Source organism: Oncorhynchus clarkii, chromosome 7 (assembly GCF_045791955.1).
Source record: "Oncorhynchus clarkii lewisi isolate Uvic-CL-2024 chromosome 7, UVic_Ocla_1.0, whole genome shotgun sequence".
Lineage (NCBI taxonomy): Eukaryota > Metazoa > Chordata > Actinopteri > Salmoniformes > Salmonidae > Oncorhynchus > Oncorhynchus clarkii.
The window spans coordinates 44,003,139-44,147,317 of NC_092153.1; the positions used below are offsets into that span (position 1 = coordinate 44,003,139).

The following is a 144,179-nucleotide window of genomic DNA, read 5'->3' on the forward strand; positions in this document are numbered from 1 at the left end:
CCACACCCCAGCACACCTCCATGCCAAACCGCGATTCTCCAAAAGCTCAGTTCCCCGCCAAAGTGGACTAGACAGACCCTGGGATAAGTGTTCACACTGTGACAGATTGAGAGGTCCTCTGTCACATTGGTGGTTTGCTGCAATGGACCAATGGTGACTAATCCAAATTGACTGCTGTGTATCCGCTAGCGTTTTTTCCCATAATACCTCAGGGACTGTTTTGTCTATGAAATCCACACTCTGAGTATTCACGGTCTGAGGTTTTCATTCATTTTCATTGTCTGTATTCCCAATGCATGTTTTGCTTCCCTATGCATGTTTTGCTGCCCTGATAAAGCTGTGTAATTGATCTGATTAATTAGTTAGAGGATTGTTTGATAGTCTCATTACAATATCTAATAGTTATAGTAGTTATCACCTGGCAAACACTCTCTAATCGATGATATCTTTGTACACGGACAAGAAAGAGCAGTGTATCAAATAAGTCAGTAAGTGATATGATGGGGTTGAGTTTAACTGGAGAGATGTACGTACTACGTGTGATGGTTATTTAGCTCTTTGAAGCATTGATTTTTAGCATTGACAATACCATATTTCTACTGTGTGTATCTGCGTACTTGACAGTTGGTTTAGCATAGGGCTGTGACCGTATTACCGCCACACCGGTAGTCACTAGTCATGACCACAGTCAAATTCCATGTGACCGTTTAGTCACGGTAACTAGGCTTCTTCAAGCTCTGATGCTGCTGATGGTCATTAGTAGCCTACCAAACTTGCTAACTACCTGGTATTCAGCACTCTCTTGTCCCTCTAATCACTCTGACATCAATGCAAATGTAATTGAAAATCAAACATTTCATGAGTCCACAAGCTTATGTTGTGCAACATTTCTATAGGCTATGCAATTGCGTGAGAAAACAAAGTTTGATGGCCTCTTAAAAAGAGGAGTATCCCATCAGCTTTCTATAGGCTAGGCCTACTATATTTATTTCTCAACATTCCTAATGTTAAACGCATTGCTTCGCTTTACAACAGGAGTATAGTCTACCTGGCTGGCATGAAAATGAACCACGGGAAAAGCGTCCTCCATTCGCTATTTCAGTGCACGACATGTTCTGAGACACGTGCATGAAAATGGTCCATTCTAAATCAAAACAAATTTCACACACATATTATATGTAAAGACAAGATTAAACCAAGAATAGTCTGATGGGTGGCAATATTAGCCTGTCACTTGTGAATGATGCCCAGCTTTTATGCAGTAAGGCAAGAAACAGCGCATGCCTTTTTGCGACTTTTTCAGATCATAGTTCCTCAACTCATGTAGCCTAGCCCATAGGCCTATATGTTTTGATAAGGTTTTTATCACAACTAAAGTGGCCAAACAACTTCTTAAAATGAAGCATGTTAATCTGCTTTACAACCGTGTAGAGCCTAACTGGCATACATAATTGGCAAGTGAGTTTCAAGTTTGGGGAAGATAATTTTCACCATTAAAATGTACCTTTATAATAAAGCATTACATGCATAGTGGCATTTGTGGTCACTTTTGAGAATGGCGTTTTCCTGCTAATTAATTGCATTTTAGAACATTCGCATAGCCTACTACCGTGTGTGCATTGCTGCGCTCATAATGTGAAGAAATAGCCTAATAGATTATCAACATTTTTAAGATAAACGTTCTGATCTGTTGCATCAGCCTCATTGCTTTTAAAACGTTTTTGGATGTGAGTGGTTGCATTAATTTGGGATCTATCACATTCCACAACTGTCCCAGACCTATGTTTGGAATATTGATTTCTCGCAATAGAATAGGTTAACTTTTGTACTGTGGTGGATAGTAGATTGACGTAGGCTAGTGGTTTTGCTGTTCGTTAAGCCTACTCATCTTGTTGGCTGACGAAAAGTAAATATGGACCGTTCTAACATCTTAAATACGCGCCTTGGAATTCGATAAGAAGGATGCGCGCAGTTGCATCCTTGATGGGTCTGTCTTTTACTTCTAGCCTACTTCAAGAGCTGAGATAGATAGATGCCTGTGAGAAGAACCTGATCACGTGTCGGCATTGGCTAATAACAATTACGATATCTGAGAGAGCTATGTGAGTGATAGGTACTTCGGGAACATGCAGCTGGGAGAAGGGAATTATAATTATTATATCAACAACGGCCGCTGTCCGCAAAATGTATAGATTTTTTTATGGGACATTACGGCCACACTAGGGGGATGCCACCGGGAAATTCAAGGCATTATCAAGTGCTTGTCAAATTGTGAATGAGAGACTGAGGAAGTGTGTGCAGCCTGTGCAAGAAACAAAGCAGAGCTCATGGCTTTCAACTTTTTTTCAAATCATCATTAGAGTCCCATCATGCAACCTTAGATTGTATAAAACATCTAAACATATAGCCCAACATTTGTATCACAATTACATTTGCATAAATAACTAGAAATTGAGAATATGTTTCTTTGTTAACCGCTCAACACAGAATGTGCGCACTCCCTCAGAAATTGTTCGGAGAAAACATCCTATTTTATTCAGCTATGTTAAATTGTATTCTTCATACTATACAATCATGCCACAGACTTCTAAGCAAATCTTGTCTGCTAAATGAACTAGTGCAGCCCACAGCCATATGGCATAGCCAGATCGGGGCCTAACATAAGGACAAGAGCATGCTATTCTGTTCTTCTGAAATATACTACATTTTCTTCATATCATGTTTAAAATCAATTATGAATGTATTGTGTAGGCTATATTAAGTGGAACATCTACATGTTAACAAGTCTAATAAATCCAAAGGTCTGCATCAGTGGCTTGTAGGCTAGGCGTGGAAGCCAGGAGATGCTAAATGTGTTTATGTTAATTAATGGTCAATTACCGTGAGACAGGCAGTCATTTGCTTGACAATCACCGGCGGACAAAGCTTCATGACCGCCACAGCCCTAGTTTAGCATTCAGAATAACCTTTTCACTGAGTCCCTACAGACCTTCCTCTGGACACCATTCACATTACTGTGGAAATTGGATGCAGGATGGTGGTAATTCATCTATATTTACAGAACAAGGACGATGTCATTGCTGAACATGGCTATAAATAAAAACAGGCATTTTGCTATTGTGTTGAATAAAACGAGACAAGAAAAACGTATTTTACAACATGACTGAACAGGGATGTTTTGTTGACCAGAAATAGCATGACACTCATGTCATTTTATAGAATAAAGTCACTTCCTAAACAAATACAGTATGTCAGAGGAGTTAGACAATCAAGTATGAGATATCAGCATACATGTTATATGAACCATTATCTGTCTTTCTGTCTCTCTCTTTCTCTGTCTCCTCTCTCTCTCTCTCTCGCTTCTTTACTCTCTCCCTGTCTTTGTCTGTCTCTTAGGACCCCCACAGAGATCAGCCATTCATGACCTCCATCTCTTGCATATCATATTAAAACCCTGCAACTCCAGTTCATTTTTCCTCTCTCTAACAGCCTCTGCTTTTGAAAATCTCAGCAGCACCCACAATCCCTTGGGTCCGGGGGCTTATTTGATGAGGGCAGACAGTGTGCGGCTGACACCATGGCCTGCGTCCCACCCCCTCAGCCCCCTCAGCTCAGAGGCATCTGGGTTATGCACACAGGGTTTGTCACAGGCCTCCAGTAGGCCTCAGAACAGTGTCATGGAAAGCAGAGAACCAGGTCCCAAATCCCTGGTCATAACAGACATCTCAATGGGGCGGTGTTGGCAGTACTGACCCCCTGACCCCTCTCCCTTTCCTCCACCCCTTGCCAGGCTGCACAAAGCAGGGCTTGACTGTACCGCCCCACCACACACAAAAAGCTTTTCTCTCTCTCTCTCATTCACCAACTGGAGCTTAATCACATGACTTTAATGGGGTATTATTGAGTCTTGTGTGTGTATTAAACATATGCACAGAGAACTTTCCTTAAACACATAATGGGGACCTCTCAGTCACAGACATACTGGGAAAGAAAATACAAATCCTTCTCAGAATCTATAGTTTCATCCCTGGTTGATTGAATGCAGAATGTGTGCTTAATAGCAGCCATTCTGAATAGAGAGAGCTTATTGGAGCACAGGGGGAGAGTAAGTTATTAGACTTTATTTAATTTGGTAAACACTACAACGTACGAGACATGTAGCATAGTAATCAAGCGATCACTTATGCATAACTGCTAGACTTGATTATTTGAAGTGCTTTAATCCACTCATATTTGATTTATGACTACAAAATGTTCCCATCGGGATATCATGGTCTGGAACAGATTAGACACCTGCTCTGCTTCTGAACAGAGGCAGCAGTCAGGATACTTTCCATGTATAGCCATGGCACTGTCCCTGTCACTCTGAAGGCATGGCATGGGCGTCATCTCTGAGAGGAAAGGGAATGCCATCGCTGTCCACCATGCTGCCCTTGCCTCAACCGTACTGTACTGTACGTGTTCGTGTCCTAGCCTGCCTGCCTGTCAGCTGTAGCTCTGTATGTGGAATGGGGCTGTGGCCCGTCAGCTGTAGCTGTGTGTCAGCAGCTGTTGCCCTGTGCTGAAGTTGTATGTCTGCTGCTGTGGGAGGCCATCCTCTTTTAGACAATTAACGGAGCGCTTACAGTACGTGGTAATTGCCATCCTAATGAAATTAGCTAGGGGACACAGATGCTTGATGATCACGGCAGCAATGTCATGCCCTCATTGTGTTCCCTATAGACCCAAGCCTATTAATACTGATAAGTTATGGAATTGGACTGAGAGGTATCTAAATTGAAACAGACATCCGCTGCCGCAGTACCAGAGCCAGAGCACGCCTGAGGTGTGTAATCGTCTCCTCAAAGCACTCGCTAGTCAGATGAAAACGCTATGTGAATAATTGTCAGGTAACACTCAAGACTATTATGTACTCCTTAAAAGGGAAAAATCATCCAGTGATTTGGCCTCGTTTTTTTGGCTTGCTCCTCCTGAAATGCTGGCGGCCATGACAGAAGCCAAATGTGAGTTGGCTTGGGGGTGTGGTTTGATAAGGGGTGTCAGAACCTTGCCCGCAGCTGTTTCGCCACACTCAATTACAACAAACCAACCTCTTGCAGGCTGTGTTCAATAACTACAGGCAGATGCATGGTGAGATGCCAGAGGACGCTTTGAATAGGTTAGTAGCCTCCAGAGTAATATGAGAATGCAATTGCTGAGTTTATGTAGATATTTTAAACTGTGTTTTTGACAACTTTAAAATGTAGTACTTTTTTTTATTAACCTTTATTTAACTAGGCAAGTCAGTTACTGCGCCTATTGGCATTTTGTCTGGTGGTAATGGGGCTACCTTAGCAAACATGTCAGTGGTCATACCTTCCTTTGTGGTGTCCTGTATACAACAGGAGTTCTCTGATCCTAGTGCAGAATACACAGGGTTTCTCCCTCCACATATTGACTGATAGCATTCAATTCAATAATTTAAAAAAGACTCACATCTTGCAAGTCTCCAAGTGCTGGCTCCATAGATGCATTTGTGAACATCAATTACCAATGGCAGTTAGGATAGATGATATCTGACAAGGTCTTTGTGAGGTCTTTGCAAGAGCCCCATTGATGGTCATCGCAGTGTAGATCAGTGAAATAGAATGGTCAACACAGCGATCAGGCTGGTTCCACCAGGCTAGGTTATGAAGGTGAATTGGGAAAAAACTCTAAATGGTTTTGACCTTTGACCAGGTCAAATGTCACCAACCTGATTCAAGTGTCCTCCCTGTTCCTTTTATAGGAATCCTCACAGCTGGTCTTCTCTATGTTGCATGTTCAGCTGCAAACTGGACATCTCTCAAACAACTGCAGCAGGGAGACCTCATAAACAATATACTTCCTCAACTTATGAGGTGGTGTTCACTAGTAGGGCCTGTGACAGGGTGATACAATAGACAGCCAAGTGGTGAATTACATTTTGTTATCAAGAAAGAACAAAGCTTTTTGATAATGCACTTCACAACCAAAAGGACTCTACTACTTGTATCTGCTTGGCTGGTTAATTAATCTACTAGTTCATCAAACCGGGTAACTTTCAAACAACTTTTCACATAACACACCATTGTTAATGAAGCTGTCTGTCATCAGGGCAGTGACTCGGGTCACTGTCAGAGGCCTCATGATGGCGTGTCCTTTTCATAGGAGTCAAGGGAGACACTGGCAGCAACGGAGGTGGTGTCACAGGGGTATTTGTGTCGCATGATACTTATTCTGAGCTTGTCTGACAAGCTGTGAAAAGTGAATTAAATTATATTTGGAGGTCACTAAACCATTGCAATCACATTGCCTGACATGTTATGATACCCCTCTTTGCTCCTTCTTGTAGGTCCCAGCATCTGTTCATGACCAGGGATCCAACTGTGCACTTTGTCTTAAAGAAAAACAGGCTCAATGATTGTCATCATCCCTCAATTAAAAATAGATCTTGAGAAATAACCGTCTAGTTTGGAAGCTAATTCTGTGCTTTACAGATGTAGACTGACTGGCTCCAGATTGGATTAGATTCAGGCTGGTGACGACGACACACTATGCAGCCAACTGTGACATGTTTTGCTAATGCCATGGGTTGGTTTGGGTTTGTTGCTGCTACTTAGTACCATAGAGATCCTATTAAATTACTAGAGGGGCTGTGTCATCAACCCTCAAAGTTCCAGAATGGGGTGAAAATGGCAGCCATATTGGTCAGGGAGAAATCCAAACCAGTCTAATTGGAATTAAAGGCAGTAGAGCAATAATCCAGATTTTACTTATGCGGGAAAATAAAAGGGATGTGAATATCAGAAATTGTGGAAGAATTATTGTCAACCAAAAATGGTCATATAATTCTAAATACAATTGACAGGTTTTACATAATTTCTGTTTTTAAATTGCTTCTAAAATATACATACAGTGGGGAGAACAAGTATTTGATACACTGCCGATTTTTGCAGGTTTTCCTACATACAAAGCATGTGAGCACTCCAGGACCTTGAGATGCTTCTTACGGAGCCACTCCTTAGTTGCCCTGGCTGTGTGTTTCGGGTTGTTGTCATGCTGGAAGACCCAGCCACGACCCATCTCCAATGCTCTTACTGAGGGAAGGAGGTTGTTGGCCAAGATCTCGCGATACATGGTGTTCTTGGGGTTGTACTCATCATTCTACTTCCTCCAAACACGGCGAGTGGAGTTTAGACCAAAAAGCTCTATTTTTGTCTCATCAGACCACATGACCTTCTCCCATTCCTCCTCTGGATCATCCAGATGGTCATTGGCAAACTTCAGACAGGCCTGGACATGCGCTGGCTTGAGAAGGGGAACCTTGCGTGTGCTGCAGGATTTTAATCCATGACGGCGTAGTGTGTTACTAATGGTTTTCTTTGAGAATGTGGTCCCAGCTCTCTTCAGGGCATTGACCAGGTCCTGCCGTGTAGTTCTGGGCTGATCCCTCACCTTCCTCATGATCATTGATGCCCCACGAGGTGAGATCTTGCATGGAGCCCCAGACCGAGGGTGATTGACCGTCATCTTGAACTTCTTCCATTTTCTAATAATTGCGCCAACAGTTGTTGCCTTCTTACCAAGCTGCTTGCCTATTGTCCTGTAGCCCTTCCCATTCTTGTGCAGGTCTACAATTTTATCCCTGATGTCCTTACACAGCTCTCTAGTCTTGTCCATTGTGGAGAGGTCGGAGTCTGTTTGATTGTGTGTGTGGACAGGTGTCTTTTATACAGGTAACGAGCTCAAACAGGTGCAGTTAATACAGGTAATGAGTGGAGAACAGGAGGGCTTCTTAAAGAAAAACTAACAGGTCTGTGAGAGCAGGAATTCTTACTGGTTGGTAGGTGATCAAATACTTATGTCATGCAATAAAATCTAAATTAATTACATAAAAATCATACAATGTGATTTTCTGGATTTTTGTTTTAGATTCCGTCTCTCACAGTTGAAGTGTACCTATGATAAAAATGACAGACCTCTACATGCTTTGTAAGTGGGAAAATCTTTAAAATCGGCAGTGTATCAAATACTTGTTCTCCCCACTGTACATACACAGTGCCTTTGGAAAGTATCTCTGTACTTTGCTCCGTTTATCTTTGATTAGATTCTGACTCGTCTCCCAGTCCCTGCTGATGAAAAACATCCCCACAGCATGATGCTGCCACCACCATGCTTCACCGTAGGGATGGTGCCAGGTTTCCTCCCAATGTGACTCTTGGCATTCAGGCCAAAGAGTTCTATCTTGGTTTCATCAGATCAGAGAATCTTGTTTCTCATGGTCTGACAGTCTTTAGGTGCAATTTGGCAAACTCCAAGTGGCCTGTCATGTGCCTTTTTACTGAGAGTGGCTACCGTCTGGCAACTCTACCATAAAGGCCTGATTGGTGGAGTGCTGCAGGGATGGTTGTCCTTCTGGAAGCTTCTCCCATCTCCACCGAGGAACTCTAGGGCTCTGTCAGAGTGGCCATCGGGTTCTTGGTCACCTCCCTGACCAAGGCCCTTCTCTCCCGATTGCTCAGTTTGGCCGGGCAGACAGCTTAAGGAAGAGTCTTGGTGGTTCCAAACCTCTTCCATTTAAGAATGATGGAGGCCACTGTGTTCTTGGGGACCTTCAATGCTGCAGAAATGTTTTGGTACCCTTCCCCAGATCTGTGCCTCAACACAATCCTGTCTTGGAGCTCTACAGACAATTCCTTCGACCCCATGGCTTGGTTTTTGCCCTGACATGCACTGTTAACTGTGGGAACTTATATAGACAGGTGTGTGCCTCCACAAATCATGTCCAATCAACTGAATTTACAACCGGTGGACTCCAATCAAGTTGTAGAAACAGTTCAAGGATGATCAATGGAAACATGATGCATCTGAGCTCAATTTTGTGTCTCATAGCAAAGGGTCTAAATACTTACAGTACCAGTCCAACGTTTGTACACCTACTCATTCAAAAGTTTTTCTTTATTTTTCACTATTTTCTAAATTGTAGAATAATAGTGAAGACATTTAAACCATGAAATAACACATATGGAATCATGCAGTAACCAAGAAAGTGTTAAACAAATCATTTATATATTCATCATAGAGCTTGGTGGTTCTTGCGACTGCACTTGAAGACAATTTCAAAGTTCTTGAAATGTCCCGAGTTGACTGACCTTCGTGTCTTAAAGTAATGATGGCCTGTCATTTCACTTTGCTTATTTGAGCTGTTCTTGCCATAATATGGACTTGGTCTTTTACCAAATAGGGCCATCTTCTGTATACCACCCCTACCTTGTCACAACACAACTGATTGGCTCAAACTTATTAACAAGGAAAGAAAAGGAACTTTTAACAAGGCACACCTAATAATTGAAATGCATTCCAGGTAACTACCTCATGAAGCTGGTTGAGAGAATGCCAAGAGTGTGCTAAGCTATAATCAAGGCAAAGGGTGGCTACTTTGAAGAATCTAAAATGTAAAATATATTTTGATTGAACACTTTTTTTGGTTACTACATGATTCCATGTGTTTTTTTCATAGTGTTGATGTCTTCTCTGTTATTCTACAATGTATACATTAGTAAAAATGAAGAAAAACCCTTGAATGAGTAGGGGTGTCCAAACCTTTGTCTGGTACTGTATGTAAATAAGTTTTTTTTGTTTTTAATACATTTGCAAACATTTCTAAAATCCTGTTTTTGCTTTGTCATTATGGGGGGGGTATTGTGTGTAGATTGCTGATGAAATGGTTTTATTTAATCAATTTTATAACAATATGGAAAAAGTAAAGGGGTCTGAATACTTTCCGAAGGCTGTATGTGTGTGTATATATATTTGTTTTATTGGAAAGCTGTTTTCTTGTCTGCATTGTTTTAATGGAATATTGGCAGTGAATTTGAAAAATGTATAAAATCATTCCTCTAAAACTGTCTGGCTAGCTAGCTAACAAACATATGGTGCAGATAAATTGTTCAAATTAATTTTTTTACACTATCTTATCCAGTGGTGGTCGGTGCCGTTTAAGAAAAATAAATGTATGAGCCTTATTTCTATTACAGCATATCGGATGACTGTCATTCATATTCCATTCACCCAGCTCAATGTAACATCCATAGGTTTAGGCTGCTACATTATGCTCCAATTTTCACTGTACCCATCATGAGCTTGCTACAACCTAGCTTTTTAATTAAAGTTTACAATGTAGGTGCAAAGGTCGAGAGAAAAATTTGATTAATCAAGGTGACAGTGACACATTCAGTAACGCCTTGCACACTCTTGCCTGCATCTAGCTGACCTAGGGTGTAATCATTAGTCCAACCGTTGCAAACAAGAGTTTCTATTGGACAAATTCATGTATGTTTATTCCCGTTTCGTTCTGTTTGCTTCCGTTTTAAGAAACGTTGTTCAACACAATCGGCAGAATATATACGTCCCTGATCACACGCAAACACGATTCACTTTCATAGCAGCCACATACAAGCAGCATCATCCCTTTGCTCATTATATAATTCCTTCTCACATCTACATGCTCCCTTCCTCTAACCTTTTCCCTTCGCTTGTGCACTGCAGTGCACAACACATCAGCTGTCTGTGACCAGGCGAAAAAACCTTTCAGAGCCAAACATTCATATCACAACTGCTACACACAGCCTAAATCGTTGTTACCATATTAGCTAATGTCATAGTCAACATAGCTACTAGAACTAACACATTAGTTAACCCGCTACAATCATGCAGTACAGTTTAAAGTCAGAAAGCTGTTTAGCAGTTACACCGGCAGGCCCCGGTGGCAATAAATTAATAAAATCAAGAGCCTGAGGTCTGCCGTCATGTTAAGTATGTTACTGTATAGCTACTGTATTCCAATTTAGGCATTTATGAGTGCTATTTTCAACCCGTACACAGGTATGGGTGTAAAAGGCTACACTAGATCAGGGATCTCCAACGCCTGTTCTGGAGCGCAACAGGATGTGCAGGCTTTTGTTTCAGCCCAGCACTAACACTGTGGGCTAGAACAAAAGGACAAACGTAGACAACTGCCTTACACTTATTCAGTAGTGGAGTCTAGTCTAGTAGTGTGATATTACTCCGCCTACTGGTGATTTCTGGAAACTGCAGTATGTTCAACAAGGCAGCAGTTCCCTGATTCTCCACACAACAATAGATTGTATTCTGGTTGTTAGAAGAGAAAAAACACAATTGGTGGTAAAGCACACTCTTGAAGTCATGAGGACAATAATTAGCACTGAAATAAATGTATTCCTCTGTGGAGCATTTATGACTTGGAGGGGGCTTGTCAGTGATGTGTTTATGAGAGTGACCTCAGAGTGAAGAGCGGGCCAGAGTGTGAGGTCATGCTGCAGTCAGTGGTACCAGCCTCTCCAGTGGGTCTGTCATTATGGAGACATATGGGTGAATGAGCGTGAGAGGGACAGCTGGAGCTGTCCACTCACAGTGCGAGAGGAAAAGATAGATCCATACTTTCTTTCATCAGGGACTATAGGGAAATATGTAAGGTTTCCCAGATCAGTGTGGCAGATAACACGGCTCCTCTGCGTTGTATCACCACCACCATTCTTCAAAAGGCCCAGATGAACTAAAAATGTGGATTTTGTGTGGGGGGTAGTCTCATTCCCTTACAGTGCACTATAAGATTGGCAAAGCGAGTCTAGTGTGAGGGGGAAATGTCAAACTGGACTGAGGCATCCATTTATAGAGCTGAATAGAATCTCCTCTTAAGACATGGGCATGGATGATTTTAGGAATAGATAGAGAGTGGTTACTCCCAATGAGAGGTATACGGTTCTTACTTTCCTCTGAATTCACAGACAGTTTCTTGTTTTGGTCTCACCCCTACCTCTACCGCAAAGCTGCCGACTGGATAAAAATCACACATGGACATCAGCTGTGAATAGCAGGCACCTGCAGGCATTGTGCATGTGTGTGTTTCTGTGTGTGTGTGTGTGTGTGTGTGTGTGTGTGTGTGTGTGTGTGTGTTTTGGCCTCTGGCTTGGCTGTTATTTTGTCTCTCTATGGAAGACAGCCCCTGCACAGCCATATGTTTTCTAGGAGCAAACAGACCTTTCCCCTGTCACTGTGGATGGAAGCATCTGGATACTGCCTGGTTCAAGTCTCTGGATAGTATGGGATAGTAGATACAGTTAGACGGAATGACACTTTACTCTGTTTTAAAGTAGTATGTCATCTATAGGTCCTGCACTGGTTTTACATTGTATGTTCTTGCTTTATCTAGCGAACACAGGCCACTCTTTTTTATCAAACCCATGTTTTGAATATACAATTTGAAATATTAACCAGAAAGTTTTTTTGTTGTAATTTTGTCGTCGAGATGGAATAATTAAATTCCTCCTGAAGGTATTTTCATAATGGAGCTAGATGTTAAAGCTACACTGCAGTGCCATACACTGTGCTTTTTTATCTGTAGCAGATGCATTATTACAAAATGGTTAATGTTTTTGCGTATGTGATTGTTTAGTTCAATAAGTATTTGTCTTTACCGCACTAGAAAACTATACTATAACTATAAGAGTAGTCCAAAAGATTTAAAGAATCATCCATGTCCTTCCAGTCAACAATGGGCAGATGGCACAGATGATGAGAGAGAGATTTTCGATAGATGACCGTTTACACTTCTGAAACTGCGACGTCATCATGCTAGTCACAATCCTTCAGCTGCTAATGTTCTGTGGACAGTGCTGCTTGGGAACATTTGATTAGCCCATTTTTATGATGTAGCCAATGGTTTAGCATTGATTTTTTTACCCCAACAGTAATCAGGACTGTTATGAGTATTCACTCAACTTTGTTTCGGATGATCACTCGGATGTTGTTCAGAGGGCTTTTGCAACATGTTCTGTTGTACGTTTTGACTGCAGAATCGTTTGTGTTCTAGGAGACTCGGATCACTCAAATAAACAGCAGGATATTGTTTCCAGATGAGACACATCGTCCGACTGAACTATAGACTTATATAATTGGGACTCTATAGCCGAGAGCACATTTTTCTCTCTTTTCACTTGTGTTCTTCAGTTTCTGTCAGAATGGTATGTGGTTCTTTGGGAAAATATGAAGATCCTTCTTTGCTAAAAGGAATGTAAAAATGCTTATTCTAAATAAATAAAATAATTCATATTTTTTTTCCCCCACTGTATGTCAATTGTCAATGTTTGAAATGAAAAGCAAATCTATGGAAACCACTTTTCCTAAGCTATAGCCATTACATTCGGTTTATTGTCAAATTCCAACATTTGACATTTTCAAAAGGAAGACAGTTTTAGTAATAGTGTTTCTGCTGTACTGCCTCTGCTGGTCCAAATCACACAGGTTATTTTGAGTCTTCCTGTGGAATATGATGGGCGGAGACAGCTGCTCTCTTTAGGAAACTGCACCCGGAGTACTTTACAGAGAAAATGAACGACCTCCAGAAACCATCCTGAATCACTCAAATCTATAACAATATCTAATGTGATGTGCAAAATTAATTTAATGTCCCTGATAATAAGTGAACAATTACAGTACACTGTGTGCCTAAAGACTGGGCATCAGAGATTCCCAATCTAAGTTAACGACACAGTAGGAAACCTCAAGAAAAAAAAAACGATCCTGCTAGTCAAAGAAAATAGAATGTTTATGAGGCAGAGATGGAGGGATTGAGCTGTCCGTCAGTCTGTGTGTGTGTGTGTGCAGTATGTGTGTGTAAAGTGTGTTTATGTGGTAAGCAGACCAAGCTTCTTTAGGCTGGTTCTCTGTGGCTTTGTCCTGCCCTCCCTCTCCTCTTCGTCCTGTGAGTGTGAGGCTATGTCTTGGACCAGGACCCATAGCGGGAGGCTGGGACACTCCACTCCAGCTCTACAACTCCAGCCTCTCTAGCCCAGAGCTGTGACTCACACAGATTACATCAGCAGGGAGACATAGTAAAGCGTGTGTGTAATAGTAGACTACCACTGACGTTCCTCCAGGGTATTGACATTCACAACAGCATCCAGACACCGAGTGAAGTCGGTGTTCAACGCAGCAGCGTACATTCTCTTGGGCCAGGGATCTCTCAAGCATCACAGACGTTCTACGAACTAGGATCAGTAGAGAAAGGCTGTGCTGGGCACCGGGAACCTTGATCTCTAGGAGTGAGTGAGCGGTGACGGGGCAGCTATGGCTGTGAGCTTCATGTCTAGAGTGGAGGAGCTTCTGGCCTCAAGCAGCCAGGTTGTTTGGAACTTGGCGGAGCAGACCCTCAGAAGGTGGTCCTCTCAGGGGCTCATGCCAGCCCGCCGCTTCCTACAGACATGGTGGCAGCTCGGGGACTTCTATCAGGTCTGCTGAAACTGCATTACTAATCAATTCCTTTACTCCAGGGGAAAGGTTGTACTGTACATGCTGCTCAAATCAATGTGGCTTTTATTGACTGCTCTGTTGACAGTTACGGTGCCAGCTGCTAACTGGGAGGTACTGGTGCCTGGAGCGAGATCATGTCTGATCTATTCTAATTTGACTTGTCTTGTTGATATATTGCTTTCTGTAAATGGGCATATCTGTCAGGAGTTGTCTGGGGTCTATAGAATAACCATCACGTTGTGGCGATAACGGAGTATGTCCAAAGGGGAACTACATTTCAATTTCACTTTCAGAATGAAATAATGTTTTTGATAGATTGCCTTGGACTGGTTAGTGTCCAGTTCATGGTGTCTATTGGGTGAAAGTTTGCAGTTTGTACCTGTGAGGACTGAGTCCCAGAGACGGGTTTACAGGGGTCTCATGGCACATGTGGAAGTCATCAAGAAGCAGCATGGCCAGTCTTTTGATCTCCCAGATAGAAGCGAAGCACTTTGAAATGCTGTTTTTTTGCTGGAGCACCTGAATGGGATCTTGCGTGTGCACAAATTACACATCCTCAATAACTCTACGTACATGTCTGGCAAATCTTGAAAATGTTCAAAAATGTCAATAATTCAGATCTGTCAAATTAGGAAAGGTTGGCCTTCATGAAGTATTACTAAACCAAATGGCATGATTCATATTTGTAGATCATTATCAGTGAAGATGGATGGTGACAGGAGATGGTAATGAGTGAGAATATGTGGGGCTTAATGCAGTGAATTACAGGCGGGGGCTAACGCTGCAGGGCTGGAGCTAAGCCCATGTAGGTCAGTGTCTGGAGGTCGTGTGAAGAGGCCATGGCTGGAACGCCCCACCCCAATGACAGGCTGTCAAGGGGATGACCTCTGTGTCATGGCTATTACACATCACATGACCTTCCTTTAATCCTGCGGGTCAACCTCTCTAAAGCCATGGCCTCTAGCCTTCTGCAAGCGTGGGGAGGAGGGCGGGGCGGTCCATTAGTGATTCTTAATACTTAGTTACTTAAAGTAAAAAAATTGTTAGGATAGATAGTCACCAACAATTCTTATTTTACTGCCATGCTACTAGGAAAAAATAAATGAGTGAAAAAAACATTGTCGATCCACAGCACATTGTACATCTTTATGGTCTAAGGGTATTTTAGGCGTCTGTTTAAATGTTTTATGAGTCTCTCTGTCTTTCTGAAATTGGTTGTGCAGTGAGCTGTAGCGTAATTCTTTGGAGATAGGGTTCAGACTGAGCAGTAGCTCATTAGTTGCTAAGGCAAATATAAAATAGGTGGTGGTGTGAGGGTAGGTAGACGGGGCTTTAGGGGGCAAGAGAAGGGCACAAGCGAGGAGCAGAAAATCAGGGGGCGTAATTAAATAAGTACTACTGTTAATATACTTTATCCCGTTAAACAATGTTAGAAGACTAACACATTTTAGACCATGAAGATACTGGCCTCTTTGTTTTTATGTTTTGATGTCATTTGTCCGTAACAATGCAACATTGATAAATATAATGTGGTGTGGATCATGCACTGGACAACCACATAATCCCTTAAAGGGTTACTATAGTGACTAATCCCTGCACAGACAATGGAGCTTGTGTAATTAACAGCTACAATAATTCTCTATATTAAGATGGATTACACAGAAAGCACACAATGTTCTATGCAAACCGGCCCTATAGTTTCTTCTGTGTTACAAAAACTCTAAGAATTTGATCGTCATCCAGTAATCCATGATTGTGTTTTTGTTCTTTGCTGTATAGGTGGGCTATTGAACCAATCGGAAAGGGCTTGAATTCTCAAGGGATATAATGATTCAACTTTGTTTTTGAAATGCCTAAAAACTACACTTTGAGTTTAGAAAAAGGGGAGTTTAGATAATTTTGTGTTTGCGTGACAGTAATTAAAACGCTTGGTCCAGACATGTTCACAAGTGAGTACATTTCAATGAGGTTTTATGTATTCTAAAACAAAGTAAAAAAGTAGCCTGTATAACAGTTTAAAATCAGCTCTGTTGTGGTGAAGGGAACAATATGTTCTGGTAGACTGTAGTTAACATCAGCCCAGAACGTCTATTCCCACTCTGTGGTCACTGGTCCCTAACGTGACAGTCACTTTCCACCACAGAGGCCAGGCCAGCCAAGCCAGTTGGGAGCCACATGTTTTTCACTCCAACGGGTCACAGAAATAAATGTTGTCGTCTTTGCCACATTCCTGAGTGTCAGGCAGCCTTGAGAGTCAACATTGACACGAATCCTGTGCAGTATCTTTCCCTGGTTTCCCTGCAACTTTCGCAGACCTCTTACATGGTCATTCTTTGTTTGTCTCTCAGGTTTACCTGACCATTCAGTGTTTCTTGTTTCTTACAACTGTGCTGGAAACAAATGTCCTTAATCCTCTACACACTCTCAGAAATAACAGAATAAGGAAAGCACATTATGGGTCTTAAAATATCACCAACAATATCACCAACCGTAGTTTGACTGCCCACTACGTGCCGTTCACGCCAAACACCGCCACACACTCATCTCACCCAAGGACATGGAATAATATACGGCAAGCACACACACACACACACCTGTAAAATGTGCCGACAGCACCCGAACACTAACATCCATTTGGACAATGGAAAAGGAATCCATTCATCTATTCAACAGCTATACCGTAGATGATTCATTTTCTTGTCTTACATGGGAGGAAAGGCTTGGATCATTAGATTTGGTTCATGTTAATGAGAGTGGTGCAGAGGAAGGTCATGGATGTAGGGTGTACAGCTGCCGTGCCGCTGGTTGGGTCTCAGCAGTGCATGGAGACACCAGGAATTAGATGGTGCTAGAGTGAGGGTGTAGTAGCCGCTGTGCTGGGTGTCGTGAAAGTGTCGCCATGCTGTCTGGGGATCTCATCATGTCTGTTCCCTTCCCACAGATGACGGAGGGCCGGCTATGCCAGGTGCACCTCCTGGACGACAGGAAGCTGGAGCTGCTGGTCCAGGTAGGTACGCACCCTCTACACAAACTCAACCTCTGTGCTTTGAATTGTCGTTATTCTCTAGTGTGGAAACTTCATGCATTTGTGTTCATTTGTACTCTACCTGGTTTCATTTTCCTAGCCAAAGCTCTTGTCCCGGGATTTGTTAGATTTGGTGTCCTCACACTTTAACCTGAAGGAGAAGGAGTATTTTGGACTATTCTTCATCGATGACACGTATGTACAATTCCTAGCTACATTCTAGTTCACTGACATATGTCCAACATATGTCCAATATGTCAGATATAAAATACTGTACATGGGTGCAAACCAGTCTAGCTCTTTTTCCATGCTGCTGATTGCATCTCCATGACACAAGTTGAAATGATGCAACTTAAGAGAGAACTTTGTATTAGTCTAGCAGTTGACAGCACAGTTAAATAGATTGCATCTCTTGTAAGTAACATGAGTTCTAACAGAGTAGTCGTGTTGATGATCACGTATTCTGCCTATAACCCTATAAATCTGCTTGCATCCTTCCCAAGTGGTCAGAGTAACTGGCTCCAGCTGGATCGCAGGGTCCTGGATCATGACTTCACTAAAAAGACTGGTCCAATGGAGCTCAAATTCCTGGTCAGGTGAGGGATCTCTCTCTCTCGCTCGCTTTCTCTCTCAGCTGGTAGCCTACAGTATGGACCGCCGTACTGTACCAGCCAGCTACCCTATAGTGTACCACATCTATCATCAAGCTGAGGCTTTGACAGTGTGTCTTACATGCTCTTAAATCCATTAACTTACCCTTCCTCTTTGCAAATTAGGCTATATGTGGTTTATTTGAAAAATCCATTGAGGAAGAAAAAGTAGGTATCTATAAATGTTGCCCAGGCTCAAAGAGCTGGGCGTCATTGTTCATTCCCCCAGTGTTGATAGGAGGTACTTGTAACCCTGACCACATGTAGCTAGTCATGTCCAGTAGATGGTGCTAATGTAATATTCTGCAATATGAACGACTTCTGAAATTGGAGTAGGCAACCAGGAGCATTACCCTTACACCTAATTCAAGCACTTCATTTAATTACATCATGTCTATTTGTGTCTTGCAGGTTTTATATTGAGAAGATAACATTCTTGAAAGAGAATACAACAGTCGAGCTGTTTTTCCTAAATGCCAAATCGTCAGTCTTTAATGTAAGTGGATGTAGCTACTTTTCTTACATTTGTTACTCAATATGATTTTATTGAGCTTACCACGAGTCAGCCCTCCATAGCCTGTCCTTCAATTTCCATGCCAATGCATATATTGTGCTTACCCTGTTCCACTGCATGCTCAGACATAAACCAATTGGATGACCTGTGATCATTTGAGAAGTGAAAATATAATCCCACAAGCCAAAGGTTCCTGTTGTGGAATTCTAGTTGATAGGATGACTGGCTGCTGGAACTGAAAGTTGGCTCCAGACATCAATATCTTAAAACAACAAGCATGTGGGCCAGAAACACAGTAGGTGGCCAGAGAATTCTTATGTCTACACATTATTTTCAGAAGACAGTAAGGACTAGCTGTTTGACTGGACACTCTCCACTCTCATTACTATCAATTATTTTAAGCTCGTTCAAAAACAGTCTTTATAGCAGTTCTTCTACAGAGTTACTTGAGTTCTTCACTTGACTTGCTGACTTCACAGAGACTTCCCTGCTTTTGTTTTATGTAGGCTACTCTAATGCAACATTCTTCAACACAATGATGGCTTTCAGGCTTTCTCCAAGAGTACCAAATAGTTCCCTAATCCTTCAAAATATCATTTGACTTAGGGCTTTCTATTTGGAAACACTGCACTGTACAAACATGAAAAAGAACAATATCCTGATTCACTGCCTCTTCTCTCTGAGGCCTGTGCATATTTCCCATGCCACACACAGCTCAGACAGACTAGAAGAAATCAATTTCTGAGCTGTGTTGCTGTAAAACTATTAGATAACCAAGAGGAAGAAATCATTGGATAATGCAGCTGGAGGAACAGGTCTAAAATTTCATAATGTACACATACAGACACACATACATCACATGGTCACACACACACATGTGAGAATTGTAAAATAAAGTAGTGCTATCTACCAGTGATTGTAAAGGGTTGAGTGCTGCACCCACTGTTGACTTCCCTTATTAGTCTGACATTGGAAAGCTGACCTTTGACCATCAATAGCTTTTTTTTTTATTATTGCAATTTGATTTTGGCAGATGCATTGAAAAATGATCATCAATAGCACTCGTACTGCCTATTGCATTATCTCCTCCTCCTGTATTATACATATGCTAAAATGTATTAGTCAATTCTACTGCCATTTACTTTATGTTCATATTCGTATCTTTTGTTTTCTTATTGTTGTTGCATTGTCGAAGGTAAGCATTTCGTTGGACGATGTATACCCTGCGTATCCCGTACATACGACTAATAAAACTTGAACCTTAACAGAATTATACTGAATGAAAATATAAAAGCAACAATTTTACTGAGTTATATTTCATGTAAGGAAATCAGTAAATTGAAATAAATTCATTAAGCCCCAATCTATTGATTTCACATGACTGGGCAGGGGTGCAGCCTTGGGGTGGCCTGGGAAAGGCAAAGGCACACACACTCGGGAGCCAGGCCTACCCACTGGGGAGCCAGGCCCAGCCAATCAGAATTAGTTCTTCCCCACAAAAGGGCTTTATTAAAAATATGTTGGAGGTGGCTGATGGTAGAGAAATTAACATTCAATTATTTGTCAACAGCTAAACATTCCTGCAGTCAGCATGCCAAATGCACGCTCCCTCAACCTGAGACATGTGCAGCATCGTGCTGTGTGACAAAACTGCACATTTTAGAGTGGCCTTTTATTGTTCCCAGCACAAGGTGCACTTGAGTAATGATCCTGCTGTTTAATCAGCCAATTGATATGCCACACCTGTCAGGTGGATTATCTTGGCAAAGGAGAAATTATCATTAGCATGGATGTAAACAAATTTGTGCATTTGAGAGAAATGAGCTTTTTGTGCATATGGGTCATTGCTGGGATCTTTTATTTCAGCTCATGAAACATGGGACACTTTACATGTTGCATTTATATTTTTGTTCAGTGTGTGTGTGTGTGTATGTGTATATATATATGTATCAGTATGTCTGAGTAGCCAACAGCCATTTGCATTTGTTTATCACCTACAGTTGCTGAATTACTTAAGAGGAAACGATGGATCCCATTCCCAATAGTTCAGATGTGATAGGGGGTACATGTTTTGCTATCTGGGAGGCTACCCATGTATTTACGCGCCCTTGATCATCTTCACGCCACGGAGATAGTCTTACATCTTGAGCAGCCTGTCTGCCTTTCTACTTTAGAGGGTACTAGCAAGCTAACAACAGCCCCACCGTATCCTCCATTGAGTGACCTAAAAATTTCACGCACACTGCCAATTCATAACCCTGTATTGAACTTAACATAAATCCATTTGATATCATACACACTATAAATACGTTATGGGATACGTGCATTTTGTGGATAGTGATCCAACGTTGCCAGGAGTAACTTTTTCCCCCCTGGTCACTGGAGGAACGTGAACCTGCTCTCAGAATGTACCATTTTGATAAGGGGGTTGAAATGATAAAAAACTGCGATTATACTGGCTTTTTGTAACTATTGTATGCACGCACGTTCGTTCTATGTTATGATAAACGTAACAATAATTCGTTTCGAGCGTGGATGAAGAATATGAAAAACTCTTCTAATATTCCGACTCAACCTTAAACACGCGCACCCACTTTTCAGTGGAAATGGTTCAGTCGGTAACTGTGGAGCAGAGGTACGGCTGGTAATGAGATTTGCCTCAAGTCAAGTGCTACTGTTCGAATGTGGTACACTTGTTTTTCCACCCTATAATATTGCAATTTCCTTTCCCCCCCTCCCCCCCACGGCAGGAGATCATCGAAGTGGAGAGTGAAAACGTTTTCAAATTAGCTGCTTACGCCTTGCAGGTAAATGTATTTTTTGTAGTTTGTGGAGTTGTCATTCATCAGCGATTTGAATCTAAACTGAATCTACACTGCATGCATGCACGCTTGTTACAAAAAAGGTTAGGGTTTCGGAACTTTTATTTTGAGAGATGTGTAGTAGTTACGTTTTTACTTTAATATTGAAGTCGTTTACTATGATTTTAGTTCTTTAGCGTGCAATTATGTTTTGCTGTAATGCTATTCAACACGGAGTGAGATTAAAAAGTGTTCCCGTGGTCCCAAGGAACATTCAAGACTTGCTATGACATAGGCCTATTGATGTTGAAGTCCTCCAGGCTACTTGTTGTATCATCATTCCCACTAATAAGGGTGCTATTTTTTTCCCAGGAGGCCAAAGGAGACTACACAAAGTAAGGATTCACTCATGTCAACTCAAATCGATAAATAAATAATATTATTAGAATACAGTCAATTGTGTGTGAAATTATGATCTGCATGCGTCTTTTGTTAAAGACAATTGTAATAAAATTGCTTAAACTTGCACAGGCTATTCACTCAGTCGCATTTCCAACACGTTTTTGTGTAAGCTTCAAGTTTCTTAATTAATTAAGCAGTCTATAGTCGTATTACAGTAAGCAATCTACGCATTTGTTATTTACCCCATAATCGATGCTTCTATGTAGTTTGACCCACATGTTTGAGACCTGTGGTGTTGGGTCGAAGCTCAGTGGACAACCCAGGCTGGGAGGGTCGCAGTGGTCATTTAATGGTTAATTACGTTGGTTCAGATTTGGGGTTTTATCTTGGTGTTCCCTTAGTAGTTGATGATTTCCTTGGTGTTGTTCTTTTGGTGTTGAGCTGGAATTTGCTTTACCTGCAACTCTGTTTTATATGGTCCCTGTTTTATGTATTCCCTGTTGATGAAAGCATCTGTAGAACATACAGTGATGCTTCTAGATGCAGTTTTCCTGCTCAGTTCTGATTGCATGTTAAATGGGACGTGTTTTATTGTTTTCAATCTCCATTGCTCAGTAGCCAAATGCTATAGGCTCTACTCTGGAAAACCTGACCTCAATTGCTTTCTGTTGAGTTTGTGTCCTGGCTATTGCATTTCCTTTCCCCGCATCTAGTTCAGTACACTGAACTATGTCTTGGGTTAGATTGTTGTTGGCTGCACAAGATGGCAATCATTCATCTTCTCCCTCAATGTTATATAGAACTAGGACTAATATGTTTTTGTGGCAGTATTAAGCACTTTAAGGCTTGGCCAAGTGATAAGGTTTGTTATTTTAGTTGTCAGTTGGAGAGGTCTGAGGTAGTCAGTAAATATTGTCCTGTCTGTCAGAGTGGACGAGCTGGTTATATTGCTGAACCTGTGGGGCGTTTTCCCCAGCTTGGGTCCCCTAGAGGCCCCTGGCCATTATCTGAACACAAGGCTTTGTGTTCTGCTCTGTGAGGAATTGTATGGTGTGAATGCACACCGTGATATTTAATGCTGAAAATGCCTGTTTGTTTCTACGTTAAAGTCCCATCTTTGTACTCTCAAAAACTCTAGGACCAATTTTTTTTTTTTCAAGCCCACCTTTCAGCAAGCTTCAGAGTTGATGGTGATTGTATTCTATTCAGACTGGCCAGTGAAGCCCTTCACAGCTTTGTATTGCAGTATGTTAGGGGTGATTTACAGATTTTCTTTAGCCCTGAGGTGTCAGGCAGCTACGTGAGTTAATGTTTCAGCCTTTGAGGGCGTGGGTATGTGCTGCACTTTGTCCTCACTGAAAGCACAATGAAACAGACCCTGTCAACAAAGTCTGTAAAATCATTGTGGATGGCAGCCTGTCCAACTATATAGCCCAGCCTACACTCTCCTGAGTTGTTCTTAGGCTAATACATTATTTTTTCTCTCTGATGGTTTTCATTTGTACCTTTTTGGAGGAGGAAGGTTGGCAAATCCCCTCATATAACATACGCTGCTTAAGACAGGCATTGCAAAGGGCCCTGCAGCTCTGAGATTAGATGTGGAGGAGTTAGGGAGACCCCCCTTTCCAATTTACAGCCTGTTCTAAGAAGGATGAGCCTTAAGAGTGCAGACCCCACTGGCCCACTGTAAACTGCCAGGCGTCAGAGGGACTAACCATTATGATGTCATCTCTCGTGGTCAAAGCCCCCCCCAGTCAGATGTTGTTAGTATAATACATTAGGTCTATAGGTTACAGCAGGGGTTTCCAACCTAGTGGGGCAACAACATTTTGTGGGGGTCTTCCTTGATTTGAATATATTTTTTATATATATACAGTGGGGCAAAAAAGTATTTAGTCAGCCACCAATTGTGCAAGTTCTCTCACTTAAAAAGATGAGAGGCCTGTAATTTTCATCATAGGTACATTTCAACTATGACAGACAAAATGAGAAAAAAAATCCAGAAAATCACATTTTAGGATTTTTAATTAATTGATTTGCAAATTATGGTGGAAAATAAGTATTTGGTCACCTACAAACAAGCAAGAAATCTGGCTCTCACAAACCTGTAACTTCTTCTTTGAGGCTCCTCTGTCCTCCACTCGTTACCTGTATTAATGGCACCTGTTTGAACTTGTTATCAGTATAAAAGACACCTGTCCACAAACTCAAACAGTCACACTCCAAACTCCACTATGGCCAAGACCAAAGAGCTGTCAAAGGACACCAGAAACAAAATTGTAGACCTGCACCAGGCTGGGAAGACAGAATCTGCAATAGGTAAGCAGCTTGGTTTGAAGAAATCAACTGTGGGAGCAATTATTAGGAAATGGAAGACATACAAGACCACTGATAATCTCCCTCGATCTGGGGCTCCACGCAAGATCTCACCCCGTGGGGTCAAAATGATCATAAAAAAGAAAGAACACCATACCTACTGTTAAGCATGGGGGTGGAAACATCATGCTTTGGGGCTGTTTCTCTGCAAATGGACCAGGACGACTGATCCGTGTAAAGGAAAGAATGAATGGGGCCATGTATTGTGAGATTTTGAGTGAAAACCTTCCATCAGCAAGGGCATTGAAGATGAAACGTGGCTGGGTCTTTCAGCATGACAATGATCCCAAACACACCGCCTGGGCAACGAAGGAGTGGCTTCGTAAGAAGCATTTCAAGGTCCTGGAGTGGCCTAGCCAGTCTCCAGATCTCCACCCCATAGAAAATCTTTGGAGGGAGTTGAATGTCCGTGTTGCCCAGCAACAGCCCCAAAGCATCACTGCTCTAGAGGAGATCTGCATGGAAGAATGGGCCAAAATACCAGCAACAGTGTGTGAAAACCTTGTGAAGACTTACAGAAAACGTTTGACCTCTGTCATTGCCAACAAAGGGTATATAACAAACTATTGAGGAACTTTTGTTATTGACCAAATACTTATTTTCCACCATAATTTGCAAATAAATTCATTAAAAACCCTACAATGTGATTTTCTGGATTTTGTTTCCTTATTTTGTCTGTCATATTTGAAGTGTACCTATGATAAAAATTACAGGCCTCTCTCATCTTTTTAAGTGGGAGAACATGCACAATTGGTGGCTGACTAAATACTTTTTTGCCCCACTGTATATACACACACACATACACACACACACTGAACACAAATATAAACGCAACATGCAACAATTTTACTGAGTTACAGTTAATGAGGAAATAGGTCAATTTTAAATAAATTCATTAGGACCTAATCTGTGGATTTCTCATGACTGGGAATACAGATATCCATTTGTTGGTTACAGATACCTGGACCTCAGGATCTCGTCACATTATTTTTGTGCATTCAAATTGCCATCGATTAAAATGCGATTGGGTTCGTTGTCTGTAGCTTATGCCTGCCCATACCATAACCCCACCGCCACCATGGGGCACTCTGCTCACAACGTTGACATCAGCAAACCGCTTGCCCACGCGGCGCCATACATGTGGGCTGCGGTTGTGAAGCCGGTTGGACATACTGCCAAATTCTGTAAAACAATGTTGGAGGCAACAAATGGTAGAGAAATGAACATTTAATTGTCTGGCAACAGCTCTGGTGGACATTCCTGCCGTCAGTGTGCCAATTGCACACTCCCTCAAAACTTGACATCTGTGGCATTGTTGTGTCAGACAACTGCACATTTTAGTGGCCTTTTATTGTCCCCAGCACAAGGTGCACCTTTGTAATGACCATGCTGTTTAAGTAGCTTCTTGATATGCCACACCTGGTGGATGGATTAGCTTGGCAAAGGAGAAATGCTCACTAACAGGGGTGTACATTTCTGGGATCTTTTATTTTTTTTCTTCAGCTCATGGGACCAACACTTAACATGTTGCATTTATTTTTGTTCAGTATTGATGCATTTTATTTTTTACAATTTGCGATTTGTTTATATACTGATCTAAAATTATGCATATATCCGTAATGCTTTAAGCTTGAAACAAGAGGTAAAATGCCCTAGGAAGACACGACACTGGTGCACATGCAAATATATTTGGTTGGTCTCTACGACAGTCAGAAGCAGAGTTACGACCTAAAGTCGACAAGTCAAATAAATTGGACTTTGCTTGGGAAGTAATCTTATAGAATGTGTGACTCTGTTGCTATCAATTGATCTATTCACTTTCTGTAAATTTAGGGTTCATGTAAATTATCATAACATATTTGGTAATGGAATAACATTTGGGTCTAGACTTTATTTTCCTTACGTAATTTAATAATAATTCATATCTAAAATATGTTTTGTCAATCTATGTAGAATTGCAGGAAAGGAACCTCAAAATAATAATTTTCCTAGGTCCCTCAAATGAAACAATATCAAGCTAGTGGCTATGTGAAAAAGGGGCCCTGGGGGGGGATTGGGAGCCCCTGAGTTACAGCACCCCTGCCTGGCACTGTCAATTCACTCACTCGAGTGTAGATTCAACCTGCTTTTACTGAGACTTTCACAGCAATGGGGACCACATCTCTTTTCACACCAGTCTCTTTCCCTGGATTTCCTTTCCAATGAACTACTCTCAGCCCACTGAAATAGCTGACATATGAGTGTTTAGCCTACACGCTGGCTGGCTGGGTGGAGGAGTTGCCCCCAGCCCACGCTGCAGGAAGATAAGACATCGTAATGAATTCCAGATTGCTGACAAGGCGATGTGGCTTCAGAGTAGATCACCCGACAACACCAGGCCCAGCGCCCTATAAAATGTATGCCATCAAACTCCGTAGCAGTGAACTGCCATAGCAGCAGAAACCAGTGAACCTTGAAGCAGCTAGCTTGGGAGCAATTATTCAAGTGAGTCTCTCTCTGTAGTGTTTCACCTTTGTGTGGAGTAAGCAGGTTCCCATAACTAGATCATTATGGCCTCTGCATGCTAGTGATTGTTTAGCTTTTTTTCATTAACTTTGAAGATGGAGAAACCTCAAGTGAGATATTTGAAAATGTAAGCTCAGCTCATGCTTTTTGTTTTGTTAGTACGTACATCCGTCACTGTAAATAAGAATTTGTTCTTAACTGACTTGCCTAGTTAAATAAAGGTTACACATCCAATACGTTCAATAAAAAAGGACCAAAACATAAGTATTATAAGTTGGCCCAGTAGTTTAGAACATGATAAAAATATGAAAGACCTGCCGTTCTGAGTCCTGTCCTAGAGGCCAAGTCATATTTTTGAAAAGCTCTCCTCTTGAGTTGTACAGTACCTTTTTAACACTGCATGCCAGAACTGGTGAATGGCTTTTGTTCTGGGCTTCAATGCTCTGGCCTGCCAAGTAAATAGCACTCTTTGGCGATCAGTAATTGTTTTGGAGTGACTCATAGTTCACTATCACAGACCTTGATAGTGACATGCAGCACAGTTAGTTAAGAGAGATAACAAGCTAATGCTGTGTTTTTAGATCACTTCCAGACTTCTACATACTAATCAGTACTCAAAAGTGAGAGGAAATAGTATTCAAAATGACAAAGTATTGAAGACCTGTGTCTCATTCTTTGCACTGGTATAATAGATTATGGAAGTCAATGCCTGTACTGCACACACCAACCTCAAGGAATGTTGACAATGTATATGTGATAGCATTAACAAACACATACTCTTGAGTAGGGTTGCAAAATTCTGGGAACTTAAAATAAATTCCCAGATGATCCCAAAATTCCAGTTGGAAGATTCCCGGAATCAGTCATTCTTTTACATTCTGTTTTACCCACTTCATATGTGTATATACTGTGTTATTATAGTCAAGGCTCATCCTATATACAGTGCATTTGGAAAGTATTCAGACCCCTTCCCCTTCTCCACATTTTGTTATGTTACAGCCTTATTCAAACTCCTCATCAACTCTAAACACAATACCCCATAATGACAAAGCGAAAACAGGTTGAGAGTTTTTCAACTTTATAACAAATATTTACAAGTATTCAGACCCTTTGCTATGAGACTTGAAATTGAGCTCCGGTGCATCCTGTTTCCATTGATTGTCCTTGAGATGTTGCTACAACTCTCCTGGAGTCCACCTGTGGGAAATTGAATTGATTGGACATGATTTGGAAAGGCACAAGCCTGTCTATATAATGTCCCACAGTTGACAGTGTATGTCAGAGCAAAAATCAAGCCTTGAGGTCAAAGGAGTTGTCTGTAGAGCTCCGAGACAGGATTATGTCGAGGCATAGATCTGGGGAAGGGTGCCAAAACATTTCTGCAGCACTGAAGGGCCCCTAGAACACAGTGACCTCCATCATTCTTAAATGGAAGAAGTTTGGAACCACCAAGACTCTTCTTAGAGCTGGCCAAACTGAGCAATTGGGGGAGAAGGGCCTTGGACAGGGAGGTGACCAAGATCCCGATGGTCACTATGACAGAGCTCCAGAGTTCCTCTGTGGAGATGGGAGAACCATCCAGAAGGACTACCATCTCTGCAGCACTCCACCAATCAGGCCTTTATGGTAGAGTGGCCAGACGGAAGCCACTCCTCAGTAAAAGGCACATGACAGCCCACTTGGAGTTTGCCAAATGTCACCTAATGGACTCTCAGACCATGAGAAACAAGATGATCTGGTCTGAAACCAAGATGGGACACTTTGGCCTGAATTCCAAGCGTCACGTCTGGTAAAGCATGGTGGTGGCAGAATCATGCTGTGTGGATGTTTTTCAGCGGCAGGGACTGGGAGACTAGTCAGGATCGAGGGAAAGATGAATGGAGCAAAGTGCAGCGAGATCCTTGATGAAAACCTGCTCCAGAGCACTCAGTACCTCCGACTGGGGTGAAGGTTCACCTTCCAACAGGAAAACGACCATAAGCATACAGCAAAGACAGGAGTGGCTGCGGGACAAGTCTCTGAATGTCCTTGAGTGGCCCAGCCAAAGCCCAGACTTGAACCCGATCTAACATCTCTGTGGAAACCTGGAAAAGCTGTGCAGCAACACTCCCTATCCAACCTGACAGAGCTTGAGAGGATCTGCAGAGAAGAATGGGAGAAACTCTCCAAATACAGGTGTCAAGCTTGTAGCGTCATACCCAAGAAGGCTGTAATCGGTGCCAAAGGTGCCTATGTAAATGTGATATTTATGTATTTTTTTTAAATTAGCAAAAATATGTAAATTATATTTGCTTTGTCATTATGGGCTATTGTGTGTAAATTGAGGTGGGGGAACAACTGAATCCATTTTAGATTAAGACTCTTTTCTCTGTATATATCAATGTTGCTCTTGCTGCTGGTGATTCTCTGATCCACCTCTACGCAGATGACACCATTCTGTATACATCTGGCCCTTCTTTGGACACTGATAACAAACCTCCAAACGATCTTCAACACCTTAGAACACTACTTCCGTGGCCTCCAACTGCTTTTAAATGCTAGTAAAACTAAGTGCATGCTCTTCAACTGATTTTCTGCCCCCACCCGACTAGCATCATTACTCTGGACGGTTCTGACCTAGAATATGTGGACAATTACAAATACCTAGGTGTCTGGTTAGACTGTATACTCTCCTTCCAGACTCACATTAAGCATCTCCAATCCAAAATTAAATCTAGAATCGGCTTCCTATTTAGCAACAAAGCCTCCTTCACTCATGCCGCCGAACATACTAGAGGTCGACCGATTATGATTTTTCAATACCGATTATTTGGACGATTTTTTTATAAATAAATAACAATATTTAAAAAATAAAATGGCCTCCACCTGCCTGTATGACCTCCCTACAACGCCTGGGCATGCTCCTGATGAGGTGGCGGATGGTCTCCTGAGGGATCTCCTCCCAGACCTGGACTAAAGCATCCGTCAACTCCTGGACGGTCTGGTGCAACGTGGCATTGGTGGATGGAGCCAGACATGATGTCCCAGATGTGCTCAATTGGATTCAGGTCTGGGGAATGGGCGGGCCAGTCCATAGCATCAATGCCTTCCTCTTGCAGGAACTGCTGACACACTCGAGCCACATGAGGTCTAGTATTGTCTTGCATTAGGAGGAACCCAGGGCCAACTGCACCAGCATATGGTCTCACAAGGGGTCTGAGGATCTCATCTCGGTACCTAATGGCAGTCAGGCTACCTCTGGTGAGCACATGAGGAGGGCTGTGCGGCCCCCCCAAAGAAATGCCACCCCACACCATGACTGACCCACCGCCAAACCGGTCATGCTGGAGGATGTTGCAGGCAGCAGAAAGTTCTCCACGGCGTCTCCAGACTCTGTCACGTCTGTCACGTGCTCAGTGTGAACCTGCTTTCATCTGTGAAGAGCACAGGGCGCCAGTGGCGAATTTGCCAATCTTGGTGTTCTCTGGCAAATGCCAAACGTCCTGCACGGTGTTGGGCTGTATAAGCACAACCCCCACCTGTGGACGTCGGGCCCTCATACTACCCTCATGGAGTCTGTTTCTGACCGTTTGAGCAGACACATGCACATTTGTGGCCTGCTGGATGTCATTTTGCAGGGCTCTGGCAGTGCTCCTCCTGCTCCTCCTTGCACAAAGGCGGAGGTAGCGGTCCTGCTGCTGGGTTGTTGCCCTCCTACGGCCTCCTCCACGTCTCCTGATGTACTGGCCTGTCTCCTGGTAGCGCCTCCATGCTCTGGACACTACGCTGACAGACACAGCAAACCTTCTTGCCACAGCTCGCATTGATGTGCCATCCTGGATGAGCTGCACTACCTGAGCCACTTGTGTGGTTTGTAGACTCCGTCTCATGCTACCACTAGAGTGAAAGCACTGCCAGCATTCAAAAGTGACCAAAACATCAGCCAGGAAGCATAGGAACTGAGAAGTGGTCTGTGGTCACCACCTGCAGAACCACTCCTTTATTGGGGGTGTCTTGCTAATTGCCTACAATTTCCACCTGTTGTTTATTCCATTTGCACAACAGCATGTGAAATTTATTGTCAATCAGTGTTGCTTCCTAAGTGGACAGTTTGATTTCACAGAAGTGTGATTGACTTGGAGTTACATTGTGTTGTTTAAGTGTTCCCTTTTATTTTTTTGAGCAGTGTGTGTGTGTGTGTATGTGTGTGTGTATATATATATATATATATATATATATTTTTTTTGTTTTTATTTTTGGTGATTTAAAAAAAAATTGATACATTTTATTTAATTATTTGTAATAATGACAATTACAACAATACTGAATTAACACTTTTATTTTAACTTAATACATCAATAAAATCAATTTAGCTTGTCCTGCTTTGCAATAAATAATAAATCATTAAACATTCAATATTCCCAGGTAAGAAGTTTTAGGTTGTAGTTATTATAGGACTATTTCTCTCTATACCATTTGTTTTTCATATACCTTTGACTATTGGATGTTCTTATAGGCATTTTTAGTGTTGCCGGTGTAAAAGTATAGCTTCCGTCCCTCTCCTCGCCCTTACCTGGGCTCGTACCAGGAACACATTGACAATAGCCACCCGCGAAGCATTGTTACCCATCGCTCCACAAAAGCTGCGCCCTTGCAGAGCAAGGGGAACAACTACTTCAAGGTCTCAGAGCGAGTGACGTCACCGATTGAAACGCTATTAGCGCGCACCCCACTAACTAGCTAGCTATTTCACATTGGTTACACCATCCTAATCTCGGGAGTTGATAGGCTTGAAGTCATAAACAGCTCAATGCTTGAAGCACAATGCTTACGAGCCTGCTGCTGCCTACCACCGCTCAGTCAGACTGCTCTATCAAATCATGGACTTAATTATAACATAATAACACACAGAAATACGAGCCTTAGGTCATTAATATGGTAAAATCCTGAAACGATCATTTCGAAAACAAAACGTTTAATCTTTCAGTGAATACGGTCTAAATATAAGTCTAAATTAGTTTGCAACGAGCCAGGCGGCCCAAACTGTTGCATATACCCTGACTCTGCGTGCAATGAACGCAAGAGAAATGACACAATGTCCCTAGTTTAATATTGCCTGCTAACCTGGATTTATTTGAACTAATTATGCAGGTTAAAAAACATTGATTTTGTATTGATTTTAAGAAAGGCATAAATGTTTATGGTTAGGTACATTCGTGCAACGATTGTGCTTTTTTCCCTGACTCTGTTGCACAGAACGCAAGAGAAGTGACACAATTTTCCTAGTTAAAATAAATTCACGTTAGCAGGCAATATTAACTAAGTATGCAGGTTTAAAAATATATATATTGATTTTAAGAAAGGAATTGTTGTTTATGGTTCGGTACACATTGGTACAATGACAGTGCTTTTTTCGCGATTGGGCTTGTTAAATCACCAGTTTGGCGAAGTAGGCTATGAATCAAAGATAAATTAACAGGCACCGCATCAATTATTTGCAAAGCAGGACAAGCTAGATAAACTAGTAATATTATCAACCATGTGTAGTTAACTAGTGATTTATGTTTGATTGTTTTTTATAACATACGTTTAATGCTAGTTAGCACCTTACCTTGGCTCCTTGCTGCACTCGCATAACAGGTAGTCAGCCTGCCACGCAGTCTCCTCGTGGAGTGCATTGTAATCAGCCATGATCGGTGTCAAAAAATGCCGATTACCGATTGTGACAACTCAATCGGCCCTAATTAATCGGCCATTCCGATTTAATCGGTCGACCTCTAAAACATACCCTCGTAAAACTGACTATCCTACCAATCCTTGACTTCGGCGATGTCATTTACAAAATATCCCCCAACAGACTACATCCAGTTTGTTGAGTAGAGCATCACGGTGCCATCCGTTTTATCACCAAAACCTGTATGCTCTCGTTGGCTGGCCCTCACTACATATCCTTCGCCAAACCCACTGGCTCCAGGTCATCTATAAGTCTTTGCTAGGTAAAGCCCCGCCTTCTCAGCTCACTGGTCACCATAGCAACACCCACCTGTAGCACGCGCTCCAGCAGGTATATTGTACTTGTCATCCCCATAGCCTAACTGGTTAAATAAAGGTGAAATTAATTTTTTTAAAGGCTGTAACGTAACAATGTGGGAAAAGTCCAGGGGTCTGAATACTTTCCGAATGCACTGTAACTACTGCTGTGTACATCTTTTCTGTTCATATACTATATATATATACACACACACACACACACACACACACACACACACACACACACACACACACTCATTCATTCATTTAGATTCTGGACTCTGACATTGCTCGTTCTTATGTTTATTATTTCCTTTATTTAAATTTTAGGGATTTGGGTGCATTGTTAGGTATTACTGCACTGTTGGAGCTAGGAATATAAGCAATGTGTACTCTGCCAACTAAATTAGAATTTGATTTGAGTAAGCAGGAAAACCAGTATCCTCCTACCAGGATTTCTGGAAAACTAGAGGATGTATTGAACGTTCCTGGAATTTTGCAACCCTACTCGTGAATCATAAGAACCAGCACATACAGTTGCTGCCAAAGATATTAGCGCCCTTGCACTTTTCTTAAATAATTCCCTATTTCTAGTAAAATAAGTAGAAATATAATAATAAAACAACTTTTGGTCTCCACCTTGTCATTGAATTTTCAACATAGCAAAACCAATTGTATTTTTGGCATGGACAAAATAATTGGCCCCCTGGGGCCAAGGTAACTGCCTACAAATGTTTTTTAGAGCCATCAATGAGCTTGCTGCACCTTTCTACAGGCATTTTGGCCCACTCTTCAGCAGCAAACTGCTCCAGTTCTTCAATGTTTGTTGGGTGCCCTCCACCAACTGCTGTTTTCAGCTCTCGCCATATGTTATGGACGTGATTCAGATCTAGACTTTTCGCTGGCCACTCCAACATTTTCTTCTTGAACCATTCCAGGGTGCTTTGAACGTGCGCAAGGCATCATGTATCACAACCGCCCGTGATTGGGAGTCCAATAGGGCGGAGCACAATTGGCCCAGCGTCGTCAAGGTTTGGCCGGTGTAGGCCTTCATTGTATATAAATTGTTCTTTAACTGACTTGCCTAGTTAAATAAAGGTTACATGTAATTAGCAGATTATCAGGTGTTGGAATCCAATGTTCAACACAGTGTTCAAAAACGGTCTCTCCGTTAAAGGTTTTGGGTCTTCCAGCAGGACAACAACCCCAGTCGCATGTTAAACAGCACCCAGGAATTAAAATGGTGAACTTCAAATCCATGTAAGGTGTGGTGACAAAGTTCAACTTATTTTAGAAGAAATAGGGAGGGGAAAAAAGTGCAATGGTGTATTTGGCTGCAACTGTACATTAAAGGGGCCTTGACACGATGTAACTATTTGAATTACCTTTTAAGGTAGACCCTCTTAACTTAAAAGGGCTCTTATCTGCTTCCACTGAGGCACTTTGGCAAGACATAAGTGGATATTAAGCCTAGTCTGTTGGGATAGCCTGCCTGATAAAAATATGAAAAATGTTCAGACATTGCACCTTTGCGTTTTTTATTAGTTATCACTTTCATGCTGTAAGACTTGGGAATTGAACTCTTCTGTTAAACCACAAATGCATCAACCAAACTCTATACAATACTTGAATATTTATATTTCGTATGATCTGTGTTCTGGTGTCATTATTGGATATGGGGGTTTATTGAACTCGGAGATAGTCATCATAGAGAGATCGAGGTTAGTAATTAGACATTGTAATGCCAGTAATGACATATGTATAAAAACAGTGTAATAATAACATGTATTCTGACCAATTGGCAGTGTTGCTATTATGGAGCCTTAAAATGCCCCCTGACCTGAAAACAATCAGATAAAATTGTATTTTTCACATGCTCCGAATATAACACGTGTTGACTTTACCGTGAAATGCTTACTTACGAGCCCTTAATAACAATGAGGCTATATACAGGAGGTACTGGCACCGGTACTGAGTCAATGTGCAGGTTAGTTGAGGTAATTTGGACATGTAGGTAGGGGTAAAGTGACTATGCATAGATAACCGAGAGTAGAAGCTGTGTAAAAGCAGGGGGGAGGTGTCAATGCAAATAGTCCAGGTGGCCATTAGATTAATTGTTCAGCAGTTTTATGGCTTGGGGGTTGAAGCTGTTAAGGATCCTTTTTGACCAAGGCTTGGTGCTCTGGTACCGTTTGCCGTGCGGTAGCATAGAGAACAGTCTATGACTTGGGTGACTGGAGTCTTTGACATTTTTTTTGTACCTTCCTCTGACACCGCCTAATATCTAGGTCCTTGATGGCAGGAAGCTTGGCCCCAGTGATATACTGGGCTGTATGCATTACCCTCTGTAGCACCTTACAGTCAGATGCCAAGCAGTTGCTCTCGATGGTGCAGCTGTAGAACTTTTTGAGGATCTGAAGACCCATGCCAAATCTTTTCAGTCTCCCGAGGGGGGAAAGGCATTGTTGTGTCCTCTTCACAACTTTCTTGGTGTGTTTGGACCATGATAGTTTGCTGATGTGGACACCAAAGAACTTAACTCTCGACCCGCTTCACTACAGCCCTGTCAATGTGAATTGGGGTGTGTTTGGTACTTTAATGCATGATCAGCTCTTTTTGTCTTGCTCAAGTTGAGGGAGAGGTTGTTGTCCTGGCACACTGTCAGGTCTCTGACCTCCCTATAGGCTGTCTCATCGTTGTCTGTGATCAGGCCTACCACCGTTGTGTTGTCAGCTATTTAATGATGGTGTTGGAGTTGAGCTTGGCCATGCAGTCGTGGGTGAACAGCGGGTACGGGTGGGGACTAAGCACGCACCCCTGAGGGGCCATTGTGTTGAGGATCAGCGTGGCATATGTTGTTGCTAACCCTTAACACCTGGGAGTGGCCAGTCAGGAAGTCCAGGATCCAGTTGCAGAAGGTGTTTTAGCTTAGTGATGAGCTTTGCGGGTACTATGGTGTTGAACGCTGCGCTGTAGTAACAGCATTCTCACAGGTGTTCCTTTTGTCCAGGTGGGAAAGGGCAGTGTAGAGTGCGATTTGAGATTGCGTGATCTGTTGGGGCGGTATGCGAAGTGGGTCTAGGGTTTCTGGGATGTTGATGTGAGCCATGACCAGCCTTTCAAAGCACTTCATGGCTACCAACGTGAGTGCTACAGGGCGGTAGTCATTTAGGCAGGTTACCTTCGCTTTCTTGGTTACAGGGACTATGGTGATCTGCCTGAAACATGTAGGTATTACAGGTCATGGAGAGGTTGAAAATGTCAGTGAAGACACTTGCCAGTTGGTCTGTTCATGCTCTGAGTGCACATCGTTGTAATCCGACTGGCCCTGCGGCCTTGTTTAAAGGTCTTGCTCACATCGGCTACGGAGAGCGTGATCACACAGTCGTCCGGAACAGCTGGTGTTCTCATGCTTCAGTGTTGCTTGCCTCAAAGCAAGAATAAAAGCCATTTTAGCCCTTTTGGTAGGCTCGTGTCACTGGCAGCTCGCGATGTCGGACGATGCACTTATTGATGAAGCCGGTGATTGAATTGGTATACTCAATGCCATTGGATGAATCCCGGGAACATTTTCCAGTCTGTGCTAGCAAAACAGTCCTGTAGCATCCGCGTCATCTGACCACTTCCTTATTGAGGGAGTCACTGGCACTTTCTGCTTTTGTTTTTGCTTGTAAGCAGGAATCAGCAGGATTGAATTATGGTCAGATTTTTCAAATAGTTCAACCGTGTGGCTCAGCGGTCTAAGGCACTGCATCACTGTGCTAGAGGCGGCACTACAGATCCGGGTTCGATCCCGAGCTGTGTCGCAGCCGGCCCCGACAGGGAGACTCATGAGGCAGCGCACAATTGGACCAGCTTTGTCCGGGTTAGGGGAGGGTTTGGCCGGCTGTGGTATCATTGTCCCATCGCACTCTAGCGACTCCTTGTGGCGGCTAGGCGCATGCACGCTGACTTCGGTCGCCAGCTGTATGGTGTTTCTTCTGACACATTGGTGCGGCTGGCTTCCGGGTTAAGCAAGCAGTTTGTCAAGAAGCACTGCAGCTTGGTGGGGTCGTGTTTCGGAGGATGCATGGCTCTCAACCTTTGCCTTTTGCCTCTCCCGAATCTGTACGGAAGTTGCAGCGATGGAACAAGACTAACTACCAATTGGATATCACGAAATTGAGGAGGGGAAAAAAAGGGGTAAAAAGTTCTCCAAAAATAAAAATATATTTTCCAAATGGAGGGCAAGGAAGAGCTTTGTGCACGTCTCTGTGTGTGGAGTAAAGGTGGTCTAGAGGTTTAATTGAATGCAGTTATATAACGTAATGATATATATAACTGCATTCAATTCCCCGGCCACTAGGAGTGCCACTTCTGGATGAGCATTTTTTTTCCTATTGATGATTAAATGCCCCTTTTTTAAGTCAAAACAACTGTTACAATGATGTTCTTGTGAACAAACTCTGTTAATCATTTGTACAATCCGTGTGCTTCCAGTGTTGAAAGCTCCAGATCGGACCTGAATAAGCTACCAGTTCTACCCACCAGAGTCCTGAGAGAGCACCCCTCCCTGGCTTACTGGTAAGCAGTGCCACATTAGAAGCACTTTAACCACAAATGCACAGGGGGAATTAATCCAAGTGGATTACACACAGTCCCATAGATACCAGACCGCCGCCCTGTCGATACCACCCATCCCCCACCACATTCCCATCCCCATCAAAGGGTTTTTAATTGTAGCTAACACCTGGATGCACAAAGCAATTATTTTCCCATGCAGATGAGGGTGGATGTGCACCCAGTGTTCTGCCTGGTACCAGCAGCCTGTTTATCTCAGATGGGCTGTATTCATTAGTGCTCTGTTAATTAGACTGGCTGGCCAGTGGCTCTACTCTGAGTGCACCCTGCACAGCTAGGGAGGTGCTGACTTCATCATGTCCTCATGGGAGCTAGGCTGGAGAGGGAGGGAGGGAGGAGGAGGAGGCCAGGCACTGTTTTAGAGCTCCCGTGTCTCTGTGCCAGTGTCTTGAGTGCATGCTGCCGTGTCTTCTGCCTCAGCGGTCATCTGAGGCTGCAGCTCTGCTCACTGATGAACAGCAGCTGGAGTTAGATCAATGGGCAGATTGGAATTACAGGGTTGTGTGTGAGTGTGCGCACGCGCTGCAATCCCTCCATACTGTTAAGGAAAGGGAAACGGGATATTTAGCACAACTGAATGCATTCAACCAAAATGTGTGTTCCGCATTTAACCCAACCCCTCTGAATCAATCCATGCTGTTAAGGGGGATGATTGCAGTGGGAACGAGATGGGATGTGTGTGGGAGCTGAGAGGGAGATGAGATCCATTGGCTGGCCAGGTCCGTAGGCCAGCCAGAATTGTCTGCATGAACAGGCAGAATGTGTGTCAGGGAAGGACTGTCTCACCACATCCCTCAGTTTGGGGATGTTACAATCGGCGATGGATGAATCATTACAGCTTTTATTTATCTGTTACAGTGAAGACCGAGTGATTGAGTGCCACGAGAACCTGAAGGGCCTCAGCAGAGGGCAAGCCATTGTGCAGTAAGTAACGTAATGAATTGTCATTTTATGTTCATCTGGGTCAAGTGCATGAAGGAAATGAGCTGCTGTGCACCTCTAGTCCAGCACGTTCATCAGGACTGCTCCCTCCGCAGCTCCCTCTGTACAGGCTACTCCTGGGTGTTGTTGTTTAAAGGGGATTGCTGTTGCGCTACCAGAATGTGTCATTTAATTAGGGAACAGCTAGCTCTTACTGTGGGCAGACAGAAGCGTGTGGCAGTGGTCTGCTTTGTTTTACCTGGGAGAGATTAGCCTAGCGAGGTCATCCACAACCCGGGGTGTATGATTTGAGTTGATCAGTGGACTGCCCCTCTCTCTGTCAAGGCCATGTACAGAAATCGATGGCTCTGCCACTGTAAATGACAGTCTGGTAAATGACTGGGGCTTAAAGCCCATTCTAACCTCTGTGCAATGGCCGCTCACGGACATCGATGAAGTGTAACTGCCTGAATTACTGCTAACGTGTCTCCCTCTGTTTTGAAGGTATTTGGCCTTAGTTGAGTCCCTCCCTACATATGGAGTCCATTATTATCCAGTAAAGGTAAGAGCTGCACCCTGTATCAAACAGTAGAAGGCATCCAATATCTGTACTGTTGTGTTCATGTTTGCGTTCCCATCTGACTAACACTGTTTGAGATTAAGAAGTAGAGTTGTCACGATACCAGTATCGCGATACTACAATACCTGATTTTCCATGGAAAAAAGGAAAACACAAAGCAGGCTGAACTCTTTGGTCCTTTTAAGAAACCTACTGTATGGAAAATATTGTGTGCTATAGCTTTGGGGAGAAAAACATGTGATTCTGATGACAACATAAGGCTGCTTGTTTCGTTATGGCTGTTTTACTCAAGAAATTCAGTCCGCTTCATGTTTGGTTTCCTTGCCACGATACCTCTGAGTATCGCGATACTGGTGTTGTGACAACCCTATTAAGAAGTAGTTATTTCTCATCGAAATACAGCCATTTTCCCTCTGGAGGCTGATTGGGGACTTAAGCTGGGTGTTTGCTCCGGCCGCATGCTTAGTTAACTGATGACTGAGTGATCCCTCTCTCTCCCAGAGCCCCAGCTCCCTCCCAACTCACTCATTAAAGCAGGGTGTCTGAGCACATCAAACGCTGGTGTTAAAATGACTCCCTCATGCTGTGGATTTTTAGGGCTGCTTCAATGTATTTGATCTTCCCTTGTGCTGCTAGCCTAATGGGGTAATTGCCACAGTAATGGCCCTTAGTTTAAAACTGTACCACTGAAGCAGCTCTTAATGAGTGGTGTGCCTCGCCTTCTCAACAGGACAAGCAGGGCCTACCGTGGTGGCTGGGAGTCAGCTATAAAGGCATCGGACAGTACGATTTACAGGACAAGTTGAAACCTCGGAAGGTAGGTTGGCCTCCCTTTGTATGTCTTGTGGCTTTTGTTCCTTTTGTCATTCCTATGCTCTAACTCAACACCCACCCCCACTCCTCTGGTTAATAAGCCACCAAACTGTAAATGACAGCAACAAAAAGCTTGTTCTTGGCCAGTGTCATGGAAAAGTGGAAAAAGAGAGGGAGGAAAGGGAGGTGAAATTGTGTTATCAACGTGGGGGTGGCAGGTAGCGGCGGCAGGTAGCTTAGCAGTTAGTGCGTTGGGCCAGTAACCTGAAGGTTGCTAGTTCGAAACCCGAGCCGACTAGGTGAAAAATCAGGTTAGTTTTATGGAGTAACTACAATGTTTATCCATCCTCAGTTTTCTCCTATCACAGCCATTACACTCTGTAACTGTTTTTAGTCACTATTGGCCTCATGGTGAAATCCCTGAGCGGTTTTCTTCCTCTCCTCTCTCTCTGAGTTAGGATGGATGCCTGTATAGTGATTGGTTGTATTGATACACCATCCAAAGTGTAATGAATAACTTCACCATGCTCAAAAGGATATGTCTCCCTCCTTCTCTAACTGATAATGGGGTTGTAGAGGCCCAGTTTACCTTACGGCTCAGCTCCGGTGCCTACATACGCCATAGACATCATTTACCCACACGCTTTTGTTGTTGGCTCAGACAGATTGCGTTCAGAGAGGCCCAGCTCATGAGCTCCATCAGCAGCAGGTTTTCATTTAGAATGGAAAATCAATGTGTTTATGCAACAAATGTTAGTGCCTGGAATCGTATCGCGCCGAATCATTCCTCTAATCAAACTGATTCACACCGAATCATTTCAAACTATAACGTATCAGAGCCCGTGTATGTAGATGCGTATCAAATTGTCTTGAAAGGGAAAGATAAGATTCCTCATTTAGGGTGTAATGTTAATAACTACGACTGATTACAAATATGAAACAAAGTTACAGTTTTGGCCTTTTTAAATATAGAAAATGCTACTTTTGAAAAAAAGATTGTCTTCTCATTATCTCTCTAAACATCCTCTGCTCACTCGTGAGGGGGGGGAGATCGATAATTACATAACGCAATATTATTTTTGCGTTAGTACCTGCAGCAAAAGTCCAGTATTTATTTTCAGCACTTTTGATTTCCATGACTGATCAAAACTTGTTTTCTCTTGTCCCTCTGTAGCAGACATATGGTGAGCAATGTATTTGAAACATTGAATTGCAATAAAATCACAGTATCGAATCACAATCCATATAGAATCTCAATACATATAGTATCGGCACCTAAGAATGGTGATAATATCACATCGTCAGGTCCCTGGCCATTCCCAGCCCTACTTCTCACCCACTCTATTTTCAGGGGACTATGTTACTTTCTATGCACGTTTTGTCTTGTGTGTTTAATCGGCCAGCTTCGTGACTAGTATGTGTCTTACCTGTTCCGTGTTGGATACCTGTTGGCACAGCTGGATGTGCTGTTGCAGCGAATGCCAAGGCATTAATGGACATGTCCCACTTATTAAACCCAGCGTATCGCAGCTCCTTTCCCAGCAGCCCTCCCAGTGGAAGGTGTAATTATGGCGCGCCATGGGGAGCAGGCAGGCAGGGCTCTGGAGCTGGCACCAAGCCAGCCTGGGCTGTCTCTGTGAGGGGCGCTCTGCTCTGAGAGAGAACCATGCACCAGCCAGACCAGACCAACCCAACCCACTGACCATAAAGGGAGGGGGCATTCATGCCAAAACTCCTCCTCAGCAGTCCCCTGGTGAAAGGGTGGACTTTTAAAAATTGTACATGCTTTTTTGTTGTTGTTAAGTACCCAACTCTAGCTGCTGTTCTAGAAGGGCCTGTCATCTAGTATAATATTGATAGTGCGTCCTGTTGAGGCTGGCGGCCTTTGTATTCAGCGCAGCCCCCCTCTGCCCTTCTCCCAGCATGCTGGGCTCATTATGCAAAGCCGCCTGTCATTGTGTGTGTGTTTTGTCTCTTGGAGAGCAAACAATTGATCAAGTAATAAAACACAATCACCTTGGCAGGGGGGCTGAGAGACGCTTGGGAGGCTGGGAGGGGCTTGTGAGGGGGAGCTGCAGGAGGAGGAGCCCACTTCTGCACTCCACTCGTCCCCTGAGAAATCGTGGGGCATCGGGATGAAAAGGCTTTTAATTGAGGTTCTCCCAGAGTTCAGTGACATGCGCTGAAAGAAATTACTGTAGCTCAACCTCTCATTATCCTCCTCCTCATGGATGTCAGTTTCATCACAACGTCATGAATGGGATGAACCACAACTCTCTATCCGTGCCTGCTGGGGTTAAAAGGACTAGTAAGGATTCTCCCAAAATGTCAATAGTAGCCAACATGTCATTCTGATAGTCTGTCTATTGAACTGCGTGTTCAAGCATACCACGACTATGGAAGAAGGGAAGTTTGCATTTGAATGGGTAGAGGACTGAAGACCATGCAGGAGAATCAAATGTATGCTAGAGCACCACGTTTTATACAAAAGCTGTACTATAAATGAAAAGGGATTTCTAAGATGGTCAGAGGAGCAAGCATCCGTGATGTAGAGCGCTTTTAGAGCCCAGCTTGATTCATACAGGCTTGAATCATTCATGAGCTCTTTTTCACTCGCTGTCTCTCTCTGTATGCGTTTCAGTCCATCTTACCCTTCTCCGCAAGTCATTTGACACTGTTCTTTTCTTCTTTTTTTTATAAAAAAAAAATCACTTGCAGGTCCAGATACATGATCAACCAATGTAAGCACAGCTCAGTAAGGATGAAATTATTTCGGGTAATGATCATATGACAGACCATACATTTTGGTCTTGGAACAGTAAACGACTGCTCAAATATTTAAAAGGGTGTTAAAATCGAATGCCAGCTGTGGCAGTGGACCATACAAATCCATTCCATACAAGCCACTTTAACCCTAGTATATATTGGGTTAAAGTCATAGCCTTAATGCGTGTTTGTGGAGTCTAGTCGACTGTAGCAATCTCTCCCGTCATGCTTCTGGTGGAAATGTTCCGTGTTACCAGCCAGCCATGTGACATGGCATGAGAAGGGTGTGGCCGTACGCATCCTGCATAGGGGTGCGAGTCACGGCCTTTGACACACAATCATTTATAAAAAAATGTATCCTCAGAAATGACTCTTTCAAGTCACAAAGCCCTGGGGGGTGGTCTGGGGAGGTTGTTGTGGGTTCCGGGTTGGGTCTGGATCAGAAAGTTCTGGGACTATCTATGACCACATGCTTTTTGGCATGTACTCTGCCTTTAATGAGAAGTGTAACAACTGAAATAAGACCGAGATGGGGGACCTACTGTTCTGTACTCCAGATGACTGAACGGCGTCTCTCCACCTCGTGTTTTGGTGGTGGTTTGAAGGCTGTTCGCAGCACTGTCTTGGACTGTTCTCTGTCTAGACGGTGTGGTCTTGTAATCAGAGTTTGAGGTGTCACATTTTTGACATATTTTGGCAGTCACTACCATCGTCCACACTTGAGCACCTATTAAATGTGTGTGTTGAAATTATCGAATGACCTTGTTACGTAAACATGACTTATCTGTGTCTTTTCTGAATGTGCTCTACTAGTAATTGAGTAATAAGTGGCCAGGGGGTTTGTGAATTGAAGATGAGCCTGTGGGAAGTATGGAGGCTGCTGGTTCTCATTGTTCAGTAATTACCATGCTCCCAATCCACGGCACGGTGAGACTAGGAATCTAATTGATTAGGCTAGGCTTGCAGTATCATCTGGAGCAGCAATGGAGAAACTGGTTGACTTTACTACTCCGGATCTCTGGAGATGCTTCTCTTTACAGACTGTAAATCATAAACTACTGCCTTTTTGCTTTTTTTTGGGGGGGGGGGCTAAAGTCTTGAAGTCTGAACTATTATCTTGTGAAACATTGCTACCTAATATACTAAATGTTTGTTATTGGCTACAGCATTTGTTTTGTCAGTTGCAGAGTTTGTTACATTTTTTATTTGAAGACAACCTTGTGGTAGTTTGGTTTGCTGGTTTAAGTAACTGGCTTTAGAGGTGTAATGAGAGATTCTTCATTGTCAGGTAGGGCCTGATTCGAAGAACTGACCGAGCGCTGTCCTGTAGTCACAGCGAGGTGAGGGAGGAACCTGCTATTAATGATTAGACCAAAGTAGTAGATTCCTGACATATTTGCCTTGTGGGAGCATTTGGAGGCTGGAGTTGATGGCACTCCAAACAACAGGGGTTGGCAAGGTATATAGAACAACATCACAGAGGGTAATGAAGGTGCTAGAGGTCAGGTATGACTAGAAGGCTAATCTAAGATCTGTGGATAAACGGAACTGAAGCAGACTGAAAGAGGGTAACAGCGGTCAGTTCTCAGAAGATGAGGTAGAATACCTTTCTGTGTGCACTGTACACAACCTGTTCATCAGGTTTGACTGAAGAGGAAGTGAGTGAGTAACACAGAGAGAATTAGAGAGAGGTGCAAGCTGGGTGAGGTGTCTGTGATGTCAGAGGAAGTGGGGGGAGAGGGGTGGAGCCTGCTCAGCTGAAACTCTTCCAACACCTTTCTGGCTGCCTGAGAACAGACAAGAGCGTATTGTTCAAAGAAGTCTCTAGCCCTGTGGGAAACAGCCAGAGGGTTCAACAGCACCCTGATAATTCACCAGGGATTTAGCACTAAAACCTGCTTTGGTAAGCCTTCCATTTACCTGACTAGGTAGTTTAGGATATATTCAGTTATTTTGTTGTCTTTCTGTTTTTTTGGGTTACCTGTTAGTAACTGTATGTTAACGTGCTGTGTAATCCACCATTTTAAACCAGACTGACAGTATACTGGCAACATGTAGAACCTGTTTTAAAAAATAAATAAAAAATGGTTGCTGTTGTGGTGTCATTTAAAAAATGTACTAAGAGCAGTTTTCAGATCAGAGATGAGTGAAAGAATAGCCAATATACACTGCGATGTATGCTACAAAGTACAGTGTCATGGGCTGGGCTTCTTGTGAGATGATTTCGATTTCTCGCTGAGGACTGTAGGTAGTCTATGATATATTACCCATATGCCTCTGTAGTCCAGGATAATGTGTTCTATTATTTAGAGCTCTGACTGTCTGCCTGGCTCGCCGGTACCTGGTAGAGAATTGTTTATTAAGACCCTCTGCCGTAAATCTACACCCCCGGATTCTGGTGTTAGTGGTGGATTCTCTGTTTCTCACATGACATGAGAGATCCAAGTCTCTAAAGAAATCCCGTTTTTCACTGTAAGCAGATGTTTCACCCTGACTGAAGTGCACTCCTCCTTGCCCTGTTTTCAGCGCTCTCCCTTCAGGCAGAATGAAATGAGAGGCTTAGTTTTCAGCTAGGCAAGTCTTGCTCTCGGTGCCGGCTTCATTACGGAGTAGTAACTAAATTGACCTTCCACCTGACTGACAGCCACTCTGTTCACAGCTGCTGCTGTTAATGTTGCAAGTTCACTGGAATTTAACGAAGTGCCAAGAGAGAGGCTGGTGTGTCTGGGACAACGCTAGAGTGTTTTTCCATGCTTGTGGCGTTTTCTTTGTGTTTTGATGGTACACACATTGGACGCCTCAAGCAGTTTGGAATGAATAAGGATGTAAATGTTTGTTTTCATACAGCGATGTATCAAACCACGTCTCTTTGTAGGTCTGCTCTCACTCAAACAAGGCATGGTCCCGTATACTATGTACTAAGTTGTGTGTCCTGTTTTCTCTCTGTCTGCAGTTGTTTCAGTGGAAGCAGCTCGATAATTTGTATTTCCGTGAGAAGAAATTTGCAGTTGAGGTGAACGACCCTCACAGGTGAGAAAACCGATACTGGATACATCGATCGATCCTGGGTCATGTTCTGTTGGGCCTGACATGGCAAAAAAATGTTATTGGACAGGTTGCTGAAGTGCCTCAAAACGTTTTGTGCCTACTGGACTAGACCCAGAAATCACTCCTTATATTTCCAATACTAGCCTTTCGGAAACATTACACCTGGTGTCCGAAGCCTTAGTTGTCTGTCTGCTGCTTCTAGCCCTTTTCAGAGCCTAGTGTTAATGAGCTCTCTCTCCAATACAACAACCTGCTAGTCACAAATGAAGGCCTTCCTTCCTGTTTTAAAGGACTGCTGCAGTCTGTGTTCTCGGGACATTGCAGCACTTCTAGCCTCAGTGCTTGATCACAGGTTTAACATGGTGCTGCTAGCCAGTTTGGCTGTAATTAAACAATCACTGGTGCAAAACTGACCTAATGTTGCTCTATCTCTCCGCCCTGAATGAATGTATTGAATTACGGAACCAGTCATGAATTTGGATGTTGAGTGAGTTTATGCGAGCAATTGTTTTTGTTATCCCTGATTTGTGTATGATTCTGATACCAGCACCGATCATACCATGTTATTAAAAGTGTATCCACACGTGAGATCCAGGTATTCCCGGTCTGGATTAAAGATATTAAATTACTCCTAGCAGTAACATGAGTGATTTAAAAAATGTGTGTGTCTATCTGTCTCCGTTAATCCACAGAAGGACAGTGTCCAGGCGTACATTCGGGCAGACCGGATCGGTCATCCACTCGTGGTATGCCAGCCACTCTCTGATTAAAACCATCTGGGTGATGGCCATCAGTCAGCACCGGTTCTATTTGGACAGGAAGCAGAGCAAAGTGAGTGTCTTCTCTTCACTCCCCCCTGCATCTGGAGGCTCTATGCTGTTCCTAGCCTTATCTCAAGGCCTCATCACCCTCGCCACGCTATCGGATCTATCTCCACACACCATCTCTCCACTCCACCATGCACATCTGGCTTGTCTTTACCTTTAACTCCTCCCAGTTGCTAACATGTCTCTGCCCCAGTATCTTATGTGTGTTGTACTATTGTTAGACTAGCCCAAGCTTGGCTATGGGGATTCTTGAAGTAATGCTGAGTTGCTTTGTTGTTTTATTTGATGAATCAACTGAAGGGCCTTTTTGGATGTGTTTGTTTAGATTGTGCATATTTTAGTAGGTTGTTGTGCACTACTGCTGTTTCCAAGTTGAGTGTGAGCGATGAGATTTGCTCCGAGGGGGTGAATGAGTGCGCGTGTGGCTGCAGTCAATGTTTTTTTTTTGCCTTCCAGAAGCAGATGGGACTTCTACCAGTGCTCATCCCGGAATAGTGCTGAGGCTGATTAATGACAGAGAGACCGAGCTCCGCTCCCAGCCTAAACAGAAGCATGCAAACGGGTCTCTCATCGCGCGGCACAATCATTAAGATGAAATACTGACTTTATCTTCTCTCTCTCTCTCTCTCTCCAGTCCAAAGTTGCCACAGCGAGAAGTTTGAATGATATCACCATGGACCTGACCGAGATCAGAGCGCCCAGGATCAGTAAGCTGTCCAGCTTAGAGAGTAAAGACCAGCTCATCATGGCCAGCAACGGATCCCTCATCTCAGCAGGTAGACAATAAGCTTAACAATCCAACTACGCTGGATGGACCTATCTGTCTTATTGGCTCCCATTTAAGACAAGTGATGGATTAGATTCGATGAAATTAGTGGTCATCGTGGTCTAAATATAATGCCTGCCTGTTGCAGGATCAGCAGACTCTGAGGTGAGCGAGGAACAGAAGAAGAAGGTTGCTGACCTGAAGAAGAAACGGCAGGATCTGCAGGACTCTCTGACTCAGAAACTGGAGGAGCTCAAGAAGATCTGCCTGCGAGAAGCTGTAAGCATCTTTAGCATTCTCAAGGTCCTGATTTCAAGTAGATTATATCCCAGCTGATTTGTTCTGTTTTTTTGTTGTTGTTTTGTTCCTCCAGGAGCTGACAGGCAGTCTGCCTAAAGAGTACCCTCTAGCCTCGGGCGAGAAGCCCCCCGTGGTCCGTCGGCGCATGGGGACAGCCTTCAAACTGGACGACCTCTTCCCCTATGACGCGGTTAGTGTGGCAGTCACAGGATGGGAGCAGCGCTGGCTGTCATAACAATGTTTGCTAATAAATCTTAGGCTTGATTGACATTGTAGTGAAATGTTGTAATCATATATTTAGACTTCGTTCTGCACGTCTGTGTTTAAAATTCAGTTTGTGCTGTGTGTTGTCCGGCAGGATCCCCACCTGAGGAACCTGGAGAGCAGGTTTGCCCTGCAGCAGAAGATCGTGGAGGCGGCGAAGAAACTGGCCAACGAGGCTGAGCTATGTAAGACAGTGAAGAAGAAGAGGAGGAGGAACTGCCTAGACGCCATGGGGAAGCTGCATGAGATTGAGGACGAGATCAACGAATACAGGGTCAAGATGGGCAAGAAGCCCACCCAGAGAGCATCAATAATCATAGCAGGTAGCCTACACCATGCCATATCAGCCGGCAGACATCACAAACTGTCACAGTGATAACATGGTTTATATTGAGTGTAGCTTATAGAGGGGTCAAAGAGATCAGAATTCCTGCCAGAAGCACCTTGTCTGTATTAGCCGGAAAGGAACTAGACTCCAGGCGATGGATTTTTATCAGATGTGGATTTGTTTATTTAATGGCTTCTAATGAAATGCCCAAAACAAGCACGTCTAAAGCCTTAGTCTCTCCCCTTTTCTCAGATGATGTGAACCCCGCCGAACTCAGCTCCCTGTCCGACAGCCTTACTCTGGACGATGGTGAGTGCTGCGGAGGTTATATCATTCATTCATTCATGCGTACATGCATGCATACATTAGCTAAACCTCTGTATCATCCCCCATAGCTCTTAGCAGACCATGACAATGACAGTTCCTTCCCCTGTGTGTTTAAGACGAGGATCTGGGAGACCAGAGGCAACGGTCCCGCTCGGTGCAGTACTCTCCCCGGCCCCACCACTCAGACACCCTCAGTCTCCACTACCAGTCTGATCGACGGGCCTCAGCTCACAACCAGCTCCAGGACCTCGGCATCAACAGCCGGTAGGCACACTTGGCACGGGCCTGGCTAGTGGCTTCAGCTCTACTGGCTCTGGGCTGTTTTGTTATTCAGTCTCAGTGTTTCAGTTATTCTTGGGGCCCGGAGAACCATAGCAGCAGCCAGTATAAACCTGTACAGGAGAACTAGGGAGGGCCGCCTGCATTCCTACCAGCCGCCGCCGCCTCTCCTACTGCCCACCACAATCTCCTCTTATCAGCCCAAACGCGCTCCACTTTTAAAAATAGACGGCAGTAAGCTAAGGAACAGACCACAATCCCAAGGAGGGGGGAAAAAGCAGACCGGAAACGTTCAGAATTTGAATGTATTCGCTCACTGTGTGAACATTTACCAAATGACATGGATGATGTGCTGTTGGGAGAGGAGAGCAGAATTCAGTGGTTCATGTAGGTTTCATACAGCTACCATTTTTGTAATGTTATTTGTTTACTGTTCCATGAAGAGAAAGATCAATGAGCTCTGAAATGACTGTCACCCAGGGGAAGGTTTTGACTGAAACCGCGGCACGTTTTTCTGTTTTGAGTAGAGACGCAGAGGTTGTGTCACCACGATAAAAGCTTCACCCTGAGGACGTCAAGTCTATGAAAAAGCATTGTTCTTGTGTGCTTCAGATTACATGATGGTGAAGTCCGGGAACCGTTCCACTACAATCACGCGGACGCCTTATCAAGCCACATCAGCCCTTACAAGCCTGCCTCCAGACAGCCACGTGACGCACGCAGCATGCCTCCGACTCCACTCCTCACCCGCAATGCCTACAGCAGTACCCAGATCAGGTAGGCCAGGCGTCCATGTCCCATTACACGCCTCGCATACACAGCTGCCTCCTGATGTTCACATCAACATCTGTCTTGGCACCAGCCATGAGCCCCAATTAGACTAACCTCCAGTCTAGTGTTGTTTTCTGTACAATGTATTGTAACCCGATGTAACATAGTTTTCCATATTTATTTGATATGAAAAGGGCCGAGGATCCTATTCTAATGGTGTTTATTCCCAGGTCGGAGGACGGCCCTCAGCATTTCCGCCAGCGGAGTGGCAGTCTGGAGTCCCAGTCTCAGTTCCTGGTCGAGACCGTGCCCCAGGCGCCCGTGTCCGTCTTGCCACGCCGCAGCAACAGCACGGAGTTCCTGGACGACGGCTCATCCTACACCAGCCAGTCCAGCGTGGAGTACTCGGCGCCCGGGAACCATACCCACCGACCCAGGGACCGACGTCGGGGCAGGAAGAGCAACGTCTATGCCAACTCGGGCAGCATGCCCAACCTGGCACAGACTGACGCCCGCTACAACACATACCAGCCCCCCCGGGCACCACGACCCACCACCACGGCCTACTACGTGACGGGCTACCCCAGCTACCCAGAGCCAGACCCCTACTCTAACGGCGTCTACATGTACCACAACGAGTTGGAGGGTCATTACAACATCCACCCCTCCTACAACGCCGCGCCGGCCTACCACAGACATGATGCGTACAGCAGTCGCTATGGTGACGACGAGACGGACAGTATGGCCCAGAATCCCTACGCCACGCTGAGGCCGCCCAGGAACCGCCATGCTCCGCCCAGGACGGAACACGTGACCAGGAACATCCAGAAGGCACTGGTGGAGGAGCACCTGAGAGGCTGGTATCACCGCAACGCAAGCCACAAGCAGCCACAGGCCTATGACTACAATCAGAGGGGTTCCCAGCAGAGCCTTGGCTACCAGACCATGCCCTACTCCTCAGGTACAGACAGCATGCCAAAGTCTCTCCTCTCACATCACTCGCATCCAGTCTGTTAGTCAAAGGCAATTATTTGGTTTCACTTGTATGAGCGGCGCAAAACGCCCAACTCTGCGTTCGAGCATGTCGACAAACGCTAACGTTCAGTCACTCGTTAGCGCTCTATATCTCAGAGCCCTGTCATCCTGTTCTAACGCTACTTTCTTCCCCTTTCTGTTCCAGTCTCGTCTCATCAGTCCTCTACAGCAGGAGGCCGGCCCGGTCACCTACGTGGCGGTATGGTAGAGTACGACATGCCCCTGCCGGTGCAGCAGCATTACCCCTCCTATGGCACAGCACATTACGGCACAGCTCACCAACCCGCCTACAGCAGGTGAGCTCCTGGCCCCATTTCAGCTTCTTACCTAATTAGATACTTAACCCATGGTCCTGAGAATCAATACTGTGTCATTATGTTGAATGGATGCTTGCTGGAAAAAAATTAAGCTTCTATTTGGTTTATCAGTCACACACCATTGTGGCCGACATTAGGCTCCCTTACTTGACCACGATATGTCCCAGACGTTTACAAATACCCTTTGATAGTTGGTGCTCCCTCAGTCACAAGCCAATTAGCATGACTGCTTGGATTGGATTATAGCATATAGCGTCTGTCTGTGCAGCCAATAGTCAGCTCTTCCTCTTACTGGGATTACGAATGGTGGTTCCTCTCCTGCTTTAACTGTCCACTGGACTGCTCTCTTCATAGATACGGCTCCTCTTCCTCCTCCTCCCAGCACTCTAAGCGTTCCTGGTACAGCCCTGATGGCCAGAGATGCTGTGGCTTTGTCCCTACCAGCTCTTCCTCTGCTTCCTCCCTCCTCACCTCCCCCTTCTCTTCCTCTTCCCCTCGCTGTGGGCTCCGGCTGAGCACAGGGCTGGTAGGCCAGGGCTCTAGTCCCCATGCAGCAGCCCCACAGCTCCAGAAGCCAGATACTTAGTAAAGTCTCCTTTGCTAAGTGTAGCCCATGATAGTAGTAAGTAACCAGCTACCAGGCCTGTCTGTGGTTTTGCTTATTAGTCTGTCCTCATTGTTTGCTTGTTTTTATTTTTTAAGTGAGCTAAAAACGTCCTGGTCTGTACCTTGGACTTCTCTTTTTCAAGTATCAAAGCTGTTTGAGCCGTCTCTCTTGTTCTTTCTCTCTCTCTCTCTCTCTGTCTCTCTCGCTCTTTGGTAACTGCATGGCTTTTAGGATTGTTGTCTACGCCTGCCATCTCTTTCAGCTGCCATACTAGTTCCAATTGTCATCCAGCGGTCACATTTCTCTTATGGGGTGTGCAAAGGCACACATACACCACTTAAGCTGCCTCCTCCCTCTCTGTTATTGCTATCACTCACCCTTGACCCTCTCGTGCACAGATGTCCCCCAGCAGAGTATGAGTGGAGGTGCTGTGGTAGACTGGAGCCGGGGCCAGCATGGGCTCCGGGGTCATTAGAGATGTATGACGCTGGTGCCTATCATGGTACTGAGTTTTGACCAGCGAAATGAAACCGCCTAATCACAGGCACTGCACTAAAGAAAGGGTGAGAGAGAACAAACTACCCACAAAGATGCTATGGTGTTGGTGGGGACTCATTTTGTACGTGGCAGTTCTTCTACTCTTTACTCGTGGTGGTGTCCACTGTTGGTGGTGGTGGTGGTGCAGCTCTGGAAGTGGTGGTATATGTGGAAGAAAATGTGACCCTGCCTGTCGGATATCTGAATGCTCTGTGTTTCATGCGTGTTGTTCTGTGCATCTGCTTTGTTTTTAGGTGTGAGAAAAGTTTAATCCTGGGTCAAACACACACACATTTTGGCATTTTCAAACCCGGCATAGAATTGTCAATTTTTCATTTCTCTAGCACTGTATCCCAACCAATCAATATCCCAGGGTTAAATTATTCAAATAACTTTCCACCAGTGAGAAATGTCTGTTTGCTTGGATTGTGTTACCAGCTTTGTTTATTTTTAGCCTAACCTGTTTGTATCCTGTATGTGTTGCAGATCCTATGTAGATGTGAACCAAACCGATCCATTCATCGACAGCCAAACCGATCCATTCATCGACAGCCAAACCGATCCATTCATCGGCAGCCAAACCGATCCATTCACCGGCAGCCAAACCGATCCATTCACCGGCAGCCAAACCGATCCATTCACCGGCAGCCAAACCGATCCATTCACCGGCAGCCAAACCGATCCATTCACCGGCAGCCAAACCGATCCATTCACCGGCAGCCAAACCGATCCATTCACCGGCAGCCAAACCGATCCATTCATCGGCAGCCAAACCGATCCATTCATCGGCAGCCAAACCGATCCATTCATCGGCAGCCAAACCGATCCATTCACCGGCAGCCAAACCGATCCATTCACCGGCAGCCATACAAACTGCAGCTTGGATCCAGACGTCCAGCGACTTTACTGGCACGAGGGCTCCTCCAAACCTGGAACTATAGTCTAGCGGTCAGACCCATCATGAACGGTCTCAACTTCCACTTTGTGACACTTTCATGTGCCTTGGACTGCACTTAACTGTTTTTCTGGATGGAAGAAGGGACCCAAAGAATCAAATAACAACCCTATGGAATTCACACTGGGAAGGACCTAAAGTCGATGTACAGCTGATTTGAGTTCTCCTACACGGAATTGCCAAAGTGGGTCTATCTGCATACAGTCATAGTTTCTGAAAGCAGAATTACAACACGGTCACCTGATCTGAATGTTCTGTATTGCTAGATTCTGTGTGTGTGTGTTGCGCATGGAGTTGCACTTGGTGCTGTGGCTGGTTGGATTAGTTTGAGGGTCTGGGATGACAGTAGGAGGATGGAGGACAATGAACATGACTTGTCCTGCGTGACCAATATATGGGGAAGCTGTATGCTCACCATTACAATGAAGGATCTTTTGAACAATGACATGTTGAAATTTAAGGATGGAAATTGGATTTTGAGTGTAAGGATGCCAACCAATGGCAACCTGCTGAAACATTCTCCAGTCTACCAGTGTCCAGAGCCCATTCTATGGTAGCGTTGTTCGTAGTTATGTACAGCACTTGGCTATTCTTTGTTGGTCAGTATTCTTGCACCAGCCATTTACAAGCATTTGGACCTCGCTCATTCTCAGCAATTTGATCATCTTGACTTCCAAACGCTTCAGTCTAACGCGTCGGCTTTTATACCGTCAAAGACCATGTTAACACTTTATCAATGACTGTGATGTTAATCCTAAGTCTATTACAGGGCTTCATTTTGTCGATACAAAAATCTTTTTTATTTTTTATTTTATTTTTTATGCTTACTGCATCCCATGCTGGACTGGACTGGTGCTCTCCATTCCTCAAGAAGGAATTTGTATGTACCTGTTGATCATGTAAATACATTGTACGGTTCTGTCTGTTTTCAGAGCATTTTCTTTTGGTATTTTAAGAAGCATGTAATATATAGTAAACAATCAAATATTAAGCTGGTTCTTAGTTATTTGTATAATTGAAATGCATTTGAATTAAAACATACATTTTGAACTATATCCTCAGTTCATTCGTGTTTTACTCTCTAAAATGGTTGCTATTAATGTGTCATGAGAAACACTGTTAAAATAACAAATCTCCAGTAACTGATTCAGTAAAAGAGGATTTAAATCCAGATCCATTTAATCAAGCACTTAAATTAAATTGTCTACGTTCAGCCAGGGTAATTAGTTCATTGGGTTTTACCGTAAAAAAAGCATTGTACTTTCTTTAACTTAAAATGATGAATTTAGAGCTCAGGACAATAATATAATGACTTTTTTTAAAGTTCCAATGCAGCTGTTTTATATCAAATCATTTCTGGGTAACAATTAAGTACCTTACTGTAATTGTGTTTAATTAAAATGGTCAAAAAGAAACAAATAACTTTATCAAAGAGCAATTTCTCATGTAAGAAATTTGCTCGGACTGCCTGGGAGTGGTCTGAGTGGGGAGTGGAAAACCAAAAACTGTTATTGGCCGAGAGGTTTGGAACTCTTTCTTATTGGCCTTGTAACTAATGTACCGCCTGGTGAGGTCACCAGGCAGGTCATAACGCCATCCCACCAAAACAGACGGAAATCTCAGGCAGTCTTTTCAAATGGCTCTTACACTTATGTCACAGTATTATACACCCTCTGAATGGCTCAATTGTCACAAGGCTTAAAAATCTTTAAACTGTCTCCTCCCCTTCATCTACACTGATTTTAAAGCTGATTTAACAAGTCACATCAATAAGGGATCATAGCTTTCATCTGGATTCACCTGGTCCGTCTGTCACGGAAAGAGCAGGTGTCCTAAATGTTTTGTACACTCGGTGTATATCTATCCCCCTGCACTTGCTAGTGGCAACTTATTGGGGTGAAATGTGACGAGTATAACCTGTCATAGCTGTAAACAACTGTTGCTAGCCTCAGAATTTAAGACTCAATTAGGGTGCTCGGGCTCCATTTTCTGACCACTGTGTAGTCAAGCTGGTTATGGGTCTGCAGAAGTTGTAAACCAGACAAACCAGTTTGTTTAAAGGCTGACACCCACTGCCCTTCCCATAAATTACAAGCTAGAGTAAACTGCTCTAAACCTGGGCCTGTTCAGAAGGGTACAGCATTGAAGAACATTCAAAAAGAAATGCAGTACAGATATAATGGTCATGCTGAATAGGGAAAGGAGTCCGCTCTATTCATTACATTTCTATCTACATTTTGCAACGTTTCACTTCACTTACTAGTCAAAACTCTGTCCATGTAGTGTGAGTGTGTTTCCGGAACATGGCGCCTCAACTCATCCATGGAGCAGAATGTGACCCTTCACCTCTTTCCTCCCTCCCCAGCCAGCCGGCACACATTTCTCAGTACTTCAAGTATATCCTACTATCATTCCACCACTGTTGACCCTACTATTGAGGCTACAGTTCACCAGCTTGCATTGTGTATCCCTCCTTGGAGTGTTATGGCTCTTAACGCCACTGAACTCTGGGGAGGGTTCCAGGTCCTTGAGTTTACCCGAGGCAGAGCGTGAGAGAGACATACTTCTGCAGCTGTCTTCCCCAGTCTCTCTCCTCCCTGGACAACAGCTGTCTTCCCCAGTCTCTCTCCTCCACCTCCCTGAACAACAGCTGTCTTCCCCAGTGTCTCTCCACCTCCTCCCTGGACAACAGCTGTCTTCCCCAGTGTCTCTCCACCTCCTCCCTGGACGATGGCTGTTCCAGCTGACACAAGACTACATAAACAATGGGCTCCTGTGTGTGTCGATAGACCACAAAGACACTCCCCTGATGTCAAGTGCAGACATGTGGCTAGCTAGACCCTGCCTGCTGCTTACCCTGCTCAGGGTAAAGCAGCTGTCAATCCGGATGATAATTGGTCATCACGCCTCAGGGCAGCAGGTCTTCTGCTCAGGGAGCAATATTCCTGACCTGTAGTTGAGGGGTTAGCTGGATCAGTGTTCTGCACCTAAACTGGGGGGGGGGGGGTTATTATTGTTTGTGAGATCATGAAGAAACAGTAATAATGGGTAGATGTCTCATAGCACTGCAGATTAAAGTGGTCTCATGCGGGATATGACCGACTGATACAGGGTTCTGATGGCATGATGGATTAAGGCACAGCCAGCTGACGGTGTTGACCTGACTTCATGAATGTTGCATTATGCTGAATTACTCCATTTCATGCCCAGTGACTGACTTGTTGCAACAAAAACAACAAGAGACAGATGTTGTCATCCCCAAACCCATAACAGCACATGAGAACACAACAGCCCCCAAAAAATGCTAAATACAAAACTACATGTGCTGTGTCAGCAAACTGTGGTCAAATGCATTCACACAGCAAAGTTAAAAAGCCTGATAGGGAGGGTTACACGGGTCATGGTCTGCCAGTAATGGCTAGTTAGGAAACACTTTTTTGAATCCCTGTTCAAAATATTCCAAACACACTACAGCAAAGATGCGTGTGTTTTGGGGAGAGTCTCTGCAGCACAAAGGATGTTTCCTCACCGGGCTCCTTGCCAGAGTAACACGCATGTTCTTAAAGCCTCACACTAAACATCTGTTCAGATCAGGAGGCAATACACCAAACACATGCCTGTTGTCTGTTGTGCGAAGCAGCTCGCCCATGTTTGTGTAAATCATCACAAAAGCTGGAGGGGGAGAGAGAGAACAAGGGCCTCCACCGTGTTCTCTGCTCTGAGACTTGAGTTTACTGCCGCTTGGGCTTGTGCAATTCGTGTGCTCCCAGGTTGCTCAATGTCGTCCGCATGAAGGAAAAGTGGCGCAGGAGGAGACATAAATCACACTTGTGCAGTTCTCCGAGAGGACCGATAAGGCCTTGCAGCTGAACTCTCTCTACCGCTCACACTTAAAACACTGCACCCGAGTACACCCAGGCCATCAGTTCCTGCTGTCTATCTTTCTCTCTCTCTCTCCATCTCTCACGCGCACACCCTTAAAAAAGACACCGTTATGTAAATCATAAAACTTTCTCTCCGAGGCTTGTAAGTGCAATAGAATGATCACTTTGTGATTTGAAATGAATTTCCAATGTGCGCCTATGAGAGGTCGAAGTAGCTGACAACAGCAATCCAGAGAAAGTTTGGCGTTGAGTGACTGCAGATGAATCCACTCTGTCACTGACTGTGCAGTATTCCGCTCTTCACTATAATCTACTGCAGCCTATTGATTAGCATTGGGACAAGTGGAGAGAAGGTAAAAGTTAGGCCATCCATCACCCTGGAGGTACTGTGGAGATAAAACAGGGTGAGGCTCTGAGTGAATGCTGATGGGACATAGGTTAGGATCCCACATTCCTTTGAAGTTCTAAATCAAACGCTTGTTCAAAGGTCATTTGATTATGAAATGCACAATATTGAATATCTCTCATATAGTTTATTAGGACACAATTGGCTTGGTTCTTTTGTTTGGTCCTTTTATTAGCGTAGAATGTCAGGTTACTTTCTGTCCCAGTGAGAAAAAAACACCCTAAGCATTTAATGGCTACAGATGTGAGTGCTATGGGGCGATTTGGACAGGTTACCTTGGCGTTCTTGGAAACAGGAACTATGGTTTTCTGCTTGAAACATATTCAGTACCAGTCAAAAGTTTGGACTCACCTACTCTTTCAAGGGTTTCTTTATTTGTACTATTTTGTACATTGTAGAATAATAGTGAAGACATCAAAACTATAAAATAACATGGAATCATGTAGTAAGCAAAAAAAGTGTTAAACAAATCAAAATATATTTTACATTTGAGATTCTTCAAAGTAGCCACCCTTTGCCTTGATGACAGCGTCGCACTCTTGGCATTCTGTCAACCAACTTCGAGGTAGTCACCTGGAATGCGTTTCAATCAACAGGTGTGCCTTGTTAAAAGTTAATTTGTGGAATTTTATTTTCTTCCAATGCGTTTAAGCCAATCAGTTGTGTTGTGACAAGGTAGGAGTGGTATACAGAAGATAGCCCTATTTGGTAAAAGACCAAGTCCATATTATGGCAAGAACAGCTCAAATAAGCAAAGACAAATGACAGTCCACCATTACTTTAAAACATGAAGGTCAGTCAATCCAGAAAAGAGGATAAATTCATTAGATTTACCAGCCTCAGATTGCAGCCTAAATAAATTCTTCACAGAGTTCAAGTAACAGACATTTCTCAACATCAACTGTTCAGAGGAGACTACGTGAATCAGGGCTTCATGGTTAAATTGCTGCAAAGAAGCCACAACTAAAAGACACCAATAAGAAGAAGACTTGCTTGGGCCAAGAAACCCAAGCAATGGACATTAGAGCGGTGGAAATCTGTCCTTTAGTCTGATGAGTCCAAATGTGAGATTTTTGATTCCAACCACCGTGTCTTTGTGAGACGTAGTGTAGGTGAACGGATGATCTCCGCATGTGTGATTCCCACCGTAAAGCATGGAGGAGGTGGTGTGATGGTGTTTTGTTGGTGACACTGTCGTGATTTATTTAGAATTCAAGGCACACTTAACCAGCAAGACAACCACAGCATTCTGCAGCGATACGCCATCCCATCTGATTTGCACTTAGTCCCACTATCATTTGTTTTTCAACAGGACAATGACACAAAAACACCTCCAGGCTGTGTAAGGGCTATTTGGCCAAGGAGAATGATGAAGTGCTGCATCAGATGACCTGGCCTCCACAATCACCCGACCTCAACCCAAATGAGATGGTTTGGGATGAGTTGGACCGCAGAGTGAAGGAAAAGCAGCCAACAAGTGCTCAGCATATGTTGGAACTCCTTCAAGACTGTTGAAAAAGCATTCCAGGTGTAGCTGGTTGAGAGAATGCGAAGAATGTGCAAATCTGTCAGCAGGGCAAAGGGTGGCTACTTTGAAAAATATAAACTATTTTTTGATTTAACACTTTTTTGGTTACTACATGATTGTGTTATTTCATAGTTTTGATGTCTTCACTATTATTCTACAATGTAGAAAATAGAAAACCCCCAGAAAAACCCTTGAATGAGTAGGTGTGTCCAAACGTGACTGGTACTGTATTTATTTAACACTTGTTGAAAACAAAAATTCACAACTAATAATTTACAGTGATTTCACAATTTATCCTTCATAGCCAAGCCGGTCAGTTGTTTCTCTTAATTGAAAATAATTAAACATAGATTAAATACCTCCAGATCTTCTGAGGAAAGAGAGCAATAAGAAAGATAGTACAGCTTAGTAGCAAAGTAAAGGTCTACTCTCTACAAATCAGCATTTTCACATTGCAATGTTTGCATCAATAAAAGGGAGAATGCACAGCACTTTAAAAAGCTAATTCCCTACTGCTTAATTTGCGAGATAAATTGTGAATTCATCTATGGAACAATAAACCTAGTTCTGTTTATTTTTCAAACCAAGTGACCTCAATCAGTCCGGTCACAGTTTTGCTTTTAACGCCACAATATTTTCACTCCTTATATTTACAAAAGTCACAATATATAAATAAGTTGTATAAATATTGCATACAGGATTTGGAAACACTTGCCCAACTACACACACAAATCCATTTAACGGGGAAGACTCACATGTGAACTATTGAGATGCAGACATCACTACTTAAAAAAAAAAAAGAAGTGCTCTGACAAGTTTTGGGTGGGAGTAACAAATACCCTGAGGTTAAACTAACGCTTGTGTTTTCAACACATGTTCTCTAGTCTAAACACACATACACTTGCATGTGCAATAGGCAATACGGTTTCTAGCTGAAGTCTTCAAACAAGCTGAGATGTATTACAATCATTCCCATTTAACATTGACTGCATGCAATGAGACTGCACGTTAAAAGGGGGTGTGCAAAGGAATCCTTTCCCATCCGGTCAGAGGCCAGGGAGGCTGATAGGGGACCTACGACAACACAGGGACTGTGGCGTCTGTGTGGAGTTCTCATCCTTCCTTTAGTTTTCCTTCCAAGAATTCTTGGATCTTTTGCAGACTCTCTTCTTGCTGGCCCAGTGCATCCAGTAGAATACCTATTGGTGACTTCTTTAGCCCCGCCCCCTCCATTTTATTCTCCAGTTTATTCTTCATGTTGCGAAGGCGAAATGAGGCATGTGCAAAGATCACTGAAATCCAAAGAAATAGATGCAGATTAATATTCTTAAATGTGCATGACACCTCTCTGCCTAGAACTAATGTGATGTCGTAATGAAGTGTAGGCTAAAAGAAACAATTAATACAAATAAAAAAAAACGTACAGAGAAGAGGAAACGTGATCCCAAATATGAAGACCATGACGCCATCGAAGAGAGACATGAGGAAGTAGCTGGCAAGCATCACTGCCATGACAAACAATGTGGGGTTCTGCCTCTTAAAGTCCTTGATCATGGCCTTATTCTCTCCAGCCCACACTGAGCCCAGGAAGACCAATGACACCACCGCCATGCCCATGAACATCTCCATAGGGTTCAGAAACCTGCAGGGAAGCACAACATACTGAACGGGTAGGATCATACACTGGCTGGAACAGTGTGGAAGTGTGTGGAACAGTTGATCTTTCATACTTTGTAGTCAGTGATACCATCTAGTGGTGAAAGACTGTCAATACATCAACATGACTTCCAATTTTTCTAATGAAAATGTGTATTTCTACAAAACATTATTAACTCAATCACAATAAGAGCAATTTCAAAGATTATGGTGACGTGTTACTGAGGTGAATCTACATCATCAAGATATTACAAAGCAGTGACATTTACTATAACTGGCAAAAGAAATGGCCTGATGAAGGATGAGAGGAACTTTTAAACAGCAAGTAGTTTGGACATTGCTTCACAGGCTATGTTAAGGATGTTAGAATTTCTCAGACTTTATTCTAGAGTGTTGTTTTAGATCATACGACGCTCTGACGTTACATCTTCAGACTCCAATGGTGAGCTTTCCCCAACCCACAGTTATTTTTATTTATTTGATTAAGGACAGCTTACTCTCTGTGCTCTATTCATCTCATATTCCTGTTATCTAGAACAGCAGCTGATGAGTGAGCAGGGATTAGGGGCCTAGTAGCTGACCACCATAGCAACAGTGTGTCATCATAATCAGGTAGGTCTAGCCAAAAGATGACTATTTTTAGAAACCCTAACTCCACATTTCTTAAGTGGAAACTCTTCCTCTTAAGTCATTTTTTGTGATCAAGTGTTAGTAATGCACTGTCATGTTCCACCATTTGTGAAATGACAATAGCATAAATCTGAGCAACTTTGGAAACAAATGAAGAAATGAGACACTTGCAAGGCTTTTATATTATTTTTCTAAAATGATTGTGAAATTAAATGTGAACATCATAAGAGAAAAGCTTAACTACATTTGCAATAAGACGTTGCAAGTCGAGTTTCAGGGGGATGCAAGACAAGTCTCTCAACCTGTGAAGCGTGCCCACATCCTCTATGCCCAAAATAGGTCTGGAGACTTTGTTTTACCAACCAATCAGTCTCCCTTGGCATTAGCCGTATCATGCTGCCAATCCTTCAGACATGGCAATAGAAGGAGAAAGCTCATTCAGATGAATTGTAAGAAATTACAAAATGTCAACATATGCGTTGGTAGCAATTAACATGGCAGGAAGCTCCTATGATTAGACTTTAAAGTGAGTCTCTCTGCCCCCAAAATTCGCAAATGATACCAACACTTTAATTTCCGGCTGGCATCAGTTAAAAGTACAATCTTGGATATGGGAATATGTTCATTGGTCATAGGCTACCCATTGAAAATGATTCTTTAAGAATGTATGCCTCAGCTTTTAGCGCAGCTGTTTTACCCTATCATAACCCAACATGTACTCCATTGTTCACAACAAAAAAACAAGAAGCACCAATAATGTAGGCCTCTATACCAAAACAAGTGGCGGGGCTGTCATTTTGCTCAAAAACGAATCCCAGATTGCAGCTTTTATAGACGTCAACACAACAGTAATGGTGATGGCCAGAGTTAACATAGATGAATAGACTAGGCAATGGTGGCCTACAGTAAAGCAGATTTCCAGATATTTTATGTTGTCGATACAAATTGTGGAAAGCGTCTCATGCTACTTACCCCACAATAAGGAAAACCATGACAGCCATCGCTAAATAGTTCGTCTGATAGTAAAGCAAGTTGTTGACAACCCTGTTGTTCCATTTAGGTAGATCTCTCACGTCTGGTTTAGCAAATCGGTCAGAACCTGGGAAGAAATCGTCCCAGGGTCTCAGCGGTGTGAGTTCTACCTTAGCCATTTTGCTACTGTATGAAGACTATGAAATATAATGAATATGCTTGTTGTAGGCTGCAGAACGTATGTCTGGCTACAACAAAAGGAAGATTACGCTCAAATATCATTAAAAAAAATACCCCTTCCATTTCTCGCGATAGCTTTCAAACCAACCAGTCAACCAATGATGTATATAAACCAATTATTTATATACACACTAGATGACATTCAAGGCACTATTTTGAAGCCAACTCGCATCCATCTTGGCACTACCCCACCGGCGTAAACAAATATTTTGGAAGGTATAGGAATGCATTTATTAATGTCTAAATGTGTTTTTTTCCCCACGTGTATTCTATTAGACACCTTAATGCATATGCTTAAATTATATTATGTGAGTTAAACATACAAATAAAACATGAATATATATTTTTTAAATATCCTCGATTTGACTTTGTTTTTTAAACTACATAACAACATAATGGTAATCATTTATTTGAATGGTATATCTCTAGTACATTGATAAACTGGGAAAATAAAGACGTAGCCTAGGCCTATTCATAATACAGTTTAATTCATATTTAATAGGAGTGTGTGCATGCATTGATTTATTGAGCTTGTTTTGGCTGATTTCATCTGAATATAATCTATTTCCCTTCCATTTGGGATTTATTATTTGGGACTTATTTTATTGTACTATTCAACATCATTTGTATAGAAGTAGCACGTAGTTTTGAACGAGGCATCAGTGGAGAGCAGGTATGGTGCTCTCACACTATAAGGGGGGCATTTGCTGCACTGATAGACATGCCACTTTCAAAACAACTGGGAACTCAGAAATCTCTAAATTCCGACTTCACTGCGTTCAAGACAACTGTAAACTCGGGGGAAAAAAACAAACTCCAACTGGGAAAAATCGTTTTGAACGGTCATCCAACTCGGAATTCCAACTCGGGACTTTCTGACCTGAAGATCACTGACATCACGACCTCATATTTTTCAGAGTTTCCAGTAATCTTGAACGCACCAACATACTTGATCCTCTCCCAATCAGTAGATGACGTGGACACATTTGACAGAAGTAACGAAAGTACACAGACTATAGTACCGAACCGTTTTTCATGTTCTAGTACTGCAAAAGTTTCGGCATACTGCGCAAGCAACACTTATCTCTCTGATGAAGTTTGATATATTTCAGAATGATCTAATGAATCAATGTAAGCGTCATCAACCATATATTTCCAGTCTCTGTTAATCTGTGTATAGCGCAGTCAAAATTAGCTGACAAGTGGAATTATGACATTAAGTATTTCGTTTGGGGGAAATGTTAGGCTTAGGTAGAGACTGCCCAAAAGTCGTAACAAAGTAACAAACCGAGAACACAAAAGTGTACAACAAAGTAACAGTTCATGCAAATGTTTGCGTGACATCTCACGTTGTTCTACTTTACCCCGCCCTTTTTTACGACGAAATGCACTCTCATTGGTCAGCGAGCTCTTGTTGTGAAAGCACACTTCCTGCTGTTGAATAAGCATGGTATGGGAATGTTTCTAAGACTCCCAAAGTAGTGAAATTCTTCATATTTTGTTGGTCAGTTCACATTAAATTTATACCCAACTGCATGACGATATAAGTATACTTTACCAGATTTACTTGTTATTTATTTTCTATATATATATATATATATATATATATATATATATATTTCGCTCACATGAGCCAATATGCTTGCTTCAGTTAGTAGCTAGCGGAACCTGGTTATATGAAAAACACGGAATCCATATCTGGAGGCTAGCTACTAGCTGTAATGAAATGGTAGTTGCTTGGTCACTAGGGTTATCTAACATTAGCAGAATGTGTGTTGCAACCACCACTAACGTTAGTTCATTCATTGCCACTGCACATCACAGCTAGCTATAGCTAACAGTCCCTCTGCTCAACATCATCTAGATGTGGGGGAGAATCCTGAATCCTGTGGTGATTAGCAGAGTTCGTCTCACTTCGAGTTTCAGAAGTCTCCTTACAATGCAGCTGAAGACTACAGAGGTACAGTCCTTATTCAGTGATTGACTGAATGGAATAGCAGGTGAGAGCAGAAGCCAGGTCTACTCTATCACATTCTCATCAACTTTTACTTAGCTAGCTACCAACCAATTTATCTGGATCAAAGTCTAGATATTCATAACTGCCTTTCAAGGTCTGTGGCATGCAAATTCATTCGTAGCACTGTTCAGAAGTTGATCCTCTCAAGTAGTTTTTTTATTCTCTAATTAGTGATGAGGCCAGGACTTGAGAAGCAGGTTTGGATCCGAATGTATTAATCAGTGTCTACTTTTTTGTAATTATAATTGGGTGATGCAGGGGCCAATGCATGTCAACAGTATAGATCTGATCAACTTATGTATTTAGGCATGTCTGTCTTTCTCCATAGAGCTCTTTGAGAAGTACAAGTTTGAGCTGAGGATAGCAGGGGGTGCAGTGCGGGACCTCGTCTGGGAAACGGCCAGAGGATGTGGACTTGTGACCATGGCAACACCAGAGGATATGAAGAGCATGTTCCAGACTGCAGGGATCAGGAGGATCAACAATAAATGGGAGAAGCATGGGACCATCACTGCCCGAGTAAGCGCATCTCAAGATTACTATGAAGTTTGACCAGCTATACACAAATATTCCCTGCTTTTACAATCCAATTAAAGATACAGGATGTAAGACTGCTGTTGTAAAATAAAGTGATGTTGCCTTTCACTAGCGACCTTTCTTTTTACACTATGATTTTGCTATGATGGGAATAATTACTTTCACACTACAGTCATTGTAGTGCAAATTATGCTGTACAGGAGGTGTGTATGCCTTTAAAACACATTTGTCTTTTCATCTCTAGCTTCACAATGAGAACTTTGAGGCGACCACACTGCAGGTGGATGTTCACTTACAGACTGGCAGAAAGACGTAGAGACCTCGCCATAGAGACCTCTCCATGTTTTTAGGTGTGTTTATAGTATATATATTCACCTCTTCTGGCGTTAATGTCAAACTTGACATTAGAAAATCAAAAAACATCTCTGGTTTGATTTCTGTCCAAACGGGGTTAGATTGGATTCTATATAAGCGTTTCTGAAAGTTTGGTTTGCGGACCTGTTAATGGAGGGTCGCGAAGTTAATGTATAATATTTAATTAATTACTGGAATTGATTTGGCCAAGTGCAACTGCGCTCTCGGTTCAGTGCGCTCTCTGCTTAGCAGCGGTCTCTGCTCAGTTTGACAGCTGCGCGAGTGGGAGAGGTAAGGGGGAAGATGCCTGTGTGCTTTGCAGTTTACCGGATCTTTTTTTCTGCAGTTTTCTTGAAGTTCACTCCGCGACCCACATGCTGCTCTTTCATACAAACTTTGAGAAATAACGAGGAGCACCCGCAATGTGTTTTGTGTGGGGAAGTGCTTAGTAATGAGTCTCTCAAAACGAACCAATTAATAAAATGACACGTCCTGATCAAACATCCAGGCACAACATGACGGTAAACACAGGGAGTTCTTTCAGAACAGGGCAGAATGCTTCAGAAAACAGTGCTTCGACAGTGGAAAGTAAGTCAGCCAACAAGGCATTGTTGTCATTTTATAACAGGTGATGATGATACTGTAAGCAGAAATAAGGGAGTACTCCATCTCCAATAGTAGTAGATGTGAGATCCTCTTTCAAACAATCCCCTGGCCTTGTGACGTTACACAGCTAATAACTAACATTAGCCAAAGCAACCTAGCTAGCTACTGATAGTGCAACCCTAAGAAACAGTACAGCTGAAGATGAAAAATTCAGGCCTACTGTACATTTCGCTGTAGAAATTATTGTTGAAAACAAGTCTAGGTTGGAACCATTGCTGTTAAAATACAGTTCATTTTTATTCTGAACTAAAGTAAACTGATTGAAGCAAGATGCTTTTTGGGGCAAACACACTGATACAGTTCTGGGTTGCTCATCTACAACAGGAAGCGGTCTCCTGCCTGGCTGAGAAAGCAGTAGATGTTCTGATCCAGTTTGGCACCACATACAGTTGAAGTCTGAAGTTTACATACACTTAGGTTGGAGTCGTTAAAACTCGTTTTTCAACCACTCTACATTTTTTTTGTTAACAAACTATAGTTTTGGCAAGTCGGTTAGGACATCTACTTTGTGCATGACACAAGTCATTTTTCCAACAATTGTTTACAGACAGATTATTTCACTTAATTCACTGTATCACATATCCAGTGGGTTAGAAGTTTACATACACTAAGTTGACTGTGCCTTTAAAAAGTTTGGAAAATTCCAGAAAATGATGTCATGGCTTTAGAAGCTTCTGATGGGCTAATTTACATCATTTGAGTCAATAAGAGGTGTACCTGTGGATGTATTTCAAGGCCTACCTTCAAACGCAGTGCCTCTTTGCTTGACATCATGGGAAAATCAAAAGAAATCAGCCAAGACCTCAGAAAAAAATTGGAGACCTCCACATGTCTGGTTCATCCTTAGGAGCAATTTCCAAATGCCTGAAGGTACCACGTTCATCTGTACAAACAACAGTACTCAAGTATAAACACCATGGAACCATGCAGCTGTCATACCGCTCAGGAAGGAGACGCGTTCTGTCTCCTAGAGATGAACGTACTTTGGTGCAAAAAGTGAAAATTATCAGAACAACAGCAAAGGACCTTGTGAAGATTCTGGAGGAAGCAGGTACAAAAGTATCTATATCCACAGTAAAACGAGTCCTATATCGACATAACCTGAAAGGTCGCTCAGCAAGGAAGAAGCCACTGTTTGCAAATGCACATGGGGACAAAGATTGTACTTTTTGGAGAAATGTCCTCTGCTCTGATGACACAAAAATAGAACTGTTTGGCCATAATGACCATCGTTATGTTTGGAGGAAAAAGGGGGAGACTTGCAAGCCGAAGAATACCATCCCAACTGTGAAGCACGGGGGTGGCAAAATCATGTTGTGGGGGGTGCTTTGCTGCAGGAGGGACTGGTGCACTTTACAAAATAGATGGCATCATGAGGCAGGAAAATGATATGGATATATTGAGGCAACATCTCAAGACATCAGTCAGGAAGTTAAAGCTTGGTCTCAAATGGGTCTTCCAAATGGACAATGACACCAAGAATACTTTTGGAGTGGCCATCACAAAGCCATGACCTCAATCCTATAGAACATTTGTGGACAGAACTGAAAAAGTGTGTGCGAGCATGGAAGCCTACAAACCTGACTCAGTTACACCAGCTCTGTCAGGAGGAATGGGCCAACAAAATTCACCCAACTTATTGTGGGAAGCTTGTGGAAGGCTACCCGAAACGTTTGACCAAAGTTTAACAATTTAAAGGCAGTGCTAGCAAGTATTAATTGAGTGTATGTAAACTTCTGACCCACTGGGAATGTGATGAAAGAAATAAAAGCTGAAATATAAAATACTAAATAAAGTGGTGATCCTAACTGACTAAATGATAGGGCATTTTTACTAGGATTAAATGTCAGGAATTGTGAAAAACTAAGTTTAAATGTATTTGGCTAAGGTGTATGTAAACTTCTGACTTCAGCTATACATACTGTATTTTATTCTATACTACACCACTGACTGTTAACCAGCCATCTCCAGCACATCAGAGGCTGCTGCCTATAGACATAGATTAGGAATCACTGGCCACTTTAAGGAAATGAAACACTAGCCACTTTAATAATGTCTCCATATCTTGCATTACTCATATGTATAAACTGTATTCTATACTACACCACTGTATCTTAGTCCAATGCCGCTCTGACATATGTGTATATTCTTAATCCATTCCTTACTTAGACTTACATGTATTTTGGGTATATGTTGTGAAACTGTTAAATATTACTTGTTAGATATTACAGCACTGTCGGAGCTAGAAACACAAGCATTTCGCTACACCCGCAATAACATCTGCTAAACACATGTATGTGACCAATAAATTTGATTTGAATATTACGATATTTCAGTGAATCCAGAGTTGTCTGGGGTGTAAATGGGACAGGTGTTAATGTTGGACTTGGCTATAGCAATTAACAAATTCAACTTTAGTATGTGAGTGTTTCTGTATGGCGTTTTTGTCCTTGTCAATATCTACCGGTCTGCCCCCAGGTTTTATGGTCAGTGTCAGTCAAGGCAGGGGAACATGACCCTGCACCCCTGGAGGCTATCAGGGAGAACGCCCGTGGTCTAGAAGCCATATCAGGGGAGCGCATCTGGATTGAGTTGAAGAAGATGGTGTTAGACACCCATGCTGCTCACTCACTAGAGGTCATGTATGAGCTGGGCCTGGCTCAGTACATAGGTGAAGTAGAAAGCCCTGTTTCCTAGGATATATGGTATGGGGAGATGTCAAATATATCAACAATCCTTACTCAAAATGACCATTTTTATGGAGGAAATGTATTTAAAGTTCCAAAACAGCCTGGCCTTTTTATGTCCTGGTTTTGTGAGGAATCACCCAAAACCATTATAGTAGTGCTGAGTAATTAGTGCCTTTTGAGGTCGTTTCGGTTAGATTATTTATTTTCGATTTCGGTAACTTAAAATAATAAAAATAATATATATATATATATATATATATATATATATATATATATATATATATATATATATATATATATACATTAAATGCATTATGACTTTTTTTATAGAAATTCCAAAGTCAAAAATAGTGAATTTTCAATTACCAAAACATTGAAAATATTCCATGGTCTCTGTCAGGTCCACATTGGGTAGATATCAATATAAAATGGGAAACTACTATGAAATAATACAATATTTCAGTTGTGTATATAACCTAGTCTTTATGTGACATCTTATCTCTGCTCAGGCAGTAGCAGCCAGACAATGTTCTCGTGCTCCACATACTGTACTGTCTTTAGTCATCCAATTTAGCTAGGCCTATGAACTCGTTGCATGCTGCAGAGCTGTTTTACAAACCATTTTACTAGTTCTTCAAAGTAGATAAGGCATACTTTCATAAACTGTGTCTATCCCTTGCTTATATCATTGTGTTGTGTACATTCCTCTCTCATGTGGTCTGTGTGTATCTTACAAGGCAGGCGTAAAATTATATCCATCTTTGTCGAAACAGGTGCAATGGATTATGGTAATTTTCGTTCATTACCACGTTTCTGCGCTGAACTAGGTTGAATATTTGCTTAATGACATCTCCCTTCAGCCCAGCACCCCACAAAGTTGGACTTGATTTCTCGTGAAAGATTTAATTTCTCTAGAGAGTTTACAAAAAAAAATTAAAAAAATAAATGCAATTCAAGTAATTGAACCGACTTCGGTCAATTAGTTGTTTAATAACCAAAACCTCCCTTTTAAATTTTGGTTATTCGCTCAGCATTATTAAATAGCCTAAATGTTCAATCGGAGAAAACACGCGACACAAGCTGCTTTCAACCTAAAGCCATTTGATGTGTCATTCTCAAAACAAAATAGAAAATATCTGGATGAACTTTTTTTTCCTCCCCATACATTGGTGTGGGGAGACCACCTTTCTCCCCATACATTGGTGTGGGGAGACCACCTTTCTCCCCATACATTGGTGTGGGGAGACCACCTTTCTCCCCATACATTGGTGTGGGGAGACCACCTTTCTCCCCATACATTGGTGTGGGGAGACCACCTTTCTCCCCATACATTGGTGTGGGGAGACCACCTTTCTCCCCATACATTGGTCAAAGAAGACCACCTTTCTGAGATATGATTATGGAACAGTTAAACCAATCCCACATTAATCATCAGCCTTTCATTGCTCTAATCTCACCAAGCACCATTGATAATTGGCAAACTATCCAGTTTACAATGAGTCTTACTGACTAAATCCAAACTAAACCCTAAAGTATGCATGTAGGAGTCATGCAACCAATTACGTAAAGCAAACCTCAAAGCACTGTGTTTAGGTCCTCATGGTGACAGATCACTAGAAATGTTCTCAGCTAGAGCATAGTCTTTTTTTTTTTTAGATAGTCCCATAATTATAGTTGTGTAAGAGTTATGCTTTTATTCCCAGGTTTACCTGCAGAGGGCGACGTGGAGGAGATGATGCGGGTCTGGCAGCACGTGAAGGACCATTCTCCCAAGCCCATGACTTCCTGGTCAAACACAGACGAGACCTCCATAAATCGCAGGAAGATCCAGACAGCATGAAGCCCTACACTGACTATATCATAGATGTAAGCACAGCCATTGCATAACAAAATGAGTTGATGTAATGATACTAACTATATTTAGAATTTTATGACTGTCAAGATGGTGTCCTTTTGGAAATGAGTTTGCCATGGAGGGCCTAACCTGACAGCAGCACATGGTCTAGTAGATCATTTTATGTATATTGTTTGCAGAGTTGAGAGGTGGATGCTCAAAGCAAAGTGTGTCAGCTGCTTAAGTACCAGGGTGAGGACAAGTTACTGGCAGAGATGAGCAGATGGTCCACTCCTCGCTTCCCCGCGAGTAGGCACGACTTGAGGAAGATGGGCATCACCTCTGGCAAGGAGATTGGCACTATCCTACAGAACCTACGAGACATGTGGAAAAAAGAGATGAACAAAGCCGAGCTGCTTAGTCATGTCAAAAAGACATGATCCCAGCGTGTGCAGGGCTGGAAGGGGCTGAGTGTGTGTGTGCACGGCCCTTCTGCTGACTGAAATCTGTTGATTGCACTGGTTCACAGAACTGTAAACGTCTGCAACCATCAGGCGTTACCCCCACACACATCTTTGAGTGTTGGATATGAGAATGAGAGAGCAAACCCTACTTTTTTTTTTTTTACAGCGTTGAAATGAACTAATTTATCCCAGTGCAGCACATAGAGTTTGGATATTGTGCTCTCAGCTAAACAGCTGTCTATGACATTTTTTTTTAGTTTGTAATCAACCAGAGCCACTGCAATCTCTCAGCATCTGTGGCAGTATAGATACCGGGACCATTTGTATATTGCCTGTCCTGAAATGCCTTTGAGATTGGGCAATCTGGTGTTTAGTTTTGGATTCAGTCAATAAGAGTAACTGAAAACTGGATAGTTTGCCAATTCTCAAATGGTGCTTGGTGAGATTAGAGCAACGAAAGTCTAATGAGTAATGTGGGATTGGTTTAAATGGCCCATAATCATATCTCAGCAAGGCGGTCTTTGTGGGGCGAAAAAAAACAACGTTAATCCAGGAATTTTCCATTTTGTTTTGAGAATGACTCATCAAATGGCTTGAGGGTGAAAGCAGCTTGTGTATAGTGTGGTTTCTCCGGTGAAATATTTAGGCTATTTAATGAAGGTTTTGGGTGATTCCTCATGAAACCAGGACAAAAAAACACCATGATTTAGGAAGAATTGTTGACATATATTTGACATTTGTATCTAAAAACAAAAATGAGAAATAATGAATCAAAGTTGGCATATTTTTTGCATTTTGGCTTTACCGTTATGGAATTACAAAGTTCCAGCGTGAGATCTCTGATACTGTTAGAGTTATGATAAATTATATACAGAGAAAATGGCATAGTAGGCAATGTAACCAAATTACCAGCAAACGCAACCATTTAGAATCCATTTTAACATTCACTCTGCTTTTAATGCTTACAAACGGGATTATAACTCTAGAAGTAGCAGAGATCCCACTCTGGAACTTTGAATTGCCTGCAGAGTATATTATGGTCTACAATATATACAGTGAGGAGAACAAGTATTTGATACACTGCCGATTTTGCAGGTTTTCCAACTTACAAAGCATGTAGAGGTCTGTAATTTTTTATCATAGGTACACTTCAACTGTGAGAGACGGAATCTATAACAAAAATACAGAAAATCACATTGTATGATTTTTAAGTAATTTATTTGCATTTTATTGCATGACATAAGTATTTGATACATCAGAAAAGCAGAACTTAATATTTGGTACAGAAACCTTTGTTTGCAATTACAGAGATCATACGTTTCCTGTAGTTCTTGACCAGGTTTACACACACTGCAGCAGGGATTTTGGCCCACTCCTCCATACAGACCTTCTCCAGATCCTTCAGGTTTTGGGGCTGTCGCTGGGCAATAAGGACTTTCAGCTCCCTCCAAAGATGATCTATTGGGTTCAGGTCTGGAGACTGGCTAGGCCACTCCGGGACCTTGAGATGCTTCTTACGGAGCCACTCCTTAGTTGCCCTGGCTGTGTGTTTCGGGTCGTTGTCATGCTGGAAGACCCAGCCACGACCCATCTTCAATGCTCTTACTGAGGGAAGGAGGTTGTTGGCCAAGATCTCGCGATATATGGCCCCATCCATCCTCCCCTCAATACGGTGCAGTCGTCCTGTCCCCTGTGCAGAAAAGCATCCCCAAGAATGATGTTTCCACCTCCATGCTTCACGGTTGGGATGGTGTTCTTAGGGTTGTACTCATCCTTCTTCCTCCAAACACGGCGAGTGGAGTTTAGACCAAAAAGCTCTATTTTGGTCTCATCAGACCACATGACCTTCTCCCTTTCCTCCTCTGGATCATCCAGATGGTCATTGGCAAACTTCAGACGGGCCTGGACATGCGCTGGCTTGAGCAGGGGGACCTTGCATGCGCTGCAGGATTTTAATCCATGACGGCGTAGTGTGTTACTAATGGTTTTCTTTGAAACTATGGTCCCAGCTCTCTTCAGGTCATTGACCAGGTCCTGCCGTGTAGTTCTGGGCTGATCCCTCACCTTCCTCATGATCATTGATGCCCCACGAGGTGAGATCTTGCATGGAGCCCCAGACTGAGGGTGATTGACCATCATCTTGAACTTCTTCCATTTCCTAATAACAATAGTCTCACCAAGCTGCTTGCCTATTGTCCTGTAGCCCATCCCAGCCTTGTGCAGGTCTACAATTTTATCTCTGATATCCTTACACAGCTCTCTGGTCTTGGCCATTGTGGAGAGGTTGGAGTCTGTTTGATTGAGTATGTGGACAGGTGTTGAGTATGTGGACAGGTCTTTTATACAGGTAACGAGTTCAAACAGGTGCAGTTAATACAGGTAATGAGTGGAGAACAGGAGGTCTTCTTAAAGAAAAACTAACAGGTCTATGAGAGCCGGAATTCTTACTGGTTGGTAGGTGATCAAATACTTATGTCATGCAATAAAATGCAAATTAATTACTTAAAAATCATACAATGTGATTTTCGGGATTTTTGTTTAGATTCTGTCTCTCACAGTTGAAGTGTACCTATGATAAAAAATTACAGACCTCTACATGCTTTGTAAGTTGGAAAACCTGCAAAATCGGCAGTGTATCAAATACTTGTTCTCCCCACTGCATATAAAAAAATTGTCAAATAAAAAACAAAGGTATATTTTCAATATGCATGTTTATATTTTTCTATATTCATGAATGAATGTGTTAATGAAATCAAAATGCTACTGATATTACAGAGCAAGCGGTGAAGTTTCAGATGACGCAAATGTTTGCTTTGTAGCACCTACATACAGTGCTTAATTTGTCAAATCGGGAGGTCCCGGAACACAGTGAGCTTGAGAAGAGGGGGGTTATCCTGGGGTCTCTGAGGTACCAGAACACAATGAGAAATACATTTTGTCAAACAACGTAGCAGCGTGGCAGACAGAGTAAACAGCCAAGTAGGCTATCCATGGTGGGGAAACAGACAGCACTCTACAAGGTGCTGATTTAATTCAAAGCATTTTAGACGTTACTGCAGTATGCACACATACTTTAGTATATAGTATATATATATATATATAAGTCCACATTTCTTAGTCTGATTTTCTAGACATGAATGTACAGCAACATTTTTAGACGACACTGGGGGAAAAAATGCCATATGCATATACACACATACTCAGCTGTGGGGCTTACAAGACACACATTTCATATAATTGTAAGACCTCAATGTAGCAGTAGAACAAATCACAATATAACTTCAAATAACATAAATCAATGTCGGCTGCAGCAGAACACACACATGAGAATATATAGGCATCCTGCCTATGTGATAATATGAAGCACATATTCAAATTACCTTCACAGTACAGAACAAGTTTGTAAAGAAAAAAATCCTACCTTAGTTTCCAAAACCTCCCACATTGACTCTCACCATGTCAAGTCCATTTAACTCATGAGAGTCAATTTCTTACACAAAGCCATGAGCGGGCCTGTGGCTGTGATGTTTAGCCTCCTAAGGCTGTCTGGAAGACTGGCTGTAGAGTATATTTTTTCATTTGGAGTGTTAACTATAACCTGGGTGTCCTCTTTTACCTTGTCTAAAAGGCTTGCTGCCACCAAATGTGCCTTGGTTCGGGCATGTTTAAAAAAACTTTTTTTCGGAGGGCTTTTTGTTGTTTGTTTACGCCTATGGCATGTGATGTTAAATTACCGTACATTCCACCCACTCTTTTGCTACTTTAATCTCTCCAGTCGTTTCTAGACCTAAACTCCCTACCTTTTTGCATGTTGTACAACCCAACTCTGAATTCTGCTTGACAAGCCAGGGGTTATACCTTTGTTTGTTGTTGAACTGCAAATTGCACCTGCTCAGAGCACTTTGTCGGTGAATGCACTGCCCCCCAGCTTCCCGTCTCCCTCCGAGTCTGACTCGCTAGTAGGCTTACTAGTTAGTGGAGGTGCCAGTGGTGATACACTGCCGGGATCAGTATCGCTGCTAGCTAAAGCATCGCCATCAGGAACAGTTTGCCCCGTACTCCTCTCCTCTGGCACTGACAGTTTTCTGTCTCGTTCCGAGTTTGATTCACCATCTTTCTCTAGGTTTTTGGACTTGAAAATTGTCATCAAAATCGATTGCCTTTTCTTATTCATGTAAAAAATATATATATTTTTTACTTTCCCACGATTAAAATTCAGTAGGGAAATGACTAGCCTAAGTGACGTGATTACATAGGGACCTCTTCACTAGCTGACCACCACTCCCCATAACCTCCTATGTACAAATAAGAGAGAAGGTCTGGAATTAGTGTAACAGTATAGGATGATTACACAGAAGGATCACCACGCTTTTACACAATGGTCTTTCTGGGGGCAGGAGAAATAACAAGGAGGCAACTTGATTTAACACTGATCGCTTTTATTAGAATGTCTATAGTGCGAACAGTTAAACAATTAATAAATCATGCCGCGAGAGGTACCAGATCCGGGCAAATAGGTGCCGGAACAAACAAAGTCAAATCTGATAGGTGCCGGATCCTATCCTCAAATTAAGCACTGCCTACAGATGAAACATTATGGCGTCTTAAATGAGGCCTTGATAAGGCCAGTGTCAACTGGTCATTCAGGGATTTCCGGTTTTGCATGTTATTTCGGCATTAATACATGTCACATTCGTTTGCAAACAAAAAAATATATATCATTGTGTTAATAAAGCCGCATACAAACATGGTCTCTTTTTTTTAATTTAATTTTTTATTTTTTTAGTAAGGTAGCTCCAAAATGCAGGTGTTTCAGCCTAACTCAGTGCTTTCTGTGGTGGTGGAGCAAGCCAGCAGAAAAGACAGTGCGTTGCGCTGTGATTGGCTCAGTGTTTTGTCACTCATGGGAACAGTACCTCTCCGCCAAGTTTAAGGGTAGAGCTATAAAATTCAAGCCCCTTGGGTGCTGCCATAGAGTTACAGTGCCTTGCGAAAGTATTCGGCCCCCTTGAACTTTGCGACCTTTTGCCACATTTCAGGCTTCAAACATAAAGATATAAAACTGTATTTTTTTGTGAAGAATCAACAACAAGTGGGACACAATCATGAAGTGGAACGACATTTATTGGATATTTCAAACTTTTTTAACAAATCAAAAACTGAAAAATTGGGCGTGCAAAATTATTCAGCCCCCTTAAGTTAATACTTTGTAGCGCCACCTTTTGCTGCGATTACAGCTGTAATGGTTTTGCACATCGAGAGACTGAATTTTTTTCCCATTCCTCCTTGCAAAACAGCTCGAGCTCAGTGAGGTTGGATGGAGAGCATTTGTGAACAGCAGTTTTCAGTTCTTTCCACAGATTCTCGATTGGATTCAGGTCTGGACTTTGACTTGGCCATTCTAACACCTGGATATGTTTATTTTTGAACCATTCCATTGTAGATTTTGCTTTATGTTTTGGATCATTGTCTTGTTGGAAGACAAATCTCCATCCCAGTCTCAGGTCTTTTGCAGACTCCATCAGGTTTTCTTCCAGAATGGTCCTGTATTTGGCTCCATCCATCTTCCCATCAATTTTAACCATCTTCCCTGTCCCTGCTGAAGAAAAGCAGGCCCAAACCACGATGCTGCCACCACCATGTTTGACAGTGGGGATGGTGTGTTCAGCTGTGTTGCTTTTACGCCAAACATAACGTTTTGCATTGTTGCCAAAAAGTTCAATTTTGGTTTCATCTGACCAGAGCACCTTCTTCCACATGTTTGGTGTGTCTCCCAGGTGGCTTGTGGCAAACTTTAAACAACACTTTTTATGGATATCTTTAAGAAATGGCTTTCTTCTTGCCACTCTTCCATAAAGGCCAGATTTGTGCAATATACGACTGATTGTTGTCCTATGGACAGAGTCTCCCACCTCAGCTGTAGATCTCTGCAGTTCATCCAGAGTGATCATGGGCCTCTTGGCTGCATCTCTGATCAGTCTTCTCCTTGTATGAGCTGAAAGTTTAGAGGGACGGCCAGGTCTTGGTAGATTTGCAGTGGTCTGATACTCCTTCCATTTCAATATTATCGCTTGCACAGTGCTCCTTGGGATGTTTAAAGCTTGGGAAATCTTTTTGTATCCAAATCCAGCTTTAAACTTCTTCACAACAGTATCTCGGACCTGCCTGGTGTGTTCCTTGTTCTTCATGATGCTCTCTGCGCTTTTAACGGACCTCTGAGACTATAACAGTGCAGGTGCATTTATACGAAGACTTGATTACACACAGGTGGATTGTATTTATCATCATTAGTCATTTAGGTCAACATTGGATCATTCAGAGATCCTCACTGAACTTCTGGAGAGAGTTTGCTGCACTGAAAGTAAAGGGGCTGAATAATTTTGCACGCCCAATTTTTCAGTTTTTGATTTGTTAAAAAAGTTTGAAATATCCAATAAATGTCATTCCACTTCATGATTGTGTCCCACTAGTTGTTGATTCTTCACAAAAAAATACAGTTTTAAATCTTTATGTTTGAAGCCTGAAATGTGGCAAAAGGTCGCAAAGTTCAAGGGGGCCGAATACTTTCGCAAGGCACTGTATATTAGAAGTGGCCATCCAAGAAGGCTCAAGGTCATTGGCCACAGATAAAATGACGTCAAATCACATATCTACAGTAGCTTTGATTGGACATGTCAACATCATACTTTCAAAATCTTAGCTAGCAGTCATCATGAATCAAGTTGACAATCTACTGGCAAATCCTTTTTAATCCTTGTCATACAGTTGAAATTGGAAGTTTACATACACATAGGTGGGAGTCATTAAAACTCGTTTTTCAACCACTCCACACATTTCTTGTTATAGTTTTGGCAAGTCAGTTAGGATATCTACTATGTGCATGACAAGTAATTTTCCAACGATTGTTTACTGATAGATTATTTCACTGTATCACAATTCCAGTGGGTCAGAAGTTAACATACACTAAGTTGACTGTGCCAATACACAGCTTGGAATATTATGTCATGGCATTAGAAGCTTCTGATAGGCTAATTGACATCATTTGAGTCAATAGGAGGTGGATGTATTTCAAGGCCTACCTTCAAACTCAGTGCCTCTTTGCTTGACATCATGGGAAATCAAAAAAAATCAGCCAAGACCTCAGAAAAAAATGGTATACCTACACAAGTCTGGTTCATCCTTGGGAGCAATTTCCAAATGCCTGAAGGTACCATGTTCATCATTGCAAACAATAGTATGCAAGTATAAACACCATGGGACGACGCAGCCGCCATACCGCTCAGGAAGGAGATATGTTCTGTCTCCTAGAGATGAACGTACTTTGGTGCAAAAAGTGCAAATCAATCCCAGAACAACAGCAAAGGACGTTGTGAAGATGCTGGAGGAAACAGGTACAAAAGTATCTATATCCACAGTAAAACGAGTCCTATATCGACATAACCTGAAAGGCCGCTCAGCAAGTAAGAAGCCCCTGCTTCAAAACTGCCATAAAAAAGCCAGACTACGGTTTGGGGACAAAGATTGTACTTTTTGGAGAAATGTCCTCTGGTCTGATGACACAAAAATAGAACTGTTTGGCCATAATGACCATCATTATGTTTGGAGGAAAAGGGGGAGGCTTGCAAGCCAAAGAACACCATCCCAACCGTGAAGCACGGGGGTAGCAGTGTCATGTTGTGGTGGTGCTTTGCTGCAGGAGGGACTGATGCACTTCACAAAATAGATGGCTTCATGAGGAAGCAAAATTATGTGGATATATTGAAGCAACATCTCAAGATATCAGTCAAGCAGTTAAAGCTTGGTCGCAAATAGGTCTTCCAAATGGACGATGACCCCAAGCATACTTCCAAAGATGTGGCAAAATGGCTTAAGGACAACAAAGTCAAGGTATTGGAGTGGCCATCACAAAGCCCTGACCACAATCTCGTAGAAGGTTTGTGGGCAGAACTGAACAAGCGTGTGAGAACATGGAGGTCTAGAAACCTGACTCAGTTACACCAGCTCTGTCAGGAGGAATGGGAAGGCTACCTGAAATGTTTGACCCAAGTCAAACAATTTAAAGGCAATGCTACCAAATAGTAATTGAGTGCATGTAAACTTCTGACCCACTAGGAATGTGATGAAAGAAATAAAATCTGAAATAAATTATTCTCTCTACTATTATTATGACATTTCACATTCTTAAAATAAAGTGGTGATCCTAACTGACCTAAGACTTAGGAATTTTTACTACGATTAAATGTCAGGAATTGTGAAAAACTGAGTTTAAATGTATTTGGCTATGGTATGTAAACTTCCGACTTCAACTGTATGAAGCGAAATAATGAAGAGAAATTATAGATAAAACAAATCTGTGCTCATCGGCCATTGGACATAAACATTACACAACAAGTTAGAAATCACAAATTCAACAATGAGTGGTTTGGAAGGAATCAGTGGCAAACTGCAAGCATTGCAAAGCAATCATTAGCCTGCTATTCAGTTGAGTAGCTGTGGTCCTATGTCTAATATTAAGGGTCTCTTTTCCTAGTTTAAAATTATATACATTCAACATTGACAGCATGGCCAATGAAGCATGATTTGTGCCGCGCTCAAAACAACAACTCGGAACTGTGAAATCAGACTTTAGTGAGTTCAAGACAACTGGGACCTCGGTAAAAATGAGCTACGACTGGAAAAATACATTTTGAACTTTCATCCAACTAGGAATTGTAAATTCGGAACTCGGGCATCTTTCTAGAGCAGGCCTAGGAAATTCCAGTCCTTGGGGGCATGATTGGTGTCATGCTTTTCCCCATCCCTAGCAAACACACCTGATTTAAACTAATTGCATTTTGTAATGAAGATCATGTTTAGTTCATTATTGGAGTTGGGTGTGTTAGCTGGATCTGGGGTAAAAGTGTGACACCAATCAGGTCCCCGAGGACTGGAGTTGCCCAGGCCTGTCTAGCGCTACCACCTAAAGATCACTGATGTCATCATGGTTATGCCCCCCACCCCCCCGAGTTTCCAGTTGTCTTGAAAGCACCATCAATCCAGAGAATACCAGACTTTGATGACAGTTTGATGACAACATTTTCCCACGAAGGACCTTCTCTTCACCACCTTCCTGTTCAAGTGAGCACAGCACAACAAGGTGAGTCCAAAATTGTCTCGTATGTTGCTGCATAAATTATTAATATGCCAGGGAGATATGTATACTGTAACTAAGACAGTAATACCAAGTGTATGTTGTGTAGTAAGCTGTTAGTTGCCCATGTGCCTCACCCTAATCATTTGGTCTATTTTCACCTCTTAATTTCACCGACTGTTCTGACTTGGTGGTGCACATGTAGCCTTTAAACTGTTTTTTTTAGAAATGTAATCATTGAATATTATAAAAGCTTTCATTGTCTGCTTATATGCCCCCTTTTATTTATCCTACTGTTCTGACTTGGTGTACATGGAGAACACCCTAAGAACAGCCCATGTTCTGAATTATGTTGCTGTACATTTCAAAAGTGCTGAACAAATAGTTATATTGACTACGTCCGTCCTACCTTGCTCATTGATGTCTTAATCGAAATTACGGATTGCCTCTTATCCACTTGTCGTCCCCTTATGCAATAGTTTGTACTGTACATCTCAATTGTCAGTAGAAACCACATTTGTTTAAGCAAGTCAGCCATATCAACTATGTTTTTAAAAGTCAGTAAATGAGGCTGAATGAACTGTTTCGCTGCCAGACAAGGCTCCGCTGATAGACAGGTGTAGCAGTGGCTGTGTTGGGACTCTGATGTTGGGACAGCTTTATGTAGGCCCTAACAGTTTGTGGACACTTTTGTCACTGTTATAGTGCAGATCGTTTTTTGTGTGTTTATTTTACCCCACAAAGATTTACATGCTAAAATCGCCACTGGGTAATGCCAAATCAAATGTCATACATATGACAACTTTTTAATTATTTATAAATTATGCTTTTAGCTACAAAAGTCAAATATGTGTGTGTGTGTGTGTGTTTTAAATTTTTTGAAATTTATAACAAAAAAACGATCACATTTACGTAAGTATTCAGACCCTTTACTCAGTACTTTGTTGAAGCACCTTTAGCAGTGATTACAACCTCAAGTCTTCTTGGGTATGATGCTACAAGCTTGGCACACCTGTATTTGGAGAGTTTTTCCCATTTCTTGTCTGCAGATCCTCAATCTCTGTCAGGTTGGATGGGGAGTGTCGATGCACAGCTATTTTCAGGTCTCAGAGTTGTTTGATCTGGTTCATGTCTGGGCTCTGGCTGGGCCACTCAAAGACATTCAGAGACTTGCTCTGAAGCCGCTCATGTGTTGTCTTGGCTGTGTGCTTAGGGTGGTTGTCCTCTTTGAAGGTGAACCTTCACCCCAGTCTGAGGTCCTGAGAGCTTTGGAGCAGGTTTTCATCAAGGATCTCTCTGTACTTTGCTCTGTTCATCTTTCCCTCGATCCTGACTAGTCTCCCAGTCCTTGCTGCTGAAAAACATCCCCACAGAATGATGCTGCCACCACGATGCTTCCCCGTAGGAATGGTGCCAGGTTTCCTCCAGACGTGACGCTTGGCATTCAGGCCAAAGAGTTCAGTCTTGGATTCATCAGACCAGAGAATCTTGTTTCTCATGGTCTGAGAGTCCATTAGGTGCCTTTTGGCAAACTCCAAGCGGGTTGTCATGTGCCTTTTACTGAGGAATGGCTTCCGTATGGCCACTCTACCATAAAGGCCTGATTGGGGGAGTGCTGTAGAGGTGGTTGTTCTTCTGGAAAGTTCTCCCATCTCCGCAGAGGAACTCTGGAGTTCAGTCAGAGTGATCATCGGGTTGTTGGCCACCTCTCTGACCAAGGCCCTTCTCCCCTGATTTCTCAGTTTGGCCGGGCAGACAGCTTAAGGAAGAGTCTTGGTGGTTCCAAACTTCTTCCATTTAAGAATGATGGAGGCCACTGTGTTCTTGGGGACCTTCAATCCTGCAGAAATGTTTTGGTACCCTTCCCCAGATCTGTGCCTCGACACAATCCTGTCTCTACGGACAATTCCTTCGACCTCATGGCTTGGTTTTGGCTCTGACATGCACTGTCAAATGTGGGACCAGTGTGTGCCTTTCCCAATCATGTCCAATCAGTTGAATTTACCACAGGTGAAACATCAAGGATGATCAATGGAAATAGGATGCATCTGAGCTCAATTTCCAGTCTCATAGCGAAGGGTCTGAATACTTATGTAAATAAGGTATTTCTGTTTTTTTATTTTTAAATACATTTGCAAACATTTCTAAAAACCTGTTTTCGCTTTGTCATTATGGGGTATTGTGTGGAGATTGAGGAAAAACATGAATTTAATCCATTTTAGAGTAAAGCTCTAACGTAACAAAATGTGGGGAAACTAAAGGGTTCTGCATACAAATCCCAACATAATGACATTTCTTTGTCCTGGTTTCGCGAGGAATCACTATTTTTTTTATGGAAAAAGCGGGTGTATAAAAAGTTACAAGCTAAAGGATGTTACTTTAGTGACAATAATAAATCCCAAGTTTGACTAGAACAAATATTATTCTTAATTCTTAGTTTACCTCCCTATGCAATTTACTGTGTAGCCTACACAAGTAAATGAGTCATCATAATAATTTTTGAACACTAATGCATGCCTTTTTCTGCATGTTTGCAGTGAATCCTTAGTGCTGGTAGCCTATATTATTTTCAGATGTATTGCATTATATATTTTTTTATGGCTGAGTTGGTAGAGCATGGCGCTTGCAACGCCAGGGTGATTCCCACGGGGGACCAGTACGGAAAAAAAAGGTATGTAAATCTATGCACTTACTTCTGTTAGTCGTTCTGCATAAGAGCGTCTGCTAAATTACTCAAATGTGAATGTATTTATGGCGTCGTTTGGTTATTGTAAAGGTGCAGAAGGGTAGCCCCTCCCTCTTGGGGTGCATCCGTAGATATAAATGCTTTGCCACCGCCACGGCTCCTCTTCATTCGCAGTGGTGGTGCTATCCGTCTCCAAAGTTTTCCCGCGTCTACGTTTTCTACTCTACACTTTCAACAATTGCACATTTACATAAACGTGTATTTCAGTTGTATACATTTAGGCAGATTTTGGTTCATGTTTACTGTACTAGCCAATGTTTTACCTGTGGACGTACGTGCCAAATTGTTTTCGTTTTTATCTGTAAAACTGACATTTTGCTTCAAAGTATGACTTTCTTTAGTCCAAATATTAGTAATAGAAGTTTGGAAACGGAATTGGCCGAGAATTTGTCCAGGGATGAACGCTTGGCTCGAGTTGAAATAGCCCTTTTAAGCATAATATTTTTCAGTGGAGCAATCTTAAATTTTGGACTGCTATTTGTGCTGTGGAAGAGGAGGAAGCAGCTGTCGAGGATGCGCGTCTTTGTTTTTCACCTTTGCCTGGCAGACCTTGTTGTCACATTTTTCCAAGTTTGTCCGCAGCTGATGTGGGATGTAACGGACAGATTCTTCGGTCCTGACGTTTTGTGCCGCCTGGTGAAATACCTGCAGGTCGTTGGCATGTTTGCCTCCACTTACATGATTGTAGTGATGACCATTGATCGCTATCAAGCAATCTGTAATCCAATGGTTACTTTCCAGAGGCGGAGAGCGCGCTGGAACGTGCCTGTGTGCGTTGCTTGGTCTGTATCCCTCATCGGGAGTCTCCCTCAAGTGTTCATCTTCTCCCGAGTTCAAATCGCGCCTGGTGTCTATGACTGCTGGGCTGACTTCATCAAACCGTGGGGGCTAAAAGCTTACGTGACCTGGACCACTCTAGTGATATTTGTCTTGCCCATCTTAACTGTTATCGTGTGCCAGGTGCGTATTTGCCGAGCTGTTCAAATCAACTTTCACATGAAAACTCAACAAGTATCGACATTTCTCGCCAAACCGCTGCCCTCCAGGGCAAGTAGCGTTGCTGGGGTGTCCAAAGCCAGGATCAAGACCGTGAAGATGACTTTGGTCATTGTTCTTGCCTACATTATCTGTTGGACTCCTTTCTTCACTGTCCAGCTGTGGTCCGTCTGGGATGTCCAAGCACCCACTGAGAGTAAGAGCTGTTCAATCTGTATATCTAAGAAATCCCTTCTTTTGTCACACGTTTTAATACCTGCATTACAACTTTACTTGCAATGTATGTTTACTATAGTTTATGTACTTGGCATTTTGGCGCCACCTCCTATATGTATTAAGGAATATAAATACATTAGGATGCTTTAGATAATATTTAGTGTTTTACATCTTTTGATATATATTTCAGCTGCAACTTTCACCATCCTGATGCTCCTGGCGAGTCTGAACAGCTGTGCAAACCCCTGCATCTACCTGCTCTTCAGTGGGAAGCGCCCCAAAATACGTGTGGCTTTAGTGTGTGTTAGCCAGTCGGACATGAATGACTCCATACAAGAGGACGCCACTGTGGTTAGCTCGCGGTACAGTTCCAAGAGCCTTTCTAACTCCAGATGAAACAAGTTGACAGGAGCTCAGTCTGGCTCAGGGGTGGGCAACTCCAGTCCTCGGGGGCCTGATTGGTGTCGCACTTTTTCTCCATCCCTAGCAAACACAGATGATTAATGCTGATAGAGCTTGGTGTATATATATGTAAAGAGCATATATTAAATATTCAGCTCACTAAGCATAGCTGCGGGAAGTAGTGGTGCTGCAGCACCCCCTGAAAAATCAGAAAACCTTTTGAATAATTTTTGAGAATAATAAATTCGCACACACTGGGCCTTTTACGAGTCCTGTATTAGCTGACCAATATAGCCATCTGTAGCATAGCCACATTTTTTTTCGAAAATTGTATTTTTTTCTCCACAAAAGTAGTGCACTGGGCCTTTCATAATCCTGTATTAAAGGCCCAAAATAGCTGTCTGTAGTGCAGGCATTTAAAAAATATATATTATGTTAAACTAATACAGGCCTTCATGAGGCCTGTATTAGGGGACCGATATAAACTCAGCAACAAAAAAAGAAACGTCCTCTCAATGTCAACTGCGGTTATTTTTAGCAAACTTAACATGTGTAAATATTTATATGAACATAACAAGATTCAACAACTGAGACATGTGACTAACATAAATTTAATAATGTGTCCCTGAACAAAGGGGGGTCAAAATCAAAAGTAACAGTCAGTATCTGATGTGGCCACCAGCTGCATTAAGTACTGCGTGCATTTCCTCTTCATGGACTGCACCAGATTTGCCGGTTCTTGCTATAGTAAGATGTTACCCCACTCTTCCACCAAGGCACCTGCAAGTTCCTGGACATTTCAGTGGGGAATGGACCTAAGCTCTCACCTTCCGATCCAACAGGTCCCAGACGTGCTCAATGAGATTGAGATCCGGGCTCTCCTCTGGCCATGGCAGAACACTGACATTCCTATCTTGCAGGAAATCACGCACATAACGAGCAGTATTGTCATGTCAGGATGAGCCTGCAGGAAAGGTACCACATGAGGTAGGAGGATGTTTTCCCTGTAACGCACAGCGTTGAGATTGCCTGCAATGACAACAAGCTCAGTCCGATGATGCTGTGACACACCGCACCAGACGATGATGGACCGTCCACCTCCAAATCGATCTCGCTCCAGAGTACAGGCATCGGTGTAACGCTCATTCTCTCGACGATAAACGCGAATCCGACCATCAGCCCTGGTGAGACAAAACCACGACTCGTCAGTGAAGAGCACTTTTTGCCAGTCCTGTCTGTCCAGCGACGGTGGATTTGTGCCCGTAGGCGACGTTGTTGCCGGTGATGTCTGGTGAGGACCTGCCTTACAACAGGCCTACAAGGCTTCAGTCCAGCCTCTCTCAGCCTATTGCGGACATTCTGAGCACTGATGGAGGAATTGGGCATTCCTAGTGTAACTCAGGCAGTTGTTGCCATCCTGTACCTGTGGGATTTCCGGATGTACCGATCGTGTGCAGGTGTTGTTACACGTGGTCTGCCACTGCGAGGACAATCAGCTGTCCGTCCTATCTCCCTGTAGCGCTGTCTTAGGCGTCTGACAGTACAGACATTACAATTTATTGCCCTGGCCACATCTGCAGTCTTCATGCCTCCTTGCAGCATGCCTAAGGCACGTTCACACAGATGAGCAGGGACCCTGGGCATTTTTCTTTTGGTGTCTTTCAGAAACAGTAGAAAGGCCTCTTTAGTGTCCTAAGTTTTCACAATTGTGACCTTAATTGCCTGTAAGCTGTTAGTGTCTTAACGACTGTTCCACAGGTGCATGTTTATTAATTGTTTATTGTTCCCTCGACAAGCATGGGAAGATCTGTGAAGTTATTTGGATTTTTATGAATTATCTTTGAAAGACAGGGTCCTGAAAAAGGGACACTTATTTTATTGCTGAGTTTAGCAGTCTATAGCGCAGGCAAAATAAAAATCGCAGCACCCCCACCCTCAAACATCTTCCTGCTGCTATAACTCTAAGATCTAGCTACATCTGCAAATTGTTACAGCACATGTATGTTTATACGTTTTTCAGGCACTGAAAATGAATATAGACAGGGAGCTGTGTACACAGATGTAAATACTGACACTGACAGTGTTATAAAGAAACCTCATTGCATATGTTTTGAACACAGATAATCATTGTGATTCAGAAATGTTCTCATGGCATGAATTTGAACATTCAAGCATCGAGCTGGTTAAGGTGACATATACGCAGTGAAATTAACTTATGTAAAAAAAAAGGGCCTATGCCCAACATACTGTCAGTGTTTGAATTCATATTTATTGCAATTTAGTTATTGTAACTGTTGTTAGCCTCAGTGTTTTGCACATCTGATTTATGAAATTATGTCAGCATTAAAATGCTGGGTGGAAAATATATTGATTTCAGATATGCAATTTATTAATATATCAATTATAAAATATGAACTATGTGCAGAAAGTAAGCTACTTTATGATGTAGGCTACAATACATCTAGGATGCCAGTAAATGTAGACTATATCTGTTTTCCTCATTTGATCCAGGAGAGTGGGTCGGGTATATTCACAGCAGAGGTAGGCTACTTCAAGGAGTGTCAGAGGGCACTGTGTCCCACGGCCAAGGGAGGTGATGGGTAGACACAGGAGGTAAGATGAATTCCAATAAAATAGCCTAATGATGTCCTTAAGACAAAATACAACATATATTTACAAGGAAGGACACCTTGGCTCTTAGTTACTTTGTACTTAAGTTAGTTGTGACAAAATAAGTAAGAAATAAGAGTTGGCTCCTATTTTAGTACACCATGGTCCATTTATATGAGACATTTTGGAAAGTATCCTGCACAGGCCATAATAAAAAATAATAAAAAATGAGGATCTTATCATGGCTCTCCATCCTGAATCAATGACACTTAAGAAATTTCAAGAAACTCTTTTCCACTCCCACAAAATCCCATTGGAAGTCTGGTGGACTAAAAGCCTTAGGATAGTGGGATCAACACTCACACAATACTGCTAAGACCTGTTATCTTCCCCAGTGTGGCAGCTGTCTCAGTTTGGACCTTTTATGATAAAGGGCTCCCACCATTCATCGGCCAGATTTCTGACAATCAGACGACTCTGTAAGTCTGTTCATTCAGAAAGACATCCTGGCGAGTGGACTCAAAAACTCATTAGGAATCAAACCACACATAGGCCTACTGCACACATGTATTTACTTGTTTCTCTATCTCACACACAAACAAAAAACACACTAACATCTGACAATAATTGCTTCAAAGTAAGTGTGTAAAAGGTGATGATGACGCACATTATGGTTGAAAGGTATTTCATTAAAACTACCATAGCCTATGTCACAGAATAGATTTGATTAGAAATACAAATGAAACAAACAGTCACCCTCAATGGCTCAAATGCATTCGTAATTTGGTAAACACCTGTGTTTGCATTCGCACAAAGGTTATTGTAGATGGTTCAATTAACCCCAAACAAATCTAACAGTCAACATAGAAAAGCAAAATGGGCTAGCTCTAAGTGCATTTAACGCAGTGTTTGAGCTTTACTTTGCATGTAGGATCCACCAATGTAGCTCACTGCGATTCCAAAGAGGTGGATTTTCATACTGTGATAACGACCACCGACATCGATCCACGAGTACCGCATGAAAACAAAACCAGTGGATAAGTGAGAGCATGGGGAGAACTATTCTGGTGAAAGCATTCGGTCTCCTTTTGTATGGTTTTGTTAAGAGTATTGTGAACATCAAATTAAAGCGAAAATGACTAAACATGGTTCAACATTTTCATAATATTTTGTAAGATTAAATCTCACAACATTGTATATAAAATATATTGTCTTAAATATCTCTTACTAAATAACTGATCTCGACATCTCGAAAAATATCTTATCTGTTTTCATGGCAAACTTGCTTTACCAAGTATATGCGAACAGAGGTTTGTGGTAGATAAATAACATCGCTTTGGGCAATGCACATGTTTCAATGTCCGGTGAGGATGTACATGTTTAATCTTTAAGTACAAAGCTAAATAAATGAAGTGGACACAACTAAACCCAATACATTAGCTGACTGTTCCATAGACTGGGCTGGTTCCATGCACTGTTGAGGTGATGGTTTGTATGATGCATCGAGATCAGCTATACATGTCAGATCCCCATGCAAGATAGGACAGCTCAAAGTGATGTATTTTGTGAAACACAATACACGAAGCCACGTAACATCATGATCGATTCCATGCTTGGGCTGACACTGACAAAGCAGACGATGTCTGTTTCCAAAATGGCAGGGAATATCGATCATGTCATCATCTGCTGGGGTTTTAATGTTGCCTTCTCTGTCAGTTTTGACGCTATCAGAGCATGTTCCCACTATCCAGATGGCTATTCAACCGGGATCATTAACGAGATAAAAATGCACTGCTCCTGGTGGATCATCCATCGAACCAATATTTGTGAAATTACTTTTTAAACAACAGCCATCTTACAAACATGATTGTTCATAATAAGAAATGCATCATGTTTATCATGTTTTAATTATGCAACGAATTGCATAAGAGTAAACATGAATATGACCAAGATGTTACGGAAAATTCACAGGAGAATTAATGCCAATGCAATTTTATGCGGACTCTCTCGCTCTCTGATCCTTGAAGAGAAGTGTTCCCAATATTCGGGTTTGTATATAACAATCGTGTCTTCTCCGGCAACTGAATGATAAAATGACCTGCTACTGCCTTGTGTTTACAAAATCACCATGGGGAAGACTTTGGGGGGGACTCCAAAGAGACGGCGTTAGGGAAGCATGTATCACTCAATAAGATTGATTCGGGGGTGTAAACGTTAATTTGTTGCACATTCCTGATCCTAGGCTACACAATTACCACTACTACTGCAATAAAAAATACATATAGAGGCTACAAAATTACCACTACTACTGCAATAACAAATATATATACAGGCCACAAAATTACCACTACAACAAACCTCAAAACAAGCCCCGAACAGATTGCAAATTACCAAATTACAGCACAATACCTCCAAATCCGACCATATATCAAACCTACGTTGACAGGACAACAGCTTTCCCAGCGCAGGTACTGTACTATACACAGTGCCATTCCCTACCGTTAAAGTTTAAAACACTGCACACTAAAATGACACTTCACAAAATGTGAAAGTGCAAGGTGTATAAATATATATATAAATAAAAGGCAAGGAGCATACGTTTTGGGCATTACAACATGTGCAAGCAGATACGTGATTAGACTGGCGAATAGGGAATCAATGCATATTAAGTCCTTGGGGATGTAGAGTTTTTAAGTCCAAGATCTATCGGGCATCGCGCTGGAGAAGGCGCTCATCCAAATTGCGGCATCTGTGGCATAAGAAAACAGTCAATGGCACAGAATGTATGATCAGTCACAGCATGATTAGCCTCATGAAAATGTCTGGCCACTGGTGATTTTAGGTAATTTCTTCGGATGGCACTGCGATGGTCGTTGATGCGTAACCGTAGTTGTCTGCGCGTAAACCAGTGTTGCAAGCCGCATGGACAAGACCATACATTGTTAGATCCACAGTTAATTAATCTATTGATGGTGTATTATTTATTTATAACGAAAGAACTGAATTTGTTGGACTTTTTAGATGTTAAAATGTTCCCCCGCTGCTCTCTGATCTTTTTTTTAGCCTACTCGAGTAGTTCATATCTATTGCTTCTGATATTGTTATATAGCCAGACGGTTGTCTCTTTCCAATTATTTGTGACATTTAATTGTCAATTTTTTTTATCCTATATATTCCTTGTTAATGTGGACCTGGATCTTGTATGTTTCTTGTAGTGTTGTCTACACGCACCAGCAGCCCCCCCTTGTAGTGTTGTCTACACGCACCAGCCCCCCCCCCCCCCCCCCCCCCCCCCCCCCCCCCCCCGAGGTGAAGTTGGTTTTATATTCACACATTCATACATTCAACTGACATTCAACAAACATTCATCAGACATTCAACAGACATTCACCAAAAGCCATTTAAAATTCTAATAACTAATTCATCGAAACCTAGATATGGTTTATTCTATAAATGTCTAGCATACTTGTACAACTTTTGTTTTGAATAAACATTCCAGTTTTGATTTGATGGAAATACATCAAATCTTTCAAATGCAATTTAAAGATGTATAAATCAATAACTAATTCACAGTTTGTCACGGAAACATCAAACTAGGTATGATTTATTTTATAAATGTCTAGCATACTTGTACAAATTTTTTTTTTGAGTAATAATTCCAGTTTTGATTTGATAGAGGGCATGTAGTCAAAGTTTTAACGAGTTTGTTATACCCTATTAGAAGGGGTCTGGCATACAATTCTGCATCTTCAGTCATATTAAATTAGATTACAGGTTAAAAAAAACACTACGGGAAGAAGGGGTCAGGCCTGACTAACAAAGAAGACAGGTGGATGGATCAAGAGGACCAAGACAACCAAGAGGATTAACATGGACATTCCACAGTGGAGATAAGGAAAACTAAGAGTGGACCATAACATACACTAACCATTCAAAAGTTTTGGGTCACTTAGACATGTCCTTGTTTTTGAAAGAAAAGCAAATGTTTTGTCCATTAAAATAACATCAAATTGATCAGAAATACAGTGTAGACATTGTTAATGGTGTAAATGACTATTGTAGATGGAAAAGGCAGATTTTGTTAAATGGAATATGTACATTTTTTAAAACATTTTTTTTAAAAACTTTATTTAACTAGGCAAGTCAGTTAAGAACAAATTCTTATTTTCAATGACGGCCTAGGAACAGTGGGTTTAACTGCCTGTTCAGGGGCAGAATGACAGATTTGTACCTTGTCAGCTCGGGGGTTTGAACTTGCAACCTTCCGGTTACTAGTCCAATGCTCTAACCACACCTTACATAGGCATACCAAGACACATTATCAGCAACCATCACTCCTATGTTCAAGTGGCACATTGTGTTAGCTAATCCAAGTTTATAATTTTTAAAAGTCTAATTGATCATTAGAAAACCCTTTTGTAATTATGTTAGCACAGCAGAAAACTGTTGTGCTGATTTAAAGAAGCAATACAACTGGCCTTCTTTAGACAAGTTGAGTATCTGGAGCATCAGCATTTGTGGGTTCGATTACAGGCTCAACATGACCAGAAACAAAGAACTTTCTTCTGAAACTCGTCCGTCTATTCTTGTTCTAAGAAATTAAGGCAATTCCATGTGTTAAATTGCCAAGAAACTGAAGATCTCGTACAACACTGTGTACTACTCCCTTCACAGAACAGCGCAAACTGTCCCTAACCAGAATAGAAAGAGGAGTGAGAGGCCCTGGTGCACAACTGAGCAAGAGGACAAGTACATTTGAGTGTCTAGTTTAAGAAACGGGCGCCTCTCAAGTCCTCAACTGGCAGCTTCATTAAATAATACCCGCAAAACACCAGTCTCAATGTCAACAGGAGGCGACTCCAGGATGCTGGCCTTCTAGGCGGAATTGCGAAGAAAAAGCCATATAAATCCAATCTAGTTTGATGATTCTATCGTAATCAGTGAAAACGTTATTGATTTATACCGCTTTAAATGGCATTTGATAGATGTTATGTATTTCCATCAAATCAGAACTGGAATGTTTACTCAAAACAAAGGTTGTAAAAGTATGCTAGACATTTATAGAATAAATCATATATAGTTTGATGATTCTGTGACAAACGGTGAATTAGGTATTGATTTTTACATTTGTAAATATCTTTTGGCGAAAGTCTGTTGAATGTCCGAATGTAAAACCAACTTTACCTCGGTACCCTGCCGCTCTCTGAGCTTTTTAGCCTACTAGAGTATGACATATATTTGCTTCTGATATTGTTATGTAGCCCAGACAGTTGTCTCTTTCCAATTATTTGATAGTCTATATTATTCCTTGTTAATATGCATTGACTCCCTATTCGCCAGTCTCTAATCAACTATCTGCTTGCATCTGTTATGCACAGCAGGTGTCTTAAGTAGGTGTCTTATTCATTTGTTTGTACAGCACTTGTATTCTTTCAAGCATGGATTCAATTATACTATTTTTGCATCTCGGCCTCCTTGCGCTATTCCTATCTGAAATGCAGCCATATAGCACACAACAAAAGTACACGAAAGTACACGATGTTGAAGGGAAGCCCCACGAAGATTGGCAGCCCAAGATGCACTCCTTAAAACAGCACACACCGTAACCATCGATTCAGGGACATGGATAGAAGGCTACCGCCAGTCAGCGCAACGAAAGGATGCACTGCCAATTTCAGCACCACCGAAGTGGACAGCCAGGACAACAGGAGCATTGTGCCAGGGCTCGCCTCTGAGCACAACCAATAGGCTACATCGGTCATTGTCCCTAAACACATAAAATAACGCAAAGCTGTATATCTATCAATAGCAATTAGACCCGCAAAAGCAAGCAATGACATTAAGAATCATAGATAAATCTAAAATGCATTGAAGTAAAAAGGAAAGGCCTAAAGTAACTACATATTACATTTTTAAAAATCTGCCAGGCTTACACGAGTGGAAAACCAATTCATTAATCATTCTGGCATGGCCATAAAGGTTGTAGCTTACCGTTTAGAAGAGCTGCAGCCTCCTTGATGATGTGTTGAACCTCATGATACATTTGATTACATTATCCTTCCTGGCGAAATTTACTTGCCAGGTCCCTCCTAAATGCCAGCTGGGCTTTCCTTGATGTAACATGCTGTGTTCACTGAATATGTTATTCAGGGTGGATAATGAATATTCGAACATTGCTGTAGATGCCCCAAATCAATGGTTCAGTGCCAACAGCATAGTCGGCATTGCTGACAAAGGCCCGTCATATCCTTGAAGAACACTGAGAAGGGTTCCATTTGTTGTTGCTGGTTGTGGTTGCGATTTCACTTTGCAAGAATATGCGACCCGCAATAAACTCCACTTCCATTGGTTCAGTTTTGGTTAGATCCAGCAATGGCTTGACCTTGTTCACATCCAAAAAGTTTGGGCTCTCGGCATCCATGGCACACAGAGCTTGAAGGAAATGTCAAGGTAGCAGAGCTTCAGCTAAACTCACAAAGCAGAGATGTCACAGAGTGCATTGTGAATGCATATCTCTAAGTACCACACATTGAACAGTTGACAACTTTGTGACACTAAGAAGAGCAGAGACATCCTCATGCCTCGTCTGCCTTCCAATCATTCTTAATACGTGGCAAACAATTGGAGACAAGCCCCCAAAACTCAGGTGCAGACATGAGATTGTTTGGGAGAGAGTTGTCAAATGACAGAGTACTTCTTTCAGAGAGCAGGTACACTGAACAAAAATCTGAACACAACATGCAACAATTTCAAAGAGTTTACGAAGGTACAGTTCTTATAAAGAAATCTGTCAATTGAAATAAATTCATTATTGTAATGCTCCGGGTGTCGTGGGTGTGGAGTCAAACGCAGGAGACAGAGAGTGCAATAATGTGCTTCTTTAATAGCACCAACTCACCACAGGGTGCTCACAATAGTAATGGCCCCAAACACAGGGAATGAAAATGTACAACTGAACATGCACGACCAGGCACTAACACGTACCTCTACAACAGAGCCGAAGGTTACAATGAATAATCCCGCACAACAACCAGGCGGGCCGGCTGTCTAATAAAGACAAACTAATCATTCATAAACAGGTGCTACCAATAAACATACAAGGAGGGGGAGGAAAGACAATCAGTGGCAGCTAATAGGCCGGTGACGACGACCGCCGAGCGCCACCCGCCCGGGAAGGGAAACCACCCTCGGTCGGACTCGTGACAGTACCCCCCCCTGACGCGCGGCTCCCGCAGTGCGCCGACACCGGCCTCGAGGTCGCCCCAGAGGACGAGGTGCAGGGCGATCCGGATGGAGGCGATGGAAATCCCTCAACATGGATGGATCCAAGATGTCCCCCACCGGTACCCAGCACCTCTCCTCCGGGCCGTACCCCTCCCAGTCCACGAGGTACTGCAGGCCCCTCACCCGGCGTCTTGAGTCCAGAATGGCCCGGATCGTATACGCCGGGGACCCCTCGATGTCCAAAGGGGGGAGGGACCTCCGGCACCTCACTGTCTTGCAGGGGACCAGCTACCACCGGCCTGAGGAGAGACACATGAAACGAGGGGTTAATACGATAATAGGAAGGGAGTTGTAATCGATAACACACCTCGTTTATTCTCCTCGGGACTTTAAAGGGCCCTACACACTGCGGACCCAGCTTCCGGCAGGGCAAACGGAGGTAGGGGGTTAGGTTTCGGGTCGAGAGCCAGACCCTGTCCCCCGGTACAAACACGGGGGCCTCACTGCGGTGGCGGTCAGCACTCCTCTTCTGCCGTCCACTCGCTTGTTGTAGCGATTCCTGGACGGCCCTCCAGGTCTCCTTGGAGCGCTGTACCCATTCCTCCACCGCAGGAGCCTCGGTCTGGTTCGGATGCCATGGTGCCAGGACCGGCTGGTACCCCAACACACACTGAAAAGGGGACACGTTAGTAGAGGAGTGGCGTAGTGAGTTCTGGGCCATTTCAGCCCAGGGAATGTATCGTGCCCACTCCCCTGGCCGATCCTGGCAATACGACCGCAGAAACCTACCCACCTCCTGGTTCACTCTCTCCACCTGCCCATTGCTCTCGGGGTGATAACCGGAGGTCAGGCTGACAGAGACCCCCAAACGTTCCATGAACGCCCTCCATACCCGAGACGTGAATTGGGGGCCCAGATCAGAAACTATGTCCTCCGGCACCCCGTAGTGCCGAAAACCATGGGTGAATAACGCCTCTGCAGTCTGTAGGGCTGTAGGGATACCGGGCAACGGGAGGAGACGGCAGGACTTAGAGAACCGATCCACAATCACTAGAACCGTGGTGTTCCCCTGAGACGGCGGAAGATCGGTCAGGAAATCTATGGACAGATGTGACCATGGCCGCTGTGGAACGGGGAGGGGTTGTAACTTCCCTCTAGGAAGGTGTCTAGGAGCCTTACTCTGGGCGCACAATGAACAGGAGGAGACATAACCCTTAACGTCCTTAGCCAAAGTAGGCCACCAATACCTCCCCTGAAGGCTCCCCACTGTCCTCGTCACCCCAGGGTGACCCGAGAAGGGTAGGACGTGAGCCCACCGAATCAGTTTGTCCCGAACACCAAGCGGCACGTACCTTCGCCCTGCTGGACACTGAGGAGGTGCGGGTTCCGCTGTAATGCCTGCCCGATGTCCGAGTCCACCTCCCATACCACTGGTGCTACCAGTTTTGAGGCGGGGAGGATGGGAGTAGGTTCGGTGGACCCATCCTCCGTGTCGTAAAGGCGGGACAGTGCGTCAGCCTTTACGTTCTGCGAGCCCGGTCTATAAGACAAAGTAAACCGGAATCGGGTGAAGAATATGGCCCCCCTTGCCCGACGTGGGTTAAGTCTCCTAGCTGCCCGAATATACTCCAGGTTCTGGTGGTCGGACCAGATGAGAAAAGGGTGCTTAGCCCCCTCAAGCCAGTGTCTCCACACCTTCAGAGCTCTAACCACCGCTAGCAACTCCCGGTCCCCCACATCATAGTTACGCTCCGCTGGGCTGAGCTTCTTTGAGAAGAAAGCGCAGGGGCGGAGTTTTGGTGGCGTACCCGAGCGCTGTGATAGCACGGCACCCACCCCAGCCTCGGACGCGTCCACCTCCACTATGAATGCTAGAGAGGGGTCCGGATGCGCCAACACGGGTGCATCAGTGAGCAGCGCCTTCAACTTGTGGAATGCTCCATCCGCCTCTGCTGACCACTGCAACCGCACCGGGCCCCCCTTCAGCAGTGAGGTAATGGGAGCCGCTATCTGGCCAAAACCCCGGATAAACCTCCGGTAGTAGTTGGCAAAACCCAAAAACCGCTGCACCTCCTTTACCGTGGTCGGAGTCGGCCAATTACGCACGGCCCTAATGCGGTCGCCCTCCATCACTACCCCCGAGGTGGAAATGCGATAACCCAGAAAAGAGACGGCTCGTTTAGAGAACATGCATTTCTCCGCCTTGACGTATAGGTCATGCTCCAGCAGTCTACCAAGCACCTTGCACACCAGAGACACATGCGCGGTGTGAGTGGCCGAGTAGATCAGAATGTCATCGATATAAACAACCACTCCCTGCCCGCACAGGTCCCTGAGAATCTCGTCTACAAAGGATTGAAAAACGGCTGGAACATTCTTTAACCCATACGGCATGACGAGGTACTCATAGTGGCCTGATGTGGTACTAAATGCGGTTTTCCACTCGTCTCCCTTCCGAATACGCACCAGACTATACGCGCTCCTAAGATCCAGTTTTGTGAAGAACTGCGCTCTGTGGAATGATTCCACCGCCGTAGCGATGAGAGGTAGAGGGTAACTATACCCCACTGTGATGGCGTTTAGACCTCTATAATCAATACACGGACGCAACCCTCCCTCCTTTTTCCTCACAAAAAAGAAACTTGAGGAGACGGGTGAGATGGAGGGCCGAATGTACCCCTGTCCCAGCGACTCCGTGACATATGTCTCCATTGCCAACGTCTCCTCCTGGGACAGCGGGTACACGTGACTCTTGGGAAGCGCAGCGTCTACCTGGAGATCTATCGCACAATCCCTTCCCGGTCGATAAGGTGGTAATTTAGTCGCTTTCACTTTACTGAAAGCGATTGCCAAATCGGCATACTCGGGGGGAATGCACACCGTGGAACCCTGGTCTGGACTCTCCACCGACATGGCACCGATGGAAACTCCCAAACACCTTCCAGAACACTCCTCTGACCACCCCTGGAGAAACCCCTGTCTCCACGAAATTTTAGGATTGTGCCGGGCCAGCCAGGGAATTCCCAGCACCACTGGAAACGCAGGCGAATCAATAATAAAAAAACTGATACGCTCCCTATGATTCCCCTGCGTCACCATGTCCAGTGGGACCGTGGTCTCCCTGACCATCCCTGACCCTAATGGCCGGCTATCTAGGGAGTGCACGGGGAAAGGAGAATCTATCGGCACCAGCGGAACCCCTAACTTAAGGGCGAGTCCGCGATCCATAAAGTTCCCAGCTGCGCCTGAATCGACTAGCGCCCTATGCTGGGAAGAGGGAAAAAAGTGAAGAAAAAAGGTTAAGACAAACATGTGGCCAACAGGGGGTTCTGGGTGAGTTTGATGCTGACTCACCTGGGGTGATCGAGAAGCGTTCCGCCTGCCATCTCTACTCCCAGACAGACCCCCCCAGCACCGATCAGACGTGTGTCCTCTCCGACCACAGTTGGTGCAGGGGAGGCCTCCTCCTCCGGTAACCCTCGGCACAGCCCCTCCCAACTCCATCGGAATGGGAGCGGAGGGGCTGGGTGGTGGAACGCACAGGACCCTCTCTGAACGCCTGCGGGCAGCTAGCAGATTGTCCAGCCGAATGGACATGTCAATCAGCTGATCCAGTGACAGAGCGGTGTCCCGACACGCTAACTCCCGGCGGACGTCCTCTCGGAGACTACACCTGTAGTGGTCCATAAGGGCCCTGTCGTTCCACCCAGATCCTGCTGCCAAGGTCCGGAACTCCAGCGCGTAATCCTGGGCGCTCCTCCTCTCCTGCCTGAGATAAAATAGTCGTTCTCCGGGTAGTGCTCCCGCGCTGAGTCTGGGCCATTCCAGACTGCGTTCGCCCACTCCAGAGCACGACCCGTGAGGCAGGAGATGAGGACACTCACCCTCTCCGCTCCCGAGGGAGTGGTTCTGACGGTGGCCAGGTATAGCTCCAGCTGAAGCAAAAACCCCTGGCAACCCGCCACCGCTCCATCATAAGCCCTCGGTAGCGTCAGACGGAGGGTGCTGGAGTCGGGAGATGGGGAGTCCTGAGCCGGGGGTGCCGAAGGTGGAGAGAGGAGTCCACTCCTCTCCCATCGGTCCATTCTCTCCATCACTTGATCCATCGCAGATCCGATCCGATGGAGGACGGTGGTGTGGTGGAGAACCCGTTCCTCCATCGATTGGAGAGGGTTGGCTGCTGCTCCTGCTGACTCCATTCAATTTGCCGGTGCGGGATTCTGTAATGCTCCGGGTGTCGTGGGTGTGGAGTCAAACGCAGGAGACAGAGAGTGCAATAATGTGCTTCTTTAATAGCACCAACGCACCACAGGGTGCTCACAATAGTAACGGCCCCAAACACAGGGAATGAAAATGTACAACTGAACATGCACGACCAGGCAAAACAGAGCCGAAGGTTACAATGAATAATCCCGCACAACAACCAGGCGGGCCGGCTGTCTAATAAAGACAAACTAATCATTCATAAACAGGTGCTACCAATAAACATACAAGGAGGGGGAGGAATGACAATCAGTGGCAGCTAATAGGCCGGTGACGACGACCGCCGAGCGCCACCCACCTGGGAAGGGAAACCACCCTCGGTCGGACTCGTGACAATTATGGATTTCACATGACTGGTGTTTCATCCTAAGATGCTGGGTTCTCTTACTGAAGCCTCCGAAGCAGGCTTATAATAAATGGAACAGATTTATATTATGTTCTCCTTAACACATTACAGTTGACCACTCTCTACAGTGTCTTCAGCCCAACTCTCCCATACATCATTGAACTCTAACCCCCCTTGCGTCTGGTAATCCAATCACTTCAATGCAAGAACGGAAACCCCATGGTCATTTGTTAATTCAAATAACTCAACCCCTGCAAACAAATCCCATTGGCTATTTGCACCATTTTAAATCTAAACTCATTAACACATTTCTCAATACACCACAACCGGGAATCTGGTGGTTTACAGATACCTTTTTTTAAGGTAAGGGCCTGGATCAGAAACCAGTCAGTATCTGGTGTGACCACCATCTGCCTAATGCAGCGCAACACATCTACTTCGAATAGAGTTGATAAGGCTGTTGATTGTGGCCTGTGGAATGTCGTCCCACTCTTCAATGACTGTGTGCAGCGCAGCCTCACATTCAATCAGCGTGAGGTTGCTGGATATTGGCGTGAACTGGAACACGCTGTCGTACATGTCGATCCAGCGCTTCCCAAACGGGCTCAATGGGTGACATGTCTGTTGAGTATGCAGGCTATGGAAGAACTGGGACATTTTCAGCTCCCAGGAATTGTGTACAGACCCTTGCAACATGGGGTCGTGCATTATCATGCTAAAACATGAGGTGATGGCAGCGGATGAATGGCACAACAATGGGCCTCAGGATCTCGTCACGGTATCTCTGGCCGTGTCTAGACATGACAGTTCATGCAGCTTTTGTATTCTGATCATGGAATGATCCAAACCTGTCATACGTCTATATATTTACATTTAAATGTGCCCTCCATGTCCACATTGTGTCAGTAGGAAAAATATGATAAGGCAACAACAGCTGATGGCTGCTGTAGCTAACCAGCAAGCTAGCAGAGGAAGCAACGTAAATGGATTGCAAACGAGTTAGCATAACTTTAGACATATTTTCTTCTAAATATTAGCCAGATGGCTAGCATTTATGAGGCCAGCAAACACGTTCCCCACATGCAAGGAACGTATTTCCTCCAACGTATTTCCTGCTTGGTCTGAAAACACACGTTCTCTGGAGACTTGTGGGAGGAGTGCTGATGATGTCGCCCACTGTATGCGTTTTCGGTAGCCTGATTGCATCCAGACTGTGGAGAAATCCACACAAAATGCATCCCTGACCAACTGAAGTGGGCAGACACATCTGAACACAGTCAGACCACAAAGTGACTTTTGTGCGTCTAGACCCGTCTTTTCAATGCAAAATTCGTATTCTGATAGCAGAAGTTGCATGTAAGTGTCAAGTGTAGACACAACGTCTGTGCATTCAAATTGCAATCTATAAAATGCAATTGTGTTCATTGTCGTAGCTTATACCTGCACATGCCATAACCCCACCATCACCATAGGGCACTATGTTCACAACGTTGACATCAGCAAACTGCTCTCCCACACGACACCATACAAGCTGTTTGCCATCTGCCCGGTATAGTTGAAATCAGTATTCATCCATAAGGAGCACACTTCTCCAACATGCCATCGAAGGTGAGCATTTGCCCACTGGAGTCGGTTACGATGCCGAACTGCAGTCAGGTCAAGACCCTTGTGAGAACTACGAGCACGCAGATGAGTTGCCTGAGACTGAGTTTTTTTTTACAGTTTGTGCAAAAATTATTAGGTTGTACAAACCGACAGTTTCATCAGCTATCCGGGTGGCTGGTCTCAGATGATCCCACAGGTGAAGAAGCTGGATGTGGAGGTCCTGGGCTGGCGTGGTTACACGTGATCTGCGGTCGTGAGGCCGGTTGTATGTACTGCCAAATTCTCTAAAACAACGTTGGAGGTGGCTTACGGTAGAGAAATTAACATTCAATCCTTTGGCAACAGCTCTGTTGGACTTTCCTGCAGTCAGTAAGCCAATTGTACGTTCCCTCAAAACTTATGACATCTGTGGCACTGTGTGACAAAACTGCACAATTTAGAGTTGCCTTTTATTGTCCCCAGCGCAAGGTGCACCTGTGTAATGATCATGCTGTTTAATCAGCTTCTTGATATGCCACACCTGTCAGGTGGATGGATTATATTGGGAAAATATACATGCTCACTAACAGGAATATAAACAAATGTGTGCACCAAATTTGAGAGAAATAAGCTTTTTGTGCGTATTTCAGCTCATGAAACATAGGACCAACACTTTACATGTTGCTTTTATATTTTTGTTCAGTGTAGATAGCTAGGGCTTCTCTGATCATTGAAGCCATCAGTGTCTTCAATGTTAAAGTGAGCTAGAGGGGAGCCGCGGGGAGGGGAGCCGAGGGAGCCCACTGGGCAAAAACTGGTTGAATCAACGTTGTTTTCATCCATGTCATTTCAATCCAAAAAATAAATGTGATGACATTGAATCAACATGGAAAACTGATTGGATTAGCAAAAAGTCATCAACATAAGGGAATTCTGTCTTTTTTTTTTACCCAAATCCAATGACTTGGTGAAATGGGAACGTTTTTTGTTGATTTCACATTGAATTCATATTAGTTGACAACTCAACCAAATGTAAATCAAAGCTAGACATTGAACAAAACTAGATGTTGAACTGATGTCTGTGCCCAGTGGGAAGGGAGGTGAGCGGAGGTAAAGATTGACAGGAAGGTCATTGATTACTTAATAGTATGCTAAGCTATGGAAACTCTGGAGCCTATTGAGAAAAACAAGTATTGTAGATGATTTGCTTTGTTATGTGTCTCTCGGGGCTTATATAAGGTTGGTCTATTAAATTGTACAGTATGCTGTATTTTGAGGCTATTTAGGCTACTCTGTTTTTACCTCAGTCATATCTGATATAAATTCTGGGAAGTATCACTTTGATTCATTGTTGATACTTCAGATCTGACAGTAGCTAGGTAGGCTAATATTATAAAATATGCATAAAGAAAATATCTTCCCACTAGTGGTGTGTTTCTATCAAACTAACTTGTTGTAGATAAAAAGCTGTGTGTAGTGCACAAGGCTGTTTTTTGCATACGCTTTCATGTACTGAATAAAAATCTAAAGTTTGATGTGTTTATTTCACATTTTCAACTCTAACAATGGTTGTCGTCACAAAAACTGTTGGGATAAATGGCAAACTTGCCTAAACTCGTCTTGGCGCATGCTCTAGACAACTGTTGATTATAAAGTGGAGTGGCAGCCCACTGGGAACACCACATCATCTCAACATGGAAATTTGGGTAATATTTGTTTGACACGTTGATCAATGAGATTTCAACCACAATTCATCAACTCAAAAAGCCAGCTAGAAGTTTGGGAATTCAACAATGTGTTATTACTAGGCTTTCAACCATCTAAAAAGCACAACCAAATTCCAATGGAAAAACAATGTCTGAGTTTTGTGTTTATACATCAACGCAATGTGTTATCACTGCTCTTTCAACCATTTAAAAAGCACAACAAAGTTCAAATGGGGATACAATGTCAGATATTTTGTATTTATTTAACTACTCAATGTGTTATTACTGTGCTTCATCTAATAGCACAACCAAATTACCTGGATTTTAGTTGAGATTACATTAAAAGTGCAAATTATCAATGCTGTTCAAGGTTCTGCACAGATTATTTATGCAATTGTGAAGATCTCCACAGAACTGCAACCTTTGCATGCCACTTTTAACATGCATACTTTCTATGATTACACAAGACATTTATAGTTACAGTAGGCTAACCTCAAGATGTGACCATGGGATCTATTACTCATTGTAAGGTTGAATAAATACTCTTACATTTGTTTGTAAGAGCCTTAACTTTAGGCTATTTACTGTATTACAAAAATATTGAATCCATTTCAATCAGTGTAGATGAAGGGGAGGAAACAGGTTAAAGAAGGTTTTTTTTTGTCTAAAGGGTACGACCGCTCTTGGAAGATGGCAGACAAGAAAAAAAATGAGCAAAGTGGAACATATTATTAATAAATATAGAGTGGGGGATCTGTTGAAGGAGAAGATGATGGACAAGAAAAAAAATAGAAAATTGGAATATGTTTTGAGTGAATATGGAATGGATGATTACACAGCCCTTTTGGAAGAGCTAGAGAAGGAAATTGAACGTGACCAGAGTGAGGATTAATTCAATGCTCTGCCAGGTGGAGTGATGACCGACGAGAAGGAGCTAAGTGTAGAGGGAAGCGGTGTGGTGAGGAAGTTTGGCGTCAAGTGCAAAAATAGGGATACGTGCTCCAGTAGTTCAGAGATGGAACCTGACAAGTGAAGTTGAAGTACCTGCGGTGAAGACCGCTGATTTCGAGCCTCGTCCCGATGATGACAAGGATGATTTTGGCACAGTGGGAGTGAGTGTTGTGTAGAGAATGAGTCCTTGTATTCTGGCTGATGTCATGTTGGGTGGAGAAGAAGTTGGCGACTGTTGTCTGTGAAAGTAACATGAAGTGGACTCATTGTGTTTCTCCTGTCCAGAAGGAGCGGGCGCTCTGGAGTTTTTCAATGTTATAGTGGAGCATGTGCTTAATATTAGCAGCTGAGACATAAATACAGTAGCAGCTGGGATCCTTCTCTTTTTATTGGCAACCATCAACTATCAAACGGGATTGTATATAGAAATGTCTGGGCTTTTAAGAACACATATTTCATTCTACGCATCAACCTGTTTGAGGAGCATGCAGCCTCTTGCTGCGTGACAGGTGGTATTCTGCCAAAACTCTGTATGCCTTGGGCTCTCGAACCCTGTTCCTGCAGCTACCCAGTGCTCAATTTAAGAAACAAAGTGATATCTGTTCAGGAACATTGATCGTAGCATGTTTTTACAACAAAACATATTTAATTGAACTGTTGACTGTTGCCCCTCTCTCTACGTGCTCGAGAAAGGAATGAAGGAGAGCGGTGAGGAGAGGTCAGAGTGGTTAGAGGGATAATAGAGCAGAGTACAAGGCCATTAGCTGCCTGGCGGTTGTTAGCAAATTGGGTACCCCTTAACGTATCAGCTGAGGCTGCTGAGGGGAGGATGGCTCATAATAATAGCTGGAAAGGAGCGAATGGCTTCTGGAACCCATGTGTTTGATACCATTTCACTCACTCATTCCAGCCATTACCACGAGCCATCCTCCCCAATTAAAGGTGCAACCAACCTCCTGTAGAACGCATGTAAAAAAATAAATAATAATAATTGAAAAACTAAGTAGATTGCCGTGACTCAACAGCCACGTGGAATTTGACTGCGGTCATGACTCAAGCACTCATTAAGACCAGGTGTGGCCAATTAAGAGGCATTAGCTAACACCCGGAATACAGATAGAGGATAGAGCAAGTTTTGTTGATGCTGAGCATAGAATATATATGTTTTTCAATAACATTATCAGTGTTCTTTGAACATACCCCATAATGAACAGCTTTTTATGATTAAAGAAAAAAATATGGTCTCTTAGCTCCATCCAGGCGCAGTGGACTAATTTACATGGATAGAGAACAGAAGATCGTAGGCCACAATAAAGAATAAATGTGTTTGCATGATTAATGTTTATCCTGCTTATCCTATGTCCTATCTGTGCTTGGAGTTCCAAACAGCTAACCAAAACTAAGCTAGCAGTGTTATTAAAAGTCTTATTGAAACATTCAGAGAAAGTTTTATGGAAGTTATTCAAAAACGGGTCATTTCCCTTCTCCGAACGTTAATAAATTCTCATAGGAAAACTTTCAGGCGACCATAGTAAAACATTCTCAGAACCTCCCTGCAACCTAACTGTACGTTCCTAGAACAAGCAAAATGTTCACTTCCGTTCCAAGAATGTTTAAAAAAACGGATGGCTTTGTTCCCAGAACCAATGGGATACCAAAAACTTACATTCCCACAATTTCCAAGGAAATAAATGTGCTACCTGGGTTGTCACTGTGTCACCCTGTGAACCCCAATCATTGCTGCTTGCAGTTATTTTTGTTTTGTTTGTGAAAGGAGGAGAGGAGAATCCAGAATCTTGGCAAAAAAATCTGCTGTACTATTGCACGTGCAATAATGTCAGAGGGAAAAAACTGTGTTGTTGGAAGTAAATGGACGTGGCAGTTTCAGCGCAGCGGTCTAAGGCACTGCATCTCAGTGCTAGAGGCATCACTACAGAAACTGGTTAGATTCCAGGCTGTATCACAACCGGCCAGTCCCATAGGGAGGCGCACAATTGGCCCAGCATCATCTGGGTTTGGCCAGGGTAGGCCGTCATTGTAAATAAGAATTTGTTCTTAACTGACTTGCCCAGTTAAATAAATGTTAAATAAATAAAAAAATACATTTAGGGAATGTATCAAACAAAAACTTATTACAACAAAGAATAAAAATGGCAAGTTACTGTAGTAGAAGATTGTATTAAATTATCTGGACATTCAGGACCTCTTTAGTGTTAGCACATGCATATCTTTGATATCAAATAGATAAAAGTAATTTTGGACCCAAACTACTTGGATAGACTTTTCATTATTGCATCGCCTTAGTATGTTACAGCGGTAAAGAAAGAGGCATGTCTTTAGAGCGCAGTGGAAACAAAGAAGCTGCATAAACATGTCTAGGAAACTAGTAATCTCTAAAGTAAACTACAGCCATCAATGATCCAACTATGGCTGAATCAGAGACGGAAGAGGAGCCCCTTTTTTTCTGGTTCATTAACAGTCAATGAACTAAGCAAACCAGACCCAGCTGCTAATGCATTGGTGCCTATAGGAGAGCCACCCCTTAAGCAGATCACAACTGTGACAATATTTTTCAATGTTAAACGGCCTGAGTGGGACATCTTCATTTATCGACCATCTTCGGCTAAATCTCCAGTGCTTCAGAGTTAGAAGTCAGGAATTATTGTGAAAGTAAATTGCCCCTGATGATGGGGATGAAAAGAGGGGATCCATAGTGGAACACATTGATTTCATCCCAAGCTGTGTCCTCAGAGCATGTGCAGACCAGCTGGCTGGACTGTTTACGGACATATTCAATCTCTCCGTATCCCAGTCTGATGTCCCCACTTGCTTCAAGATGTCCACCATTGTTCAAATCAAATCAAATAGTATTTGTCACATGCTTTGTAAATAGCAGGTGTAGGCTAACAGTGAAATGCTTACTTACGGGCCCTTCCCAACAATGCAGAGAAAGAAAATAGAGAAATAATAGACAAGTAAAACACATAATAAAAGTAATAATAAATACACAATGATTCATGATAACTTGGCTATATACATGGGGTATCAGTACTTAGTCGATGTGCAGGGGTACAAGGTAATTGCGGTAGACAAGTGACAGACAATATACGTAAACAGTAGCAGCAGCGTATGTAATAAGTAAAAAAAAGTTTGTGGAAAAAGGTCAATGCAGATAGCCCGGGTAGCTACTTGGTTATTTAAATAACTATTTATCAGTCTTATGTCTTGGAGATAGAAGCTATTGAGGGTCCTGTTGATTCCAGGTTTGGTGCATCGGTACCGCTTGCCATGCGGTAGATAGAATAGTCTATGACTTGGATGGCTGGAGTAAATTTTTAGGGCCTTCCTCTGACTCTGCCTGGTATGGAGGTCCTGGATGGCAGGGAGCTCGGCCCCAGTGATGTACTGGGCTGTACATACTACACTCTGTAGCGCCTTGTGGTCAGATGCCAAGCAGTTACCATACACTCTTAGAAGAACGTGTTCTGCGGCTGTCCCCATAGGAGAACGCTTTTTGGTTCCAGATAAGCCCTTTTTGGTTGCAGGTAGAACACTTTTGGGTTCCACGTAGAACCCAAAGGGTTCTACCTGGAACTAAAAGGGTTCTACTTTGGGACAGCCGAAGAACACTTTTTGATAGCACCTTTTTTTCTAAGAATGTACCAAGAGGTGATGCAGCCAGTCAAGATGCTCTCAATGGTGCAGTTGTAGAACTTTTTGTGGATCTGAGGGCCCATGCCACAATTTTCAGCCACCTGAGGGGGAAGAGGCATTTTAGTGCCCTGATCATGACTGCGTTAGTGTGTCACGTTCTGACCTTTTATTTCCTTTGTTTTGTATTTATTTAGGATGGTCAGGGCGTGAGTTGGGTGGGCAGTCTATGTTTGATTTTCTATGATTTGGGATTTCTATGTTTCGGCCTAGTATGGTTCTCAATCAGAGGCAGGTGTCATTAGTTATCTCTGAGAATCGTACTTAGGTAGCCTGGGTTGCACTGTTTGTTTGTGGGTGATTGTCTATGTTGATTGCTGGTTTCAGCGCAGTTTGCATTTAGCTTCACGGTTGTTATTTCGTTTATTGTTTTTGCATAGGGTTTCAGTGTTCAGTGTTTTCTGTATTAAAATTAATGATGAACACATACCACGCCGCATTTTGGTCCTCCGATCCATCTCGCCTCTCCTCTTCAGATGAAGAGGAGGACGACCGTGACAGAATCACCCACCAACCAAGGACCAAGCGACGTGGTAAAAGACAGCGACGACAGCAGCAGCAGCAGCAACAACAGCGGCCGGTATCACAGGACTCCTGGACATGGGAGGAGATACTGAACGGAGAGGGACCCTGGGCACAGGCTGGGGAATATCGCCGCCCCAAAGCAGAGCTGGAGGCAGCGAAAGCTGAGCGGCGGCGATATGAGGAGGCAGCACGGCAGTGCGACAGGTACGAGAGACAGCCCCAAAATGTTTTTGGGGGGAGGCACACGAGGTGTGGAGCTAAGCCAGGTAGCAGACCTGAGCTCACTCCTCGTGCTTATTATAAGCAGCGCGTTACTGGTCAGGCACCGTGTTATGCGGTTAAGCGCACGGTGTCGCCAGTACGTGTCCATAGCCCGGTGCGCTATAAGACAGCCCCCCGAGAGTGTCATGCGAGTGCGGGCATCGAGCCAGGGCGTATGGTACCTGCTCAGCGGGTCTGGTCGCCGGTACGCAGTTTTGGTCCAGGGTATCCTGCGCCGGCTCTGCGTGCTGTGTCTCCGGGGCGCTGGGAGGGTGCAGTGCGTCCTCTGCCTGCGCTCCGCTTGTGCCGGGCAAATGTGGGAATAGAGCCTAAGGGAGAGGTGCGTGTAGTAAGAACTAGATCTCCCGTGCTTACCCACAGCCCGGTTCAACCTGTGCCTGCACTCTGGAGGGTCCGGGCTAGAGTAGTTGTCCAGCCTGGGGAAGTGGTGCCAGGGTTGCACACCAGAGCTCCAGTGCTCCCCCACAGCCCGGTCCTTCAGGTGCCTCCTCCTAACACCAAGCCTCCTGAAGGTCTCCCCAGCCTGGTGGTTCCTGTGGCAGCCCCACGCACCAGGCTGTCTCTCTGTCTCCTCCCTGCAGGTGGTCCTGTCTGTCCGGCGCTGCTGCCGGAGCCTTCCGCCTGTCCGGCGCTGCTGCCGGAGCCTCCCGCCTGTCCGGCGCTGCTGCCGGAGCCTCCCGCCTGTCCGGCGCTGCTGCCGGAGCCTCCCGCCTGTCTGGCGCTGCTGCCGGAGCCTCCCGCCTGTCCGGCGGATTTGCTTGTTTGCTTAAGGCCCTATACAGCTCATTGAGTGCAGTCTTAGAAATAGCATCCGTTTGCGGTTGTGAATAGACAGCTACGAAAAATATAGATAAACTTTCTTGTTAAATAGTATAGTCTACAGTTTATCAAGAGGTATTTTTTTTTATATTGTCTCATCGCTGCAACTCCCCAATGGGCTTGGGAGGCAAAGGTCAAGTCATGCGTCCTCTGAAACATGACCCATCAAACCGCGCTTCTACACCCGCCAGCTTAACCCAAAACCTAGCCACACTCAGAGGAAACACTGTTCAACTGTTGACCGAGATCTGCCTGCAGGCACCTGGCCCGCCACAAGGAGTCGCTAGAGCACGATGGGCCAAGTAAAGTCCCCCTGGTCAAATTCTCCCCTAACCCGAACGATGCTGGGCCAATTGTGCGCTGCCATTGTGACACAGTCCGGGATCAAACCCAGGTTGGTAGTGACACCTCCAGCACTGCGATGCAGTGCCTTAGACCACTGAGCCACTCGGGAGGCCCTTATCATGAAGTATTCTAACTCAAGTGAGCAGAACCTCAAGATAAAATATTGTGGGGCTGTTTTTTTAGATTTCAGTGCCGCTTTTGATATGATCAATCATAATCTGCTGCTGGAAATACGTATGTGTTATGACTTTACAACCCTTGCTATATTCTGTCTAACAGAACACAGATGTTGTTCTTTAATGGAAGTCTCCCCAACATAATCCAGGTAGAATCAGGAATTCCCCAGGTTAGCTGTCTAGGCCCCTTACTTTTTAAAATCTTTACTAATGACATGCCACTGGCTCTGGGTAAAGCAAGTGTGTCTATGTATGCGAATGACTCAACACTATGTCAGCTACTACAATGACTGAAATGACTGCAACACTTAATAAAGAGATGCCGTTAGTTTCAGAATTAAATAAATTAGTCTGAAATATTTCAAAAACGAAAAGCATTGTGTTTGGGACAAATCATTCACTAAACCCTAAACCTCATCTAAATCTTGTAATGAATAATGTGGAAATTGAGCAAGTTTAGGAGACTAAACAGCTTGGAGTAACCCTGGATTGTAAACTGTCATGGTCAAAACATATTGATACAACAGCGGCTAAAATGGGGAGAAGTCTGTCCATAATACAGTGCTGCTCTGCCTTCTTAATAACAACACTATCAACAAGGCAGGTCTTACATGCCCTAGTTTTGTCTCACCTGGACTACTGTTCAGTTGCGTGGTCAAGTGCCACAAAGAGGGACTTAATAATTATCACACATTGAATGTCTGTGAAAGCAATGTGATTTGAGGAGGAATACTCTCTAATCTTATTAAAGTGTGGGTAGCATAAACGTAACCACATGTAACATATGGATTTGCATTTGAATACACATAAAAAGTCCCAAATCAAAGTTACACCTAACTTTTCTATTTTTCAAGTTATTACATAAAATTGATCAGAATTACGAAGATTGCCGAAGTCATCCCGGCTAAAAAAAATGTTTGCGGGGTGTAACATAATATTGAGGACCCAACAAGCCAGCCTATTCCCTATAATGTAAACTTCAATGGAAATAACACCAAAATTGTTAAATTTGCAACCAACTTACAAGCAAATGCTTTATGAATATATTGCAAGGTGGCCAACTAGTAGCTTGCTAACGTTAGCCCTGCTAGGTTGTTAATTTTACCACTACCAGCCTGCTAACAAAATGTTAGCACATCATGAGTCGGCTAGATGCTATCAACGCCTAAACTTACAGCTACATTAAAGTAAACCAACGTTTTTGAAATACATAACCACATCTAACCAGTTATAAAATAATGGTATATGCAGTTAACGTTATCTTAGCCAGCAGACTAGTCAACCAGTTAACGTTAGCCATTTTAGCCAGCTAGCGTTGCAACAATGAAGACCAGCGAACACAGGCAGTAACCCACAACACATAACTAAAACAAAACCCTTCAGCAGGTAATAAAAGCAGATAATAAAAGCAAAAATATTGACAGCTGGGGCCCATGGTAAGGACTGTAGGCTGAGTTAGCTAACAACCAAAGCCAGGGCCAGGGAGTCACTTCCGATGTGAGAAGCCTAGCTAGCTATTTTAGCCAGCTAACTAGCCTTGCCAGCTATGAAATGATATGAAATGTCAAAACGCCAGTCAAAAGCAGCAACTCTGAGCAAAGCAGGAACTCTTTCCCCTGGACCTTTTTGGAGAATATGATGAAGACAAGGTTGTGGTAACGTTAGCACAGGCAGCTGAGGCAGGGATCACTTTCCCGTTTCGATTTGACCCCGAAGTAAGGCCGTAGAGAGCGCGCCGGTAGTGCAGGACGTGTGGAGGATGTTGATTGATAATTATGGCTAGTTAGTTCCCTACTGAGAATATATCCTATAACGTCAATTCCTTCGTTACTACGTCTGAACCATGGAAAAATGTATTGTCGTACCAGGTGTATTCCAATGCAGACAGCCATGGAGTCTGTGTCGTGTCAGGAATACCGGAGACAATGTCCACGATGACAAGAGGTCTGCCTGGATGTCAATGTGCTGCTCACGGCCTACAATACTTACCGGCAGACTAGCCCAGGATGCTGACAGAGTCCCTAGTCAACACGAGTTAGTTAATCTATAAATAGAATCCTCACAAATCGAATGCAATAATAAAATCAAATAATCTTACCCCCCCCCCCCCGACCAATAGTATTACATTTATCCCTTTCTTTTTAGAAAGTTCAGACACTTTGCCTAAAGGCAGTTCAGTTCATCATTTGGAATCTTGGGCGGTACAGCCATCCGCCAATTCCAACATGTACAGTCAATAGGATAAGAAATACTGTAGTTCCCAAATGAGGATAATATGCCCTAAACGGGCTTCACAGTTAATATTTGTACACCACTCTGAAAGCTTGGTGGCAGCGGCAAAGACGTGCAGTGCTTGGTGTGAGGAGTGTCAAGGAGCCCAATGTCCGATGAACATAGACCGCAGGCAGGTGTGTAGGTGTGGAGTTTGGCTTGTTACCGGCTCAAGGTGCTGCTTAAATTTATCCAATGATCTCAGCTCAGTAATGGGAAATAAACAAAGGCAAAGGGTACAAGGGAACAACACTGTGTAACAAAACCCTAATTACAGTTATAGCTCTACCCTAGCAGACAGACAGGAATCACCTAGGGCTGAATACAGGTGTGTTAATGGCAGTGTGACATAAGAAGGCTGATCAAATCAAATGTTATTAGTCACATTCATCGAATACAACAGATTTAGACCTTACAGTGAAATGCTTACTTACATGCCCTTAACCAACAATGCAGTACCTAAAAAAAAGTAATAGATAAGAATAACAAATAATTAAAGAGCAGTAAATAACAATAGCTATATACAGGGGCTACTGGTACAGAGTCAATGTGCGGGGGCACCGGTGTCGAGGTAATTGAGGTAATATGTACATGTAGGTAGAGTTGTTAAAGTGACTATGCATAGATAATAACAGAGAGTAGCAGCAGCATAGAAGAGGGAGGGGGCAGGGGCAATGCAAATAGTCTGTGTAGCCATTTAATTAGCTGTTCAGGAGTCTTATGGCTTGGGGGTAGAAGCTGTTAAGAAAGCCTCTTGGACCTAGACTTGGCACTCCTGTACTGATTGTCGTGCAGTAACAGAGAACAGTCTATGAATAGGGCTGCTGGAGTCTGAGAATTTTTAGGGTCTTCCTCTGACACCGCCTGGTATAGAGGTCCTGGGTGGCAGGAAACTTGGCCCCGGTGATGTACTGGGCCGTTATGCACTACCCTCTGTAGTGCCTTGCGGTTGGAGGTTGAGCAGTTGCCATACCAGGCAGTGATGCAACCCGTCCCGATGCTCTCGATGGTGCAGATGTAAAACCTTTTGAGGATCTGAGGACCCATGCAAAATCTTTTGAGGCTCCTGAGGGGAATAGGTTTCGTCTTGCCCTCTCCACGACTGTCTTAGTGTGCTTGGACCATGTTAGTTTGTTGGTGATGTGGACGCCTAGGAACTTGATGCTCTCAACCTGCTCCACTACAGAATGTGGGCGTGCTCAGTCCTCCTTTTCATGTAGTCCACAATCATCTCCTTTGTCTTGATCATGTTGAGGGAGAGGTTGTTGTCCATGCACCACACGGTCAGGTCTCTGATGTTGGACTGAGGTGGTACTCAGGTTTCTAGAGGAAGAGGGAGAAAGAAAGAAAAATAAATGAGGATGTTACTCAAGTTCTCACATATTGTAAAACATTTAGATCATATTATTACTATCTCAAGCTGTTCCAGAGTAGGCCGGAGAAGCTGAGGCATAAGGAAAGCCGCCTGCATTGAAAAAAGACCTACACTTTACGTGATCTACTCCTTCACTGTCTGGTCCTTTGAGGGACTTTTGGTATGCAACGATATTGACCAAATTTGGCAGCCAATTTTTGGCGTCCAATTTTTGGTGTGCAATGCAATGACATTGACAAACAAGATCATCGTCAAAAATAACTTTTACGGACGTTAGCTAGCTAGGCAAGTTGTGGCTGGCTGGCCCCCATGTCACAATCCCAGCAATGCGTTGACATGTGTCTTTGGTGCACAGTCACAAGGATAATCTGGATAAGATTGCTAGCTAACAGAGAAGAGGCTATGACACATTAGCTAAGTTGTCTGGTCAAAAACACTGCAGGCAGTGTAGCCTTACTAGTAACGTTACTAGTACATTATAATAAATGTGAAACGTTAGTTAGATGATGGATAGATACAGTGGGGAGAACAAGTATTTGATACACAGCCGATTTTGCAGGTTTTCCTACTGACAAAGCATGTAGAGGTCTGTAGTTTTTTATCATAGGTACACTTCAACTGTGAGAGACGGAATCTAAAACAAAAATGCACAAAATCACATTGTATGATTTTTAAGTAATTAATTTGCATTGCATGACATAAGTATGACATTTGCATTGCATGACATAAGTATTTGACACATCAGAAAAGCAGAACTTAATATTTGGTATAGAAACCTTTGTTTGCAATTACAGAGATCGTACATTTCCTGTAGTTCTTGACCAGGTTTGCACACACTGCAGTAGGGATTTTGGCCCACTCCTCCATACAGACCTTCTCCAGATCCTCCAGGTTTCGGGGCTGTCGCTGGGCAATACGGACTTTCAGCTCCCCCCAAAGATTTTCTATTGCGTTCAGGTCTGGAGACTGGCTAGGCCACTCCAGCATCTTGAGATGCTTCTTACGGAGCCACTACTCAGTTGCCCTGGCTATGTGTTTCGGGTCATTGTCATGCATGAAGACCCAGCCACGACCCATCTTCAATGCTCTTACTGAGGAAAAGGAGGTTGTTGGCCAAGATCTCGTGATACATGGCCTCATCCATCCTCCCCTCAATACGGTGCAGTCGTCCTGTCCCCTTTGCAGAAAAGCATCCCCAAAGAATGATGTTTCCACCTCCATGCTTCACGGTTGGGATGGTGTTGTTGGGGTTGTACTCATCCTTCTTCTTCCTCCAAACATGGCGAGTGGAGTTTAGACCAAAAAGCTATATTTTTGTCTCATCAGACCACATGACCTTCTCCCATTCCTCCTCTGGATCATCCAGATGGTCATTGGCAAACTTCAGATGGGCCTGGACATGCGCTGGCTTGAGCAGGGGGACCTTGTGTGCACTGCAGGATGTTAATCCATGACGGCGTAGTGTGTTACTAATGGTTTTCTTTGAGACTGTGGTCCCAGCTCTCTTCAGGTCATTGACCAGGTCCTGCCGTGTAGTTCTGTGCTGATCCCTCACCTTCCTCATGATCATTGATGCCCCACGAGGTGAGATCTTGGATGGAGCCCCAGACTGAGGGCGATTGACCGTCATCTTGAACTTCTTCCATGTTCTAATAATTGCGCCAACAGTTGTTGCCTTCTCACCAAGCTGCTTGCCTTTTGTCCTGTCTTGTGCAGGTCTACAAATGTATTTGTGATGTCCTTACCGAGCTGTCTAGTCTTCACCATTGTGGAGAGGTTGGAGTCTGTTTGATTGAGTGTGTGGACAGGTGTCTTTTATATAGGTAACGAGTTCAAACAGGTGCAGTTAATACAGGTAATGAGTGGAGAACAGGAGGGCTTCTTAAAGAAAAACTAACAGGTCTGAGAGCCGGAATTCTTACTGGTTAGTAGGTGATCAAATACTTATGTCATGCAATAAAATGCAAATTAATTACTTAAAAATCATACAATGTGATTTTCTGGATTTTTGTTTTAGATTCCGTCTCTCACAGTTGAAGTGTACCTATGATAACAATTACAGACCTCTACATGCTTTGTAAGTAGGAAAACCTGCAAAATCGCCCACTGTATAATTTATACAAAATACATAGTCAATTAGCCATAAAGTGTAGCTAGGATTAATGTTACCACATTGAACTTACCCTGTTTATCTTCATCACTGCTAACACTCACTATGTATGTCGGTAGGAAACAAAGGTTGCAGGCTTCACATTCAAACTTGGCACAGCACCTGTTTTCGGTCGGAGTCTCATTACCAATCCTGCCTTCACTGGTTATAGCTCTCTGGGGTGAAATTAACACTGCATACAGTATACGTGCCCACGGTTCCCTTAACTGTACTCTAAACCGCTCGCTTCAACTGGGCAAATCGGTCCCACTTCAAAGCTGGCTTCTCGCTTTTGGGCCATAACCCTGTCCATTTGGGTAGTACTGCACCCAGTCACTACCACTACCAAACGCCCAGGAGAAGAGCAAATGCAGTTTTTCGCATGAATTTAGCTATATGGTCTCTTCTTCGTGGATGTACATGTACATAGTAGCTCAACGAAAGCAAACACTTGGTTGGGAATGTACACCGAACAAAAATGTAAACGCAACATGTAAAGCATTGGTCTTATGTTTCATGAGCTGAAATAAAATATCCCATAAATTTTCCATATGCACAAAAATCGTATTTCTCTCAAATGTCAGTGAGCGTTTCTCCTTTGCCAAGATAATCCATCCATTTGACAGGTGTGGCATTACAAGAAACTGATTAAACAGCATGGTCCTTACACAGGTGCACCTTGTGCTGGGGAAAATAAAAGGCAACTTTAAAATGTGCCATTTTGTCACACAACACAATTCCACAGATATCTCAAGTTGGCAGGGAGCATGCAATCGGCATGCTGACTGCAGGAATGTCCACCAGAGCTGTTGCCAGAGGATTGAATGTTCATTTCTTTACCATAAGCTGCCTCCAATGTCATTTTAGAGAATTTTGCAGTACGTCCAACCGGCCTCATAACCACAGACCACGTATATGGCGTCATGTGGGTGAACGGTATGCTGGTGTCAATATTATGAACAGAGTTCCCCTTGGTGGCAGTGGGGTTATAGTATGGGCAGGCATAAGCTATGCACAACGAACACAATAGCATTTTATCGATGGCAATTTGAATGCAGAGAGATACCGTGACGAGATCCTGAGGCCAACTGTCATGTCATTCATCCGCCGCCATCACCTCATGTTTTAGCATGATAATGCACGGCCACATGTCGCAAGGATCTGTACGCTATTCCTGGAAGCTGAAAATGTCCCAGTTCTTCCATGGCCTGCATACACACCAGACATGTCACCCATTCAGTTTGGGATGCTCTGGATCGACATGTAAGGCAGCGTGTTTCAGTTCCCACCAATATCCAGCAACTTCATACAGCCCTTGAAGAGGAGTGGGAAAACATTCCACAGGCTACAATCAACTCTATGCGAAGGAGGTGTGTAGCGCTGCATGAGGCAAATGTGGTCACACCAGATACTAACTGGTTTTCTGATCCACACCTATACCTTTTTTAAAGGTATCTCTGACTAACAGATGCATTCCCAGTCATGTAAAATTACTGTAAAATCCATAGATTAGGGCCTAATTAAATTATTTCAATTGGCTGATTTCCTTATATGAACTGTAACTCAGTAGAATTGTTGATATTGTTGCATGTTGCGTTTATATTTTTGTTCAGTATAATTTCATACTAACATGGCTATTACATAATGTTGTCCAGCTGGAACTAGCTAGGTATGACCAGTAGCGACCTGTCATTCAGGGCAGCTCCACTTGTTTTGAGGCCCACATTTTTAGCAAAACAATTTATATCATTGAGTTAATATAGCCGCACACAAACATTATCTATTTTTTGTTTTCTTGAGTAAGGCAGCTCCAAAATGCAGGTGTTTCAGTCTAGCTCCATGCTTTCTGTGGTGGTGGGACAAGCCAGCAGAAAATACAAAGCGTTGTGTTGTGATTGGCTTAGTGGTCTATCACTCATGGGGAAACTACGTCACCGCAAAGTTTAAGGGGAGACCTCGAAAATTCTAGCCGTTTGGCTGCTGACATTAGAAGTGCTCATCCATGAAGGCTCAAGATCTTTGGCCACAGATAAAATGATCAAATCACATGATACAGTTGAAGTTGGAAGTTTACATACTGTACACCTTAGCCAAATACTTTTAAACTACGTTTTTCACAATTCCTGACATTTAATTCTCGTAAAAATTCCCTTATCAGTCAGTTAGGATCACCACTTTATTTTAAGAATGTGAAATGCCAGAATAATAGTAGAGAGAATGATTTATTTCAGCTTTATTTTCTTTCATCACATTCCCAGGGGGTCAGAAGTTTACATACACTCAATTAGTATTTGGTAGCATTGCCTTTAAATTGTTTCACTTGGGTCAAACGTTTCAGGTAGCCTTCCACAAGCGTCTCACAATAAGTTGGGTGAATTTTGGCCCATTCCTCCTGACAGAGCTGGTGTAACTGAATCAGGTTTGTAGGCCTCCATGCTCGCACACGCTTTTTCAGTTCTGCCCCCAAATTTTATATAGGATTGAGGTCAGGGCTTTGTGATGGCCACTCCAATACCTTGACTTTGTTGTCCTTAAGCCATTTTGCCACAACTTTCGAAGCATGCTTGGGGACATTGTCCATTTGGAGGACCCATTTGCGACAAAGCTTGAGATGTTGCTTCAATATATCCAGATAATTTTCTGTCCTCATGATGCCATCAATTTTGTGAAGTGCACCAGCCCCTCCTGCAGCAAAGCACACCCACAACATGAGGCTGCCACCCCCATGCTTCACAGTTGGGATGGTGTTCTTCAGCTTGCAAGCATCCCCCTTTTTCCTCCAAACATAATGATGGTCATTATGGCCAAACAGTTACAGTGGGGCAAAAAAGTATTTAGTCAGCCACCAATTGTACAAGTTCTCCCACTTAAAAAGATGAGAGAGGCCTGGAAATTTCATCATAGGTACACTTCAACTATAACAGACAAAATGAGAAAAATAAATCAAGAAAATCACATTGTAGGATTTTTAATTAATTTATTATGGTGGAAAATAAGTATTTGGTCACCTACAAACAAGCAAGATTTCTGGCTCTCACAGACCTGTAACTTCTTCTTTAAGAGGCTCCTCTGTCCTCCACTCGTTACCTGTATTAATGGCACCTGTTTGAACTTGTTATCAGTATAAAAGACACCTCTTATCCGCTCGTCATTCCCTTATGCCATAAGTTTGTACATCTCAGTTGTTAGTGGAAACCACATTTGTTTAAGCAAGCCAGCCATATCAGCTATGTTTTTTAAAAAGTCAGTAAATGAGGCTGTATTTACTTTTGCTGCCAGACAAGGCTCCGCTGATAGCCAGGTGTAGCAGTGGTAAGGTGTGGGGACAACTTTATGTAGGCCCTAACAGTTTGGTCACCGTCATAGTGCAATTCATATATTGTTTAATATTGTGTTGTGTAGTGGCTTTGCTGGCATGCACCAAGATGTACATGCTAAAATCGCCACTGCATATGATGTTGAGAAATATTGCATTGTGGGTAGTTCCGATGATCTCCGGAAATACATTTATAAATATGTAAAAACACAAAAACATAACTGTTTGTAGTTATAGGTAACCAGATCGTGACCACAACTACGTTACTAAGTATTTGACCACCCTATGTTGTTACATTGCTGCCTACCCTCTGTGGTTACCTGCTACATTATTGTGGGAATCCATTCTCAGGCTGAATTGTAAAGCTGAGAAATAAACTGTTGATGTGTTTCTCTTGAGCTTGAAAAGCTCTGCTCGCATACATTCACATGGCCACCTGCTTTGTGAGTGGCGTCTGGAGAGCCTCTCATGTGGAGCAGTTATTCGTCCCTTTAAGGCGGCCCAAGTCCTTAGTGTCTGATTAGGGACTACTTCCATGTCTCATCACAGGACCAGGGGAGAGTGGCACGTGTCATGACTACTGGTCAAATCAAATTGTATTTGTCACATGGGCCGGATACAACAGCTGTAGACTTGACCGTGAAATGCTTACTTAAAAACCCTTAACCAACAATGCAGTTAAAGAAAAATTAAAAGTAACATAAAATAGCAATAACAAGGCTATATACAGGGGGTACGGGTATTGAGTCAATGTGCGGGGGTACAGGTTAGTCGTGGTCATTTGTACATGTAGCTGGGGGTAAAGTGACTATGCATAGATATTAAACAGCGAGTAGCAGCAGTGTAAAAAGAAAGGGGGGGTGTCAATGTAAATAGTCTGGGTGGCCATTTGATTCATTGTTCAGCAGTCTTATGGCTTGGGGTTAGAAGGAGCCTTTTGGATCTAGACTTGGCGGTGCGGTACTGCTTGCTGTGCGGTAGCAGAGATAACAGCATGACTTGGGTGACTGGAGTCTTTGACAATTTCATGGCCCTTCCTTTGTCACTGCATAGTATATAGGTTCTGGATGGCAGGAAGCTTTGCCCCAGTGACGTACTGGGCTGTATGCACTACCCACGGTAGCGGTTTTGTTTGGCTGTTATGCAAATTGCAGTGAGTCTAAGTTTTCCGGATGATGGTGTTGATCTACGTGGTGCTCTGAACACTTTGGTGCTTTGCAGGTGCCAGGAATGTGCGCACACTGCTGTTGATGTCCCAACATTAATATCACACTGTATGTTTCTTTGTTCATTCAGATAAAATGTACAAATACCTACACAGCCTATTTAGCTTTCACCACACTTGTGCTCACTGAAAGTAATGGCATTCTTGGCTGGAAAGAAAACCACCTATCTTAGGTATTGTCAGGACATGCCTGTGAATGAACTTATTATGCAAAAATAAAGTGCTACACCTGTTTTTTTGTGGCATTTATCATATGATTTCCTTCTCTGAACAAACTGTCAAAGCACCTGTAGTAATGTGTGATTTTTTGTTGTTGATGCATTTGTCTGTATTTGTACTGGGCCAATGCTTGTTGCAGTGTCAATGCTTCACCTCATACAACATAAACCTATAGCTCTAGATGAGACTGCCAAATCCTGAGGGAATACACTGACACAAGTAAACCAGCTTTGCCAAGAAAATGCCAGGAGTAGGTCCAAGTTCCAATAACCCATAATGAGTCTGAAGGGTAGAGTCACTGCAGACAGGCTGGCAGGAGGCCAGGTGGGACGTATCTGAGAACGTGTGAATGCAGCCATCGCATCTTATCAGTCCCTTAGGTCTGTCGGTGGGTGGCTTCAGTATGAATGGGAGAGAGAACCAGCCACTGAGGCCATACCATAACATACTATTCTCGGAACAGGGCCGTTCTCACAAAGAACATGCGAGAGACTTTAATGTCAGAATTAACAGTGATGGATGTGGCATTTATCATTGGAAGGCTTCTTAGGGGCTATTAGGTTTATTCTGGCTTGAACCCTGAGGTGAAGCTACAGCTCCAATAGAGATTTTGAGCAGTTACCACATAACAATCAGTCACTAATTATACACTCTATTACAGATGTAAAATGTAACGTTTTTATATCTATGATCAGCCACATATTAATGTTTGACAAGAACAACCCCAGAAGCGAACTCCATTTCATCATCTGCAGTAGAGCAGAGACACCTCTGACCTTTTGATACTTTTCTTTCCCTTGTCTATTTCCTCTTATTACTTACATCTACTCACACCCATCACTGTTCACGTTCCCTGCACTTATTTGTAATTGCACTGTCAGTGAGATTTGACGCTTTCTCCCTCAAGTCATTCTCATGCTTTTGCTCTGAGTGGAGAAATAGCCTCTACACCAGAAATCGACTGTACTTTTTTTCTCCTGCAATTTACCATAAGTTAGGTTCTTTTTGTATGGTGTTTTTATGGAAGATTGCTGGTACTTGTTCTTTGTCCCCTTTTCAGTTTCATCAACAACAAAAAAACTGAGTGCAAAAAGAAAGCAATGTTCGTCAGACCATTTCATCAAATTCCACCAAGGCATTTGCCACTTACCTCTAAATCACTTCCATTCAATCTTCCTTGAGTGGTGACTCATTCAAAAAGTGGAAGATTCAAGCTGAATTTAACTAGACATAGTTTCAACTTTTTACTTTTCCCTACAGCCTTTGTCCATTTAAAGTAATCGCATGGGGGTTGTAAGTAGACTACCTGGTTGAAAGTGAAGGATGTGAAGATGGAGGAAATACACTACATGACCAAAAGTATGTGGACAGCTGCTCGTCGAACATAACATTCCAAAATCAGTGGCGTTAACATGGAGTTGGTCCCCCATTTGCTGCTATAACAGCCTCTAGTCTTTCAGAAAGCCTTTCCACTAGATGTTGGAAAATTGCTGTGGGGACTGGCTTCCATTCAGCCACGAGCATTAGTGAGGTCGGGCACTGATGTTGGGGCAATTAGGCCTGGCTCGCAGTCATCGTTCTAATTCATCCCAAAGGTGTTTGATTGAGTTTAGGTCAGGGCTCTGTGTAGGCCAGTCAAGTTCTTCCACACCGATCTTGACAAACAATTTCTGTATGGACCTCACTTTGTGCACGGGGGCATTGTCATGCTGAAACAGGAAAGAGCCTACCCCAAACTGTTGCCACAAAGTTGTAAGCACAGAATCGTCTACAATGTAATTTTATGCTGTAGCGTTAAGATTTCCCTTCACTGGAACGAAGGGGCCTAGCACGAACCATGAAAAACAGCCCCAGACCATTATTCCTCCTCCACCAAATTTTACAGTTGGCACTATGCATTGGGGCAGGTAACGTTCTCCTGGCATCCGCCAAAACAAGATTCGTCTGTCGGAAGCGTGATTCATCACTCCAGAGAACGCGTTTCCACTGCTCCAGAATACAATGGCTTCAAGCTTTACACCACTCCAGCCGACACTTGGCATTGCACATGGTGATCTTAGGCTTGTGTGCGGTGGCTCAGCCATGGAAACCCATTTCATGAAGCTCCTGACGAACAGTTCTTGTGCTGATGTTGCGTCCAGAGGCAGTTTGGAACTCTGTAGTGAGTGTTGCAACCGAGGACAGACGATTGTTACGAGTTTCTCGTTTCAGCACTCGGCGGTCCTGTTCTGTGAGCTTGTGTGGCCTACCACATTGTGGCTGAGCCGTTATTGCTCCTAGACATTTCCACTTCACAATAACAGCACTTACAGTTGACCAGGGCAGCTCTAGCAGGGCAGAAATTTGACGAACTGACTTGTTGGAAAGGTGGCGTCCTATAATGTTGCCACGTCGAAAGTCACTGAGCTCTTCAGTAAGGCCATTCTACTGCCAATGTTTGTCTATGGAGATCGCATGGCTGTGTGCTCATTTTTTTTTACACCTGTCAGTAAGGGGTTGGCTGAAATAGCCAAATCCACAACTTTGAAGGGGTATCCACATACTTTTGTGTATATAGTGTAGTCTGTGTTTTTACCCTTTCAGCTACATTACACTTACAGCACCTCAGGTAAAGGTTCATTGAAGTGAAGGAGGATATGGTCACATTGTGCCTGGTAAAGGTCAATTGTATTATTAAGAGCTGTTCCGCAGGCAGTTTCACCTGACTGTTGACCTCTCCCTCACTTCTCCTGTGTTATTGAAAATAGATTTCACAGTTCTTTATGGCACAATGATTCTCTACACTATACATGGCTTGTTTTGTCAAATAAACTTAAATTAGGCAAACTATCAGAATTTTAGCAACCAGGAAATGGCAGTTATTTTTGCATATAGCACCTTTAATACGCAAATATCATGATATTATTATAAGGTGCCAGTTTACATTTAAAACAAGTATTTTTATGCATATCTAAGCATACATGTAGAGCGTTATTTTTTTAAAGAAACTAAATATGCTTCTCTGTGAGTCTTATTCAGTATATTTAGTAATTGCTTGCTTTTCTAAAGTCTAGCAACCTTGCCAGCAGGCATGCCAGCTAGGATAGACAAGCTACTCTAACTTTATTGATAGCCTGAAATGGCTTGGTAGCTAGTTATGAGGTTGGGAGATTGGGAACCTATCTAGCTGGCTAGTATTACAGAGTATTACGCTGTATTTAGTCATCAAGAAGGAATCAATAGGCTACATAGCTTGATCAAATTCCTTTACAAACATACCTCCTGTGTGTCCTGCCCATCACCAGCAGCTAAAATCAAATCAAACGCTACGTGCGTCACACTACACTCTCTTTCCTCCTCCACTGAAGATACTGTCTCCACGCACTAAAGTATCTAGCATCCTGCCCAGCATATCTTTGCTTCGTGGTGCACCTTGTAAAGAAACACTTACTAGGGAGAATAGGTTGGGAGGGTGGGTACTCGTTGCCTGGGCCAGTCAGTGTGCCCCCCCCCAAAATAAATACTGCTGACAGATCTTTAAAAAACACACAAAAAAGATAAAAATGTGGGCTTAAAAATCAAGTTTAGTAATGAATTGAATATCTGAAAAATCTGAGGAGGCACGTACCCTTGCGCCCCCTATGGGCATGACGCCTCTAACTGTGGCCAAACCTGCCGTTACATTCTTCTGAGAAAATCAATCTGCCAGCCAACCTCCCTGTCTGGACTGATTGCATTCAAGCCTGCAATCTTATACTGGAACGATGCCACAGAAACTCAATAGAAACACAGTGGCGATAGGCAAGGGGTTGCTCTGTGTTGGGGTCTCGGTGAGAAGTATGGTTACATAAAATGACAGTATGCCTGTGTTTATCTCCAACACCCACCACCACCCAGGACATCTAGCGTGCACCTCTCTACATAGCCATGAAAGGACATGCCAGACATGACAAGGACCAGGGCTTTTACCTCTGTAGCTACCTGGGTTTGATCCATGTCTGGGTTTTTTTATTGCATAATACTTGTGTGATCACTCTTATCTGGACAGAACATGAACACTTCACTGAGCCTCAGTCTTCAGATGTTTGACTTTGTGTAATGATGTTTGTTCTTATTTGCTGGTACATACCCTACCTACACTATTCATGTGTATCAGCGTCTGCACACACTATTGCGTAACTATATAGTTGTCTATTACAAAACTGTTTGACATCAGGGATGTGTCAGTCACTGACACAAACACACACACCATCTTGCTCGCCCACACAAACACAGACATACACAATTTGCTGCAGTAGTGCGGTGCCACGCCACCACTAAGAAAAGAAGGGGGAGATATTGAACATCACACCATTTAACATGGCCCAGCAATACACAGTGAGAGAGAGACACGCACATAAATGAGGCTTTTGATATGGATGGTTTGCGTTAAAGAATATTAATTTTAAACGCTTATTCATTGGATAAGCGTTGATGAAATCTGAATGCCTTATAAAGATTACAGTGTGTTTTGCTGTAATCTTTAGGTACAGTTGAAGTCGGATGTTTACATACACTTAGGTTGGAGTCATTGAAACTAGTTTTTCAACCACTCCACAAATTTCTTGTTAACGAACTATAGTTTTGGCAAGTCGGTTAGGACATCTACTTTGTGCATGACACAAGTAATTTTTCCAACAATTGTTTACAGACAGATTATTCCACTTATAATTCACCGTATCACAATTTCAGTGGGTCAGCAGTTTACATACACTAAGTTGACTGTGCCTTTAAACAGCTTGGAAAATTCCAGAAAATTATGTCATGGCTTTAGAAGCTTCTGATAGGCTAATTGATATCATTTCAGTCAATTGGAGGTGTACCTGTGGATGTATTTCAAGGCCTACCTTTAAACTCAGGGCCTCTTTACTTGACATCATGGGAAAATCAAAAGAAATCAGCCAAGACCCCAGAATTTTTTTTTTAGACCTCCACAAGTCTGGTTCATCCTTGGGAGCAATTTCCAAACGCCTGAAGGTACCACATTCATCTGTACAAACAATAGTACGCAAGTATAAATACCATGGGACCACGCAGCCGTCATACCGCTCAGAAAGGAGATGCGTTCTGTCTCCTAGAGATGAACGTACTTCGGTGCGAAAAGTGCAAATCAATCCAAGAACAATAGCTAAGGACCTTGTGAAGATGCTGGAGAAAACAGGTACAAAAGTATCTATATCCACAGTAAAACGATTTCTATATTGACATAACCTGAAATGCCGCTCAGCAAGTAAGAAGCCACTGCTCCAAAACCGCCATAAAATAAACAGACTACGGTTTGCAACAGCACATGGGGACAAAGATTGTACTTTTCTGAGAAACGTCCTCTGGTCTGATGAAACAAAAATATAACTGTTTGGTCATTATGACCACCGTTATGTTTGGTGGAAAAAGGGGGAGGCTTGCAAGCCCAAGAACACCATCCCAACCGTGAAGCACGGGGGTGACAGCATCATGTTGTGGGGGGCTTTGCTGAAGGAGGGACTGGTGCACTTCACAAAATAGATGGCATCATGAGGACAGAAAATGATGTGGATATTTTGAAGCAACATCTCAAGAAATCAGTCAGGAAGTTAAAGCTTGGTCGCAAATGGGTCTTCCAAATGGACAATGACCCCAAGCATGCTTCCAAAGTTGTGGCAAAATGGCTTAAGGACTACAAAGTCAAGGTGTTGGAGTGGCCATCACAAAGCCCTGACCGCAATCTCGTAGAAGGTTTGTGGGCAGAACTGAACAAGTGTGTGAGAGCATGGAAGCCTACAAACCTGACTCAGTTACACCAGCTCTGTCAGGAGGAATGGGCCAAAATTCACCCAACTCATTGTGGGAAGCTTGTGGAAGGCTACCCGAAATGTTTGACCCAAGTTAAACAATTTAAAGGAAATGCTACCAAATACTAATTGAGTGTATGTAATCTTCTGACCCACTGGGAATGTGATGAAATAAATAAAAGCGGAAATAAATAATTCTCTGCAATTATTCTGACATTTCACATTCTTAAAATAAAGTGGTGAAAGTGAATTTTTACTAGGATTAAATGTCAGGAATTGTGAAAAACTGAGTTTAATTGTATTTATGCTAAGGTGTATGACATCAACTGTTAATGAGCCCTCCCTTCCATTTGAAGTCCACCCTCCCACTCTGTGAGTGGACGAAAAGTAGCATAGGTGGCTAGGCTCATACCATTAGTGGTGTAGACACTCAGGACATGGCTGAAACAGGACTAGAACCTGCCTTCATTAGAGTTCAGATAGGCTTCGCGTGAAACTAAATGACTCTGAAGTGTGGTCTGTTTTCCTTATCATCCTCAGATAACAGCAGTGCACTACATTCAGATGATAAGGTATGATTGATATGAGTTCCCACTGATGAGAGTGATCATACAGAACAATTGAAAAGGGATGAGCTGTTGTTACCTAATTATCATAACTATACCACTAATTTGAATGTCATAGATGCCGATATCAGTCAGATTAGTGACTAAGAATAGATGTGTTTCAACTAAGGTGATTGATCTTTTCATGATACATTTTAAAGAATAATAACAAATTATTTGAACAAAAATGGGAAATATCAGTCTATTCTGAGTTAAGATAAATCACAGATTATTTCATTATGATGGAGAAATTACCCCACCATGTGGTCTTGAGTGATAGTACATGTAAAGGTCGATTCATTTCAGCCATAGGAAATCCGAGATCCTGCAACGTGTTTATGTTGTCCATTACATGTGACTGACTGACGTGTGACTCAGGTTTGCAGTTAATATTACTGCTGTATGGATATTGTAATACCATTCTAGAGTTAGGTTCAGGTTCAGGGTTACAGTAGCTGTTATCTTTACAGCTGTAGGGACATTGTGATACCATTTTAGGGTTAGACCTTTGTTATGTGTTTTATAAATGTATTGTCAAACCTCAGAATATTATAGGGCCCTAGTCATTCCTGAGGCTTTAGGTTCCTTCGGATAATGGCGACAATAGAAACGCAGAGTCAGACTTCAGTGTGATCAGCATGTATTGCACTGCAGTTTTGGTTTGGCTTTTGCATTGAATGACAGATTTATACATGGAAAAACAGATAGTCAAATAATAAATCAAAGGGTCACTTGTTGTCCTTTGGATGGTGGACCATTCTTGATACGCATTGCATGGGAAACTGTTGAGCGTGAAACCCAGTAGCTTTACAGTTCATAACACACTCAAACCGGTGCGCTTCGCACCCTGTTCAAAGGCGCTTAAATATTTTGTCTCGCCCATTCACCCTCTGAATGGCACACATACACAATCCATGTCTCAAGGCTTAAAAATCCTTCTTTAACCTCTCTACTCTCCCCTTCATCGACAGTGGTTGAAGTGGATTTAATAAGTGACATCAATAAGGGATCATAGCTTTCACCTGGTCAGTCTGTCATGGAAAGAGCTGGTGTTCCTAATGTTTTGTATACTTCCATAAATATTTTAACTGGTACCAGACTAGCTTCAGACTAGTTTTGTGAGGCTTGTGGGCTTCCTAAAGCAAAGCAACCGACATGTATGTACGTGTTCGTGAGTCTCACCTTTCCATATTAGTGTGTAGCCCAAACTGTTCGGACACTATTTGCAGAAGTTAGCAGATCGGCGGTATCGACGTCAGACATTGGCAGATCGGTGGTACCGACTCCGTGACGATTGTGGTGGTCTCTAGCTTAAACATTCGGATTTTTGATGTGGATTGTTTTACTATGCTAATGAGACTTATGCAGGGGTGCAGACATTGACTCTAGGGGTTTATTGGCAAATCGGCACACAGAGCAGTTGAAATGTAGGCGAAAAATAAAGGATGATCTCTTGTGGTGATACGTGTTCAGTTCCTGTTCTAGTCTCATGTGACAGTCTTGTGGAAAGAGAGATGATTACATCAAACATTGAATACTCAATATTGATTAATATCTTGATGAAATCTGCTGCTTAATTTTACAATCAATCAGTCTTTGATTGGGTTGATGATGGTGAACTGGTGGGATTTCATATTATTTTTTATATATTTTTTAAGTATATATGTTTGTTTTTTGGGGGGGGGTTGAATTTGTTTTTGTTTTTCTATACTGCAAGATTGATGAGTAAATGTATACTTTCTACGTATATTCATTTTCTCATGAGCTCTTCTTGTGTCTGACACTTAGTCCAGAAGATGTCACTAGTGTTCTTTTGTAACAGCATGACGAATTCCGACTGAGGTTTTGCTACATTTAGGCTTGGGCGGTGGACTGGGTTGCAACTTGCAACAGTATAGTATGCCCAGATCAACACTGTGTTTTAACTCTAAAACAACTATAGTAATCTGAAGGTACTTCCAGTATTATAGAGTTGCCTAACTGCATAAAGTGTAAAAACACTTGACTCAGAGCAGCCAACTCTCACGCATTGGACGTGAGACACGAATTTGACCCACTTCTAATGCTCTCACGGCACCCCTATTATATCTCACAAATTGAAAAGTGCTGATTTTGATTTTTCAAATTAGTCACCACGTTAACATTTCAACCTGTGCTCCAAATTGTTTTGAAATCGGAGCATCTACGCCTGCAATTTAATCATGAGCTCAACCTCTATAATTGTGCTGTCTTGCTGCACTGCACATTGAAGTATATGATTGGTCTTGTTATGTAAGGGATCAAGGGGATTGGATGCAGGTTTTAAAGAAACACCCCTTAAGATTAGATTGGAGCTGAATGGCGAGAGAGAACGTTCTCTGCAGAGTTTTTAAAACTCTAAAAAGAGTAGTTAGGTAGGGCTGTTTTATGTACAATGTTGACTAAGAACACATTCAAAGCAATGACCTGGGGAATAGTTAGAGGAGGGGGGATGAATGAGCCAATTGGAAGCTGGGTATGATTAGGTGGCCATGATGGAATGAGGTCTAGATTGGGAATTTTGCCAGGACACCAGGGTTAACCCCCCTACTCTTACGATAAGTGCCATGGGCGCTTTAGTGACCACAGAGAGTCAGGACACACACACCTTGCAGAGGGCAATGTCCCCAATCACTGCCTTGGGGCATTGGGAAATACAGTGCATTTGGAAAGTATTTGGCAGCGATTACAGCCTTGAGTCTTCTTTGGTATGATGCTGCAAGCATGGGACACCTGTATTTGGGGAGTTTCTCCCATTCTTCTCTGCAGATCCTCTCAAGCTCTGTCAGGTTTGATGGGGAGCGTCGCTACACAGCTATTTTCAGGTCTCTTAGATCGTATTCAAGTCTGGCCTTTGACTGGGCCACTCAAGGACATCCAAAGACTTGTTCTGAAGCCACTCCTGTATTGTCTTGGTTGTGTGCTTAGGGTGATTGTCCTGTTGGAAGATGAACTTTCGGCTCAGTCTGAGGTCCTGAGCCCTCTGGAGCAGGTTTTCATCAAGGATCTCTCTGTACTTTGCTCCGTTCATCTTTCCCCCGATCCTGACTAGTCTCCCAGTCATTGTTGCCGAAAAACATCCACACAGCATGATGCTGCAACAACCATGCTTCTCCGTAGGATTGGTGCCAGGTTTCCTCCAGACGTTAGGCTTGGCATTCAGGCCAAAGAGTTCAATGTTGGTTTCATCAGACGAGAGAATATTTTTTTTCATGGTCTGAGAGTCCTTTAGGTGCCTTTTGCAAACTCCAAGTGGGATGTCATGTGCATTTTACTGAGGAGTGGCTTCCTTCTGACCACTCTACCATAAAGGACTGATTCTTGGAGTGCTTCAGAGATGGTTGTCCTTCTGGAAGGTTGTCCCATCTCCACAGACCATTGGGTTCTTGGTCACCTCCCTCACCAAAGTCCTTCTCCCCCGATTGCTCACTTTGGCTGTATGGCCAGCTCTAGGAAGAGTCTTGGTGGTTCCAAACTTCTTCCATTTAAGAATGATGGAGGCCACTGTGTTCTTGGGGACCTTCAATGCAGCAAAAAAAAAATGGTACCCTTCCCCAGATCTGTGCCTCGACACAATCCTGTTTCGGAGCTCTACGGTCAATTCCTTTGACCTCATGGCTTGGTTTTTGCTATGACATACACCGTCAACTGTGGAACCTTATATAGACAGGTGTGTGTGTGCCTTTTTCAAATCATTTCAGATCAATTGAATTTACCCCAGGTGCACTCCAATCAGGTTGTAGAAACATCTCAAGGATGATCGATGGAAACAGGATGCACCTGAGCTCAATTTCAAAGGGTCTGAATACTTATGTAAATAAGGTGTTGCTGTTTTTGTCTAAAAATGTCTAAAAACCTGTTTTGCTTTGTCATTATGGGGTATTGTGTGTAGATTTAATCAATTTTAGAAGAAGCTTGTAACCTAACAAAATGTTCAAAAAGTCAAGGGGTCTGAATACTTTCCAAATGCACTGTATATATATTTTTTAGACCAGAGGAAAGAGTGTCCTACTGGTCCTCCAACACCACTTCCAGCAGCATTTGGTCTCCCATCCAGGGACCGACCACGACCAACCCTGCATTGCTTCAAAGGCAAGCCGGCAGTGGTATGTTGCAGTTCTTATGTACATATTGTTGTTTTATTCCTTTTCCTTACTTTCTTAATAACTGTAAGATGTAAATATTGTGCTGTTCCTGGAGGCTGTTGCCATAGTGATACCCAAAATATACTGTACCTTTGTTGTGACTATTGATTATTTGTTTGAAAACTTTCCAAACCAAGTTTTTGCTTGTCACTGCTTATTTCACTTATCGGAACATATTTATTGGTTGCTGTTACTTCAGTCCCTATTGCAGAATGCAGCCTTTTGACAGCACCCTGGTCATATGCCTAAACCATGTCAAAATATGTGGAATTATAAGAAATTAGCTTTATTAACATGGTAACATTTTCACTCTAAGGGTTGTGCTAGGGGACAATGAAATTCACTTAGCAAATCTCACTCCAAGATTTCTTCAAAAGTTGGCAGCCCTGCTTGACTACTATGTGGTAACAAAACAAAACTCCATAACTCCATGGTATTCGCTAACCTGATGTAAAGTGAGATTACTGTAAATTCATTGTAGAAGTCTTCCCCACTTTAGGGATCAGTCAGGGCTTGGGAAGACTCTCAGGGATTGATTGCCATGTCTTTGTTGTGCTTGGCATTTATCTGCTATCCTCTCAAGGACAGAGACAGTCTGTCAATAGGTCCATTGAAAGCATGATTCAGCAGTTTGTATACCAACACATCCATTGCCACAATCTGTGTATCAGATGTAAGGTGACCTACATATATTATATGTTGCTTTCGAACAAGGTGTCTCTACAGAGACACAATGCTTGACTTTAAAAACATTGTGAAGTACACACACACACACACACAAACACACACACTGAGAGTGTTTTAGTTTTTAAACATTATGATTAAATCAATGTTCTCATGGTATTTCACAGTAAACTTTGGATCAATGGTGTTGTGGTGAAAGACGTCTCCAAACAAAATGCATGGACAATAAAAGGTTTTTAATATAAGACTTTTTGCATTACAAGTGTTACCAGTTTGGAGTTTTTAAAATTCACAACATACTTTTGAAAATAGCACCAAAGCGATTGTAAAAAAACTGTAACTACTTTTACTGGAAACCTCTCTCGCTTTCTCTGTCCCCCACTGTTCCGCACTTGTTTTGAGGTCTTTGACTGATGCAAATGTTTGCTATATTAGTGTAAATATTACAAGCTAACAAACCAACAACTGTAAGGATCACTGTTCCCTCAATTTTTTTTCAGCACTGAGCAAATGTCAGGTCTGCTGAACATTGTGAAAATTCTGTGCAACTTCCAGTGCACGTTTACTGTGAAAACGGAGGCTGTAGCCGCTTAAAGTTACAGTTTTAACAGTGGCCAAGTACGCTACTGTGGCTATTTGATCATAATGTAGGCCTACCAAAATGGCCTACCATCAAAAACAATGGAAAAAATGCATCCCACAACATTTGTACATGGAAACAACTGTTCTATTATTTAGCCTACAGAGCAGCCAATGTGTGGTGTTCAACGTACATTCCAAGAGAATTTTGAAAAAAACAAAACATGCAGGGCTTGACATTAACCTGTTTATCTACTTGTCCTTCAGATAAGGAGGTGACTGAAAATGTTGTGGTGTTGTTGGATGCAAGAAACCACTTTACGAAATAAAATAAAATACCCGACTCGCTTTTCAAAGATGTCTAAAAATGTACACATTTTGTGTTCTTGTGGGAACCAATCACTCCCCTATTGCTGACTACAAATTATCTATAACTGGGCAAATAACTCACTAACTAGCAAAGGATATGAACAACATGTGCACACGTGGCTACATGCAGCCTTTGCTTTGATATCAAAACAAGCACTTCTACTCATGACCACAGCTGTAAACACAGTCCAAGTTCAAAGTAAATTGAACAGATCCATATTAGGCAATGGTCTATTTGCATATACAGTGCATTCGGAAAGTATTCAGACCTGTTGAATTCTTTCACATTTTGTTACATTACAGCCTTATTTTAAAATGGATAAAATATTTTTCCCCCCTCTTCAATCTACACACAATACCCCACAATGACAAAGCAAAAACTGATTTATAGAAATTGTGGCACATTTATTAAACATAAAACAAAAAATATCACATTTATATAAGTATTCAGACCCTTTATTCAGTACCTTGTTGAAACATTTTTGGCAGCGATTACAGCCTAGAGTCTTCTTGGGTATGATGCTACAAGCTTGGCACACCTGTATTAAGGGAGTTTCCCCCATTCTTCTCTGCAGATCCTCACAAGCTCTACCAGGTTGGATGGGGAGCGTTGCTGCACAGCTATTTTCACGTCTCTCCAGAGATGTTCGATTGGGTTCAAGTCCAGGCTCTGGCTGGGCCACTCAAGGACATTCAAAGACTTGTCCCGAAGCCACTCCTGCGTTGTCTTGGCTGTGTGCTTAGGGTTGTTGTCCTGTTAGAAGGTGAACCTTCTCCCCAGTCTGAGGTCCTGAGCCCTCTGGAGCAGGTTTTCATCAAGGATCTCTCTGTACTTTGCTTCATTCATATTTTCCTAGATCCTGACTAGTCTCCCAGTCCCTGCCGCTGAAAAACATCCCCATCAGACCTGAGAGTCCTTTAGGTGCCTTTTGGCAAACTCCAAGCGGGTTGTCATTTGCATTTTACTGAGGAGTGGCTTCTGTCTGGCCACTCTACCATAAAGGACTGATTGGTGGAGTGCTTCAGAGATGGTTGTTTTTCTAGAAGGTTGTCCCATCTCCACAGAACATCGGATTCTTGGTCACCTCCCTCACCAAAGCCCTTCTCCCCCGATTGCTCACTTTGGCTGTATGACCAACTCTAGGAAGAGTCTTGGTGGTTCCAAAGTTCTTCAATTTAAGAATGATGGAGGCCACTGTGTTCTTGGGGACCTTCAATGCTGCAGAAATGTTTTGGTACCGTTCCCCAGATTTGTGCCTCGACACAATCCTGTCTTGGAGCTCTACGGACAATTCCTTCAACCTCATGGCTTGGTTTTTGCTCTGACTTGTACTGTCGGAATACTTTCCAAATGCACTCTAGGCCTACAGCTCTGATTGGTTATGCCGCACCGGTTGTGTAGAGTACGGGCTGAGTCATGTACAATAGAACCCTACTCTGATGTCTTCTGCCTAGAACAAAATCTCTTGCATAGTTTGTTTGCATTCTAAGTCTTGAATAGTTTTTTTTTCTGTACGTTGCATTGAAAATTGATAATATTTATTGATTGCATCACAATTGCCACAGTAAAGGGAAACATTGATAATGTTAACTAACATGGAAAACTCTAGCAAGTTCAATCTCATGCTTCTCTCCTTGGGCTGATATTTCTCTTGTGCTCTCCCTGGCAGTCCTGGGGAAGCTGCGAGGCAGTCTTGGGCTACTGCTGCATGCAGCTTAAATGGATGATTGGTAAGGATGTATTTGAGAGACAACAAGAGCTCATTGTGCAAATGTGATTATGTTTTCAATAAACATTTGGAGAGGAAATAGTTGCGCACAGGTCGGTTGTGTTGCTTAAAACTTCTTATGGCTGGGGGGCAGTATTGAGTAGCTTGGATGAATAAGTTGCCCAAAGTAAACGGCCTGCTCCTCAGTCTCAGTTGCTAAAATATGCATATTATTATTAGTATTGGATAGAAAACACTCTAAAGTTTCTAAAACTGTTTGAATGATGTCTGTGAGTATAACAGAACTCATATGGCAGGCAAAATCCTGAGGAGAAATCAAAACAGGAAGCTTGGTGTGTATTCACCACAGTTCCCATTGAAATCCTCTTGAGACATTAATGATGTTGCACTTTCTAGGGCTTCCAATAGATGTCAACCGTCTATAGAAATTTGAATGAGACTTCTACTGTGTTGTGGGACTGAATGAGAGCAGAATGTATCAGGTGACTGGCAGTCAGCCATTTTCTGATCACGCGCATTCCTCATGGTATTCACTTGCGTTCCATTGCTCATCAAAACACAAAGGAATACTCCGGTTGGAACTTTATTGAATGTATATGTTAAAAACATCATAATGATTGATTCTGTACTTAGTTTGAAATGCTTCTTCGACCTGTAATATAACTTTTTGAAGTTTTTGTCCGACATAACGCTGACCAGAATTAGCGTTTGGATATGTATACCAAACGCTCTAACAAAAGGAGGTATTTGGACATAAATAACGGACATTATCGAACAAAACAAACATTTATTGTGGACCTGGGATTCCTGGAGTGTTTCCTGATGTAGATCATTAAAGGTAAGGGAATATTTATCATGTAATTTCTTGTTTATGTTGACGCCAACATACCATTATTACAGAGAATCAGACACATTATGCTAACCTCTGCCTATTGGCTACTTAGCTTATTCAAGCTATAATGATTTTTGTGGTGTTAGTATGCTCCTAGTGACCAAGTATTCCCTTAGTGACACATCAGTGCCAATGGTATATGAGCATCACACACAGCAGGTGGACCAAGCACCTGTGCAGCACATGCAGGGCATAACTCAGCAATGCACTCATCCCCCCACCACCTACATTACATTGGATGCCGAGGAGGTCTTCAGCTGGCAGGCAGGAACTGATGCATCATTTAACTAAGTATTCATCCACAGGAATGAATATTGCAGAGCTCTGTTCTAAAGTTAACATGAGTAGAAAACCCAACTGTGATTCTCCCTGAACTGGCAATGCTAATAATCCTCTTTGACAGAGCAGGTAAAACTACATTAGCCTCTAGTCTAACATTGATCATTCCTGAGTCGAGAGGTACTTTAGTAGAGGCCACACTGCTCATAACATGTCTTCATTAATATCCATTTTTGATGTTGAATGGCTTTGGTTTTTGAAATGGCCACATCCTTGCACATGCACTTTGATACAGTACTTGTATATACACTGCCTCTAATTCTGCATTTTCCTTGGGAATGTCTGCAAAAGGATTGTCTAGTGCAGGGATGGGCAACTTTGATGAGGTTAGGGGCCACAAAAAAATCTGAACTCATAATGAGGAGCCGCAGAGTCTCGTGGGTCTGTGTACCCACACATGCAGTCATAGCCTTTTGGAGGAAGTTAAGGAGTACATGTCCTGCAATTCTACTGAATTTGCCATGTGGCTTAACGAAAATATTGCTCTTTTGAAGCCAGTTCAGTGCAATTCTACACATTTTGTCATGGGGCTGAGAGAAGATTTAGCAATTTTATAACAAATTTCAAGCAATTCTACACGTTTTGCCCTGACTTATGCCATGTTAATGTGATATCTGAGTGACATCGAAAACAAAATCAATGGGTGCCCCCAGGTCGGTAATTCTACCACGGTTACTATACGTTTAGATAGTTGGCTAGACCTAGTTATCAATCTAAAAAATTGAAGCCAGTATGGGCTAATTGAGCGACTGTCAGTAAATGACATAAAAAGAGAACATCCTGCTGGTGCACGACCACATTTAGAAATTGCACCTATTCTAACTCTCAACAGTAAGTTCAGACCCAAACTGAGTTCCTTTTTTTGGGGAAATTGATCCGCGGGCCTACACCAGCTGCCCATTCCTGGTCTAGTGTATTTCAAGCTAGTAGATGTTACGCTATTGGGAAAGCATTCAGGGAACCAGAATCTCTGCAGAACACTACGAACAATCTTCATGAAACATGCTGTTTTTATCATGTGCGTGGTTATATAGTGAACTTATATAGTGGAAGTGAACTGCAAAGCTGGTTTAAAAAAAACAAATAAAGCCACACCTCACAGCACAACGCTTCTCCGCCATGTGACTGTACTGACATGTACTGTATGTGGAACTGATAGATGCACACACACACACACATGTTCATGTTTTTAATTGTATGTACATTTTGAAGTATTTTGTCTGTAATTTCTTTTTTCTTATGTGTCAGAACCCAGTAAGACTAACTGTCACCATTGGTGTCGGCTGATGGTGATCCTAATAAATCAAATCATGGTTTCCACTTTCACAGTTACGGTAGGATACCAGACCACTGGCCTGTTAACAAAATGAACAGGGTCCATTTGTATGTTGTGGAGCAATACCTCCATACTGTACATTTCCATTTAGAGATAATGATGCCGGCAAAACAAAAAAAAAAACCTGATAAAGCTGCACTGCCACTGAAATCAATAAGACCGGATCAGACTAGACCCTGGCATCATAGAATGCAGTGCGTGTAAGTGTGTACGGGTGTGTGCATGTGTGCGTGAATGTGTGTGCGCGTGCATGCGTGTGTGCAAGCGTGTGAGCATGCAAGTATGTGCGTGTGTGCAGCGAGTGTCTCTGTGCGTACTTGATGTGTATATCTACACCTATGCAGTCTGTATTGATTGTGCAGTGGCAGAGTGAGTGGTTCACCTTTAGTGAATGTCACAGTTTATGTTTTCTCTGAGTGGCCGTGTGGATGCCTCTGTTCTCATCTCCTCCGTGTCATCAGCTGTCACTCACTGTCAAGCCTCCCCTTCCCAGAAGGCTGTGGGTTTCATTATGAATCTCATCACAGCCAGCCGCCTAGTTTTAACACATACTCTGTAGACGCAGGGAAGGGCATGCAAAATGGCCTGTGCCTGTCATCACCTATGATGATAGGCACAGACTATACGTACATGTCATCATATTTTTGGTGGAAATCATTCACACCTATTTGAAGTGCTTACGTTAGCATTTTCCTCTACAATGCTTCATTCCCTGGTTGATTGGTGTAAGCTGTTTAGGAACCCAGTATGTCTTCAGGGCTATTGAGTTCTGATTAAGTCTAATCACTGAATGTCAACATATTAGGCTTCATTATTATTCCCTTGTTACGGAATTCCTGCTCAGCTTTGAGAGCAGGGTAAAGGACAGGAAAGGGCGGCAGGCAGAGTAGTGCCCTACGCATGCGCAGATGACATAAAAAGAGCTCTTTGGCCATGTACACCAGTGGTGGGTTTGGTGTTGAAAAACAGAAGCGTATTCAGAGAAGTACCTCATACCTACGGTAAAATATGGTGGTGGATCCATACATCCTGAGGCTGCATTCATTGTAGCTGGGGATTTCAACAAGGCTAATCTGAAAACAAGACTCTCTAAATTGTATCAACATATCGATTGCGCAACCAGGGCTGGAAAAACCTTGGATTATTGTTATTCTAACTTCCGCAACGCATATAAGGCCCTGCCCCGCCCTCCTTTCGGAAAAGCTGACCACGACTCCATTTTGCTGATCCCTGCCTACAGACAGAAACTAAAACAAGAAGCTCCCACGCTGAGGTCTGTCCAACGCTGGTCCGACCAAGCTGATTCCACACTCAAGACTGCTTCCATCACGTGGACTGGGATATGTTTCGTATTGCGTCAGATAACAACATTGACGAATACGCTGAATCGGTGTGCGAGTTCATTAGAACGTGTGTTGAAGATGTCGTTCTCATAGCAACGATTAAAACATTCCCTAACCAGAAACCGTGGATTGATGGCAGCATTCGCGTGAAACTGAAAGCGCGAACCACTGCTTTTAATCAGGGCAAGGTGACTGGTAACATGACCGAATACAAACAGTGCAGCTATTCCCTCCGCAAGGCTATCAAACAAGCTAAGCGTCAGTATAGAGACAAAGTAGAATCTCAATTCAACGGCTCAGACACAAGAGGTATGTGGCAGGGTCTACAGTCAATCACGACTACAAGAAGAAAACCAGCCCAGTCACGGACCAGGATGTCTTGCTCTCAGGCAGACTAAATAACTTTTTTGCCCGCTTTGAGGACAATACAGTGCCACTGACAAGGCCTGCAACGAAAACATGCGGACTCTCCTTCACTGCAGCCGAGGTGAGTAAAACATTTAAACGTGTTAACCCTGGCAAGGCTGCAGGCCCAGAAGGCATCCCCAGCCGCTCCCTCAGAGCATGCGCAGACCAGCTGGCCGGTGTGTTTACGGACATATTCAATCAATCCCTATACCAGTCTGCTGTTCCCACATGCTTCAAGAGGGCCACCATTGTTCCTGTTCCCAAGAAAGCTAAGTTAACTAAGCGAAAACAACTACCGCCCATGAGCACTCACTTCCGTCATCATGAAGTGCTTTGAGAGACTAGTCAAGGACCATATCACCTCCACCCTACCTGACACCCTAGACCCACTCCAATTTGCTTACCGCCCAAATAGGTCCACAGACGATGCAATCTCAACCACACTGCACACTGCCCTAACCCATCTGGACAAGAGGAATACCTATGTGAGAATGCTGTTCATCGACTACAGCTCGGCATTCAACACCATAGTACCCTCCAAGCTCGTCATCAAGCTCGAGACCCTGGGTCTCGACCCCGCCCTGTGCAACTGGGTACTGGACTTCCTGACGGGCCGCCCCCAGGTGGTGAGGGTAGGCAACAACATCTCCACCCCGCTGATCCTCAACACTGGGGCCCCACAAGGGTGCGTTCTGAGCCCTCTCCTGTACTCCCTGTTCACCCACGACTGCGTGGCCACGCACGCCTCCAACTCAATCATCAAGTTTGCGGACGACACAACAGTGGTAGGCTTGATTACCAACAACGACGAGACGGCCTACAGGGAGGAGGTGAGGGCCCTCGGAGTGTGTTGTCAGGAAAATAACCTCACACTCAACGTCAACAAAACTAAGGAGATGATTGTGGACTTCAGGAAACAGCAGAGGGAACACCCCCCTATCCACATCGATGGAACAGTAGTGGAGAGGGTAGTAAGTTTGAAGTTCCTTGGCATACACATCACAGACAAACTGAATTGGTCCACTCACACAGACAGCATCGTGAAGAAGGCGCAGCAGCGCCTCTTCAACCTCAGGAGGCTGAAGAAATTCGACTTGTCACCAAAAGCACTCACAAACTTCTACAGATGCACAATCGAGAGCATCCTGGCGGGCTGTATCACCGCCTGGTACGGCAACTGCTCCGCCCACAACCGTAAGGCTCTCCAGAGGGTAGTGAGGTCTGCACAACGCATCACCGGGGGCAAACTACCTGCCCTCCAGGACACCTACACCACCCGATGTTACAGGAAGGCCATAAAGATCATCAAGGACAACAACCACCCGAGCCACTGCCTGTTCACCCCGCTATCATCCAGAAGGCGAGGTCAGTACAGGTGCATCAAAGCTGGGACCGAGAGACTGAAAAACAGCTTCTATCTCAAGGCCATCAGACTGTTAAACAGCCACCACTAACATTGAGTGGCTGCTGCCAACACACTGACTCAACTCCAGCCACTTTAATAATGGGAATTGATGGGAAATGATGTAAATATATCACTAGCCACTTTAAACAATGCTACCTAATATAATGTTTACATACCCTACATTATTCATCTCATATGTATACGTATATACTGTACTCTATATCATCTACTGCATCCTTATGTAATACATGTATCACTAGCCACTTTAACTATGCCACTTTGTTTACATACTCATCTCATATGTATATACTGTACTCGATACCATCTACTGTATCTTGCCTATCCTGCTCTGTACCATCACTCATCCATATATCTTTATGTACATATTCTTTATCCCCTTACACTGTGTATAAGACAGTAGTTTTGGAATTGTTAGTTAGATTACTTGTTGATTATTACTGCATTGTCGGAACTAGAAGCACAAGCATTTCGCTACACTCGCATTAACATCTGCTAACCATGTGTATGTGACAAATAAAATTTGATTTGATTTGGATCTTTGATGTTATGAGTCTATTTTGTTTCCACTGGTCCTGGGGCCGTTGTTAAGGTCAACGGCATCATGAACTTTACTTACTAGAACATTTATCCCAAAACCTGGTTGCCTCTGCCATGAGGCTGACATTTGGCCATAGGTGAATCTTCCAGCAAGACAATAACCCCAAGCACAAATCAAAATCCACAAATAAATAGTTAATTTACCACAATATCAACATTTTGCAATGGCCATCTCAGTCTCTGTACTTTAAACCCATTGAAAACCTATGGTTTGAATTGAAGAGGACAGTCCATGAAACAGACACAGGATATCAAGGATCTGGATAGATTCTGTTTGGAGGGATGGTCTAAAATCCCTCTCAATATGTCCCTCTCCAATCTCATAAAACATTATTAGAAAAAGGTTGTGTCATTATCCTCTCAAGCGAAGGTTGCTAGGGTATTGAAAACAGGGGTGCCAATCATTTTGACCCCTATCTATTTTAGATTTTTTTGTATTTATCTCTTTCTCTGAGCAACTGTATTTTGATAAAAGTATAATAAAAAAATAGCATACAATATAGCAGTATTTGTATTATTTATTTTAAGCAGTCTGGGGGACGAAGCCCTTACTGATGACTGACACTAGATGGTTCTTGGTATGAATAACATGTAGACTCAATGTCTAACAATCCTACTTTGAGACCAATTGATTGGCCCTTACTCAGCCTTGGCACACGTTTTTCTTGCCACTTCAACCCCTCCTCTCCACTCTTTTCTCCCCCTTTCTCTCCGCCCTCATCTTCCAGGAAAATCCCACTGGTACAGATGTGCCTTGGCATGCCCCGCAGCCACAGAACTTCCTATTATAACTTATGAATATTAACGAGCCCAGGAGTTGTCACACCTTGTTCCGTCCCTGTCATGTCTAAGCTCGTGAAAGTCACTCACCGCAACCGGGGGGGGGGCAAACACACCACATTTGGGGATTTTGGGGAGCCATAAGGGGATACAAGCTAAATGACTAGTCTGATAGAGTGAAAACAGACTACATTATTTATGTGTGTTGTGTTCCCTGCTCCATGTCCTACTGGTAGCCGTGCCACTGCAGAGCAGAGGATCCAGTCCAGGCCTAAGCCTCAGTCTGTTGTTACAGCATGTCTGTGACAACTCCTCAGGCTGTCTGCCATCATACCAGGAATCAATACTCTTTGTCCTCTGTGGTGTTTACTTTACCTCTTTTTAAAATGTATTTACATTTATTTTACTTTTATTTAACTAGACAAGTCAGTTAAGAACAAATTCTTATTTACAATAACGGACTACACCGACCAAACCCAGACGACACTGGGCCAAATATCTGCCGCCCTATGGGACTCCCAATCAAGGCCTGTTGTGATACAGCCTGCATGCAGCCTCTTTCATTATAATGTTAAGTGGTAGGTATCAGGTGGAGACTGAGATGAAAACAACCAAACTGTAATCAATAGTTATGAGAAATGCTTACCAAGAAAGACTTCCAAAGGACTAATTCAAGGTAGAAAGGAATTGGAACACTCATCAACAACAAAAAGAAGAGAGCTATCTCTGTTGTTGAGTGCTCTAACTCCTTTATGCATGGAGTTAGTTATTTTGGAAGTTTTTCTTGGTAAGCCCTTCTCATGATTTCTGTTGTTGTTGAGCACCCCTCCTTGCCTTTGTTTGCTGAAGCGAGAAGGCCCACCTGAACCCTCATCAATAGTTGTTGGGTACTGCATCAATAGTTGCAGAGTTACAGTGAACTGTTACAAAAATAAAAAATACATGTTTTATTTTATCAAAAAATTCATTGACGTTTTGGTTTGGCTTTGCACAGCTAAGAATTAACTTAAGGGTCTCTGCTTTAACAAACCAAATGCAATGGTTAATCTTAGCGCTGGCGGTAGAGCTATAGGTCTGGGGGTGTTTCACAGTGGGAATTATGGGCGCAGTAGCTGGTGGTGGCGCGAATGGGCTTGACCCTATGCTGGCCAATCAGAACACATCTCATGTCTAAAAATGTGGTTGCTTCAAGCTGTGCATTCATGGTATTTTATGTATTGCGTTTTTATCAACTCCAATTCAAATGTTAGTCCGCTATAGCCTAGTTTGTTTAATAGCCTACAGAAACAAAAAAACTAAATGTTGGCCTATACCATATGCGCTAAATAACGTAAATTGAACATGATTGAAGTCCACATCGTTCTAAGTAATTGCATGGCTTCAACAGGCCTGTGGAAATATGTTAAACATACCCACACTGATGTAGGGGCTAGGCCTGCAGTAAATTGTGTTATGTCTCAGCCAAACATTGACCATAAGCAAGAAATTCACTATTGAAAAAGGCAAAAAAAAAATATTGGCTAATCATATTCCAAAATAATTTGAACAACTTATTTTAAACAGGCTCTGTCTAAATATAGTTACAGGCACCATAATTGCTTCCCGTGGGCATGCATATGTTGTAATATTAACTTAGACTGGAGGGTTTTGCGAATGCATCCAAACTTTTCACAGGAACTAGACAAAGATCCAATAGAAACAGAAAGGGGGAATGTCCACTCAACATTATTACAGCCTTACTGCTCCCAAATGTCATGGAACCATCTTAGCGATCATATTCTCCAGAACTAGCAGACGGCTCCTAAACCGCGTTGCATGAGACCCATGGACCTTCTCACCATAAAGCGACATGGAGGGTGAATCATTTTAATATGTTTGTGTTTCATCAAATTAAACGAAAAACAAGCAGTAGGTTTAAAAAACATTTTTTTACACAACAACAGTATGTTCTAAATAATATGCGGAAAGAAACAATTTATGAAATCATGCATCTCTCGTTCCATGAGCGTAAGGCACTGTTAGCACATGTAGGAAGGATGGATGTTTATGCTATACATGGAATATAGGGGTGACTGGTAGCCTGGTGGTTAGAGCGTTGGGCCAGTAGCCGAAATGTTGCTGGATTGAATCCCTGAGTTGACAAGTTAAAAATCTGTCATACTGCCCCTGAGCAAGGCAGTTAACCCACTGTTCCCCAGTAGACCGTAATTGTAAATAAGAATTTGTTCTTAACTAGTTAAATAAAGGATACAAATAATGTATCCTTTACAATAGGCCTAGTTATAACAAACATGGAGCCTGGTTTTTCTTTTTTTACATGAAATACGTAATTGGCTTCAACATGGAAAAATGAGTCTACACATTGCATTCATATTTCAAATTCAGCACCACTTCGAGGGATGGATCGGAATTCAAACAATTCGGTCAGAGGAAAGTAGAGGATGCAAACGTTAAACAAGAAATCAGTGGCGTGCCGTGGGCCTGGGGCCTGGGCCTTCAGTGAGGTCCTACACAGTCCCACCCGAATGAATCCACCTCTTATTACCATCATTATGATGCCATGACACAATCAATGAGTCTTTTCAATATTTCCCTATTTTTCTTCACCTTTTCATTGTGCAGCTCCGTTGCCCTTGTTCGTTGAGCTGTAGATCCACTCGGGTGTCCCCAAAAGTTTTCAAAAGCACCATTGCTTGTAAGTGCCCAGCCGTACTTTGGTGTCTCGTTGCTGCCTTGGTTAGACAACTCAAGTTTGCAAAGCCAGTGTGGCTCCAAACACCAAATCGATCACTTGCAAATAATAGGCATTCCCAGCAGTACAGTTTGCAGTGCTTCTCGGAGCCTGTGAGCCATTGATAGCGCTCATAGTTGGAACTTTGAAAGTGGTGAACGAACCCCTTTCCTGCCTGTGACAGGCTTTGTAGCGTCCTTTCCTTACAATGTCTAACTTTTCTTGAAAAGTTCGTCTTGAGAATGGCGTTATAATTATATCCTCGACCAAATCGATATATTCTTCTCCTTCCGCCATAGTAGGTTGAAAAAACAGCTTAGTAGTACGCAAATTAATTTGTTTATCAAATTCAGTTTCCTAGTTCTGAGGTTCTGCATAGACCTGCCCATAGGACCTGCCTCTCAATATTGGTAATCCAATCAAAAAACGTGCAGGCACTACGCCTGCTAGCTGGCTCCTGTGTAACACTGGAGCCAGCCAGCAGGCGTACAATAGCCAACTCTAAAGCTGATTGGTTGACACTAAATTTTTATTTCCATTCACTTTAATTAAGCTACAAACTGTTGATTCTGAAGGCCTGAGGGCAGATTTTAGACCCCTGGCAACACATGATGGCTGAATATGATTGGATAAAAGTTCTAACATAAAGACCAGCCTTCCAAATCTCAACCTGGGGCTGGAAGCAGTGCAATCAAGAGGAAAGCTATGAAATTAAGAGTAACTCTTGCTCTGGGGAATAATTTAATACATATTTGTGGGACAATATATTTAAAAAAAAATGATATTCTGATGAAGTTTAGGCCAGCAGAGTAGGCCTTGTTGGCCCTGACGGCTCACCACTGCAATAAATAGTATTTTTTTAATGACTTGATGTTCCCAAACAGGGTTCCCACAGTCACTTACCTTTCATTCAATGGGCATCGCACATAGCCTAATGAATCCAAACCTTTCAAAGAAGCTGGACTACTATAATACACAGAAAAAAGGGGAATGTCTGTTGACTGTTTTGTTGCTCTCAAAGGTGATCTTTTCATAAAACATGGATGATATGCCACTGATTAGGCTACTGCCATGTCAAAATCGAAGCCCTAACCAACTGCTAAGACTAGCTTTTGGTCGGTCTTAAAAATCTCAAGGTGCACTGCCCAAAATTGGCAGTTTGATGCATGTTTTTAAAGACACTCAAGTATTTACACCCCTCCCACCTCAGTGCTAGCGAGCTGATGTTAGACAGGTAAATTACCAACCCTGGTGCCAGTGTTGGAAAAT

The 144,179-nt window shown here is 43.0% G+C and overlaps 3 protein-coding genes and 1 pseudogene across 8 annotated transcripts; 3 read left to right on the top strand and 1 right to left on the bottom strand.

Moving 5' to 3' along the window:
• The first annotated feature begins 14,093 nt into the window (after positions 1 to 14,093).
• LOC139413349 (FERM domain-containing protein 4B-like) lies at positions 14,094 to 53,727 on the top strand. Of its 2 annotated transcripts, XM_071160607.1 has the most exons (24): positions 14,094 to 14,310; positions 17,273 to 17,338; positions 17,457 to 17,551; positions 17,860 to 17,952; positions 18,418 to 18,502; positions 21,271 to 21,327; positions 21,694 to 21,716; positions 37,093 to 37,176; positions 38,092 to 38,157; positions 38,659 to 38,716; positions 39,465 to 39,551; positions 45,267 to 45,343; positions 46,054 to 46,192; positions 46,823 to 46,964; positions 47,103 to 47,233; positions 47,328 to 47,444; positions 47,613 to 47,841; positions 48,099 to 48,155; positions 48,290 to 48,437; positions 49,065 to 49,229; positions 49,454 to 50,184; positions 50,404 to 50,554; positions 50,930 to 51,197; positions 52,206 to 52,282. In XM_071160607.1, exons 1-23 carry the CDS (start codon positions 14,149 to 14,151, stop codon positions 51,159 to 51,161), a joined length of 3,195 nt encoding a protein of 1,064 aa, XP_071016708.1. In that variant the 5' UTR covers positions 14,094 to 14,148; the 3' UTR covers positions 51,162 to 51,197; positions 52,206 to 52,282. The 2 variants fall into 2 exon arrangements, with proteins under 2 accessions (XP_071016708.1, XP_071016707.1); XM_071160606.1 differs by lacking the exon at positions 50,930 to 51,197 and having other exon boundaries at positions 14,097 to 14,310; positions 52,206 to 53,727.
• Positions 53,728 to 57,071: 3,344 nt separating this feature from the next.
• Positions 57,072 to 62,069, bottom strand: LOC139413350 (PRA1 family protein 3-like). 5 transcript variants are annotated; one of them, XR_011634792.1, is made up of 4 exons: positions 61,751 to 62,069; positions 59,917 to 60,134; positions 59,123 to 59,784; positions 57,072 to 57,476 (listed from the first exon to the last, which is right to left on the bottom strand). XR_011634792.1 is itself a non-coding variant. In XM_071160608.1 (3 exons), the coding sequence occupies exons 1-3, from the start codon at positions 61,927 to 61,929 to the stop codon at positions 59,606 to 59,608; spliced, it is 576 nt and encodes a 191-aa protein (XP_071016709.1). In that variant the 5' UTR covers positions 61,930 to 62,069; the 3' UTR covers positions 58,590 to 59,605. The 5 variants fall into 5 exon arrangements, 1 of the variants encoding a protein (XP_071016709.1); XR_011634791.1 differs by having other exon boundaries at positions 58,682 to 59,784; XR_011634789.1 differs by having other exon boundaries at positions 57,072 to 57,384; positions 58,670 to 59,784.
• Positions 62,070 to 63,854: 1,785 nt separating this feature from the next.
• On the top strand, positions 63,855 to 70,690 carry LOC139412596 (CCA tRNA nucleotidyltransferase 1, mitochondrial-like; annotated as a pseudogene).
• Positions 70,691 to 82,755: 12,065 nt separating this feature from the next.
• LOC139414262 (vasopressin V2 receptor-like) lies at positions 82,756 to 84,036 on the top strand. Its single transcript, XM_071162162.1, has 2 exons — positions 82,756 to 83,620; positions 83,831 to 84,036. Exons 1-2 carry the CDS (start codon positions 82,756 to 82,758, stop codon positions 84,034 to 84,036), a joined length of 1,071 nt encoding a protein of 356 aa, XP_071018263.1.
• Positions 84,037 to 144,179: the final 60,143 nt, after the last annotated feature.

Coding starts and splice junctions, on each gene's coding strand:
- LOC139413350 (XM_071160608.1), bottom strand. CDS start 61,929: ATGGCTAAGGTAGAACTCACACCGCTGAGACCCTGGGACGATTTCTTC. Junction 60,135..61,750: donor ATGGTTTTCCTTATTGTGGG/GTAAGTAGCATG, acceptor GCTTCCCTGCAG/GTTTCTGAACCCTATGGAGA. Junction 59,785..59,916: donor GATCACGTTTCCTCTTCTCT/GTACGTTTTTTT, acceptor TTTGGATTTCAG/TGATCTTTGCACATGCCTCA.
- LOC139414262 (XM_071162162.1), top strand. CDS start 82,756: ATGACTTTCTTTAGTCCAAATATTAGTAATAGAAGTTTGGAAACGGAA. Junction 83,621..83,830: donor TGTCCAAGCACCCACTGAGA/GTAAGAGCTGTT, acceptor TATATATTTCAG/CTGCAACTTTCACCATCCTG.
- LOC139413349 (XM_071160606.1), top strand. CDS start 14,149: ATGGCTGTGAGCTTCATGTCTAGAGTGGAGGAGCTTCTGGCCTCAAGC. Junction 14,311..17,272: donor AGCTCGGGGACTTCTATCAG/GTCTGCTGAAAC, acceptor CCCTTCCCACAG/ATGACGGAGGGCCGGCTATG. Junction 49,230..49,453: donor TACAGCAGTACCCAGATCAG/GTAGGCCAGGCG, acceptor GTTTATTCCCAG/GTCGGAGGACGGCCCTCAGC.